The sequence below is a fragment of the Quercus robur genome, chromosome 9 (genome assembly GCF_932294415.1).
Source record: "Quercus robur chromosome 9, dhQueRobu3.1, whole genome shotgun sequence".
Taxonomy (NCBI): Eukaryota; Viridiplantae; Streptophyta; class Magnoliopsida; order Fagales; family Fagaceae; genus Quercus; species Quercus robur.
Genome location: NC_065542.1, coordinates 5707122 through 5821262, shown reverse-complemented (window position 1 = coordinate 5821262; position 114141 = coordinate 5707122). Strand labels below are relative to the sequence as shown.

At 35.2% G+C, this 114141-nt stretch overlaps 6 protein-coding genes across 16 annotated transcripts; 1 reads left to right on the top strand and 5 right to left on the bottom strand.

Moving 5' to 3' along the window:
• Window positions 1–14411: 14411 nt before the first annotated feature.
• On the top strand, window positions 14412–21936 carry LOC126700629 (disease resistance protein Roq1-like). Its single transcript, XM_050398845.1, has 9 exons — window positions 14412–14890; window positions 15612–16704; window positions 16827–17120; window positions 17255–17836; window positions 19149–19386; window positions 19495–19718; window positions 20588–20615; window positions 21433–21491; window positions 21739–21936. The coding sequence occupies exons 1-9, from the start codon at window positions 14412–14414 to the stop codon at window positions 21934–21936; spliced, it is 3195 nt and encodes a 1064-aa protein (XP_050254802.1).
• Window positions 21937–24533: 2597 nt separating this feature from the next.
• On the bottom strand, window positions 24534–60590 carry LOC126700258 (disease resistance protein Roq1-like). Of its 6 annotated transcripts, XM_050398319.1 has the most exons (10): window positions 50763–50909; window positions 49559–50071; window positions 46943–48041; window positions 46544–46828; window positions 45567–46436; window positions 44761–45418; window positions 30198–30303; window positions 28280–29191; window positions 27914–28188; window positions 24534–25200 (listed from the first exon to the last, which is right to left on the bottom strand). In XM_050398319.1, the coding sequence occupies exons 2-7, from the start codon at window positions 50041–50043 to the stop codon at window positions 30260–30262; spliced, it is 3441 nt and encodes a 1146-aa protein (XP_050254276.1). In that variant the 5' UTR covers window positions 50044–50071; window positions 50763–50909; the 3' UTR covers window positions 24534–25200; window positions 27914–28188; window positions 28280–29191; window positions 30198–30259. The 6 variants fall into 6 exon arrangements, with proteins under 6 accessions (XP_050254276.1, XP_050254275.1, XP_050254277.1 ...); XM_050398318.1 differs by having other exon boundaries at window positions 49559–50884; XM_050398320.1 differs by lacking the exons at window positions 44761–45418; window positions 45567–46436; window positions 46544–46828; ... (1 more) ...; window positions 49559–50071; window positions 50763–50909 and adding exons at window positions 31009–31878; window positions 31987–32280; window positions 32396–33491; window positions 37073–37591; window positions 38765–38925 and having other exon boundaries at window positions 30198–30928.
• Window positions 60591–64852: 4262 nt separating this feature from the next.
• Window positions 64853–75083, bottom strand: LOC126700628 (uncharacterized). Its single transcript, XM_050398844.1, has 3 exons — window positions 74417–75083; window positions 67881–74305; window positions 64853–65158 (listed from the first exon to the last, which is right to left on the bottom strand). Exons 1-3 carry the CDS (start codon window positions 75081–75083, stop codon window positions 64853–64855), a joined length of 7398 nt encoding a protein of 2465 aa, XP_050254801.1.
• Window positions 75084–81711: 6628 nt separating this feature from the next.
• LOC126700627 (uncharacterized) lies at window positions 81712–83400 on the bottom strand. Its single transcript, XM_050398843.1, has 2 exons — window positions 82880–83400; window positions 81712–82441 (listed from the first exon to the last, which is right to left on the bottom strand). The coding sequence occupies exons 1-2, from the start codon at window positions 83398–83400 to the stop codon at window positions 81712–81714; spliced, it is 1251 nt and encodes a 416-aa protein (XP_050254800.1).
• Window positions 83401–86161: 2761 nt separating this feature from the next.
• Window positions 86162–86614, bottom strand: LOC126700626 (uncharacterized). Its single transcript, XM_050398842.1, has one exon. It carries the CDS (start codon window positions 86612–86614, stop codon window positions 86162–86164), a length of 453 nt encoding a protein of 150 aa, XP_050254799.1.
• Window positions 86615–90665: 4051 nt separating this feature from the next.
• On the bottom strand, window positions 90666–101863 carry LOC126700257 (TMV resistance protein N-like). Of its 6 annotated transcripts, none has more exons than XM_050398314.1 (9): window positions 101103–101863; window positions 98020–99109; window positions 97620–97904; window positions 96450–97529; window positions 95666–96347; window positions 94845–95583; window positions 92615–92667; window positions 92390–92475; window positions 90666–91310 (listed from the first exon to the last, which is right to left on the bottom strand). In XM_050398314.1, the coding sequence occupies exons 1-5, from the start codon at window positions 101585–101587 to the stop codon at window positions 95718–95720; spliced, it is 3570 nt and encodes a 1189-aa protein (XP_050254271.1). In that variant the 5' UTR covers window positions 101588–101863; the 3' UTR covers window positions 90666–91310; window positions 92390–92475; window positions 92615–92667; window positions 94845–95583; window positions 95666–95717. The 6 variants fall into 6 exon arrangements, with proteins under 6 accessions (XP_050254271.1, XP_050254270.1, XP_050254269.1 ...); XM_050398313.1 differs by having other exon boundaries at window positions 92390–92667; window positions 94845–94960; window positions 95074–95583; XM_050398312.1 differs by having other exon boundaries at window positions 92390–92667; window positions 94845–94954; window positions 95074–95583.
• Window positions 101864–114141: the final 12278 nt, after the last annotated feature.

The following is a 114141-nucleotide window of genomic DNA, read 5'->3' as shown; positions in this document are numbered from 1 at the left end:
GTTCATTCGGGGTCGGGTCGGGGAAATTCCTAGGGTACATGGTCACCCATAGAGGGATAGAAGTAAGCCCTGACCAAATCAAAGCCATTAACAGTCTACAGACTCCTCGGAACCCGAAGGAAGTGCAGAAGCTCACTGGCATGATCGCGGCCTTAAGCCGGTTCATATCACGATCGGCGGATCGATGTCGACCTTTTTATCTCCTGATAAACAAGTGGAAAAAGTTTAAGTGGTCGGAGGATTGCGTTCAGGCTTTCCAGCAGCTCAAGGACTACCTGTCCCGACCACCCATCATGTCCAGTCCGGAGGCAGACGAGGTGTTGTTTGCTTACATCGCCGTAGCTCCCCACGCTGTAAGCCTGGTATTAATACGGGACGATAATGGAGTGCAGCGACCGGTGTACTATGTGAGCAAATCACTACATGAAGCGGAGGTGCGATACCTACCCCTAGAGAAGGCGATTTTGGCGATAGTGCATGCAACCCGAAAGCTTCCTCATTACTTTCAGGCGCACACGGTCATCGTCCTGACTCAGCTTCCACTTCGAGCCGTGCTTCGAAGTGCTGACTACACAGGAAGGATAGCCATGTGGAGTGCTCTTCTGGGGGCTTTTGATATTAAATATATGCCCAGACCCTCCGTCAAAGGACAGGTCCTCGCGGACTTGGTAGCAGAGTTTGCTGAGCCCTCTATAGAAACAATGACCGAGAAGAAAGACCTCGGCGGAAAACTGGTTGGCGCGATTTCGGCCGGGGAAACCATGCACTGGAAGGTCTACGTGGATGGCGCGGCCAACCAGAGAGGATCAGGAGTTGGGATAGTTTTAATATCGCCAGACGGCGCTGTCGTTGAAAAGTCATTAAGACTCGGATTCTCGGCTACGAACAATGAAGCCGAATACGAAGCCTTACTTCAAGGAATGGCAATGGTTCAAAGGTTGGGTGGGAGAATAATTGAAGCCTTCTCGGACTCCAGATTAGTGGTCGGACAAGTGATGGGAGAGCTGGAAGCTCGAGATACTAGGATGCAAGAGTATCTGGGACAAGTCAAACGGCTACAGGAGAGCTTTCGATCCTTCAAATTAACGCACATTTCCAGGAGCGTGAACACTCATGCAGACTCGCTGGCCACTCTTGCCACGTCCTCGGCACGCAATTCGCCACGAGTAATCCTAGTCGAAGATCTAGTTAAGGCCAGTCCCATCAGCGTAAACCCGATCCAAGTCCATCAGATAAGACAGAGCCCCAGTTGGATGGACCCCCTAAGGAATTTCCTCCAAGATGAGATCCTACCGGAAGAAAGACTAGAAGCCGAGAAGATACGTAGAAATGCTCCTCGTTTTTGGCTATCAGAGGACCGCAAGCTTTATCGGCGCTCCTACTCTGGACCGTACCTGCTCTGCGTACATCCAGAGGAGTCCGAGTCTCTTCTTGAAGAGCTGCATGAAGGAATTTGTGGAAGTCACACCGGAGGAAGATCGCTGGCGCACAGGGCACTCACCCAAGGATACTGGTGGCCGAACATGCAGCGACAAGCCCAGGAGTACGCTAAGAAGTGCGATCAGTGCCAAAGATTCGCCCCAAATATCCACCAACCCGGAGGGGTTCTCAACCCACTCTCCAGTCCATGGCCATTCGCGCAGTGGGGCCTTGATATTGTCGGACCTTTCCCCAAGGCTGCGGGGAACAAGCGATACATAATAGTCGGAACCGATTACTTCACTAAATGGGTGGAGGCTGAACCTTTGGCCAACATTAGGGACGTGGACGCCCAGAAATTCATCTGGAAGAACATCATCACCCGCTTCGGAACTCCGAGGACACTCATTTCCGACAATGGCCTTCAGTTTGACAGCAAGAATTTCAGGGAGTATTGCCGTGAGTTTGGGATCCTCAATCGATATTCCACCCCCGCATATCCCCAAGGAAATGGGCAAGTCGAGGCCGTAAACAAGGTCATAGTGAACGGATTGAAGAAAAGATTGGATGAGTCAAAGGGGAGATGGGTAGAAGAACTACCGCACGTCTTATGGACCTATCGGACAACGCCACGGCGTTCCACCGGTGAGACCCCCTTCTCAATGACTTACGGGGCTGAGGCTGTGCTTCCGATCGAGAACAATTTCCCCACATTGAGGTCTAGCTCGCTTACGCCAAGCGATAACGATGAGTTGCTAGGAAGAAGTCTGGATCGCTTGTATCTACCTCGTTGCAAATGTTTAAAAAAAAAAAAAAAAAGAACGCTATTGACACACATCCGCAGTAAGCAAAATGAACATATTATATTAATATTCCGAGTACATCAGAAAGAGAGGTCCTTACAAAAAAGGGAAGAATAGGGCAACTCTCATTTAAAAGGAAAATGAAACAAAATAAAAAAATATATATATATAATAAAAACTATTTACAGAGGTTGAAAGCCTAAAAGGCTAGGCTTGAGTAGGAGGATCTTCTTTCTGCTCGGACTGAGGAGGGGGAACCTCAATTGTAGAGTCTGTGGCAAGATCCTTAGCCACATCAGGCACAAGATCCTTAGCCACCACAGGCACAAGGACGGCATCAGACGCCGCTAGGTCTTGCTCCGAAGCAACTTGGACTTCGTCAGGGTTAGCTCGGATCTCCGGAGGATAGAAGATGCTCTCGGGCAATCTTAGTGCCGAGTCCGCAGGAACTCCTGCAGCATCAAGAGCATGAGCCCATGAAATGTCGCAGTTTTCCCTGCATACCTCAGGGATCTCCTCGGACAGCCTGGCCTCAGTCTCTGCAGCCCCGAGTTGGCGAGCAGCATTTTTCTCAGCCTCTGTGGACTCTCGGATCAGCTGGGCCTCCTCCCTTGCCAGCTTCAGTTCATCCTCCACCTTTTGCAGGGCAGCCCTGAGATCCTTCACTGCCTGCCTCTCGGTGGTAAGGTTAAGCTGAGCCGTGTACAGCTGTTTGCGCTGGTCCTCCGCCTGATCCTCGGCAGTCTTCAGGCCAGCCTCTGCACTTTTACGTCGGTGCTCCGAATCCTTGAGCTCAGCCGTGAGTTTAGTGTGACCATGCTTGAGAGACCCCAAGGCTTTCTCCACCTCTGTCCGAGCCTGGGTCTCAACCTCAGCCAGATTGCGGCTATCATGGCAAAACTCCTCAGCCACAAAGACTTGCTGAGTAATCTGCGGACAAAACAAGAGCGTCCTTAAAAGAAGAGTATATAATCTAACAGGAGCAAGTAAATGGACAAAGCAGCAAAAGGATTACTTACCAGCGCAAGATCCCTTTTAAGGGACAAGAAGAGCTCGGACTGAGTGCACCGCCTGTAGGCCTCCATGTCCCGAGGAAGAAGTAGGGGCTGCTCTAAGGCCTCCGCCACGTACCCTGCCCGGCCGCGATTATACTCTCGGACCGAAGCAGTGTAAGGAATGGCAAGCCCATCCAGCTCCAACTTTGGGTCCCATGATCGAGGGGCAGTGCGCACTTCAGCAAGGTTCCCCTCGTCCCTACTGTCCGAGGATGTACCCCTTCTGCTCCTTGGCGCCCGTGTGGTTTTCTGCTGCTTGGCCGGCTGGACAGCCACCTCGCCTTCCTCAGGCGTGTCCACCGGCCTTTTCTTCTTCAGGTCCGGATTAACCTTAAGGCCAAGGTCCGAGACACCCTGGGGGACCGCCGGGGGAAGGGTCTTGACCTGAGATGGAGTAGGCCCCTTCGAAGATTGACCCTTTGGTGACTGACCTTTCCCCCTGGAAGACATCAGCTCCTTCAAGGACTTCCCTTTTCCTGCCATAGGCTCGGCCTCTTCGTCTGAGGTATCGTCCGAGCAGATAACGATTGGGGGAACACCAACTGCAGAATGTCGGTCCTGCTCGGCTTCAGGATTGGAAGACTCCCCTAAAGGATTTTGCTGAATTTCCTCTTCGAAGTAAAACTCGTCTATTTCTGCCTCAAGAGAAAGACGGGAAGATTCCGTTTCTTCTTCAATCCGAGCAGCCGCGCCAGGCTCATTCACCGGAGGAAGCTGCTCCGCTAGGTAAGGATCCCTGACCCCAGGCAGCACTACTGGTGGTAAATCGTGTGGAGCTAGGAACCCGTCTCGGGACACGTCAATCCTGGCCAACCTCGTACTGCCCGCCCTTATAGCGTGACCGACTGCCTGGAAAGCACTGCTCAGAGGTTGATAGCCCAAAATCAGATGGGCCGCACGCAACTGTCTGTCCCCGGTAACGTAAATCTCTGACCTGAGAAGATAATTCAGCGCTGGCACATTCGTAAGATCTATCCGAGGAGCAACGTGAATTTTGTCTGCAAACAACCAAGAAAAGCAAGGTCAGATCATGAAATTTTCCAATTGCAAAGAAAGCCAGAAAAAATAACCCCTCAACACTAAGTCCTTTCCCCAAAAAGGATCAATCCTAAAAGCGCCGCACCTGGTTTTCCCGCCCGAGTTGGACAGTGAATACCGTCGAACCACTCCCCGGAGGCAATGAGGAAGTCATCCTTCACGGTCTTATTGGAAACTGGAAGACAAGAGATCAACCTAACGGCCTCGTTCCGGGATTTAAGATAATACCCATCATCCCCGAGGCGGTGGCATTCGTACAAATAAGCCACATCATGCCAAGTAAGGCCTAGATTCATCCGCTCGTCTAAGACATCTACACAGCCTAGTATCTTGAACATATTTGGGGCACACTGATACGGCGTCAACCTATGGTTGAACAGGTACTCCCTTGTGATCCTGCGCATGGGAAGTGTCATCCCTCCCTCTATGAAAGCAATCATGGGGATAACGACTTCTCCCTCAACTCTATCGGTCAATATTCCTTCAAGAGGACAGTGCCGCAGCCCAACCCTCGGGGGAATGTGATATTTAGCCCTAAAGGCGTCCATAGCGGCAGGAGTTTTTACTAATTTTTCGAATCTACCCATCTGAACTGAACCGAGGAAATGAAAGTAAAGACTGAAAAGAGAAGTAGAGTCCGAGGAAGGAATTAAAACGGAAAAAAGGGCGAGATGTACTGGTACCTTCACAAAACGCTCGAGGGGACGCCTAGGAATCTCTCTTGGACGAAGCGCTTCAGAAGAACGGCTACGGCGGCGTAACGGACGCAAGTGTTCGTGTATCTCTGGGATTCGATGGAGTTCTCTGGAGCCTTTTGGGGTTTAAGGAATGCAGATGAAAAAAGGAACTGAACCCTGCTGACGTCTTATATAGCAGGGAGGAAAGAGAAAAGATCATCCCCGCCTAGAAATACGGGAAGAAACGATGGCCGTTCGATCCACGCCAAGCCGTTGGATGAAGGGAACATAACGCCTCCAGAAGTTAATGGCCACGTCTCGTAAATTGTAGCGCGTGAAAAGTAACGGTCCGCACGCGCGCCCCACGATTTTCTTATTTCCCTCCACCCACAAATATCAAAACCCCGCTTTTCTCCTCGGAGTGAGGTTAAAACCGCAGTTTTGAGGGGCTATTGTGGGGGCCGGCCCAGAAATGATGGGCTATTCCAAACTCAGGCCCATCCGAGGAGCTTACTATCCGAGGAGGAGCCTCGTATGCAGCATTACCAACCCCAGCAGCTCCAAGGAAACCCGTCCGAGAAGCAATTCGTCCTCGGACATCATGAAGCCAGACGAGAAACTCTGCTCAGCCATTTCAGCTCACCTTCCCCAACATATAAAACGAATTAAATTCAAAATATCTCACGGAAGGCTACCACCACATTAATTGCGCCCCAACCACCCTCTTGGCCGCATTAATGAGGAAAAGACCCCTGAACAGTACCGCCTTGGCCTCTGCAACTCACAAAGAGTCTGATGAGGGCGTCTGATGGGACAGGTGCTCGAGTGGATGCTTGGATGGCTAACAGGTGTAAGGCTGGGATGAAAAGATGAAGAATATATAATGTAAATGAAGTCCCTCAAAGAGGGGGCGGCAGAACTGTAAGGAGAGAAAGAAAAGAAATAAAATCAGACTTGAGGGATCCCCTTTGGCGTTATTATTTTCCTTTCTGCAAGCAGTATACCACATGCATTAGACCTGCTAGTTTCATTGAGGCCAAGCTCTTCAACCCATTCTCTACAAGTATTTATTGTGAGTTATGCTTTGGGCCATGGCCTGATCAACAGAAGTTGGGCCGGGAAAATCGTGTAACTACAATATATATATATATATATATTGGAGATAGTTTCAACCTATCTAAAAAAAAATATGTTAAGAAATAAAAAATGCTTTGTAGTTCTTAGAAATATATATTAGGTCAAATTTATTATTTTTCTTTTATGCTTTTAATGATTCTTTACCGTATATAATTATTATTAGTGATTTCACCTAATTAATGATTTTTCTCACTAAAATATTTGGAGAAAATGTGTTGAAAATTAAGTATATTTGTTAATATTCATTGTTACTTTATGGATAAAGTCAAAATTTTAGTGATTAATCAACATACAAAGTAATTATGGATTTTTTTTTAATAATAAGAACGAATTTTAGTAATAGAGCTTCATAAATAATGCTCTATTCAAGTCCCATGTCATCTCATTCCACTTGAAATTCTCACAAATAGATAAATATAATACCCATAACCATAGGGAAAAAGAAGAACAGTGTGTATGTGTATGTTTTTATGCTATAAATAGTATCTAAATCAAAACATTGATGTGAGATTAGATTATTCTCATGTGAAATCAAATTCCCCTCAAACAATAGAACATTCTAATGTTGATTTTCTTTAATGGATAATTTTGAATTTTTTTTCCTTCAATTCTCTCAATGTTCAAATGTAATGTGCTTGATATATAAATAGAATTATTAAATATTTAATGACATTTATAGTTTCTGATTTCTTAGTAAATATTAATTTCAAAATTGTGAATTATTGTGTAGGTTTCGGTAACTATGTGCTTTCAGTGAGTTGTTGACAACATAAGCATGTATGTTTGGTATTAACAATTTATAAAGATTTCTCCTAGCAATTCAATAATGTTCTAGGTTGGAGAACATTTCTAAACCATGAAAAATTATAGAAGTTAAATATTTATTCCGATTGTATTTTATTTTATTATGATCATTCATTTTTTTAAATGCTATATTGCGAAGTGTCTATAATATACATATTATTAACTCAATTTTCGATTTCTAAATTTTATTAGATCTTATTATCAATAGCATCCTCATGCATTGCACGAGTTAGCGACTAGTTAATATTAAGTGTTGGGTTAAAATGTATTGATCCATTGCAATAAATTAATTAATTACTCAAGTTAATTAATTAGATCAAATTTCATGCAATAGTGAGGCAACACAAACAAATCACCAAATTATCTAAATACAACGGAAAATAAATTTGGCACAGGTGATTTGTTTACGAATGTGAAAAAACACCGAGGCAAAACTCTACTGGGTGATTTTAAGGTCACCACTCCTAAGAATCTACTATTATCAATCACAAGCGGTTACAAGTATAAGGAATCTTACCAAACCGTTTGGCCTATCCCGAAATACCAACCTACAGTTGAACCCTTACTCAATACCCAATTGGACTTGTATTATAGCGGCAATCTTTCCCTTGATGCATGAATCTCAGTACATGATTAACCAATGTGCACAGATCCCAGTACGTGACTAACACCAGCAATTTGAAGAAGATGTTGGCTACAAAGTTCTTCAGATCATCAATGATGAAGATCAGGAAGATCTTTGGTTACAAAACACAATGGCACCAAGACGTAGTAGCTTGTTCAGAGAGAATAATGAACTAAGTCACTTTCTGCATGTGTTCTCCATGTACAACGGCCTTTAAAATAAGCCTTTTATATGTCTAGGGTTGTGAGAAAAGAAACCCTACACATACATGTTAGCTAAGGCCAAAAATCAGATCTGGAAATTCTAATTTCGTAGATCTTGATAGATTTAGCTTTTGTTGAGTTTCGTTCTTAAATCTCGATAGAAACTGTTTCTGTCGAGGTATCTGTCGAGCTTTAATGAATAGCTCTTCTTCACTTGTTTCTTCGTTAGATCTTCATGGTTTAATACTTAACTTGAACAACATGTTTCTTGAAGTCTTAAACCTATCATAGATCTATCCAATTACAAGTAAAGTGTATTTTGTCAAAAGATTAGCCAATTACATAAAATATGTCCCTAACATTAAGCTTTCCGCATCAATTGATTTGGAAAAAAAAAATTGTGGAAAATTTTATGGTTTTACACGACAGACTCATTGTCAAGAAATTTCCTCTATTTTATGAAAAGTGGGGGCCACCGGCACTAGATATTTTCGCACCTACTATATATATATATATATATTTGCTTAATACTACACGCCAGAACCAAAAGTGCATGCTCACTAACTCTTTGAAAAAGCCAGTTAAGGTTTAAAATGAGATCTTGACTTGACTTGGATGCTTGGAGACAGTCAAAGATGTAAAGTGGCACCTATGTCACTTGACGCACTACTCATATGGATGTGGGTCTCACACCAATGTGAGCACCTTTACGGTTAATAGATATCTTTTTGGTATATATATTACAACTTATCTTATGTATACTTATATATACAATACAAATTAAACTAGAAACACAACAGTTTGTCTCTTATTCTTTCCCACAAAAAAACTAATAAATAAAACATTACTTTCTTCTACCTAACTAATAAAACTTTGTGTTATTTCTTTCAATATCATTTTTTTATTTAATTTCATGCATTTTTGTTTAGTACTCCAACTAAAAAATAATGGTTTTTTTTTTTTTTTTTCCTGAAACTTATCCAGTAGTTATTCTCGTGTATTGCATGGATTAGTGACTAGTATATTTTAAAACCGAAGCCTTTGACTTTTTGTTGACCTTTTATAATTTTGACACATTAATTTGGAAGCATTACAAATTTACACCTCATTATAATTTATTTTATTTTTTAATTTCTCTTTTATTACTTATTTTTTATCCCGACTCCTCTTTATGCTCTTCAACAACTTCATAGCCACAAATACCACTCTGCGCAACTCAATGCTTCTTCTATCGCCACCGGTGATAGTAGATATGGCAGTGGGAGGGCCATTAATGGAGACTTGGAACATGTTCACGGATATTAATTGATACTATCGAAGTGCGATTGAAAGAACAAAACAGTTTAAGCTATAGCAATGACCTAGCTGTTGTTTCTTTCTGAGTTAGATCTATGTGATTTAGGCACCGCAACTGTTGATATTTTTGTTAGGAAACCCAAAGTTGTAATTTTGTTAGAGATTTCACAATCAGTAGAACAAAAAATCAAACCCAAAATAATGATATTTATTTTTATGCAAGAGAGTGAGAGAGAGAGATAAGACAAATGGATAAACGGAGAAGAAGAAAAGAGGATGTGGGAGTAGGTGGGGACTGTGGGGTAAGAGAAATTATAAGATCCATATAGTGGATAAGTGATGTGGTTCACCATTCTACTAAAAAACTTTCACTTGTTTAAAATTGTTAGTTAGAATTTTTTTTTTAAAAATAGAAATTAATTACTGACTCAGCAATTTTAAACAAGTTTTTTAGTGAAATGGTGGACAAATGACGTGGTCCACCAGAGGATTCTATAATTTCTTGTGGGGTAGAAGAGATATTAATGGATTGCCATTTTGATTTTTCATTTGCCGACAACCTTTTTTGTTTTTTACTTTCTTTTATTTTGGTCTATGAAGGCTGCTATAAGCTTATATAAATATGTTATATATATAACACAAGATTTAAAATTTTTCTTTTAATTAATATTTTTAATTTATAGTTAAAGATAGTGTGTGTATATATATATATATATATATTTTTTTTTTTTTAATTTTTAAAAATTTTAGTATTAGAAATTTTAGCTTTAATTATGAAACATTGTTCTTTTCTTTCATAAGTATGTTAAGAAATATATATATTTTTTGAGATAGTTTCAACCTATCTAAAAAATTAAAAAAATATATGTTAAGAAATAAAAAATGCTTTGTAGTTCTTAGATAGATATATATATATATATATATATATATATATATATATATTAGGTCAAATTTATCGTTTTTCTTTTATGCTTTTAATGATTCTTTACCGTATATAATTATTATTAGTGATTTTCACCTTATTAATGATTTTGCTCACTAAAATATTTGGAGAAAATGTGTTGAAAATTAAGTATATTTGTTCATATTTGTTGTTAATTTATGGATAAATTCAAATTTTAGTGATTCATCAACATACAAAGTAATTATGATTTTTTTAATAATAAGAACAAATTTTAGTAATAGAGCTTCATAAATAATGCTCTATTCAAGTCCTATGTCATCTCATTCCATTTGAAATTCTCACAGATAGATAAATATAATACCCATAACCATAGGGAAAAAGAAGAACAATGTGTATGTGTATGTTTTTATGCTATAAATAGTATCTAAATGAAAACATTGATGTAAGATTAGATTATTCTCATGTGAAATCAGATTCCCCTCAGACAATAGAACATTCTAATTTTGATTTTGTTTAATGGATAATTTTGAAAATTTTTCCTTCAATTCTCTCAATGTTAAATTGTAATGTGCTTGATATATAAATAGAATTATTAAATATTTAATGACATTTATAGTTTCTGACTTCTTAGTAAATATTAATTTAAAAATTGTGAATTACTGTGTAGGTTTCGGTAACTTTACACTTTCAGTGAGTTGTTGACAACATAAGCATTTATGTTCGGTATTTAACTATTTATAAAGATTTCTCCTAGCAATTCAATAACGTTCTAGGTTGGATAACACTTCTAAACCATGAAAAATTATAGAAGTTAAATATTTATTTCTATTGTATTTTATTTTATTATGATCATTCATTTTTCTTAAATGTTATATTGTGAAGTGTCTATAATATACATATTGAGGGGGCTATGGCCCAAAGTAACAAGTTGGGCCTTAGGCCTGTCCGAGGGCGATGGCAAGTCCGAGGAGACAACGTGACTTAGATAATCTACGTTATAAGCCTTATCACGGGAGACAAAGAAAGAAGGTCTGAGGAGGAATTCCTCCTCGGACACTGAAAATCCGAAGCAAATGTATGTTTAAACTGCTGAAGTACACCCCCTAAACACGTGACAAGGAAGAAAACTCAAAATATTTAAGCAAAAGCTGCCACTGCCACATTAAATGCATTGCAGCTACTTTTTTGGCCGCATTAATGCGGAGAAGACCCCTGAATAGTGTGACCCTGGTTACCGCAACTCACAAAGGATTGAAAGAGGTGTCTGATGCGATGGGTGCTCAAGTGGGGGTTCAGATAATCAACAAGTGTAAAGCCCAGATGATCAGATATAGCCTATATAATGTAAAGAAGCCCTCATGAGAGAGGGGCAGAAAAAAAAAAAGGAGGAGAGAGTACTATAGCATGCAAAAGAACCCTAACATAGTGATCTGTATTCATAAACAAAATTCTAAGTCTCCTCGGCCTAAAGGTCCTTTGATCATAATAGTTCTGGTTCTTGTCTATGTGTTACTTAATCCCATGCAAGTCACTGCTCAATTCATCTAAACCTAGTTCTTTAACCCATGCTCTACAAAATTCATTGCATTGGACTTTTGGACCAAGACTCCATATGGTGCGGGCTTGGGCTCTAAACTTTGTCCCTACACATATTATTAACTCAATTTTCGATTTCTAAATTTTATTAAATCTTATTATCAACAGCTTCCTCATGCATTGCACAAGTTAATGACTAGTTATAATATTAAGCTTATCGCATCAATCGATTTGGAAAAAAAATTGTGGAAAATTTTACAGTTTTACACGACAGACTCGTTGTCAAGAAATTTCCTCTATTTATGGAAAGTGGGGGCCACCGGCACTTGAAATTTTCTCACCTACTTTTTTTTTTTTTTTTTTTTTTTTTGCTTAATATTACACGCAGAACCAAAAAGGTGCATGCTCACCTACTCTTTGAAAAAGCCAGTTAAGGTTTAAAATGAGATCTTCACTTGACTTGGACGCTTGGAGTTGGAGACATTCAAAGACGTGAAGTGGCACCTATGTCACCTGATGCACTGCTCATTGGATGTGGGTCTAAAACCAATGTGAGTACCATTACGGTTAATAGACATCCTTTAGAATATATATTACAATCTATTTTGTATATATTTATATATACAATATAAATTAAACTAGAGACATAGCATTTTGTCTCTTATTCTTTTCCACAAAAAACTAATAAATAAAACATTGCTTTCTTCTATCTAACTAATAAAATTTTGCATTATTTCTTTCAATATCATTTTTTTTATTTAATTTTATGCATTTTTGCTTAGTACTTTAACTAAAAAATAATGGTTTTTTTTTTTTTTTTTCTAAAACTCATCCAATAACTATTCTCGTGTATCGCATAGATTAGCGACTAATATACTATAAAACTGAAACATACCTTTGACTTTTTATTGACCTTTTAAAATTTTGACACGTTAACTTTGCAAGCATTACAAATTTACGCCTTATTATAATTTATTTTATTTTTTAATTACTCTTTTATTACTTATTTTTGATCCCGACTCCTCTTTATGCTCTTCAACAACTTCATAGCCACAAATACCACTCTGCGCAACTCAATGCTTCTTCTGTCGCCACCGGTGATAGTAGATATGGCAGTGGGAGAGATATTAATAGAGACTCGGAAAATGTTCACGGGATATTAATTGATACTGTCGAAGAGCGATTGAAAGAACAATGAAAGCTATAGCAATGACCTAGCTGTTGTTTCTTTCTAAGCAACTAGATCTATATGATTTAGGCACCGCAACTGTTGGAATTATTGTTAGGAAATCCAAAATTGTGATTTTGTCAGAGATTTCACAATCAGTAGAAGAAAAAATCAAACCCAAAATAATGATATTTACTTTTATGCAAGAGAGAGAGAAAGTGAGAGATAAGACAAACGGATTAACGGGTAAGAAGAATAGAGGATGTGGAAGTAGGTGAGGACCGTGGGGTAGAAGAGATATTAACGGATTGCCGTTTTGATTTTTCATTTGCCCACAACTTTTTTTGTTTTTGTTTTTTACTTTCTTTTATTTTGGTCTATGAAGACTGCTCTAAGCTTATATAAATATCTTATATATATAACACAAGATTTAAAATTTTCCTTTTAATTAATACTTTTAATTTATAGTTAAATATAGTGTGTATATATATATATACATATATTTTTTTTAATTTTTAAAAATTATAGTATTAGAAATTTTAGCTTTAATTATGAAACATTGTTCTTTTCTTTCATAAGTATGTTAAGAAATATATATATATATATATATTTGGAGATAGTTTCAACCTATCTAAAAAATTAAAAATATATATGTTAAGAAATAAAAAATGCTTTGTAGTTCTTAGAAATATATATTAGGTCAAATTTATCATTTTTCTTTTGTGCTTTTAATGATTCTTTACCGTATATAATTATTAAAATTTGCCCAAACCACCATGAAAATCAAATTGCAATTGTAGATGACGAAACAAAAAAATGACGGACTCAGCATCGACTCAAATTATAGAGGGGTAAAGTCATCAATGTATCTCTAGCCCAAGTTTTCTCCCCGAAAATCACCCTAGTTTGGAGAGATTGGGATTTGTGGGCTCGGGTGGAAAATCACCAACCCACTCTTCCTTCCTAACCAAACAGTGTAAAACACTTCATTTTCTTTTCTCCTTTTTCTCTCTAACCAAACGCATGTTTAGAGTTCCGTTAATGAGTATATTGGTTAAGGTAGAGCTTTTTATTGCAAAAGATCAACTTTTGGGGGGGGGGGGGGGAACAAGGGCCATTAGTTAAAAGATAATTTATTTTTTATTTTTAGCTACTTCTTAATACAAATACAATAGGACCCGCAAGTGAATGCCGTTAACATATTCCTTTATTTTATTTTCTTATTATTTGTAAATTACAAGTGTCATTATACTTTTCACCTAATACTTACAAGAAAAGTAAGTGTCAATTTAACTACAGTTGTGTCACACATTCCTAATTGAATATGATTTGGGTGTATTACTCTAGCATATTAGTCCCAATACAATGTGGATACATGTCTAAAATATGTCATGTGTTCACATCATGTTAAATCCAATGCACAATAGTACTGGAGCCAAGCCTTGTTCTTCCTATTTAACCATCAATTGCACGGTTCTTTACTGACACTACTGCAATTCTCCAAAATTTGTATAAGCTCTGACTTGTAACGAGCATCCTTCTCCAAAATCTGTAAGTTTTGATTTGTCATGCACATCCTTTTTTGCTATCTCTCTCCCCCTTAGTTTCAATTTTATTACTAAATTGTTTTGCTTTCTTTCCTCAACATCTAATTGAATGATTTTTTTTTTCATGCGTACATACCATTTCTTATCTATAATTCTATATTGTGATTCCAGATTTACTTTTTAACTTAGATTGGTTGTCATGGATACATCTTTCTCTTCTAGCCATCAGTGGAAATACCATGTCTTTTTAAGTTTCAAAGGTGAAGATACTCGTAAGAGTTTTACAGACCATTTATATGCTGCTTTGAAACAAAAGGGCATTTTCACATTCAAGGACGATGAAAAACTTGAGAGAGGAAAACTCATTTCACTTGAGCTTTCAAAAGCAATAGAAGAATCAATGTTTGCTATTGTCATTCTCTCAAAAAACTATGTATCATCAACATGGTGTTTGGATGAACTTGTAAAGATTGTGGAATGCAAAGAAAAGATGGGGCTTATAATTCTACCCATTTTTTATGATGTGGATCCATCTGATGTACGCAAACAGACAAAAATTTATGCACAAGCATTTGTTGAACATGAAAAAAGTTTCAAAGAGAACATGAAGAAGGTTCACAAGTGGAGAGCTACTTTGAGAGAAGTGGCCAATCTTTCTGGATGGACTTTACAAGATAGGTAATTTCAATAAGTAATATTATTTCATTGAATATATTGAAGAGAAAAATACATAAAGATCCCCTTGAACTTGGAGTCAAAATTAAACTGGCCCCTTGTTTCAGGTTAACATCTTTAAATAACATTATCTAAAATCAATTATCAACAATACAAAATTACAATCACATCATTTACTATTACAAATGACATTTGCAAACTTTAAGTATTGTACTTAGAGTTTACTTTTTCCCATCCTCTGTGTCTTTTGTCTATATTATCTCAACCAAAAAAAAAAACTCACACAATGCTTTTTAATTATTTTTCCCAAAAACTACCATGTGTCTTTCAGTTTCCAAAGTCCAAACACAATCATACTATATGTACTATGTGTATATTTGAAAGTGAACGTCTTTCAACTTATTATTCCCCATATGGGAAGGCCACTACAAGCTTGAGTCCTTTTTTGAACCAAAGCTATTAGCCATCAAAATTGTAGAATTGAATGTACGTCTACAACAGTAAATCATTACTCAGTTTCGAGTAATATGGAATTACTAGTTACTACTTACTACACTCGTGTAGGAAGTTTTGCATTTATCTAGTTCTCTACTTCTTTGTGCGGGATTTGCTAGAATTTGAGGGAAATTCATAACAAAACTTAACACTATATATATACACACACAGGGTGGGGGGTGTTAGGGATGATGCAATCACATTTGTTGATTGTCTCTCTTTTTTGCAGGCCTGAGTCAGAATTTATCCAAGATATTGTGGAAGTGATATTGCAAAAATTAAGTTATGCATTCCCAAGAGATACCAAAGATTTAGTAGGAACAGATTCTAGAGTGGAGGAATTGATGTCACTTTTAGCTATAGGATCGAACGATGTTCGCATTATAGGTGTTTGGGGGATGGGGGGGATTGGTAAGACAACTCTTGCTAGAGTTGTTTATCATATGGTTTTTAATGAATTTGAAGGTGGTAGTTTTATCACTAATATTAGGGAAGTATCTGAAAAATATGGTTTACTTCCTTCACAACAAAAACTTATTTGCGAAATTTTGATGGAGAGAAGTATCAATATACGGGATGTTGATGATGGAGTTCTTATGATCAAGAATAGGTTGTATCATAAAAGGATTCTTCTTGTTCTTGATGATGTAAATCAATTTGACCAATTAGAAAAGTTAGCCGGAGAGCATAATTGGTTTGGTTCAGGTAGTAGAGTTATCATCACAACACAAGATAAGCATTTGTTGATAAGACATAATGTAAATGGAATATATGAGGTTAAAGGATTGAATGATGATGATGCTCTTTATCTTTTTAGTTTGAAAGCTTTTAACAACAGTCATCCTATTGAGGATTATCTAAAGTTGTCTAAACAATTTGTAAATTATGCTAATGGTCTTCCTCTAGCAATTGGAGTTTTGGGCTCTTTTTTATTCAATAGAAGTAAGGAGGAGTGGGATAGTGCATTAGATAGACTCAAAGAATTTCCTGAAAGAAAAATTATCAAAGTACTTCAAACAAGTTTTGATGGACTTCAAGAAACAGAGAAGGAAATATTTCTACATATTGCATGTTTCTTTAATATGAAGGATAAAAACTATGTGGTAAAAATACTAGATTGTCTTGGCCTATATCCTTGCATTGGATTAAGGGTTCTCATTGAAAAGTCACTCTTAAAAGAATATGAAAATAAGCTTTGGATGCATGAACTACTACAAAAAATGGGTCAAGATATAGTTCGTCAAGATTGTCCTCAAGAGCCTGGAAAGCATAGCAAATTGTGGCTATATAAGGACATTCACCATGTGTTGATGACAAATACGGTAATAGATCATTTATTGAATTTAAGCATATAGCTTATCATATTATTTAACAAAGTTAGAGCTTGAACAGCTCTGTTATCATATATCTTGGAACTCACCCATCCCCTTTTCTTGATTATCAGGGATCAGAAGTAATTCAAGGCCTAGTCCTAGAGCTTCCTTGGTTGCCTAAATTTGGTGAATTCAAAAAAGCACATTGGAACCTTGAAGTCTTTTCAAAGATGTCTAATCTCAAATTGCTTATAATTCATGATGTTCACCTACTACATGGCCCCAAACATCTTTCTAATAGCTTAAGATTTCTTGATTGGAGTTTATATCCTTCAAAATCTTTGCCATCAAGTTTTCAGCCAAATGAACTTGTTGAACTTCACATGTGCCATAGCAAAATTGAAAGACTTTGGAAAGGAATAAAGGTACAATTGTTATTTAGATACTCTTTACATATATATGTGTGTGTGTGTGCGCGCACGTGTGTGTAATCAATAAATTCCCATTTCTGTAAAACCTAATATACTATTTCTAATTTATTGTATTTGGATTTTAACAGCATTTTGACAAGTTGAAGTACATCAAATTGAATGATTCTTTAAACCTTATTGCAACCCCTGACTTCACTGGAGTACCCAATCTAGAGAAATTGGTTGCTAAAGGTTGTATAAATTTACGAGAGGTTCACCCATCTATTATGGCTCATAAAAAGCTTACTCTTCTTAATCTTGAAGGCTGCAAAAACCTTAACAATCTTCCAAGCAAGTTTGAAATGGAGTGTCTTGAGAATCTTATTCTTTCTGATTGTTCAAAAATCAAGAGAATTCCAAAATTTGCTAGAAATATGGAACGCTTAACAAGACTTCACTTAGATGGCACTACTATTATGAAACTTCCCTCTTCAATTGAACATTTGACTAACCTTGCTTCATTGCATTTAAGAGATTGTAAAAATCTTGTATGTCTTCCTACCATAATTTGTAGCTTCAAGTCGCTTAAAGATATCAATGTGGCTGGATGCTTGAAACTTGACAATTTGCCACAGAGCCTATTGAATGTCGAAAGTCTAGAAGAGCTTAATGTGAGTGGGATTACTTTTAGAGAGCCGCCTTTCTCTATCATTCTTTTGAAAAATCTTAAGGTACTATCTCTTCAAGGATGCAAAGCGTCATTACCTAAACTCTGGAACAAGCTTTTCTCTTTTAATTTAATGCCAAGAAGAGCCCCAAATCCTGTGAGCATGTTATTGCCTTCCCTGTCATGTTTGCGTTTTTTAACAAGATTGGATATAAGTGATTGCAATCTTCAGACAATCCCTAATGATTGTGGCTGTTTATACTCTTTAGAAGATTTAAATCTAAGTGGAAATAATTTTGATTGTCTTCCTGAAAGCATCATTCAACTATCTAAGTTGAAGAATATTTTTTTGACGCATTGCACGAGGCTTCGTTCATTGCCACAACTTCCATCAAGCACTTCAGTTGTTGTTGCAGAAAATTGTACCTCATTGGAAACATTACCAAATAGATCAACACAAGACAAACTATACCCGCCATCTCTAATTCTCTCCAATTGCTTCAAATTGGCTGACATTCAACACCGAAGCAACGTGTTCTTTAGAATGCTCTCAGCAGATGCTCAGGTCTCTCTCTCTCTCTCTCTATATATATATATTATAAAGGGGAAATTATATAAAAGGCTAAGAGATTATACATTGTTTGTTTCATATTACGTACTAGGTTTTAATTTTATCAAATAAAGTCCTGAATATATGAAACTGTTTCAATTTGTTGCATATTTCCATATCTGTTATTCATATACCTTAATCTAGGCAATAATGCAGAATAGGAGAAAGGGGAAATTGTTGAAATTTATTTATTTTATCTAGGTAATCAATTTTGATTTTGTGGGAATCACTTTCTTACTACAAGCAAAGCTTTCGTTCTCTATTTTTTCAATTCAATGAATGCCAAATTGATTTATCAACAAACCATGGGTGAAATACAAAGTTTAAAAAATGATTTCCTACTTTTATCTGCGTTGTTGTTGTCCAAAATAACAAAAATTAATAATGAGATATGGACAAGACTTATATTGAACTGAGTTCATACATTTGGACTTTAATTGACAAAACTAAAAGGGTAAATTATATCATTCTCCTTTGAGGTTATTAAAATGACATTCTCCCATTTGATTGCATAAATGCAAAAATTAAATCCAAGTCCTCTCAATTCCATTTGTAAAAACCTAAAAAAGTTATATTTAAATATTTATACAAAGATTCAAACCTCAAAAGGTGAAGTGTGATTTGGTAAAACTTCAAGGGAAGGTGGTGTAATTTACCCATATTAAAAATATTGTATTTAATTAGAAACAAGTATAAAATTTAGGCCTTAAAGTTAAATTAGGTGTAACTTGCTAAATTCTAAACATCAAAAGCTTGTATGTTTCAGGGACTCTACAGTGCACCTAAAAATAAAAGACCTCGGGCTGCCTGTAGACTTCTTATTCCTGGAAGTGAAGTTTCAAAATGGTTTAACCATCAAAGTGTGGGGAATATAGTGAATGCACAGGTTACTCATTCAAAGGAGTGGATGGGAATGGCTGTGTGCTCTGTTTTGTCATTCCACGATCTTCATCCAAACAGTCTTTGTTGTTTTGATTGTTATATTGAAGTCAATAAACATGAAGGTGCAAGAGAGTCGGCTTATTTTGTAAATACTTTTGGTCATATTGACTCACTTCACCTTTGGATGCTCTATTTTCCCTCTCATTGTTTTTATGAGAATGTGAGAGCAGTATTGAGTCAAACTGATGAAAATGAATTGATTCAAACGGGGGTTAGAATTCCAAAGTCTCACAACCCTTGCTTTGAGGTTAAGAAATGTGGGTTTCGTATGGTATACAAGCAAGACATTGAAGATATCGGAGAAATGATGGGTCAAAGCTGCAACAGTAGCTGCATCCTTCATTATGAGGGTGTTGGTTTTACTCATGAATATGATCTTGACAATTCAACAGTGGTAAGAGAAGATAGCAAACTTAAGTGAAGCCGTGATGAATATGATGAGGCTAGACCTAGTGATGAAGGTTGCTATAATGATGTACCACACTCCAAGCGGATTCAAAGATAAAGCATGTATGGCTCACAGTAACATTAATTGCAATGATTCTAATGAAGGTGGTCTTGGACCGGTAAGTCATTGTCTTTCTTTCTGTCACAGGTTTTGTTAGTTGCTATACTTCTTTTAATTTTTCCATTTCCTTGCCATGCATATATGTACTTGTATTTTTGTTTTTCCAAATTTAACTTCAGATCCAGACGATAAATTCATTTGTTATTGGGCTTGAACCTCACATTGGCTCTTGTATTTATATACTTTATTTTGGGATAAGGTATTATGAAGAGATGTAATCCACTTTCTTCGCACAAGGGCTTGGAGGCTTGGATAAGATCATTCAACTGTGTTTTCTACATGCAACGAGCTAAAATTAATTAAAGACAAAAATATACTGATGGTACCTAAACTTTAGCACTTAAAACACTTTTTGTCCCTAAAGTTTGAAGTGATTGTTTTTTGTCCGTAATAAGCGTATAATAATGACTTTCTTCATGATTGATTCAATTATTTGTTTGGCCCTTCAAGAAAATGAAAATTGTGAAATGGACCGAATTGGACTGAATGGACTGAATTAGACTGAAGTGAATTGAATAAACCGAAATAGACTGAATGGACTGAATTGGACCGAAATGGACCTAAATTGATCTTTAAAAAGAAAAAAACATGGGGGTATTGAAGTTATATCTGTGCAAAAACATATAAGTTTGTGTGCATATTTTATGTGTTATCATGGTAGCTAGGTATAACCTGTGTGTGACGTGTGTCATCAGGTAGGGGTAGAGGTTGTTAAAAGGATAGGTAAGTTTCTGCTTGCCTTTGATTTGTGAATACTACTTTCACTATCACTTTGAGGTCCCTTGAAAGTAAGACCAACCTCTAATTTTTGAATTCTTATTTATGTCATCATCTTAAACAAAGTCTAAAAAGTTTTGACATTAATCAGTTAGGTTGAGCAGAGTTTCTATCATGCCTACATGTTCAAGTCTTTGAAGATGTAGGCATATGAAGTTATATATTTAAGAACCCATGTACTGCAAAGATCAATGGGTAAGAAAATTTGCATTATAATTAATTCTAAAATTTCATTAACCATATTGTTCCATAATAGCATGCATGAACTTACTAGATTTTTGATATATTCCATAGAAATTTAGTGGTGTCATATGAAATTTTTCGATGAAACAGAGAGAAGAAATCTTGATTTCAAAGTAAATCAAGAATCCTTCTAATTAAGTTGAGCAGAGGAATATATTGATATAGCATTGCTGCTACTGTTGAGGACCTAATTAATCTAAGTAAATTATACACAGCTTTGATTGTTGGGTAGTTTGTCAATGCAGCATCAGGTAAGACTTTCCAGAATTCATGAGCTTATTGGTAACGGCAATGAATTCTTACTGAAATGGTACTTCCTTCTTCCATAAGGATAGGTGAAAGGTAAACCTGTGATTCAAAACTAATTTCCATATATATTTTATTAATTAAAACAAAAAATAAACCATTCAAGCATCACTATATTTTTTACCTACACTTTTTAGGTGATTTGGTATCTCTTTTTGTTATTCTAATGTATATTGAAACTTGAAAGTTATGCTATGGCTACTTTTGGCCTCAGGTAAAACTTTTCCGACATTGGATCCCAGGGCAGGGGATGTGATGCTCATGTTGTTGAAGGTACCTAGCAAAATGTTATTGAAAGTGATGCCAAAGATATAAATAAAGAATTTGCTGTTGCTTCCAAGGCATTTGATGAAGGACCATGGCCAAAGATGACCACTTATGTAACTATTTCTTACTGTGCTTCTTATTTGTCACTTTAATTTGATGTAGAAAGAAAATGTTACTGTACAAATTTTAAGAGTGGTTTTTTTTTTTTTTTTTTTTTTTTTTTTAATTATTTTTAATTCTAATAAATATCCAGGAAAGACAAATGGCACTTTCGCAGTTTGCTAATTTGATTGAACAACACAACGATGAACTTCTTGAGCTTGGGACTTGGGACAACGTGAAGCCATACGACAAGGCTACTAATATTGAAGTGCCAATGGTGCCACGTCTAATGCGATACTTTGTTAACATATCCATTGATATAGTTCATTTTCTGCTTTATAAATTTTGAGTTTTCCTTACATTCTGTCTATTTTTGTGAGATTTCTAGGTAAGAAACTTTAGGGTGAGAGGATAAGGTCCATGATCTCAGTATATATTTTCTTTATTTGTAAGCAATTAATTCAAGTATTTGCAAGCAGAAGATTGAAGGAAAAAACAGGTTTACCTTGTTAGTAGTAGCAATCTCTTATGTATATATATTTTTTTGTTTTTGTTTTTGAATTGGACATTATCTTCAGTGAACTACTTAGAAAATTACACGTTTGGGAGGATTATGCTGGAAACAATATGTAAATCATTTTGTATTTTTGTAATGGCTAACCTTCCGTGCATCTCACGTATTTGTGACTGGTAGTATTATAAAACCTTGATATTCTACAAAACCGTGGTCTACTTTATTAATGATATAGCCTATTGTATTCTAAGTTCTAACATGTCTTGGTCGTATTACATCAAACACAGAAACATAATTCAATCAAAAGAAATACAAAGAAAAACAACAAGGGCGACAATTGCATTGGGTATATGAGCCTAAAAAAAACGAAAACAAAAAAACAAAAAGCACACTCACCTTTGGTAGAAACGACACTACTTGCGAATACTTGATTAGCCACCTACCATGAGTGAGATACCGAAGAGTGAAAAACCACTAGTGATTGCAAATATGGGAGAAACAAAGAACATGACTTCAAATAATATAGAATTGAGATTCATGTGGCCAACCCAATCTAATCTATCGAGTATCCATAGCAAACCTCAAATTTTGGGACTTAGGCTGTATTGTTGTTGTTGTTGTTTGTTGTTGTTGTTGTTGTTGTTGTTGAGTGTAAATATGGAGCAATTGATTGAAGCTGATATACTCAACAAAGCAAGGATTATGGTCGTTGATTTGCATTAACTTGTTGCCAAAATAAATGGAGCTTTCATAAGTATTTGGTGCAATAACATAACTTTAAAAAGTCCTAAACTCAAATGATCGATATATATGTGGTTGTATTCCACTTTATACTCCACCAATTGCAACTTGCCACATGTTTAAATTGTTTCCATTTTAAACTTTAACTATTTTATAGTAGAAAAAAATTTATTCTGGGCAAGTTGTGATTGATGGAACAAACACAAAAAATGAGATGTTTGTGGCTGATTGCATTGAATTTCCTGGTACTTCCTCCCTAATTCAATTGTAATGAAACAGTTCAGCAAAAAATTTAGGGATTTTTTTTTTAATGAAAAATATGTTCAAGGTGATAGGGTAGTGAAATGGAAGTGGCATAGTAACATCTTGTAAACAATTTTGTGGACAAAGAAGATTTCTTTCTCATCATAGCCTACTTTCTCTGACAAAAAGGTTACTACAGCCAGAGAAAGTAGATAGAAATAAATAAAAAACAACCAACAAAACTTGTAAATTGTAATAAATAGAAAGACAATGACTTACATGTATCTAAAAGCAAAATGATTGTTACTACCAGTAACAGACACATTCATTAGTATCCTTGCATTCTCAATTACCTTGGGCCACAAATTCTTTTATCTTTCAATCCTCTTTGAGTGTGGCACATCTTAAGAGCTGCCTTCACCTCTAGGTTCAGCCCCACTGCAATCATCACGATTTCACTTAATTTTGTTGCTACCTTCTGTTGCTAATGTTGAATTGTCAAAATCATATTGAGCATCCAAACCCTCATAAGGAGTGATGCAAGTGCTATTGCTGTGTTGAGCCAACATTTCTCTGATATCTTTCATGTCTTGCTCATATAATAAATGAAACCCAAATTTCTAAGCATCAAAGCCTGGGTTGCAAAAATCGATGTATATATGGCATCAAATTTCCTTGTACCTTGTTCCCAATATAAGTTTATCAAAACTTCTTAACTAAAATTTGTAATGGCAATGACTTTTTGACCAAAACCTCACGTATAATGAATGTCTTGTAAACAATCTTGTGGACAAGGAAGATTCATTTGTATCATGGATTACTTTCTCTAGGGAAAAAAAAAATCAAGGTTACCACAGGCCGAAGAGGAAGCTACAGAGTCTATGGAAAAAGGGCTGCACTTAACATAAATTCTAACAGCTAAATTCGAAAAAAAAAAAAAAAAAAAAAAAAAAACGAAGAAGTATATATATGCCCAATAGGAAGCTACAGAGTCAATGTAACGATGACTTACCAGTCCCAGGCCACCTTCATTACAATCCTTTCAAACAGAAATACCATAATCAGAGTTAATATAATTAGAGTAACGTCCATTATATATCTTTCAATCCTCATTGAGTGTGGTACATCATTGAAATCTATGTATCAAATTCAAGGGGCTGCACTAAATGCAAATGCTGGTGCTAATTCATCAACAACAACAGAGGCCTTAAGAATGGAGTAAACAAAGCTGACAACGACGTTACATTCTTGAGTATTGAATACTCATCATCAGCCGAACAGGCATGCATGCCTAGGCAGTACTGTTTTTATTATATTCAAGCCTGGCTTGAGCCTTGACCCACATGACAAATTAATCATTTATAGCATACATGGTACATTAATGACCAAGCATGTTCAATATCTAACAAGCATGTAAACACTGCAGTACATGTTCCACGTCTCCAAGGTAATCAATAGAAACAGAGTGAGCAATTCATTTCAATAGAAACAGATGTACAATCAGTCCAAAACACTACCAAACAATCCAACATCAATATAGAAACAGCCTACACCATAAACATTACAAAATGAAATTTCCTTATCTGTTAGATAACAGAAACAAGGACCATTAACTACTACTATTCTCCTGTTTAGAACAGAATTGCAGTAACTGTTACATTCAACTCTGTTCTTCACTTCCCACATGATCATTTTGACCATGCCTCTTCATGAGGTAGTCTTCCTTAATGAATACTAGCATTCCTCTGAAACCAAATATGATACACAGCAGACCAAAATGCCAGTCCAGACACAAATGGATTACTCATCATAGAGCATAATCTCAAGCCAACTGAACTTTGGATTTTTTATTATGCACCAGCTCATTATGGTTCACCATATCCTCATCGAGAAAGAACAATCACAAATTAAGTGATCCTACTTTGAATTCTCTTTTTACAAAGAACACACTGAGCATCAAGATTAGCACAGCACTACAATATTCAATCTTTTGTTAACAATCTGTTGTGAACCGTTAGCCGGCCTATAAACACATGCTTTGGAATTACTTTGGGAAACCAGATGATCTTAACCATTTAACTTTGGGCCATTTCTTCCTTGTACAGTTTCATGCACCTGCAAAATAATATTTCACTGTTTTCTCAGTAATCCAAATTAGCAAATCTTCTCTTCCAATCTCAACCAGACTAAGCTTACTCTGTACGTTAAACAAGCAATCTTGGGACATATAACAAAGAAAGTGCTTCCAGCAATGCCAAAGCTGTCTAGTAAAAGCTGCAAGTACCATCTAAATGCACCAGATTTTGTGGCAATTAGAAGCTACTATAACGTACAAAGTCATTGTGAAAGCCTCAAGAATCCTTCAAAATGGATGAACCTGCCATCATCTGAATGAGAGTTTCTAATTTATTTATTTTTGTATTTATTTGTTTAATGATTTGTTATAGCAAATCTACTAAAAGCTAAAACGTAGTGTTTAATGTTGCTGTTTTCACGTTGTGCCACATCAGCTGTCATGTCATTCTTTTTAAAAAAAATATATTTTGTCCTACAATTTTAAAATGGTTTTTACAATTTTCAGCCCTATAAATGCAGCCCACTACTTATTTATTTACTTCCACTATCACCCTATAATAAATCTGTATAATTAATCCAGTCCACCTCTTATTTATTTAGTTTCACTATCAAGTTCAACCCAAAGCCTTTTTAGTTCAGTTTTAGGGTTTTCTGTGAGCCTTTTCAGCTTAAAGGAAAAAAAAAAAATGTTGAAGCCTTTCAAGCTTTAGTTTTTTTTATTTTTTTATTTTTTATTTTTTCAATTTTCTTATAATTGTTCTTAACATTTATTTTTTTTAATATTTACACTTCTCCAACCTTTCTCTCTCCCTTACCATTTCATCTCCCTACTACTTCTTCAATCTTTCTCCCTCTTTTACCTTTTCATCTCCCCACTACCCTCTACATTAATATCATTCTTCCTCTTTCCCTTCATCTTCCTTTATTTTTGTCTCTTCTTATTCGCACCCTCTTACTATAAATTTGTCACTATCTTTTCTATTTTATGCATAGTTTTCCCTCACAAAAAAAAAAAAAAAAAAGGTTCCCCCCCTCTCTCTCTCTCTCTCTCTCTCTCTCTCTCTCTCTCTCTAACTTTTTTGGTGGATTTTTTTTTATTTTTCTTGCATCTTTACTTTAGATTGATAATTTTTTTATATTCTTTAAAACTCTATTTTGGGTTAATGCGATTTAGTTTTGTTTTTTAAATTATTGTTGTTGTTTTTTTTTTTTTTGGTTAAATGTTATCCTATTGCGTTCTAAAGAATTAAATATAGCATATAAAAATATAATATTATTCTATTACATAGCATGATTTGGATAATTCGGTATTTATTCTATTAAATAGCATAATTTTTTATAGTGCTTAATTTAGATATTAAACTATGAGACTTTACTAATTTTTGTTTATTTTCTAATCCTTTGTGGTGGACAAAGTACTCTTAATAGTTGTATTAGAAGTACTCTATAATGCCATTTATTTAAAGAAAAGCAAAGTTTAGCCAAACAAAAATAATCAGATAGGTGACAAATTTTAACTTTTGCAATTTTATTTTTATTATTATTATTTTATAACAACGCATGTATAGAAATTTAATTATTACATTTTGCTAATAACTGTTTATTTGATAATATATTTTGGGCGGCCAAAATTATAATTTTTACGAAGAAAATAACCTTAATAGATTATCAAAAACAAAATTTTATCCTAATATCGGTTCAATTAATCATTGTTAAGTTTTATTAAATTTTTTTTAGTTTACATTTTTTTGGTGTTTTGGATTGTTCCTATATTACATTTATGATTGTTCCTATAATAAACAAAAATATAATTACGAAATACATTACTCATTATTAGATTAGTTTAAATTGTAATTTTTTTTTTAATAAAACTACCATAAAAACAATTATCACGCGCAATGTGCGGGTTCGTGGCTAGTAGATATAAAATGCAGTGGGGCAGTTATACATTTGGATTAAAAATGTAGCAGGACCAATTTTTTTAGGCAATATAGCATTTGTCTTTGCATTTTTCAAAGATTCCAAACTAACCTAAATTAATCCGAATGCTTAAACAATTAGAAAAATTAAATGAAATACAGAAAAACGTGAAGGAATATAAAGATAAAAAATTATGGAGAAAAGTCCAAATAAAATACGTGGAAGAAATCCAACCAATATTCACAGAAAAACCAAAAACTGAAAAAAATGGGCCTGTTTACAAATTACAAATCAATTTGCACACAAGCTAAGCAGAAAAAAAGATACAATTTCAACCAAGAAAAAACCATTTCATAAAAAGAAGAAACTAAACCCAACTGAGAACACTTAAATAAATAAGCCAAATTTCATTTTAAAAAATTGCAATGGAGCTCATTCATGAGCACCTTGTAGGCAATCTGTCAAGAACAGAATTGCATGATTTAAGCCAATCAATTCAAACCAAAACTTACATATATTGTTAGAATATGTTAAAACAGAAGTTGTTTTACTTGCTACGTCCTTATTATGTAAAATTGTATGCTACAATGAATCCAATGAATGGCATAAATAGGAATACATTATGTTCATTATGGAAAACATAAAATCATGGTAGCTAGAAAACCATGGACCATGGTAAAATCTATTGATGATATAGTGTATTATATTTTCACATATATGTCTTGATCGCATTACATCAAACACAGTTACACAGAAATATCATTCTAATAAAAAAAGGGACAACAATGGTGCATTCTGGTATGAGACTAATAAAAGAAAAACATTTATGTACCTTTCAGAGACAATACTGAATGCAACTGCTTTAGGAGTCGCTGACTGTGGGTGAGAGAGTGAAGAGTGAGAAACCACAGGTGAGTGCAGATGTTGAGTGACTGAGGCTGACATACTCAACAAAGAAAAGATTAGCTCAAAAATTCTGACATCAGAGAAGAACAGAAAGGGAGAGAGAAAGATATAGAGAGAGAGAGAGAGAGAGAGAGAGGGGTATGCTTTGTTACCGTTGGTGGAGAAAGTCAAAGAAAGAGGACTACAGAGACTAAATCAGGGCTGCAATAAAAACAGTTTCTGAATTTAAAATTAAAAAAATATAAAATACGAGTATAAAATACTTGTAATAGAAAGAAACATAGTGACTTACTAGTCCTGAACCACCTTAATTAGAATCCCTGCAATCAGAGTTACCAAAGTCAGAGCTACCTTGAGCCATACATTCTTTGTATATATTTGAATCCTCCTTGAGTGTGGTACATCATTAGAGCTGCATTCACCACTAGGTCCAGCCCTATTGTATTCATCACGGTTTTTCTCATTTTGCTACTTTCTGTTGAATTGTCAAAATCATGTCGAGCATCAACATCTACACCCTCTTGATGATTACAAGGTGTAGCTATTGCATGAGATCTCAATACCTCAAAAGGATGCAGCTACTGTTGCTGGATTGAGCCATCATTTCTCTGATCTCTTCAATGTCTCGCTTGTATACCATACGAAACCCACATTTCTTACACTCAGTGTGGGCTTACAATCAAATTCAACCTCCGTATGAATGATTCCATTCTCATCCAGTTGACTAAAGTCTGCTATCTCATTCTCAGAAACACATTCAGGGTGAATATAAAGCAGCTAAAGGTGATCTGATTCAGTCTGAACAAATTTATGATTTAAGAATCCGAAACATCTGGAATTTCTAGGGTTATTGACAGAGATATAACAACCCTTCATTATATCTTCTTGAGATAATGGAGTGAAAAAAAAGCACACACAACCATTCCAATCCACTTATTACAAGAATGAGTGACGTGTATTCACTGTAGTCCCTGCGATCTAATGGTTAAACCATCAAGAAACAATCACAAAATAAGCGAACCGTACTTTTAATTCTTCGTTTACAAACAACACACTGAGCATCAAGATTAGTATATCACTAAAACATTCAATCTTTTGTAGACAATCTGTTGCGAACCCTTAGCCAACCAATAAACACATGATTTGGAATTACTTTGGGAAACCAGATGATGATCTTCACCATTTCTTATACAGTTCCATGCACCTGCACAAGAATATTTTGATGTTCTCTCAATAATTCAAATTAGCCTATATTCACTTTCAATCTCAACCAGACTAAGCTTACTTTGGATGTTAAACAAGCAATCTGGGGACATATAACAAAAACAAGTGCCCCCAGTGATACAAAGAGCTGTCCAGTAAAAACTTCAGGTACCTTCTAATTGCATCAGATTTTTTGGCAATTAGTAGCCACTATAACATACAAAAAACAAATAATGTAAAAGCCTCCAGCATGTCAGCCATAACTGAAATATAGATTCTCATTTTTTATGTGTTGATCGGTTTAATGATTTTATATAGTAATAAACTGCAGCAAGGCAGTTACTCGTTCTAATTCAAATTGCAGCAGCACCAAAGATAAAATCAGGACTTTTTAAATAAATAAAAAAAGTAAAACAGCCCATGTCTTTGCAATTATTTAACCCCATTAGTCCAAGATTCAAAACTAACCCAAATTAAGCCAAGCATTTAAGCAATTACAAAATAAAAAATAACAATAATTGAAATCCAACAAAACAAGAAGGGATAAAAAGATGAAAAATCAAGGAGAAAAGTCCAAATAAAATAAAAGTAGAAGAAACCCAACAAATTTCAAAGCAAAACCAAAAGTGGAAGAAAATGGGTCCTTTTCCAAATTGATTCACACCCAAGCTGAGTATTTAAAAAAAAAAAAAAAAAAAAAAAAAAAAAAAAAAAAACACAGAGAACTCAACAGAGAAGCTCAAGTGAGTAAGCCAAAATATCTTCAGAACCACCTTGTAGGTAATCTGTCAAGAATACAATTTCTTGAGTTAAGCCTATCAATTCCAAATCTCACTTACATATATTGTTAGAATATGTAAAATAGAAGTTTTAGAATTGAGACTAAAAAGGAAGCTACATAGTCTATGCAACATTAACTTAACGTAATTCCTTTCAATCAGAGTTACCAAAAAAAAAAAAAAAAAAGGTATATAGGAAGTTACGGAGTTTATATAACGATGACTTACTGGTACTAGGCCAACTTCATTAGAATTGTTGCAATCAGAGTTAGCATGAGCCCATCCATTCTCTATCTTTCAATCCTCTTTGAGTGTGGGACATTGTTAGAGCTGCCTTCTCCACTAGCTCCAGCCCCTTCATATTCATCACGGCTTCGCTTAATTTTGATTCCTTCAGTTGAGTTGTCAAAATCATGACAATCATGAGCCGATATCATTTCTTTGATATCTTCGATGTCTTGTTCATATAGTAGACGAAACCCACATTTCTTAAACTTAATACCTGGGTTGAAATCCCATTGAAATTTAACCTCCATCTGTATGAATCCATTCTCATCACTTTGGCTCAATACTACTCTCTCATTCTCATTAAACATTTGAGAGGGTATATAGGACATCCAAAGGTGAAGTGATTTACTCCCATCCAGTCTAGCGCAAATGCCTAAATTAAAGTATGAACCTTCATGTTTATTGATTAGAATGTGACATCTCAAAAAATCCGGAAGTTCAGAAGCATAAGAATAGGGGCATGAAAAAACAACACAAAGAGCTATTCCAATCCACTTATTACTTGAACGAGAAGGCACTTGTATATTCACATTTTTGTTCGGATGAGTAACTTGTGCATTAACTACATTCCCCGCACTCTGATGTTTAAACCATTTCGGAATTTCACTTCCTGGAAAAACAACATTAAAGGCAGCACAGCTACCCAATATTGCAGATTGCTTGCAGATTTCCTGAAACATACAAACCATGATGTTTAGAATTGACATATATATATATATATATACACACAGAGAAAGAGAGAGAGAGAGACCTGATGAAATGCTAGTAGCATTCTCAAAACATTAAATAACATGTTATTAGCCAATTTGAAGCAATCGAAGAACAAAAGATGTGTTTGGGCGAAATCCTGTGGTTCAATTCCATTTGGAAATGTTTCCAATGAGGTACAACCATCTGCTTCAATCCAATCAGTCGTTGATGGCAATTGTGGCAATGAACGAAGTCTTGTGCAATTGCGTAAATGAATTTCCGACAAATCAGATAGTTGCACAATACTTTCAGGAAGGCAACTAAAGTGATTTTCGTTTAGATTCAAGTACCTTATTAAAGATAAGTTTCCAATATCATTAGGGATTGATTGAAGATTACAGTCCCTCAAGTCCAATGTCGTTAAAGGACACATACCCAAAACTAAAAGGCGAGGCAATAACAAGCTCACAGGATTTTGGCTTCTTCTTGGCAATAAATTTAAGGGAAAAAGCTTATTCCATAGTTTAGATGGTGGACCTTTACATCCACGAAATGATAGTTCTTGAAGATTAGTCATACGTTCAATTGAAGAGGGAAGTTTAGTAATAGCAGTGCCATCTAAGTGAAGTTTTGATAAGCATTCCATATTTCCCATAAATTCTGGAATTCTCTCGATTTTTGAACAGCCAGAAAGAATAAGAGTCTCAAGAGACACCATTTCAAACTTGCTTGGAAGACTTCTAAGGCTTTTGCAGTTTTCTAGATCAAGAAGAGTAAGCCATTTAAGAACCATAATAGATGGGTGAACCTCACATAAATTTATACAACCTTTAAAAACCAATTTCTCAAGATTGGGAACTCCAGTGAAGTCAGGGGTTGCAACGAGATTTAAAGAACCTTTCAAGTTGATGAACTTTAACTTGTTCAAGTACTGTTCAAGTACAAAATATATAGTAGAAGAGTTAGATTTAACAAACCTTATAATTAATTGAAAATTAAAAACAAAATTGTATCAGTAGTACTTAAATAACAATCTTACCTTTGCCCCTTTCCAAAGCCGTTCAATTTTGCTATGCAACAAGTGAAGTTCAACAAGCTCAACTGGTTGAAAATCTGATGGCAAAGACTTTGAAGGATACTTACTCCAATCAAGAAGTCTTAATTTATTAGGAAGATGCTTGGGGCCATGCAAAAGTTGAACACCATGAATTATAAGCAATTTAAGGTTAGGCATCTTTGAAAAGGCTTCTAGGTTCCAATATCTTCTTTCATATTCACGTAGTTTTTCAACTTTTGAACGCTCTAAGACTAGGCCTTGATTTTCTCTTGTTCCCTGATAATCAAGAAAAAGGGATAGGTGAATTGCACGATACTAGAGTTATTCAAATTGTAATTGTGTTGAATAACATTATAAGGCACATGCTTAAGTTCTACAAATGATCACTTACCGAATTTTTCACCAATACATTGTGAATGTCATTGTATATCCATAATCTGCTCCACCTCCCCGGTTCTTGAGGATGCTCTTTACGAACTATGCTTTGACCCATTGTTTGTAATAGTTCATGCATCTTGTATTTAGTTTGAAATTCTTTTAAAAGTGACCTTTCAATGAGGACCCTTAAACCAAATCTAGGGTCAAAGCCAAGATTATCTAGTATTTTTTCCACATAATAGTTTTCCTTCATATTAAAGAAACATGCAATATGTAGAAAGATTTCCTTTTCCGTTTCATTAAGTCCATCAAAACTTATTTGAAGTATTTTCATAACATCTTTATCAGGAAATTCGTTGAGCCTATTTAATGCACTTTCCCATTCTTTCTTACTTCTATTGAACAAAAAAGAACCCAAAACCTCAATAGCTAATGGAAGGCCGTTAGCATAATTTACAAACTGTTTAGACAACTTTAGATAACCATTGGTAGGACAATCGCTCATAAAAGCTTTCAACCTAAAAAGATGAAAAGCATCATCATTATTCAATACTTTAACCTCATATATTCTAAATATGTTATGTCTTCTCAACAAAGACTCATCTCTAGTTGTGATAATAACTCTACTACCTGGACCAAACCAATTAAGCTTCCCAGCTAATTTTTGTAATTGGTTCAATTGATTTACATCATCAAGAACAAGAAGAATCCTTTTATTGCACATGATACGCTTGATCAAAAGAACTCCTTTATCAACATCTTGAATATTCATACTTCTCTCCATCAAAATTTCACAAATAAGTTTTTGTTGTAATGAAAGTAAACCATGTTTTTCAGATTCTTCTCTAATATTAGTGATAAAACTACCACCGTCAAAATAATTAAAAATCTTATGATAGACAAATCTAGCAAGAGTTGTCTTACCAATTCCTCCCATCCCCCAAACCCCTATGATGCGAACATCGTTTAATTGTATAGCCAAAAGTGACATCAATTCCTTTACTCGAGAATCTATTCCTACTAAATCACTAGTATCTGATCTTGGGAATTTGTAACTTAATTTGATAAATATCTCTTCCACAATATCTTGGATAAATTCTGTCTCATTCCTGCAATGAAGACAATCAAGCAATGCAATTGAATCAACCATATTACCCTTCACATCCGAAAAGAAAGCATATATTTAGTGTTAAACTTAATTTGTGCAATATCTCTACCACAATATCTTGGATAAATTTTGACTCATGCCTACAAAGAAGAGAGGCAATCAAGAAATGCAATTGATCACCCATATTACCCTACACCTCCCAAAAGAAAGCATATATTTAGTGTTAAGTTTCAATGTAAATTACCCTCAAATTCTAGCAAATCTCACATTGAGAAGAAGAAAACTAAGTACATTCAATAACTCAAACACAAGAACATTAATTACAAAATTCAAATAACTGAGAATAAAGAAATGAGTTACTGTTGGAGTCACATATAAACAATTCTATTAAGTATAGTTGAAGTTAGGATTTTAGTTTCGGGGTAAGAATAAGACATAGTTTGACACAATATTGATTCAAAATTTTTTAATTAATATAAATATTAAAATAAATTAAATTCTTAATATCTTAATTGTCATAAATAAATAAATAAAAACTTAAAAAAATTATTTTTCACATAAAACATAATTTAATCATACATTGTAATTTCTATTAAAGCATAGTATTAATTAAATATAATATCAAAAATCAATATATATTTATCGACATAATAACTTATAAAGAGAAATCTAGACAAATAATTTAACCGTGTAAGAGTACCTATTAATTATCAAGAAATTCTATATGTGCTTTTGCTTATTTTAAGAATGTGTAAAATAATTCATCTTTATTTTCTCTAGTTTAAGTCCCTAACTTTCATTTTCAATTATTGAAATTATGTGCATGAACTCCTAAACAAGGTTCTACAGTATTACAATTTTTTTTAAAGGAACAAAAAAATAGGATAACTTTTATTTTTATTTTTGTAATTGATAGTTCATCCACATCACGTACCACATCAGTTTTTTTTTTTTTTTTTAATTAATGAAATGGATGTCCCATTATGATTATAGAAGTGTAACCTTTAAAATATTATGAAAGAGAAATACAAGTGCAAATTTTTTTTTTCAAATGTTATTTGAATCCTAAAATAAAAATTTTATAACAATTTGTTGGGGTTGGCTAATATGAAGGAGTAATTTTTAAATCCACTACAAATTGTTGGAAGAGGATTCTCTTCTTTTTAGAACTTTTTTTTTGGCTGGGACAGGGGAGCAGAAACTTGACTGATATAAAGGGTAAAACATTTTTTTGGAGTCCCATTTGGGGAATAATAAGGCGGAGGAAAGATTTTTCTCGGTGAAATAATCACACATATATATTGTTTGTCATGTGCAAATATTCTTATGTATTGTTTCTATGAATATTGCACATTTGCTATTCTCGAATGACAACAAAATAGTATCAAATTGGTCGAGACAAGCCTCTACAAGATTGGCCTCAGCTGTATAAAGTTATTTATCTTACTCATATTAAGCTTCATTAAGGTGAAGCTATCAAAGTAGAGAAGTGTCAGGTCCATAACATTTTCACAACAAATCATAGGTGGTAAATTGTTATTGGTTTTAATTTGAATCTCACAACTTAAATTACTTTTTTGCCCACCTATAACAACTAATAACAACTTATCACTTAGGATTTGTAGTGAAAGTGTTATAAAAATATTGTGAATATATCATTTCTTATTGTAGTAAAGAATAAAAATTTATTTATTTATTTTTTGAGTCAAAAGTGAAAATTTGCTGTAAATCATTTTAAATTCAAGTGGATTCTGCATTGAAAAGTAGAAAAGTAAGGAGATACAATTTCCCATGTAAAAAAAATAATCCCTCATCTAAAAGAAGACAATGTCAAGCTACAACTAAAAATTTAGGTTATACATATGAAGATAATCTTACGTCTAAAAGAACTACCCTTATAGTGTTATATTGTAAATTTGCAATAATTTATAATTTGTACCAAGTAATTATACATTTCAAAGGGACTAGTACCCAACCAAAAATAGAGATTATTATTGTCATGTCAAAAGCATTAGAGTGAGGGAAAAATGTCCAGACACCCCTTGAACTTTGAAATAGTGGCCAAGACACCTCCTTAACTTTCTTATTGGCTAATTTATTTCCTAAACTATAAACACCAGCCAAATCAATACTCCAGTTAGTTTCATGATAAAACACTAACAAAATAAGAGCACATGACCTTTAAAATCTAACAAAATCACTATTTACACACAAAGAAGAGAGAGGAGAGATTGACAGGGTGAGATAAGAGCAAGAGAGAGAGAGAGAGAGGCAGTAGAAGCACTAGAGGAAAAGCTTGGAACTTAGTTCCAACAAAGATCGGACAACTCATACTTGAAGACACTATTTAGAGCACTAACTGAGAGGGTTGGTTGGCAAGACGAAGCAACTTGTGTTATTAGCCAAACAATAGCCTGCTACCAAGCAAGAAGTAAAAAATGCCATGGAGCAAGTTTGAGAGCATATATATGGTTTAATTTTGTTGGACCTGATAGGCTTGGTAAGAAGAAAATAGCTCTTGCCCTTGCTCAAAAATTACATGGAAGCCAGGAACATTTTATTTTTATGGATCTGAGTTCCCAAGATGGGAAGATTAATTCAAACACAATCATTGGTCGGCAAGAAATGAATGATTATGATATAAAGTTCAGGGGGAAAACTCTTGTTGATTGTCTTGCTGAGGAGTTAACCAAGAAAACCTTGTCCTGTTATCCATTGCCTTCCTTGAAAATGTAGATAAAGCTGATGTACTGGTTCAAAATAGTTTTTCTCAGGCTATTCGGACCGGTAAACATTCAGACTCACTTGGAAGAGAAATCAACATCAATAACACGATATTCGTGACAACTTCAACATTCTCAAGGGGAAACTATCTTCACACTGTCAGAAGGGAACCCTCAAAATACTCTGCGGAAAGAATTTTACCAGTAAAATGGTGGCCAATGCAAAGTAGAATTTCACAAGCCTTTGGAGACAACACCAAAAGACAGAGCACGAATGTATCGGATACAATGAGAAAAGACATCTATAACCCAATCTTTTTTAATAAAAGGAAGCTTGTCAGTGGTATTGACTCTCTGGGGCAGACTCAAATCTCAGAAATGGCCAAACGGGTTCACAAAACATCAACTAGGTATCTAGATTTGAACCTTCTGGCTGAAGAAAATGAAGTGCGTGACAGTAAGGGAATATTCTCACAAGATATCAACTCTGATGGTGCTACCGCCTCTCTCTCTCTTCTCTGCCTGTCAGTCTCTCCTCTCTGTTCTTTCAATCTTGTAAATAGTGATTTAATTAGTTTTTAAAGGTCACATGATTCTCACATGCTCTTATTCCGTTAGTGTTTTAACGTGAAATTAACTGAAGTATTGGTTTGGCAAGTGTGTATAGTTTAGGGAGTATTGGCCAATAAAAAAGTTCAGAGGGTGTCTTGGCCAATAATTCAAAGTTCAGGGGCAGTTTGGGCATTTTCCCCTTAGAATGACATCCTAACAACTAGATAAATAATAAATCTCGCATGTCAATGAAGACAATTATTTAATAAAATATATAAATAGAAATAATGACATTAGCACAACTTACCTATCTTGTAAATGAAATCCAAAGAGATTGGCCACTTCTGTCAAAGTAGCTCTCCATGTGTGAACTTTATCTATATCATCTTTGAAATGTTTTTCAAGTTCGTCAAATGCTTGTGCATATGTTCCCGTCTGTTTTCGCACCTCAAATGGATCCACATCATAAAATATGGGCCAGACTATTTGCCCCATCTTTTTTTTGCATTCCATGATATTCACAAGTTCATCCAAACACCACGTTGAGGATACATAGTTTTGGGAGAGAATGACAATAGCAAACAATGATTCTTCTATTGCTTTTAAAAGCTCATGTGAATTAGGTTCTCCTCTCTCGATATTTTTATCATCCCTGAACGTGTTGACTCCCTTCTGTTTCAAGGTAGTGTATAGATTGTCTGTAAAATTCTTGCAAGTATCCTCACCTTTAAAACTTAGGAAGACATCGTATTTCCACTTGTGGCTAGAAGAAGAGAAAGATTGGCTATTTGAATCCATGAAAGCCAATCTAAGCTTACAAGTAAACCTTGAATCACAATATAGAATTATAGATACTCGTCAAGATTTCATTCAATTAGAGGCTATTTTTTTTTTATAAGTAATAAAGAAGTATAATCAAAAACAATTAGAGGCTATAAATTATAGATTTCATTCAAGAATGCATGAAAGCCAATCTAATTTCTTTTTTGTTCGAAATCAAAATTAAGCATGTCTTTGGTGGTTGTCTACTTGTCTTCTTTAAGGGTATTTTTTGTGAAGTTTTCTCAAATCGTATTGGAAGACCTGTCTTAGATTGTTTGTTTTGTTTTGTTTTCATCTTTCTGAAGCCTAAAAAATATAATTAAGAAAAAAAAAATGGAAGCTACAAAATCTATGTATCAAGATTCAGGGGCTGCACTAAACTCAAATTCTGATGCTTCATCATGAACAAAGGCCTTAAGAATGGAGTAATTAAAGCTAACAGACTAAGCTAGGCATGCATCCTTAGGCCGGTTTTTTAATATATTCAAGCCTGAATTGAACCCTGACCCACATGAGAAATCAATCATATATAGCATACATGGTACACCAATGACCAAGTATCTTAACCCCGCCGCAGTACATGTTCCATGTCTCCGAGCTAATCAATATACGCAGAATCCATTGGCAATTAGTGAATCCAACTAATTAATATCTACTCTCTCTCTTAATTCGTGGGCACATTCAGTCTCATACAACAAAACAAGCCCCCAACAGTTTATAACTGGTTCAAACTTAACTCAGAAATATTTTTGTTTAATTATGTTTGTTTATTTAACAAATGAGTTCACAATTATGTATCCACGAACAAACTCACAAGTATGAAACTTAATTTAAGTAAGTGTGTGTATAACATTTTTAGTCCATTTTAATTATAATAATTATATAGAATTAATTTTTTAATTATAAAAGGTTAATATAAATAAATATAATTTTATGAGTTTCTTAATGAAGATTATTCTATATATCTAATTAACTCAAATAATTTAATTTTTTTTGGTAAACCAAATAATTTTATTTCAACTATAATTTAATTAGTCAATAATTAAAATCATTGATTTCGAAAAGGCTAAAAAAAAAAGGATTAAAAGGAAACGATTTAGAAAGATAAGAGTGAAACTAAAATGAGAGAGGAAATAAAAAAAGAAGAGAAAGATGCATGTAAGAAGTGAAAACTTACAGATTATGGAGAATTGCAGTATTGTCTGTGAAGCTCCTATCGTGAGATTGCCGGTTTCAAAGGAATCTGCAATGTTTTGTGCGTATAGAGAGAGAGAGTCTTCCGTTTATATATGGTCCAGCCAAGAATTTCTTTTTTTTTTCTTACTAAAGTAACTCACTTTACTAAAAAGTGTCAGTGTAAAATTTGGATGAAATGAAATGTGCTTAGGAAAGTCAAAGAAAAGGACAAAAACATTAAAAGATGATGAGCAAGAAAGAAGTGAACGAGTGGACGAGAAAAAAAAAAAAGAAAAAACTTCGGGTTTGGGTAAAGTAGCAGAAAATATAAGAAACAGTAATACAAATTATTTTATAATATTTTTGCAATAGATAAAAAAAACAATTTAACCAATAAGTTAAAATTAAAATCAATAATAATTTACAATATAGGATTTGTCGTAAAAATATTACGAAAATATTATGGATATAATACATGTTAAAAAGAAAAATGCTAAAACCAAATATTTAAAAAAAAAATATTTTATTAAGAGAATCATTTTATTATTAGCATGAAGTAACTATTATCATTATTATTATTATTACTATTATTATTATTATTATTATTAAGAAGTTAAAACTAATAACAACTTACAATATAAGATTTTTTGTGAAAATATTACGAAAATATTATGAATGTAACACTTCTTAAAATGAAAAATGTTAAAACCAAATACTTTTAAAAAAAATTTATTTTATTAAGAGAATCATTTATTATTAGCATGAAGTAATTATTATCATTATTATTATTATTATTACTATTATTATTAAGAAGTTGATACTAAGTATGAAATAACCACCGCGCACCCTTGGTGTGGGGTGTAGGGGGCGAGTGTCGAGGTTCAAGTCTCTAGGAGAGAGTTTCATACACATATATACTTAGAGTAGGTTAGAGTAGAAATTCTATCTTGTATTAAAAAAAAAGTATGAAATAAACTCAGGGCCGGCTCAACAAGTTTTGGGGCCTTAGGCGAAAAATTTAAATGGGGTCTTTTTATAATTAAATATTAATAAAATTAAAATGATAATTTAACTAAAAATAAAATTTAATGTATAGAACAATAGAACCTGATTATTGTAATTTTTCTGAAGCTGTGACAATTTGAAAATTTAAACCTGCACAAGTAAAAATTAATTTAATATATAGTTTAATAAATTAGTGTTACTATAATATAAATGAGTTAATATGATATACATCAAATTATTAATTGACATAATTATTTATAATAATAAATAAAGTGTCAGATTTTTAAAAAAAAAAAAACAAAAACAAAAAAAAAGGGTTAGAAACCGTCGGACCAAATAAGTAAATAATAGTGGTCTCTGTGGTCTTTAACAAAGAACAACAAACAAAAAAACAAAAAAAGTGTGGTCAGTGGTCTGTCACATGATGTGACAAACCACTGACTACAGTACCACTATATAAAAAAAAGGGGTGAGAACCATGCTGTGATCCAACCGGACCAGCCTTTTCTTCAATTTCTATGGCTAAGTTTTAAAGCAAAAAAAGGTCCACAGATGGGCAGAACAAAAACGTGTCCCATCCCATCAACATCAAACAGTTGTTCAGTGACAGTTGCGATGAAAGTGTGAAATAAACTAAATATATATATAATATAAGTTAAAGAAATAGAAGACTCTTGGGTCTTTATTTTCGGCAAGACAAAGAGAAAGAGGGGAAGAAAGAACTGAAGCAGAGAATGAGAGAAATACCTTCTGTGACTGTCGGCTAGTACTGGTAGGCTGGTATGCTGGGATCAACAAAGAAAAATTTTAAGCTAGAGGGGCTGACTGAGTTGATGGAAAAAGATCAAAAATAAAGATGAAGATGAAGAAAAGAAAGGTAAGGCCGTAAGAATATAGATGGACAGGCAGAAAGATAGAGAGATGAGAGGTTTTTGTTTTGTTTTTGATATTTATAATCTCTATTTTAGCATATTTTAAAACACGTTATATTATTAATGAATTTGTCTGCTATTAATTTTAATTTTAACATATTTCAAGAATGGATTAATACATTTGTCTCCTAAAATTTAATTGTGTTAGTTGAATTTTGACTTTTTTTTTCTTTTTAATATTTTGCATTTTAGGATATAATGTGGTCTTTTTAATGCATTTTATTGACCAATAAAAATACTTAAAAATTTTTTAACTAAAATATATAAATAAATATATTATATATAATTTTTTTTTTTTACAAGTGGGGCCTTCTTTTATTTGGGGGCCTTAAGCGGTTGCATCTCTTGCATCTACTGTTGAGCCGGCCCTGAATAAACTCCCTTATATTTACATTGTTTCATTTTTTATATTTTACAATTTAAATTGCTACTTTTATAAGTGCTAATTAAACACTCAATTTTTTCAAAAAGTACTTTTTAGCAATTTTTACAAAACATTATACTTTTTTAAAAAGTCGAGTTTTATACCACATTTTTTGAAACCACTACTTTTTCTAAAAGCATAGTTTCAAAAACTTAACTAAACTCACTACTTAGCCCTTGCTTTTTTAAAGTATAAAGTATCTATAGACTTTTTTAAAAAAAAAAAGAGAATTTCAACTTTTAGTGTCCATTCCTAATAATAACTTTTTATTATCAGACCAAAACACCAATCGGTGTATGATATAGACCGGAATTGAACCTCAAATATCTTATTCAACCATCAGAGACTTTACCAGTTGAGTTAACTATAATCCACAATTTCTTTAGAATTTAGTATAAAACGAATCTATATTAAAGAGTTGTTCTATACTTCTATCATAAATTAAATTAAAATAAAACAAAATAATAAAATATTATACCATACTCATCACAACTAAAAATATTATACCCTCTTTTCAATACATATATATGTATACTCATCCTACCCTCATATTCTCGCGCGGACTGAAGGTGGGATCCGCAATTTGGTTCCTACTGCTAATTTAAGCAGTTGTATGATTTTATTTTTAAAAACAATGATTAAAAAGTTGTGCATAAAATAAATAAATTGAGTATGCGTTTGGATACTACTTATTTTGCTGAAAACAATAAAAAATCATTTTTCGGTTACTGTTCACTTTTAAAATTATTGTTCACATGCCTATTTGCACTGTTCATGTCCCATGAACAGTGCAATAGACGCTGGTTAAAAAAAGAAAAAAGAAAAAAAGCTTGAAACACAGACGTCCAAAATGTGGACCCGCAAAGCAAACAAACACTCATGAGTGGTTTTTTTTATGGTCTCTCTCTCTTATTTTATTTTGCGCAAGCACATTCAGATTTCAGTCCCATGCAAGAAAACAGCCCCCCCAATAGTCCATTCACTAAATTTTTAGCAGCATTAATTGCCTTCCTAAGCTTTTCCTTAGAAGAAATATAGGGAAAACGACAGGTCTAAAAGATATGCTAATGCCCATCAACTAGACTCTTACTAGCACTTTCCAACAATGTTACTAGGCTCGTTCCTAACTTTGCACCAATTATGGAAGCCCAAAACTTGAAGGAAGATAATGTAAACAGAAATAGTTTAACCTAGCTAAATTCGAAAATCTGAAGACCCCAAAGGTAAATGAACTCAACAGTTTATGAATAGTTCAAACTTGATCCATAATTTATTTATTTTGTTTGTTTGTTTGTTTGTTTAAAATGAGCTTATAATAATGTATTCAAATTGGATTGTATAAATTTGTTATTATAAATAGTCCATTTTAATTGTAATAATTATATAGAATTTTTTATTAGAAAAGTTTAATATAAATCTAATTTTTATGAGTTCATTAATGAATATCATTTTATCTAATTAATTCAAATAATTTGATTTCAACCATAACTTAGTCAATAATTATTAGCATAGATTTCTAGAGGACTAAAAATATTTGGTTGTTGTGTTTACTATATAAGAAAAGTATAAGTTAATCAAACAATTTGTGAATAAACTCAGCCTTCCTAATTTGAAAAAGAATGCTTTCTTTTTTTTGGGATGAATGAGCAATTCATTTCAACAGAAACAGACGTACAATTAGTCCAAAACACCACTAAAGAATACAACAATACAGAAACAGCCTACACCATAAACATTACAAAGTAAAATCTCTAACAATGATAAAACATTACAAAGTAAAATCTCTAACAATGATAAAACATTACAAAGTAAAATCTCTAACAATGATAAAACATTACAAAGTAAAAACTCCAACATTGTTAGTTTACAGAGACGAGGACCATTTACAGGATTGCAGTAACTGCCATATTCAACTCTTTTCTGCACTTCCCACCCAATCATTTTGACCATAGCCTCTTCAAAAAGTAGTCTTCCTTGATGAATATTGGCATTCCTCTTAAGCCAAGTATGATACACTGTAGACCACAATGCCAGTATAGACACAATGGATTTCTCATCCTAGAGCATAATCTCATTATGGTTCACGATATCCTCATCGAGAAAGAACAATCACAAAATAGGTGGTCCATACTTTTAACTCTTCTTTTACAAACAACACACTGAGTATCAAGATTAGCATATCACTACACATTCAATCTTTTGTGGACATTCTGTTGAGAACCGTTAGTCTTTCCCAGCCTATAAACACATGTTTTGGAATTACTTTGGGAAACCAGATGATGATAATCACCATTTAACCTTTGGGCATTTCTTCCTTATATAGTTCCATGCACCTGCACAAGAATAATTTATTGTTCTCTCAGTAATCCAAATTAGCCTATATTCACTTTCAATCTTAACCAAACTAAGATTACTTTGGATGTTAAACAAGCAATCTGGGGACGTATGACAAAGAAAGTGCCTCCAGTGGAAAAAAAAAAAAAAAAAAAAAAAAAAAAAAAAAAAGCTGTCCACTAAAAGCTGCAACTACCATCTAATTGCATCAGATTTCGTGGCACTTAGAACCTACTTTAACAAACAAAACAAATAATGTGAAAGCCTCTAGCATGCCATCAAAGTTGAATAGAGCTTCTAATTTATTTATTTATGTATTTATCGGTTTAATGATTTCTTATTGTAAATAGACATAAAATGCTGCAGTGCAGTTACTCGTATGGATTCAAATAGCAGCACCAACAAAGTTAAAATCAGGGCTTTTTTTATTTTATTTATTTTATTTTTTATTTTTTAAAGCAATACAGCCAATGTCTTTGTAATTATCTAACCCCATTAGTCCAAGATCCAAAACTAACCCAAATTAAGCCAAGTACTTAAGCAATTAGAAAATAAAAAATAACAATAATTGAAATCCAACAAAACAAGAAGGGATAAGAAGATGAAAAATCATGGAGAAAAGCCCAAATAAACTAAAAGTAGAAGAAACCCAACAAATTTCAGAGCAAAACCAATAGCAGAAGAAAATAGGTCTTTTTCCAAATTGATTCACACCCAAGTTGAGCATATATATATATGTATGTATGCATATATAAGTGAACTCAACAGAGAAACTCAAGTGAATAAGCCAAAATTCAGTAAAAATAATTTCTAGTCAAATATCTTCACGAGCAACTTGTACCTGATTATAAAAATATATATATATATATATTTAACTAAATTTTAAGGAAAAATTTGTACAAGATGGTAAAATGAAAATGGCATAGTAAGCTTCTGACACTCACAGGTTTAAGAAACTAGTAATTGCAATGACATTTTGACTCCGTAGATTCCTTTGTATCATGGCCTACTTTCTCTCAAAAAAGAAAAAAACAAGGTTATCACTGGCCCAATAGGAATCTAAAGAGTCTGTGTAACATATACTTAACGTAATTTCTAAGCTTAAAAAATTCCATAAAACATTAAAGAAAAAAAAAAAAAAAAAAAAGGTATATATGCCCAATAGGATGCTACAGAGTCTATGTAATGATGACTTACCAGTCCCAAGCCACCTTCATTAGGATCATCACAATCGAGTTAGCATGAGCCCATACATTCTCTATCTTTCAATCCTCTTTGAGTGTGGGACATTGTTAGATCTACCTTCTCCACTAGCTCCAGCCCCTTCATATTCATCACGGCTTCGCTTCATTTTGATACCTTCTGTTGAATTGTGAAAATCATGGTGAATATCCAAACCCTCATAAGGAGTGATGCAGGTGCTGTTGCTGGATTGAGCTGATATCATTTCTCTTATATCTTCAATGTCTTGTTCATATACCATACGAAACCCGCATTTATTAACCTCCAGGAAGTAGTTGGAATCCCATTGAAATCTAACCTCTATCTGTATGATTCCATTCTCATCAATTTGACTCAATATTGCTCTCACTTTCTCAATAAACATTTGAGAGGGTATATAGGACAACCAAAGGTGATGTGATTTAATCTTAACCAATCTAGGGTTAATGCCTACAGAAAAGTTTGAACCTTTATGGTTATTGATTAGAATGCAACATCTCAAAATATCAGAAAGATAAAAATTGGGGCATGACAAAACAGCACACACAGCGATTCCAATCCACATATTACTCGAACGCGAAGGCACTTGTATATTCACATTTTTGTTGGGATGAGTAACTTGTTCATTAACTCTATTTCCCACACTTTGATGACTAAACCATTTCGGAATTTCACTTCCAGGAATCACAATATTAAAGGAACCAAAGGGATATAATATTATAGATTGCTTGCAAATTTCCTGAAACATAAAAACCAAGATGTTTAGAATTAACACACACACATATATATATACACAGAGAGAGAGAGAGAGAGAGAGAGAGAGAGAGAGAGAGAGAGAGAGAGAGAGAGAGAGAGAGAGAGAGAGAGAGAGAGAGAGAGAGAGAGACCTGATGAACTGTTAATAGCATTCTCAGCACGTTAATGAACATGTCACTCCGACCAACCAATTTGAAGCAATTCAAGAAGAAAAGATGTGTACGATGTGTATGGTGTGGTTTTAATCCATTTGGAAATGTTTCCAATGAGGTACAACCATCTGCTACAACCCAAAAAGTTGTTGATGGCAATTGTGGCAATGAACAAAGTCTTGTGCAATTGCGTAAATAAATTGCCGACAATTTAGATAGTTGCTTGATACTTTCAGGAAGGCAACTAAAGTGATTTTCACTTAGATTTAAGATAGCTATAGAGGATAAGTTTCCAAAATCATTAGGAATTGTTTGGAGACTACAGTCACTTAGGTCCAATCTCTTTAAAGAACACATACCCAGTAGGGAAGGCAATAACAAGCTCACCGGATTTTGGCTTCTTCTTTGCATTAAATTAAAGGGAAAAAGCTTATTCCATAGTTTAGATGGTGGCCCTTTACATCCTCGAAAAGATAGTTCTTCAAGATTAGTCAAATGTTCAATTGAAGAGGGAAGTTCTGTAATAGCAATGCCATTTAAGTGAAGTTTTGATAAGCGTTTCATACTTCCCATAAATTCTGGAATTCTCTTGATTTTTGAACAGCCAGAAAGAATGAGAATTTCAAGAGACTCCATTTCAAACTTGCTTGGAAGACTTCTAAGGCTTTTGCAGTTTTCTAGATCAAGAAGAATAAGTCTTTTAAGAACCATTATAGATGGGTGTACCTCAAGTAAATTTATACAACCATTGAAAACCAATTTCTCAAGATTGGGAACTCCGGTGAAGTCAGGGGTTGCAATGAGGTTTAAGGAATTGCTCAATTTGATGAACTTTAACTTGTCCAAATACTGTTCAAAGCCAAAATATATAGTAGAAGAGTTAGCTTTAATAATCCTTTCAATTAATTGAAAATTAAAAACAAAGTTGTATCAAAGTACTTAAATAACAAACTTACCTTTGTCCCTTTCCAAAGCTGTTCAATTTTACTATGCAACAATTGAAGTTCAACAAGCTCATATGGTTGAAAATTCGATGGCAAAGACTTTGAAGGATACATACTCCAATCAAGAATTCTTAATTTATTAGAAAGATGTTTGGGGCCATGCAGAAGTTGAACATCATGAATTATAAGCAATTTAAGGTTAGGCATCTTTGGAAAGGCTTCAAGATTCCAATGTGCCATTTCTAATTTATTTAGTTCGCCACATTCAAGGACAAGTCCTTCAATTGCTTCCATTTCCTAACAATAAGAAAAAGGAATGAGTTAGTTGCAAGATATATGCTTACTTAGAGTTGTTCAAATTTCAACTTCTTTGAATAACATCATAAGGTATATTCTCTAAACGTATCTTACCGTATTTTTCATCAACACATTGTGAATGTCCTTATGCAGCCACAATTTGCTCCACTTTTCAGGTTCTTGAGGATAATCTCGACGAACTATGTCTTGTCCCATTATTTGTAGTAAGTCATGCATCCAATATTTATTTTCATAATCTTTTAAGAGAGACTTTTCAATGAGAACATCCAATCCAAATGCAGGGTAAAGGCCAAGACAATCTAGTATTTCTACTATATAATCTTTGTCCTTCATATTGAAGAAACATGCGATATGTAGAAATATTTCCTTTTCTATATCCTTAAGTCCATTAAAACTTATTTCAAGTGTTTCATTAATTTCTTTTTCAGGATATTCCTTGAGCTTATATGATGCACTTTCCCATTCCTCCTTACTCCTACCATGCAAAAATGAACCCAAAACATCAATAGCTAAAGGTAGGCCTTTAGCATAATTTACAAAATATGTGGACAATTTTAGATAATCTTCAGGGGGGTTATCTATTTTGAAGGCTTTCAAACTAAAAAGACGAAGAGCCTCAATATCATTTAGTCCTTGAGGCTCATATATTCCACATACATTATGCATTTTCAACAAACGCCCTTCTCTTGTTGTTATGATAACTCTACTACCTGGACCAAACCAATTAGACTCCCCAGCTAACTTTTCTAGTTGACTGTAGTGATTTACATCATCAAGAACAAGAAGAATCTTTTTATGAGATAAGCTATTCTTGATAATACGAACTCCATCATAATCATCCCTAATATAAATATCCACACTTTTCTCCATCAAAATATCACTAATAAGTTTTTGTTGTAATGGAAGTAACCCATATTTTTCAGATTTACTCCTAACATTAGCGATAAAACAATCACCTTCAAATTCACTAAAAATCATCTCATAAACAACTCTAGCCAAAGTTGTCTTACCGATTCCACCCATTCCCCAAATCCCGATAATGCGAACATCATTTGATCCTATAGCTAAAAGCGACATCAAGTCCTCCACTTGGGAATCTATTCCAACTAATCCTTTGATATCTCTTAGTAATGGATATCTCAATTTATGTGATATGAATTCCACAATATCTTGGATAAATTCTGACTCATACCTACAAAGAAGAAAGACAATTAAGCAAATATGATTGAACCGCCCAATACACCCCCACCCCTAAAAAATTTAGATATTGGGTGTTTTAAGTTTTGTTGTAAAGTAGCCTCAAAATCTATTAAATCTCAATTGAGAAGTAGAGAACTAATTCAATGAAATAATTTCTACATAACATTAATAATCCAATATCACTGAAAACATATTAATGAGTTACTGTTTATATATAAACAATGCTGTTAAAGGTTAAGGGTTTGATAGTTAATAGCTTTTGTACAAAAAGGGACTTCTGATCAAGGTGGTCCTCTCATATGAGGAATAATAAGGTTGAAATATATGTACACATATGAATGCACTTATATATGCTATCCTAGATTTACGTCAAAATAGCATCAAAGTTTTAAAGTTCTATCCAAACCTAATTCAAGAGAAGAAGATATTTAGTGGATATACAAAATTGGTTTGAGATAAGTGCAAGCAACGCAAGCTTGGATTTGGTTGAGGGAATTTGAGTCAATGTGTAAATCGTTTAAAATTCAAATGGATCCACATTGATAATTAGAAAAGAAAGAAGAAGTAATAAATTTTTGTAAAATCTTAATAGCACATCAAAGAGAAGATAGTATTGAGTTACAATCATCAAAGACTTATTTTTGTGTAATATTAATAATTATAATAAACAATAATAATAGAGTTTTAAATGAGATGAGAGGGTAAAATTTTTAGTATTATTCATTTAATTTTATTTAAAATACAATCAAAGCTCGAGCTTATCACCAAATTATATTAAATGATCAAGCTCTATTAATTAACTTATCCTTTACCCATATAGAATAAACACTATAACTAAATTTTTTGCTACCAATTTACAAATCTATTATGATAATTAATATCTAAATTATAGTTGAAATTATACTATTTGAGTTAATTAGATAGACTTATTTCGTTTATAAACTTAAAAAATTGAATTCACTAATCTTGTATTGTTACATAGACATATAATTTAATACATGGTTAAATCAAATCTCATACTCACAAGTTTGTTTATAAACACGTTATCATATTTGAACTCAAATTATTTATAATTGAACCTAAACTTAAGCTTGCATGAACTTGACTTATTTGCTAAATAAACTAATCTAAGCAAACTTTTCAGCCTTACATGTCAAGGTAAACCCAAATCTGAAAGAACTACCCCTCAATAGTTGTATTTATATTGAAAATCTCTGTCTTCTTGTGTGATTGATATCTTGACTTGGTGAATTTGGTGATTATATTTTCTAAAGATTGATTAAAATTTTTAACTAATTTTCTTAATTCACACAGGATTAGATTAGGACCCAACAAAATATACATGTCAAAGGGACAAATACACAATCATTTATGAATGTAGTTTTTCTCATGACAAATGCATTAGAATCACATCATAACAACAGCTAGTTACAAAATAAATCTAGTATATGTAAATGTAGACAACAATTTAATATATTCAATGGAAATAATGTTATTAGCAAAATTTACCTATCATGTAAAGACAAACCAGAGAGATTGGCCACTTCTGTCAAAGCAGTTCTCCATATGTGAACTTTATCTATATTCTCTTTTTCATGTTTGACAAAGGCTTGTGCATAAGTTCCTGTTTGCTTTCGTACCTCAGATGGATCCACATCGTAGAAAATGGGATGAACTATTAATCCTATTTTATCTTTGCATTCCATGATCTTTACAAGTTCATCTAAGCACCATGTTGAGGATGCATAGTTTTTCGAGAGAATGACAATAGCATACAATGATTCTTCTATTGCTTCTAAAAGCTCAGGTTTAATAGGTTTGCCTCTTTCAAGTTTTTCATCGTCCCTAAAGGTGAAAATTCCCTTTTGTTTCAAAGTAGTGTAGAGATGATCTGTAAAACTCTTGCGAGTATCTTCACCTCTGAAGCTTAGAAAGACATCGTATTTCCACTTACGGCTAAAAGAAGAGGAAGAAGATGGGCCTTTTGAATCCATGAAATCAAATCTAAGCTTTCAAGTAAACCTCGAATCACAATATAGAATTAGAGATACTAGTCAAAATTTCATTCAATTAACTTTTTAAAAGTAAAAATTAATAAATAAGGGGTAAAATGAAACGATTTGGAAATAAATGAGTGAAACTAGGGAGAGGAATCACAAAGTTAATTCATTGGGACAATTTATCAAACAATTGGAATTCAAAAATAATTAACCTAAGTTGTGAACTCAATTAAATTAATCACAGTTCAATTTTTATTTCAGGTCAATCAATGATTCAAAATGAATCCCTGTGTTCATTAAGATCACAATAAAGGCCATGGAAACAATGGAAAGGCATGTGGCATAAATTGATATCTAAGAACACGAGAGACCCCCAAATACATTGAGCTTATGACTCTAAAAACCACTAATCAGAATCTTTAACAAACATTTTGCATAAATTTGATAGGTGCCTAATATTTTTTAATAATAAACTCAGAGACTTTCCCATAGGTGCCAAATATTATTAAATATGAGAAACTACGACAGCAAAATTGATACACGGGTAACACGGCCAATAATTTTTTCTGGGTATGAGTCTATACCGAAAGAAAGATGGATTTTCATAATTTATACCGAAAGAAAAGCTCCTAAAAGAAGATGGGTATGGAAAAAAAATTGACAGAGTGTATTGATTATTGAGAGAGAAACGAAGAGAGAGATTGAGAACTTACATTGAAAACTTGAATGGAGAGAAATGGAGAGATCCAAAATCCAAGACGTTGGTTCCTGCTGCTAGTGCTAAAGGCAAAGGCGCAAAGCTAAATAAAATGCAAGTGTGAGCAAAATGAAGGTGGGATGAAATAATTTGCCGTAGTTTTTTATTTATTTATTTATTTTTAAATACTATTTACTTATCTAATTTTAAAAAAATGTGTGCTTTTAAAAAAAAAAATAATTTATAAATTTTCTTTTATATAATCTAAATAAATTGAGTAATTTCCTTTTTGTCAGTAAATGGGGATACGAACTCGAAGTTAAGCATGACTTTGATGGTTGTCTTTATGTCTGGTATCTTCGATTAAGTTCTCTCGAACAAAGTTGGAAATTTGTCTTAAATGTCTATTTGGCATGATTAATTTTACTAACTTATTTTACTATTTAATTTATTTTTGTTACTATTCATAACTCTCATTGCACTTTTTTGTACTTTTTATGGGTGTTATTATACTTTTTCAGCTAACTTTTACCTTTATTTACAGTATTTTCTGCAAAAAAGTTTTCAGTTTCAGATAAGCGAATTTCAAACAAACCTTATATCTAGACATGGCAAAACGGGCGGGTCGGGTCGGGTTCGGGTCGGGTCAATCGGGTCACGGGTCAAACGGGTCACGGGTCAAAAACGGGTCATTTTAAGCGGGTTGAAATCGGGTTCGGGTCAATCGGGTTGCGGGTCGGGTCGGGTTGGGTCGGGTTGACCCGTATTTTTCACATGAAATTTTTTATTTTTTATTTTTTATATTTTTTATTTTTTTTATAAAGAAAACAATATGTATTTGCCATTTGGATAGTTATGCAACATATTACTTGATGTAAAATGCATTATTTTGCATTCACTACTTATATCAAGAATAAACTCAGTTAAACTTATTAATATTTATTCAATAATTTTAAAATTATACAAATCCTAACATTACTATCTAAAACAAAACAACACAAAGATAAGTAAAACAAATATACAAGTTTTATTTTTACACAATATCAACATTCCAAAAAAAAAATTTACAAATGACTTATTGGATAACTCATTTGATAAAGAATAAAAACATATAAGAAAGTTATAATTTTAAAAATTAATTTTATAATCTATTATCAATTGTGGTTGACACTCTATTTCAATTTGAGATATACATTAAAGTTTGATTGCTTACTTATTTATACCTAGTCTCTTTTATGAAGATCATATCATTGTTAAGCAGCACACACTCTAGGAAATATCATAATTTATTTTGAAAAGCCGTTTATTTTGAACATAAATTGTTAAAAAATAGATCTAAACATTCATAATTTATGCTAATTTGATACTTTGGCTTTACTATTTTCACACTCATGAATGTGTCTCACACATATCTACAATTTTAAATCTGTTTTTAACTTTACTGTAACTAGATTATCTTGGCATGTACTTTGCTATTTGATATCTAAAAATCTTTACTCATTACAGAATGCTCAACCATTTATTTTTCAATTAATTTGCATGCAGTTATGTAAATATATCAATTGTTTCCTTAAAGCTCACAATAAACAATTAAACCAATATTGTCTTAATTTCACTATTTTTTTTACCAAAAAAAAAAGTTTTAAAAAAATGGTTCGGGTTCGGGTCGGGTCGCGGGTCGGGTCGGGTTGACCCGCACAAAACACGGGTCGGGTCACGGGTCAACCCGTTTTTGCTTCGGGTCAAAAAAATCGGGTTCGGGTCAGGTATTTTTCGGGTCGGGTCGGGTCGGGTCAGAAAATTCTGACCCGTTTTGCCATGTCTACTTATATCTCTGTTTGAAAATAGTTTATTTAGCTGAAACTGAATTTTTTTTGTAAAAAGTACTGTAGATAAATTTAAAAATAGTTGAAATAGTACCGTGTGATCCATGAATAGTAGCAAAAATAAATTGAGTAGTAAAAAAAGTTAGTTTTTTAAGCCAATACCAAACACACACTTAGAATGTTTGTTTTGTTTCCATCTTTTTGAAGTTTAGATATAAATATAATAATTTAGAAAAAAAAAAAAAAAAAAAAAAACTAAACAGTTCTCACTTACAGCATCACAAGAAAGCAAGCCAGTAAAGGCTCATTCCTAATAACAAATGGAGGACACTACAACAGGCCCCAAAGGTAAGCCCATCCAACAACTAGACTTCCCCAGCAGCACTTTCAAACGGCGTTACTAAGGTTGTTTCTTTGAACCAATTGTGTAAGCCCAACAAGTCACACAAAAGGAAGCTATAAAATCTGTATCAAGGTTCAAGAGCTGCACTAAGCTCAAATAATGGTGCTTCATCATGAGCAAAGGCCATAAGAATGGTAGAATACTATCATCAGGCATGCATGCGGCATGCCTAGACACTAGTGTTTTTATTATATTCAAGCCTGGATTGAGGCTTGAACCCACATGACCAAGCATGCTCAATGTCTAACAAGCATGTAAACATAGCAGTACGTGTTCCATGTCTCCAAGGTAATCAATATACGCAAAGGAAAAAAAAAATTCCATGAGACTATTGTTTTTCTTAGTTAAAAGCCAGAAATATATTATTTTAAAATAGAAAATTACAACACAATTTAGGAAAGTAGAGCCTACATAAATTGGAGGAGTAGTGGTTGAGGATGTTAGAGAATGGAGACTCTTGTTTCTATCAAACGCCTAAACAGCTTTTCTTGTCCTCCTTCAAGATCTTGAATGTAAATATCCAATTTTTATAGCTGATTTTGTGCATTCTTGAGGATGCCATCATATTTGCTGGTCTTGCAACCAAAGAGAAATTGCAACATAGCATTTATCTTTGAGAATCCGATCCATCGTTTCCTTCTTCACCGTATCATGCTTTCTCCTTTCGGTTACACCAAGTTTGAAACCAATGACCATTTCAGAAATAACAAAGACTGTAGCCACAGCCATGAAAGAAAAGCAATCTTCTTTCTTGGATGAATGAGCAATTCATTTATAAAAAAAGGTACAATCAGTTCAAAATATAACTTAACAAAGCAACACCAATACACAAACATCCTACACCACACCATAAATATTACAAAATGAAACTTCCAAATCTGTTAGTTCAAGGCGACAAGGACCATTAATAATACAGAACCTGAAATACCCCCAAAGAAAGCACCTGTTTTGAACAAAATTGTAGTAACTATTACATTCAACTCTGTTCTTCACTTCCCACCTGATCATTTTGACCATAGCCTCTTCAGAAAATAGTCATCCTTGATGAATACTAGCATTCCTTTGAAGCCAAATATGATAGACCATATGCCAGTCTAGACACAAGTGATTTATCATCGTAGAACGTAATTAGCCAACAAAACTTTGGGTTTTAGATAGCAACTCATTATGGTTCGTCATATCCACATCGAGAAAGAATAATCACAAAATAAGTGGTAGATACTTTTAATTCTTCTTTTACAAACAACACACCGAGCATCAAGATTAGCATATCATTAAAACATTCGATCTTTTGTAGACAATCTGTTGTGAACCCTTAGCCATCCTATAAACGCATGTTTTGAAATTTCTTTGGGAAACCAGCTAGGATGCACGGACATTTCATTTAGGGTGTCATACTCATGTTGTGTCCATGTCATACCAATGTCGTACTTGCCATTTCATGTTATAATTTTTCAAAAATTACTCGTGTTGCCGTGTTGTACCTGTACCCGTGTTCATGTCTATGCATCCTAGGAAACTAGATGATGGTCTTCACCATTTAACCTTGGGGCATTTCTTCCTTATACAGTTCCACTTCCATGCACCTGCACAAGAATATTTAGCTGTTCTCTCAGTAATTCAAATTAGCCTGTATTCACTTTCAATCTCAACCAGATTAAGCTTACTCTAGATGTTAAACAAGCAATTTGGGGATGCAAAACAAAGAAAGCGCCTCCAGCTATGCGAAAGCTGTCTGGTAAAAGCTGTAAGTACCATCTAATGGCATCAGATTTTGTGGCAATTAGAAGTTGCTATTACATACAAAGAAGATAATGTGAAAACCTCTAGCATGCCTTCAAAATGCATGAACTTGCCATAATCTGAATAAGAGCTTCTAATTTATTTAACTTTGTATTTATCTGGCTTATGATTTCTTATAATAAATAGACATAAAATGCAGCAGAGCAGTTACTCATTTTATTCAAATTGCTGTAGCACCAAATTTAAAAGTAGGATTTTTTTTTTTTTTTTTCAAGGCAATACAATCAATGTCATTGCAATTATCTAACCCCATTAGTCCAAGATTCCAAACTAACCGGAATTAACAGCCTACACTTATATCAGCAAACCCTTCACTAACTATATCTTTATTGTGTTAAATTGAATGTTTGAAAGAGTCCAACAAAGGATATAAATAGGAATACACTAGAACCATTATGCATGAAATCTTAAAATCACAACAGCTAGTTGTATTGCAAAATCATGGTATTTTACAAAGGCATGATCTACTCTATTTTTATATAGTCTATTGTATTCTAACATATATGTCTTCATCGCATTACATCAAACAAAGAAATATCATTCAACAAAAGGAAATCCTACAAAAAAACAAAAGAGACAACTTCAGGGAGTTCAAGTATGGAGGGACTGAGGCTGATGTACTCAACAAAACAAAGACAATTGTTGATTTGAAATTTTGAATAAACCTTCCCAAAACAAATGGAGCATTAATAAGAATTTAGCACAAAATAACTATTAAAAAAAATTACAAACAATAAGCAAATGATGTATATACAGCTGATTTGCATTAAATTTCCTTGTACCTTGTTCCCAATATAAGTTTTTCAAAACTACTTGCACGTTTAAGAATGACAAGGTGGTAAAATGAAAATGGCATAATAAGCTTCTGATACTTGCACGTTTAAGAAACTAGTAATGGCAATGACATTTTGACAAAAAAAAAAAAAAAAAAAAAAAAAAAAAAAAAAAAAAAACCTCACATATTATGGATTTCCTGTAAACAATCTTGTGGACAAGGAAGATTCCTTGTTATCATGGCCAACTTTCTGTGGAAAGAAAAAAAAAATCAAGGTTACCATAGGCCCAATAGGAAGCAACAAAGTCTATGCATCAAGTGCTACACTTAAAAGTAAATTCAAAAGATTAAATTGAAAAAAAGAGAGAGAGTAGTATATATGTGCCCAATAGGAAGCTACAGAATCAATGTAATGATGACTTACCAGTCCCAGGCCACCTTCCTTAAAATCCTTGCAATCAGAGTCACCATAATAAGAGTTAATATAATTGGAGTTACCCTGAGCCATACATCCTTTTTATGTCTTCCAATCCTCTTTGAGTTATCCAGTAAAAGCTGCAAGTACCATCTCATTGCATCATATTTTATGGCAATTAGAAGCTACAATAACATAAAAAGCAAATAATGTGAAAACCTTTAGTATACCTTTGAAATGCATGAACCTGCCATAATCTGAATTAGAGCTTCTAATTTATTTATTTATGTATTTATTTGCTTAATGATTTCTTATAGTAAATATACATAAAATGTAGCAAGGGGCGGTTACTGCTTCTGATTCAAATTGCAGCAGCACCAAAGTTAAAATTAGGACTTATTTTTATTTTTATTTTTATTTAAGTTATACAACCAATGTCTTTGCAATTATCTAACCCCATTAGTCCAAGATTCAAAACAAACCAAAATTAAGCCAAGTACTTAAGCAATTAGAAAATAAAAAATAATAATAATTGAAATCCAACAAAATGAGAAGGGAAAAGAAGATCAGAAATCATGGAGAAAAGTCCAAATAAATAAAAAGCAGAAGAAGCACATCAAGTTTCATAGCAAAACCAAACACAGAAGAAAATAGGTCTTGGTTCAGCTTGATGGCCTACATTTATGTTGCATTCAGGTATGGGACCAAAAAAGAAAAGAAAAAGCACTCACCTTTCACAGATGGTTGTTTGCCACTGCTTGCAACTACTTTAGGAGCCACTGACCATGAGAGGGAAGAATGAGAAATCGTTGGTGAGTGCAAATATAAAGCAGTTGAGGTTAATATACTCAACAAAGCAAAGACAATGGTTGATTTGCATTAACTTTCCACTAAAACTAATAGAAAGTTAATAAAAATTTGTTGTAAACAACAAAAACTAAAACTAAAATTTTAAATTTTAAAACAAAACAAGTAAGTGATATATATATGGTTGATTTGCTTTAAATTTCCTTGTATATTATCAAAAAATTCAAAACTACTTAACTAAAATTTGGGATTTATTCTTTCAATGAAAATTTGCACAAGGTGGCTTTTGAAACTCTAACAAACTAGTAATGGCAATGACATTTTAACAACAAAAAAACAAAAACAAAAACAAAAACAAAAACGAAAACAAAAGGAAGCTACAGAGTCTTTGTAAAGATGACTTACCAGGCCACCTTCATTAGAATCATTGCAACCAAAGTTAGCATGAGCCCATATATTCTCTATCTTTCAATCCTCTTTGAGTGTGGGACATCATTAGAGCTGCCTTCTCCACTAGGTCCAGCCCCTTCATATTCATCACGGCTTCGATTCATTTTGATACCTTCTGTTGAATTGTGAAAATCATTGTGAACATCCAAACCCTCATAAGGAGTGATGCAGATGCTGTTGCTGGATTGAGCTGATATCATTTCTCTTATATCTTCCAAGTCTTGTTCGTATACCATTCGAAACCCACATTTATTAACCTTCAGGCTTTGGTTTAAATCCCATCGAAATCTAAGCTCCATCTGTATGAATCCATTCTCATCAATTTGACTCAATCCGATGTCATTATTTTTAAACGATTGAGAGGGGAAATAGGCCATCCAAAGGTGACATGATTTAATCTGAACCAATCTAGGGCAATAGCCTACGTAAAAGTTTGAACCTTTATGTTTATTGGTTAGAATGCGACATACCAAAAACTCCCCTTTATCAGAAAGTAAAGAATTGGGCCTTGAAAAATCAACACACACAGCGATTCCAATCCACATATTACTCGAATGAGAAGGCACTTGTATAGTCACATTTTTGTAGGGATGAGTAACTTTTGCAGTCATTATATCCCCTATGTTTTGATGGCTAAACCATTTTGGAATTTCACTTCCAGGAATGAAAATATCAAAGGTAGCCATGCAACTAAATCTTAAAGATTGCTTGCAGATTTCCTGAAACATACAAACTCTGATGTTTAGAATTCACACACACACACACACACACACATATATATATATATATAGAGAGAGAGAGAGACCTGATGAACTGTTAATAGCATTCTCAAGAACATGTCACCCTGACCTTGATTATCAGCCAATTTGAAGCAATTCAAGAAGAACAGATGTGTTTGGGTGAGATCGTATGGTTTTACTCCATCTGGAAATGTTTCCAATGAGGTACAACCATCTGCTGTAATATGATAAATCGTTGATGGCAATTGTGGCAATGAGCGAAGTCCTGTGCAATTGCTCAAATAAATTGTCTTCAATTTAGATAGTTGCACGATACTTTCAGGAAGGCAACTAAAGTGATTTTCACTTAGATTTAAATAGGATATAGAGGGTAAGTTTCCAATATCATTAGTGATAGTTTGGAGACTATAGTCCCTTAGGTCCAAACTTGTTAAAGAACACATACCCAAAAGGGAAGGCAAAAACAAGCTCACAGGATTTTGGCTTCTTCTTGGAGTTAAATTAAAGGGGAAAAGCTTATTCCATAGTTTAGGTGGTGGCCCTTTACATCCTCGAAAAGATAGTTCTTTAAGATTCTCTAATGTAACAACAGAGGAAGGCGGCTCTCTTAAAGCAATTCCACTCACATTGAGCTTCTCTAGACTTTCAACATTCCACAGTTTCTCCGATAGACCGTCAAGCTTCGAGCATCCAGCCAAATTAATATCTTTAAGTGACTTGAAGCTACAAATGATACTAGGAAGACACATAAGATTCTTGCAATCTCTTAAATGCAATGAAGCAAGGTTAGTCAAATGTTCAATTGAAGAGGGAAGTTTTGTAATAGCAATGCCATCTAAGTGAAGTTTTGATAAGCATTCCATATTTTCCATAAATTCTGGAATTCTCTTGAATTTTGAACAGCCCGAAAGAACGAGAATTTCAAGAGATTCCATTTCAAACTTGCCTGGAAGGCTTCTAAGGCTTTTACAATTTTCTAGACCAAGAAGGGTAAGCCTTTTAAGAACCATAATAGATGGGTGAACCTTATGTAAATTTATACAACCATTAAAAATCAATTTCTCAAGATTGGGAACTCCAATGAAGTCAGGTGTTGCAATGAGATTTAAGGAATCGTTCAATGTGATGAACTTTAACTTGTCCAAGTACTGTTAAATGCCAAAATATAAAGTAGAAGAGTTAGATTTAACAAACCTTACAATTGATTAAAGATTAAAAACAAAGTTGTATCGAAGTACTTGAATAACAATCTTACCTTTATCCCTTTCCAAAGTCGTTCAATTTTGCTATGCAACAAGTGAAGTTCAGCAAGCTCATTTGGTTGAAAATCCGATGGCAAAGATTTTGAAGGATACTCACTCCAATCAAGAAGTCTTAATTTATCAGGAAGATGCTTGGGGCCATGCAGAAGTTGAACACCATGAATTATAAGCAATTTAAGGTTAGGCATCTTTGAAAAGGCTTCTAGGTTCCAATATCTCATTTCGTATTTATGTAGTTTTTCAACTTTAGGAAGCTCTAAGACTAGGCCTTGATTTGCTCTTGTTCCCTGATAATCAAGAAAAATGGATAGGTGAATTGCATGATACTAGAGTTATTCAAATTGTAATTGTGTGTTGAATAACATTATAAGGCATATGCTTAAGTTCTACAAATGATCTCTTACCGAATTTTTCACCAATACATTGTGAATGTCCTTGTATATCCATAATCTGCTCCACCGCCCAGGTTCTTGAGGATGATCTTTACGAACTATGCTTTTACCCATCGTTTGTAGTAGTTCATGCATCTTGTATTTATTTTTAAATTCTTTTAAAAGTGACCTTTCAATGAGAACCCTTAAACCAATTCTAGGGTCAAGGCCAAGATAATCTAGTATTTTTTCCACATAATATTTTTCTTTCATATTAAAGAAACATGCAATATGTAGAAAGATTTCCTTTTCTGTTTCATGAAGTCCATCAAAACTTATTTGAAGTATTTTGATAACATCTTGATCAGGAAATTCGTTGAGCCTATTTAATGCACTTTCCCATTCCTTCTTACTTCTATTGAACAAAAAAGAACCCAAAACCTCAATAGCTAATGGAAGGCCTTTGGCATAATTTACAAACTGTTTAGACAACTTTAGATAACCATTGGCAGGACAATCACTCATAAAAGCTTTCAACCAAAAAAGATGAAGAGCATCATCATTATTCAATTCTTTAACCTCATATATTTTAAATATGTTATGTCTTTTCAACAAAGACTCATCTCTAGTTGTGATAATAACTCTACTACCTGGACCAAACCAATTAAGCTCCCCAGCTAATTTTTCTAACTGGTTTAATTGATTTACATTATCAAGAACAAGAAGAATCCTTTTATGGCACATGATATGCTTGATCAAAAGAACTCCTTTATCAACATCTTGAATATTCATACTTTTCTCCATCAAAATTTCACAAATAAGTTTTTGTTGTAATAAAAGTAAACCGTGTTTTTCAGATTCTTCTCTAATATTAGTGATAAAACTACCACCATCAAAATAATTAAAAATCTTATGATAGACAAATCTAGCAAGAGTTGTCTTACCAATTCCTCCCATCCCCCAAACCCCTATGATGCGAACATCGTTTAATCATATAGCCAAAAGCGACATCAATTCCTCTACTCGAGAATCTATTCCTATTAAATCACTGGTATTTGATCTTGGGAATTTGTAACTTAATTTAGGAAATATCTCTTCCACAATATCTTGGATAAATTCTGTCTCATTCCTGCAAAGAAGAGAGACAATCAAGCAATGCAACTGAATCACCCATATTACCCTCCAAATCCAAAAAGAAAGCATATATTTAGCGTTAAACTTAATTTGTGCAATATCTCTACCACAAGATCTTGGATAAATTTTGACACATGCCTACAAAGAAGAGCGACAATCATGCAATACAATTGAGTCACCCATATTACCCTACACCTTCGAAAAGAAAGCATATATTTAGTGTTAAGTTTTAATGTAAATTACCCTCAAATTATTTCAAATCTCACACTAAGAAGAAGAAAACTAAGTACATGCAATAACTCAAACACAAGATTGGTAATTCCAAAATCCAAATCACTGATAATAAAGAAATGAGTTACTGTTGGAGCCATATATATACACAATTCTATAAAGTAGAGTTGAAGTTAGGATTTTAGTTTCAAGGGTAAGAATAAGACACAGTTTGACACAATATTGATTCAAAAAATGTTAATTAATATAAATATTAAATTAAATTCTTAATATCTTAATTATCATAAATAAATAAATAAAAACTTTAAAAAAAAATTCATTTAAAACATAACTTAATCATACATTGTAATTTCTATTAAAGCATAGTATTAATTAAAATATAATATCACAAATCAATATATATTCATTGACATAATAACTTATAAAGAGAAATCTAAAAAATAATAATTTAACTACTTAAGAGTACTGTAAGCGACTAAATTTCTCGGTTCGAAATGAATCAAACAAGTAAAATAGTTTCACAAATGCGAATTTGTATTGATGATTGTGCAGTACAATTCTCTGAATTACAAATGAGTTATCCTCTGATTCGATCTCCTTGCAAGACTTGTTGATTGGATTTGTAGTAGTGTGATTTTGATTCGAACACCCAATATACTTCAATTTGGCTGAAGAATGGATCGAAGATCTCTGGAACAGAATTACAATGAATCTCTGGCTATGAGCTTGTTGGAAATCCTTTGTTCTTCACGTTCTTCGTGTTCTTCGTGTGTTCTTCGTCTTCGAAGGTTTGTGTTGGAAGTTCTTCGGAGCTTTAGAGGCTTGAATCCGTTGAGCTTCAATGATTTGTGGTTGTTTGAGGTTTCTGGAGGCTTTTGAGTTTGATTCCAGTGAACTTTGAGATCTAGGCAGATAGTTTGGATGATTCTGCTTTGAATGTTCTTCGTATTTGAAGGTTTGTGGTGGAAGTTCTTCGGAGCTTTAGAGGCTTGAATCCGTTGAGCTTCAATGATTTGTGATTTGATGATGTTTTCGGACCTTTGAGCTTGATTCCCGTGAACTTTAGGATCTAGGCAGATGATCTGGATGATTCTGCTTCGAATGTTCTTTGATTTTGGGGTTGAAGTTCTTGAAGTTCCTGGAGGCTTCAGGGCTTGATTCCAGCAGAGCTTTTTCACTTCTGAATCCTGGTCCTCTTCAATGTCTCAAGAAGGCTTCTATTTATAGGAGTTTTGGGGTGGGTGAGCGACACGTGGCGGAGCTTGATTGGTGACACATGTCACAGCTTGATTGGTCCGCTTGAGTCATCGCTTACACGTGCGAAGTTGCTTGAGTCATCGCTTACACGTGCGAGGCTGCTTGAGTCATCGCTTACACGTGCGAGGCTGCTTAAGTCATCGCTTACACGTGCGAGGCTGCTTGAGTCATCGCTTACACGTGCGAGGCTGCTTGATTGGCTCTTGCATGACACTTGGCAAATTTCTGTTGGCTTCTGAATAGTGATAGCAAAACCTAGCAGCAATACATGGTATTCTGTAATTGGCTGTATTTTGTGGACTTGGTAATGTGATGTGTCAGCTTGTGATAGGTCGGGAATTTTCCCTCTCTACAAATGCCCCCTCGAGACTCGTTCACACACACGGTCTCGGAGTGTGGTGTGGGAATGAGTTTCGAAAAATGGATTTTTGGTACTTGACTCTTTAAGTGAAGTAGTTGAAGGTAGTGGAGCTGTTGAAGGTGGTGGAGCTGTTGAAGGTGGTGGAGTTTTCAGAAGGATAAGATTAAGTTGAAGTACTTTCAGAAGAGTATTTTGGATCGTTGGCGGCGATCACAAGATGTTGAAGATGGGGAAGATGAGAGAATGGTGGCTGGATACAGCATGCAGGGTCATGGAACTAACCTCGTGTTCTTAAGAACTTCTGGTGAAGTTATTTCAGAAGATCATGCTTTGGATTACAACGAGGACAGGTGGGAAAGTGGTTGAATGCGCCTGCATAATTGTATCACTCAAGTTAAGTTGAAGTAATTCCAGAAGCTTATGTATTCTGGGTATGCTGGTAGTGGCAACGAAGAAGATGGAGATGAAGCAAAGCAAATGAGCAAAGCATACACCACCATGGTGCTGGCCCTGTATGCTGGGACCCTTCTGGTGTAGATGTTTATGGGAAGTACAACTTTGAATATGGGACTGACTGTGTGTTGCATGGGGTCCGACAGTAAGTAATCGAATGCGCCTGTGTAATAGGACCATGCTGACAGACGTTATGTTGAAGTAATTTCAGAAGAGTATCTTCTGAAATCCTTCAAGCTGATTTTAAGTTGGAGTAATTTCAGAAAATGAGTTTTGAGGTACCAGCAACGATGACCTTTGGGTCCCATAGTAGTGGGGACATGGAATAAAGCTTTGGTGACCATTTACCGGCACCAAAGGCTGAATTCTGATGAGCTGGCGCCTTGGGGGCTGTTTTAAGTGTTGATGGAAAACAATTTGTAGGATACCCCAACACTTTTTTACCATCTTCACTTACTGCCACTTGTTGGAAAAGCACAGAAAAATGAAAGATGGAGCTAACTTGTGAACCTGGTTTGGAAACCAAACAAGTTGCTGTTTGTTCCGAACCTCTACCTTTGCTGTAAGACCAAACAACTTGAGAAGGACTACGGAGTTCCCAAAGCAGTTAGGAAGCTCCTTGAGCTAGGGTACAAGAGATTCAGTTGGCCTTAGATCTCCTGATTAGGTAGATCTGAGACTACAAGGAACAATGATACAGGCTATGTTATGAGAAATTTTATGGACAAAGGTGGTCGTTAAGTGGAGAAACAAAGTTTGTTTGGATCTCAAAACTGCAATGATGTTGTAAATAGGGTTTCGACCGAACCATGGGAGGGTTGGTCTCAAACCGATTATGAAGCAAGATTGGTTGCTAGACGTTGAGAATGATGAGGTTATAGTGAGAAATGGTTGTGAAAAGGAGGATTTGAAAATCTGAAAGAGGTAAATCTTCATTTCATGATTCAGTGTTTTTTTTTTTTCTTTTTTTCTGGATGAGTTTTTGATGAACCCGGCCCTCCTATTTATAGTAGAGAGATGAAGAATGGTAGGTAGGTAGTTGAGAATGGTAGTTGAGAATTTTTGGTGAGAATGGTAGATGGGAACGGTAGGTGGGAACGGTAGGTGGAAATGGTAGGTTGGAACGGTAGGTGGGAATGGTAGGCACCGAACGGGAATGGTAAGTTGGAGACTGGTAGGCACCGAACGGGAATAGCAGATTGAACTAATGACCTAGTGTAATTTTAAGACACACTTGTGAGAGTTCATTTGTACTTTGAAAGGCAAGCCTTGATGGAATCTGGAGAATAACCCTGCGAGGATCCCAATTAAATAGATGAAACTCAAATTTTGCTCTTGAGGACCTAAGTTTTGAACACTTGGAATTGAGTCATTTTTGCAATTTTCAAGTCTCAAATGACAGAACGGACTCCAAAATCGGAATGTACTCGAAAAGTTGAGTAAGATAGGTCCATCTCAAAAATTTTGACATTTGGTCAACATTCGCACAAAAGTCAACTTTTTTGGAAATTGGACGTTTGCACAATTTCTGAGCTTCGAATGAAGAAACGGGTCCCAAAATCAGAATGTACTCGAAAAATTGAGTGGGACAGGTCCGTTTTGAAAATTTTGACTTTCTGGTTAATATTTGCACAAAAGTCAACTTTTTTGGAAATTGGATGTTTGCACAATTTCTGAACTTCGAATGAAGAAACGGGTCCCAAAATCGGAATGTACTCGAGGACAAGTCCGTTTTGAAAATTTTGATTTTCTGGTCAAGGTCAAAAGTCTGCTTGGAAAAAGCTCTTTTTTTTCTTTTTCTTTTTTTTTTTTTTAGTTTCAGGCGGTTCGGATCCGGGTCAAATTTCCGGGTCGGTCCAGGTCGGATCTGGGCAACGGGTCAAGCCGGTTGTATGATGATGACGTCATCCATGACGTCATGGAGCGCGTCAACGCTTGAAAACCTGCCAGCGCGTGTGAGCGCGTGAGGAAACCTCCCGGCGCGTGTGAGCGCGTGAAAGAAGCTGGAGGCGCGTGGCGGCGCGTCAGCGTTTGCCGGATCTTCTGGTGGCGAGTGGCGGCGCGTGGCTTATCGTTTGGGCCTGAAATTTTGGGATTTTGTAGATCTAAGGCCGTAGAAGATCTCTGTAGGCTCAGTTTTGTTAAATTATGAACAGATTTGCACAGATTCGAGTGTGAAGGCCGCGGGTCATTGCGAGCTTATGGCGGCGCGTGGTTGCGCGTGCAGCCGTTTTTGGGCTTGAAATTTTTGGGTTTTGCATATCGGGGCACGCTGGATCGAGTGGTACGCTTAGTTTCCTGAAACGGTGTCTGGATTTGCACAGATTCGAGTGTGAAAGCCGCGGGTCGTTTAGGAGTCTGTGGCCGCTCGTGGTGGCGCATCTGGGCCTGGAATTTTCAGGTTTGGTGGATCGAAGGCTGTAGAAGACTTCTGTGACGTCGGTTTCTTGGATCTATAGTCTTCGGCGGCTCTGACAGTGGAGCATGTGTTTCTGCTTTCAAGGTCGGCAGCTTTGAAAAATATGTAGGCTAGATTTTCATCCCAAGTCTTGTGTAGTTTTTTAGATGACATGTGTACTTTTGTAGGTCTATAAGCCATCTTTTCTGAGGTCTAGCGTAATATTTTCTTCCTGACAGTATGATACATTTATGAGCACCATTTTCTTTTCAAGGTCTGGCGCAGACTTCTTTGACCTTTAGTGTTTGTAAAATCTGACTTTGAGCTCCACAAATCTCTATATAAGGCCATTCAAGACATGCACTAACTTGTACAAGCAGCATCTCTGATGAGTAGCATAATTCTCTAAGCTTAGAGAAATTATGCCTTTCTCTTCTTCTCTTTTTTTTTTTATTATTTATATTTACATATATATATATATATATATATATATATATATATTTATGACTTGCTTTATTCGTACTGATTTTTTTTTTTTTTTTTTTTTTTCAGGCTAGATATTGGAAATGAAGCTCTCTCTTTGATTTTTTTTTTTAGACGTACCATGAGATTTTCTTCTGATAAGCTCTTTGTTGTTACTTATTTTTGTTATGTAGCATGCTTTCCTTGGCAATTAAGCTGCACCAACACTTGTCTTTTCAACGCAGCCATTTCAAGAGTCTTTGTAACGTAGCCGTATCAAGAGTTTTTTTACCACGAAGCTGTGCTAGCATCTGTCCTTGTATTGAAGCCGTGCCCACATTCAACTTTGTCATGAAGCAACGTCAACACTTCAATCGTGCCAACATTCATCTTTGTCATAAAGCTGCCTCGACATTTTATTTGCATTGAGGCCACATCTACACTTCATCCATGTCGAAACCGTGACAACACTCATCTTTGCCATGAAACCACGTCAACACTTCATTTATACCGAGGCCATGCCAACATTGCATCTTTGCCATGAAGCCACGACAACACTCTACATTAGCACTTGAACTTGCATTAAAGTCGCACCAAATTTTTAGAGGCAACATAGCTCAGACATCAAGGGTGCATAACATTGTAGCCAGACATCAAGATTTCAGAGATGCCAACAAGATGTTGAAAATGCAAGGAGATGCCAAGACTTTAACATTGTAAAGAGCTCTCATTAAGACTTTGAAGATGCAAGGAGATGCCAAGACTTTGAAGTTTCAAGAAGAATGCCGCCAAGACTTTGACATTGCATGGACATGCCCTTGGAGGAGAGAAGATGCAACACCAACTTCAGATGCCGGAGGAAGGTGACATTGTCCAACTTTTGGAGACATGATATGAAGCTGCACCACTCAGAAGGGAGATGATGCCACACCGACTTTAGATATATAATCTACCATCATTCCGGAAGAAATTGACGTCATCCAGATTTCAGAGACATGATGTGAAACAACACCACTCAGAAGGGAGATGATGTGGTTCTAATTTCAGAGCTATGAAACGGCACAACCTAGAAAAAAAGACGATACAGCCTAGAGATGGAAGGTACAAGGAGATGCCTCCTGGGGATAAATGATACAAAGTATACTTCAGAGATGTAGGAGGATGGCCACAGAAAATGAGCAATGCCATGAAGACCTCATTTCAGTCTTCATTTTCTACTGCGTCGATCTTTGATCATCCTATTGAGCCATGCCTTGCCAACCGAAAGGACCTTAAAAGCACATTGATAACTGTTGGAAAACTCTTCAAGTTAGACTGGCCATCCTTCTTCTTTTCATGTGACTGAACTTAGCAACAAGTACTAAGCTGCTTACGTACCTCGGAGAGGGATCAAGTCATCACGTAGTTCAACAAATTTTTTTTTTTTTTTTTTTTTTGATGATCTTTTTTTTTTTTTTTGATGATTTTTTTTTTGATGATCTTTTTTGATGATTTTTTTTTTCTTTTTTTTTTTTTTGTTTTGTTTTGTTTTGTTTTTTTTTTTTTAATAATTTTTTTTAGTGCGTGACTGAACTCAGCAAAAGATACTAAGTTGCCTACGTACCCCGAAGAAAGATCAAGTCATCACGTAGTTCAAAAGATTATTTTATTTTTTTTTATTATTTTTTTTTGTTTGTTTTTTTCTTATGTGTTTTTTTTTGTTTGCAAAAAGGGGGGCGCAGTGTGTAATAGTGGGTATCACCACTGATCGAACCCGAGATGGCCTCAAGGGTGACACGGGCGTCCAACCGCTACGCCACACTCGCAATTGTTGACATGGAGTGAGATTAATTTCTCCTTATTGGTACGCTTTGAAGGGTAATGGGAAGACATCATGTACTCTTGCAGCGCTACAGTGGGTAGTTTAAGCTCTTACCGAGGAGCAATTCTTGATTTTCAAGCATAGAAGCGTTTAAGGAACTTCCCATTGATGGGGCCGATCCTTACACCATCATTATCAATCAACTTGTAAGCTCCATTAGTGTAGACTTCTTGCACAACATAAGGTCCATCCCATTTTGAAGTGAACTTATTGCCTGTACGATGAGTTGTGATGATAGGTCTTCGAACGGCGAGGACTAATTCACCAACTTGGAATGATCGTGGTTTGACCCTTTTATTGAATGCGCTTGAAAGACGAGCTTGATAGCATTCAAGGCGTTGTTGAGCCTCAAGCCTTTTTTCATCAAGTGCCTCTAATTCTTGCAACCTGAGCTTGGCATTTTTTTCTCCAGTCAATCCTTCTTGAATGGCAATCCGTAATGATGGGATTTGGCGTTCTAAAGGAAGGACGGCTTCAACTCCGTAGACAAGAGAATATGGCGTTGCTTGAGTAGGCGTTCGAAATGTTGTTCGATATGCCCATAATGCTTCTCCGATTCTTTCATGCCAGTCTCGCTTTGTCTTGGATACCACTTTTTTCAACAAACTGCCAAGTGTTTTGTTAAACGCTTCAGCTAGTCCATTTGCCGGGGCATTGTACATGGAAGAGTTGTATTGTTTAAATTCAAACTTCTCGCATAGCTCTGTCATCAGCCTATTGTAGAATGGTTTGCCATTATCAGTTATGATATACCGAGGGACACCATACCGATAGATCAAATGAGTTCGAATGAAATTGACCACCGTTTCTTTCTTCACTTCCCTAAGGGGTACAGCTTCCGCCCATTTTGAGAAGTAGTCAGTTGCGGCCAAGATGTACAAGTGGCCACCGGATGACTTTGGTAATGGCCCTATCGCATCAAGACCCCATGCATCAAAAGGCCAAGAAGCTACAGTTGGGTGTAGAGGTTCTGGCGGTTGATGGATGAAGTTTGCGTGATATTGACAAGCTTCGCACTTCTTAGCGCATTCCATGGAATCTTGCACCATTGTAGGCCAATAGTAACCCATTCGTTTGATCCTATAGTGTAACTTAGGACCTGACTGATGCGCGCCGCATATGCCAGAATGAGCCTCCTCTAAGGCTTGTTTAGCCTCCTCCTCTCCTAAGCAACGGAGAAACAATCCATCAAATGAACGGCGGAAGAGAGTGTCTTTATAGTAAATGAATCGAGCAGCCCTCCGCCGAATTTCAGTCTTGTGGCGTTTATCATCCGGGAGTCTTCCATGTTGAAGGTATTCAATGATCACTTGTCGCCAATCTTCTTTTTCGACAAGGCATACAGAAATGATGTTGGCTTGCTCTTCTTCTTCTTCTTCAACCACGAGAGGTACCACCCACCTTTGGGAAATAGCGACTTTGGTTGTCTCTTCTTGGGATAATGCTAAGGCAGTAGCCAAATTAGCTAAAGCATCGGCCTGTCTATTCTCCTTCCTTGGTATATGCTCCAATGTGATGGCCTCAAAGTTTGCTAGTAATTTCTTCGCATATTTGCAGTAGGGGATGAGGTCTTCTTTCTTGACGTCATATTGCTCCAAGATTTGGTTGATAATTAATTTGGAATCCCCAAAGATCTCAAGCTGAGGTATGCCCATCTCAATGGCCATTTGTAGACCAATAATCAATGCTTGATATTCAGCTATATTGTTAGAGCAAAGTTCGCTTAATGAGAACGAGTACAGAAGTATTTGTCTTTGTGGAGAAACAAACACTACACCTGCCCCCGCTCCTTCTCGACGTGCAGCCCCATCGAAAAGCATAATCCATGGTGGCATTTCTTCAATGTAAAACACATCTTCATCCGGGAAATCATCGGAGAACTCCCAATCAGATGGAACTGGGTGATCAGCTAAGAAATCTGCCAATGCTTGTCCTTTGACAGCTTTTTGTGGAATGTATGCAAGGTCATATTGTTGTAGCAAGACTGCCCATCGAGCTATACGACCCGAAACCACTGGCCTGGAGAGGACATATTTGATTGGATCCGCCTTTGCTATCAAACGGACTATATATGCTTGCATGTAGTGCTCCAGTTTGTCTATGGCAAAGAAAAGAGCGAGGCACATCTTTTCGATAGGAGAATAATTTAATTCAGCCCCATTGAGAGTTCGACTTAGATAATAAAGGGCTCTTTCTTTCCCCTCTTTATTTTCCTGTGCCATAAGAGCACCTAGAGACTTTTCTTGGGCCGCAATATACAGCACTAAAGGCTTTCCTGGGATAGGAGCACCTAAAACTGGAGGATTAAGTAAGTATCTTTTGATGCGTGCAAAAGCATTGCTGCAAGCCTCATCCCATTCAAAGTGCACATCCTTTTTCATCAATCTATTGAAAGGTTGACATCGACCGGCCAAATTCGAGATAAATCGTCGTATGTAGGCCAGTTTTCCCTGCAAGCCTCTAAGTTCTTGTAGATTCTTGGGCTCTGGCATTTTCTGGATAGCTTCAATTTTGGACTGGTCAATTTCAATACCGCGGTGCCTCACAATGAAACCAAGAAATTTTCCAGATGTTACGCCAAAAGCACATTTGCGGGGGTTCATCTTAAGCTGATACTTTCTCAAGCGGGTGAACACGGATCGTAGATCTGCCAAATGGTCTTCCCTCCTTTTTGTTTTAACCACCAAATCATCGACATAACACTCCACGTATTTATGAAGTACATTATCAAAGATCTTCTGCATGGCCCGTTGATAAGTAGCACCAGCATTCTTTAGTCCGAAAGGCATCACTTTGTAACAGTAAATTCCCTTAGGGGTACGGAAAGCTGTAAGCTGCTCATCCTTAGGATTCATTCGAATTTGGTTGTAACCCGAAGATCCATCCATGAAAGATAAAGCTTCATGACCGGTAGTGGCATCAACCATGACCTCAGTGATGGGTAATGGAAAATCATCTTTGGGACATGCATTGTTCAAATCACGGAAGTCAACGCACACTCGGATTTGTCCATTCTTCTTCTTGACAGGGACGATGTTAGCGATCCATTCCGGGTACTGCACTTCACGAATGAAGCCTGCTTCAATGAGCTTATTGACCTCGGTTTCTATTTGAGGGATAAGCTCTGGCCGAAACCGTCTTTGAGCTTGTTTGACTGGGCGCACGCCTTTCTTTACTGCCAAATGGTGTAGAGCAATACTCGGATTGAGCCCAGGCATTTCCTTGTAAGTCCAAGCGAACACATCTTTGTACTCTACTAGGAGCTTGAGGTATCCTTCTTCTTCTTCAGGGGTAAGAAGCGCACTGATGAAAGTTGGCCGGGGTTCTTCAACAGTTTCTAAATTGATCTCTTTAAGTTCATCAACTGTAGCTTGTCCTTCATCTTCCAAGGCTGGAGGAGCTTCATCGACCTCTTCATTGGTTGCTTCAGCATCTAACAGTGTACCCTCTTCTATTGTAATATGAAACGAGGATGATACCTCTTCAATTTCCTCATCATGGACGGGTGACTGACTTGTATGTACAATCGTTCGTCTTTTGACTTTGAGCGATCCTTCAGTGTTGATCTCCAAGGTAAAGTTACGTTTCATGCGTGAAGGAATGCTACTGCGGATCTCATCATTGGCTCTCTTCTCCCTTTGAACGTCAAAGTTTAATGAACTTTGAGAATGACTATCAATAGGCCTTTTCGTTGCCCCCAGTCGATCAAAGACTGATTTACAAGCAAGAGTGTCCCGATTTGATGTTGAACAAGTTGTATTTAGCCTGTCGAACACTGTGATTCGTGATGACGAGGGCTCGATGCGATCAAACACTGAGACATGGGGTGAAGAATGGTCTTTTCTTTGATTTGAGCTTTCGCCGACCTCCACCGTTATGTATTGAGAACTCGAAGGATCGCTTCTTTTCTTGGTCCATATCTGAGCTGGTTGTTCGGGAGTATAACCTAGTCCGGTTTTTGGGATAGGAATTTTATGCCCTTCAAGCCGCATTTTCCTTTGTGTTTTGCTAAGGCCATGCATCTTTTCTCCGGTGGCTTCTGGAATTAGCTTCCCTAAGTCTTCTTGTTTTGAGAAATCGTAGCCTGCTTTGGCTAACAGTCTATATGCCTTTGGGTCGTACCATTCTTTCGTCCGCTCACTTGGTAGAATACCATGCTCTATCGGACTTTTTGAAGACCTCACGAATCCATTTAACGGCTTCGAGGGCAAAGGGTTTGTGGATGAAGTTAAAGGCATGACATGATTTTCTTTCAATATGGCTACATCCTCCATCGTGAGCTTTGCAGGTCTTCCCATGTCTTTTGTAGGTTGAAGGCATTCTGCGAATGGTGATTGTCCATTTTTGCGATGTGATAATGGTATATACCGGAGGAAGGGCTCGGGGCCTTTCTTTGGGGAAGAAATGTCCTTTTTGGCGATGAATTTAACATGCTCCTTTTCATCCTGTTTACTTTTCATAGACGGGATCTCAACTGGAAGAACCTCGCTAGAAATGTCTTCTTTTGCATAGAATTTTGCATCAGCAAAATGAGCTTCGGTTTCTGCAAAAGGCTTTAAATCGGCATCGACCTTTTTTATTCCATTTTGAAAGAACTTGAAGCATTGATGCAAAGTTGATGGCACTATTCCATTTTCATGGATCCAAGGACGTCCTAACAACATGTTGTAGGTCGTCCTAGCGTCAATGACGTGGAACAAGACGTTGCTTTTCAATTCCCCAATGGATAATTCTAGGTGGATCACGCCGATTGCACGTTGTCCTCCTTGATTAAAACCTTGGATGACCAAACGACTGTGTGATAATTCTTCCATAGTAAAACCCAGTCGTTTCATGGTCATTTTTGGAAGTATGTTAACGGCTGAACCTCCATCCACAAGGATACGCTCGATCCTTTGTTCACGAGCATAACCAGAGACATAGAGTGGGCGATTGTGGGGCTTAGAGCCTAACAATAGATCCTCATCAGTGAAAGTTAAATCTGGAGAGCACGCGTAACATCCCTGTGTTTGTTGAAGTGTATTGGTATGAGGGGCGTATATCTCTGGCTCCTCAAGAGCTTGGGTGAGCACTTCTTTTGGTGATGTGGAGGATTGCAAGGGTTCAACTTCATCGACCTGAGATTGGAGTTCCTCCAAAGATGACAAGGTCTCTTTTGGATCACCATGGTCAACGTCCTTCTTTTCGTCCTGGATTTCGCAACGAGAAACTGTGTGGACAGCCTCGGCTAAGTCATTTTGAAAGAATTTTCTGGGGAAGAATTCTTCCAATGTGATGAGCTTCCGAGATTTTCGGGTTTGTGCTGAATCTTCATACACTTTTGTTTTCAGTCTCCCTTGCCTCTTATCACTCATTCTTTTTGACCAAGGCTGAATCTGGTTTTGTGCTCTTCTGGACTCTCGGGTGATCAAATGAAGAGGGAATGCTCGTTTCTTCTTCCATCTCTTGCGCACAACCATTGTCCAACCTTCTTCCTCATCCGTCGTTGACCTTTTATCATCGTTTGAATTATAATGAGGTGCTTTTTGTGAGAGCTGAACTTGAACCGGTTCTAGAGAACCAAAATGGATGAGCGTGGTATTTGCCCCTTGCCTAGTAGTTGGAGACATGGAACTAGGTAACCCACAAGAAAATGTGACAAGGTTTGACTGAGCAATATCATTAAAATCCAAGTCGATTTTCCTTTCCTTGGCTAGCTTCATGATGAGTTCTTTAAGAACAAAGCATTTTTGGATTGGATGACTTATGATGCGATGATACCTACAATAGTTCGGGTCATCAACTTTTCTCATCTCTTCCGGTCGTTTGCATTCTGGCAATTCAATTAATTTCAACTTGAGCAGTTGTTCTAGCATTTCAGGCATATCGGCGTCTAGGAAAGGATAGACCTTTTGTTCCCATTCCTTAAGTGATGAGCGACGCGTCTCACGTTGTTGACCTCCTTCAGGCCTCTTTTCATTGGCCTTCACATTTTTTGTTGAAATTTTGACTGGGGCAGGATTGACATTCATTGAGTCTTTGATATTACTTTTTGCATTCCTGTCGTTTTTCCTTATTTCCCGTCTTTCTTTCCTTTCTTCAGGTACAGGAGGTTTCGTATTCCCATGGCTAGAAATACTTAATTCCATGTCATGCGCACGAGTTGCCAACTCTTCAAATGTTCGAGGCTTTACTCCTTGAAGGATGTAAAGAAGTCCCCAATGCATGCCTTGGATGCACATCTCTATAGCAGATATTTTAGTAAGTCTATCCTTGCAATCTAGACTCAAAGAACGCCACCGATTGATATAATCAACGACGGGCTCATCCTTCCACTGTTTAGTATTGGTAAGCTCCATCATGCTTACCGTGCGTCGTGTGCTGTAGAATCGGTTGAGAAACTCCCTTTCAAGTTGTTCCCAGCTATCGATTGACTCGGGCTCTAAGTCTGTATACCAATCAAAGGCATTCCCTTTCAGTGAACGAACAAACTGCTTTACAAAGAGGCCTCCTTGCGTCCCTGCGTTCTCGCAAGTTTCTACAAAGTGAGCAATGTGTTGCTTAGGGTTTCCTTTGCCATCAAATTGCAAGAACTTGGGAGGTTGATACCCATTTGGCATTCTCATGTTATCAATGCGCTTTGTATAGGGTTTGGAATATATGAGAGAACTTGTGGAAGAACCTCCATATTGTGCTCGAATGGTATTTGTAATCATATCCTGCAGTTGTTGGACAGACATCGAGGCCATTGAGGTGGAATGTCCATGTTGAGAAGTGCCTTCACCTCCTTTTCCTTTATCACCCTTGGCATTTCCTCCTTTGAAGGTAAAGCCAGGTGGCTGCTCGGGGTCAAGACTTGATTCACCCGAATCTTGTACCTCCAGCTTGTTCATTAGGGTTGCAATTTTGACATCCTTTTCTTCAAGTGCCTTTGTGAGAAGGATGACCCTTTGTTCCATTTCAGCCATTTTTTCTTCCATGGTAGAGGTGTTAGTCATCATTACTGGCATGACCTCTATAGATGATGGAGAAAATGATGAAACAGGATGAGTTAGAGGTGCTTCACTCCTTAAGTTTCTCATCACGGGTGAAGAGTTGATGGAAAAGGTCTTTGTTGGGGATGATTCATTACTGGTCCCTAAATCTTTCGAGGCAGATGAATCTTCAGTGGTAGCTTTCCTATTTGCAAGAAAGTCCAAAGAGATGACAGCAGGAGATTGGTTTTCTTGGGTTGGTTGAGGTTGGAGTCGATCAAAAGCTTTGGATCGACTGCGAGTGATTGGGCCGACATACTCATCAGCACTGGAATCATCAACCACTGATTTTCGGACATTCTTGCTAGAGGCCATTGAAGCTAGTAGCAAAATGATGTCGAATTTCTTTTCTTTTGAAGGAGAAAGAGATGAGAGGCAGAGATGTCCCACCGGGCGTGCCAGAATTTGTAAGCGACTAAATTTCTCGGTTCGAAATGAATCAAACAAGTAAAATAGTTTCACAAATGCGAATTTGTATTGATGATTGTGCGGTACAATTCTCTGAATTACAAATGAGTTATCCTCTGATTCGATCTCCTTGCAAGACTTGTTGATTGGATTTGTAGTAGTGTGATTTTGATTCGAACACCCAATATACTTCAATTTGGCTGAAGAATGGATCGAAGATCTCTGGAACAGAATTACAATGAATCTCTGGCTATGAGCTTGTTGGAAATCCTTTGTTCTTCACGTTCTTCGTGTTCTTCGTGTGTTCTTCGTCTTCGAAGGTTTGTGTTGGAAGTTCTTCGGAGCTTTAGAGGCTTGAATCCGTTGAGCTTCAATGATTTGTGGTTGTTTGAGGTTTCTGGAGGCTTTTGAGTTTGATTCCAGTGAACTTTGAGATCTAGGCAGATAGTTTGGATGATTCTGCTTTGAATGTTCTTCGTATTTGAAGGTTTGTGGTGGAAGTTCTTCGGAGCTTTAGAGGCTTGAATCCGTTGAGCTTCAATGATTTGTGATTTGATGATGTTTTCGGACCTTTGAGCTTGATTCCCGTGAACTTTAGGATCTAGGCAGATGATCTGGATGATTCTGCTTCGAATGTTCTTTGATTTTGGGGTTGAAGTTCTTGAAGTTCCTGGAGGCTTCAGGGCTTGATTCCAGCAGAGCTTTTTCACTTCTGAATCCTGGTCCTCTTCAATGTCTCAGGAAGGCTTCTATTTATAGGAGTTTTGGGGTGGGTGAGCGACACGTGGCGGAGCTTGATTGGTGACACATGTCACAGCTTGATTGGTCCGCTTGAGTCATCGCTTACACGTGCGAAGTTGCTTGAGTCATCGCTTACACGTGCGAGGCTGCTTGAGTCATCGCTTACACGTGCGAGGCTGCTTAAGTCATCGCTTACACGTGCGAGGCTGCTTGAGTCATCGCTTACACGTGCGAGGCTGCTTGATTGGCTCTTGCATGACACTTGGCAAATTTCTGTTGGCTTCTGAATAGTGATAGCAAAACCTAGCAGCAATACATGGTATTCTGTAATTGGCTGTATTTTGTGGACTTGGTAATGTGATGTGTCAGCTTGTGATAGGTCGGGAATTTTCCCTCTCTACAAGTACCTATTAATTTTCAAGAAATTCTATATGTGCTTTTGATTATTTTAAGAATGTGTACAGTAATTAATCTTTCTTTTCTCTAGTTGAAGTCCCTAACTTTCATTTTCAATTATTGAAATTATGTGTATGAAACTCCTAAACAAGGTTCCATGGTTTTACAATTTTTTTTTTAAAGGAACAAAAAAATAGGATAACTTTTATTTTATTATTTTTTTTATAATTAATTGATAGTTCATCCATGTCACGTACAACATCTGTTTTTTATTTTTTTTTGTTTAATTAATGAAATGGATGTCCCATTATGATTATAGAAGTGTAACCTTTAAAATATTATGAAAGAGAAATACAAGTGCAAATTTTTTTTTTTTCAAATGTTAGTTGAATCCTAAAATAAAAATTTATAACAATTTGTTGGGGTTGGCTAAAGATAAAGGAGTAACTTTTAAATCCACTACAAATTGTTGGAAGAGGATTCTCTTCTTTTTAGAACTTTTTTTTTTGGCTAGGATAGGGGAGCAGAAACCTGACTGATATAAAGGGTAAACCATTTTTAGGAGGAGTCCCATTAGGGGAATAATAAGGTGGAGGAAAGATTTTCTCGGTGAACTACTCACACATGTATATTGTTTGTCTTGTGAAAATATTCTAATGTATTTTGAGAGATAATTACAACATGTTACTAACTCCGCAGCTCGAACCCTTTCCCCCCTAGACCCCCAAACACTTTGTGCATGGGAAGGTGTCAATTTAGTTACAAGGCCTTTGACAATATTCTAATGTATTGTTTGTATGAATATTGCACATTTTCTATTCTCGAATGACAACGAACTAGTATCAAATTGGTCGTGACAAGCCTCCACAATCGTGGCCTTGGTTGTATAAAGTTAGTTATCTTACTTGTGTTAAGCTTCATTAAGGTGAAGCTATCGTAGTAGATAAGTGCTTGGTCCATAACATTTTCATAACAAATTATATGTGGTAAATTATTATTGTTTCTAATTTGAGTCTCACAACTTAAATTACTTTTTTGTCCACCAATAACAACCATTAACAACCTACCAATTAAGATTTGTTGTAAAAGTATAATGAAAATGTTGTGGACATATCATTTTCCATCATAGTAAAGAATGAAAATTAATTTGTTTATTTTTTGAGTCAAAAGTGGAAATTTGTTGTAAATCATTTTAAATTCAAGTGAATTCCACAGTGAAAAGTAGAAAAGTAAGGAGATACAATTTCCCATGTAAAAATGGTAATCCCACATCTAAAAGAAGACAATAACGAGCTATAACTAAAGACTTAGGGTTATACATGTGAAAATCTTAAGTACCCTTATAGTGTTATATTGTAAATTTTTAATAATTTATAATTTGTACCAAGTAATTATACATTTCAAAGGGACTAGTACCTAACCAAAAACAGAGATTATTATTGTCATGTCAAATGCATTAGAATGACATCCTAACAACTAGATACAAAATAAATCTCGCATGTCAATGAAGACGATCATTTAATAAAATATATAAAGAGAAATAATGACATTAGCACAAATTACCTATCTTGTAAATGAAATCCAAAGAGATTGGCCACTTTTGTTAAAGCAGCTCTCCACGTGTGAACTTTATCTATATTATCTTTGAAACGTTTTTCATGTTCGTCAAATGCTTGTGCATATGTTCCCGTTTGTTTTCGCACCTCAGATGGATCCACGTCGTAAAAAATGGGCCAAACTATTTGCCCCATCTCTTTTTTGCATTCCATGATATTCACAAGTTCATCCAAACACCATGTTGTGGTTGCATAGTTTTTTGAGAGAATGACAATAGCAAACAATGATTCTTCTATTGCTTTTAAAAGCTCATGGGAAATAGGTTCTCCTCTCTCGAGATTTTTATCATTCCTGAAGGTGTTGACACCCTTCTGTTTCAAGGTAGTGTATAGATGGTCTGTAAAATTCTTGCAAGTATCCTCACCTCTAAAACTTAAAAAGACATCATATTTCCACTTATGGCTGGAAGAAGAGAAAGATGGGCTTTTTGAATCCATGAAAGCCAATCTAAGCTTACAAGTAAACCTTGAATCACAATATAGAATTATAGATACTCGTCAAAATGTCATTCAATTAGATTTCAAGTAAAAATAAATAAACGAATAAGGGATAAAAGGAAACTATGTAGAATTTAAAGAGTAAAACTAAGGAGAGGAAATTAAAGAGAAGAATGAACATATATAACAAGTGAGAACTTATAGTTACAGATACTCATTGAAAAAAAGGGTGAGAACTTAAAGATTTTGGAGAATAGCAGATTAGCAGTATTGTATTGTCGGTGAAGCTACTATATTGTGTAATTGATGGTTTAAATTCTATATATGCATGAATTGGATGCATTTAAAATTAAACATAATTTTTATTATAAAAATATAAATAGTTAGTCAAATTATTAAAAAAAGAAAATAGCATGTAACATATGCATACGTATGTATATATTAAAAATCATACACAATTAGTCACGTATTAAAATTCTTACATAAATTTAATACTACTTATAATCATTTTTTTTTTCTAATTTTTAATAAGATAGAATGTGTGGTGATTTTTGTTGTGTAATGATTTTTATTGAGTATATGTGATTGGTTTAAAAAAAGAAAAGAAATTTATAGTTCATTAATATTAGATTCTTAGTATTCTACACTCATTAACTCACTTAGCACAAAGATTAAAAAAACTTAAGTAGACACATGACACAAATTTAAGTAGATAATTATTGTGTAGTCCCTACATAAATTTAGACACATGGCACAAAATTGGATTCTAGTTTCAAATTTTAATTGAATTTTCTCTAAGTTTTGTCTATTAATATTGTAGGGGGTGGGTTTGAGTGGTGTTTACGCTTCCCTCTCGAAACCTTCCATTCTCTTCATTTCGGTCACGTTCGGGGTTAGGGAAGTTACCCCGTTTTTGGGATTTGGCTGGTTCGAGCTGATGGGAGCCTGCTTGATGAGGGTCTGACCCTACCATGTTGAATCGTTGTCCTTACTAACACACAAGTTCTTCCCACAGACGACGCCAATTGTAGGGGGTGGATTTGAGCGCCCCTTCTATTGGACGAAATGTCTCAAGCCCAACTGGCCCAATACAATAAATTTTTAGAGAGTGGGTTTAAAAATTAGGTCCTAGTCTGAACCACAATCACTGGACACGGTTAGATGCGAGCTGGGTAATAAGGAAATGGATTAAAGTATGAAATTTTGTCCTCGGGCGTTTCGTCCAAGGAACTTGGTGATCTTCCTCTTCTACTTTCAGTACTAGGTTACAATGGTTTTCAAGACCATGCAGATTGACACCGCTTTCTCCTTTTTCTCTCCTCCTACTCTCTTTTCTGCGATCCCCCATTCTTGGAGGGTTTCTCACATTATATACTTCTTTTCAGTCGATCTTGACCCTCCACTTGTTTATCGTGCAGGTCATCACTCGAGTGCTTGTCCCATCAGTCACTTTCCCAAACCCTCTGTGAGTTGCGGCAACCAAAGCCGCACTGTTCAGGGGTCCTTTCCTCATTAATGCAGCCAGAATATTAGTTGGGTGCATTCAATGCGGAGGTGACAACTTCTCCCTGAATTGCTCTTACACCATACCCCCGTGTGTGTCTTTCTGTACTCGTCTTTTCTTCTGGGGGCACTCTTGGAAGATACCTTTGATGGCGTGCCGTCCTTTCCCCCTGGGTTCTAGAGTGCCGAGGACAAGATCGTCCTCGGCATCGTCTCTAGGACGTTTGGGCTTTCTTCGTACGTCCTCGGGCATTTTTCCCTCCTCGGCGCGGGCCTTGGGCCTAGTACAGAGTGGGTCGGGGTTGGTAAGTTCCTTGGCCCCACAAATATATATATATATATATATATATATATATATATATATAGATTAAAAGCCAGGTTAGAAAAAATCCAATTAAATTTCAATTGGATTCTCAATTTTGCATCACGTATCCCATTTAATTTTTAATTTTTGTATCAAGTGAATTATTGAGTGTAAAAATCGAAGAGTCCAAATCCAATTAGATTATAAATTGGAGTCTAATTTTGCACCACTTATCCATTTAATTTTTAATTTTTTTTGGCAAGTGAATTATCGGAGTAAAAACAATTACAATTACACGGTTTAAATTATACATTTTTTTTTAAAACAATCACAATTATGCATATGCATGGTACAATTAAAAAAAAAATCACAATTATACAATTCAAATTAAACTTTTTTGAGAAGATGTTCAAATTATACATGATATTAGCTTGCACTTTTTTTAAACCATACATTTCTAAAATATGTAATGATTTCTCATATTATAATTATATATATATATATATATGTATGATTTAGAATTCACTTGCTACAAAAATTAAAAACTTAGATGAACATATGGCGCAAAATTGAATTTCATTTGAAATTCAATTTAGAATCTTCAATTTTTACACTCAATAATTCACTTGGCACTAAATTAAAAATTAAATGGGACACATGACACAAAATTGAGAATCCAATTAAAACCTAATTAGATTTTCTCTAAGGTTTTGCTATTAATATACATATATATATATATATATATATATATATATATGAAGGAAAGTGCAACGTTTTGCTTTAAACATGATTTTAAAGAGAGTGTGTATACATAGTGTGCAATAACAAGTATATAATAAGATTATCACTATTGTATATGGCTATGACAATGATTCTATCTTCATGAAGCAACGTACGGATTGTAAAATATACGATAAAGTTACGTCTCTCAATATTTTTTAATTGAATGCAAATTTTGCTAAATCCATCATTAGATTACATTTTTTTCTAATATCTTTTATACTTTCACAATTTCAAGATGATTAAAGATCAATAACTATCATCGATCAAATGTTTAAATTTCAAGTTTTAATGGTTTAAAATTATGCATAAAAAATGAATTCATAGTTTGAATGGTAAATAACATTCGATTAATATGAAATTTGACAACATGTTAAAAATATATAAATTCAATAAAAAGTTATTAAGTGATATAACATAACTTAGAGTTACACTAATTAAGTGCAAATTACACCTAATCCTATATATAAATAAATAAATATATATATATATATATATACATACATTTTTTTATAACTTGTTAAAACAACAAATTATGATTAAAGTAACATAATTTGATTATGTGAAGCCTCATTAAGGTAGGGCTTTTTGGACCCACCCCTAGATAGTAAACCACATATACATAATCACAGCTGCTAGAATTGTTAGACTCTAAAAATGATAGGAAACTATTTTTTGTAAAAGGAAACTATTTATTGAGAAATTCTGTATATGCAGGTTTTTTTTTTTTTTTATGAGAAATACGTGTATTTTATTACTAAACGGATAGAGCATCCTGAAAAACAATAGGTTCAATACATGGTGGAGTTTCCTCAATCCAAGTAACATAGTCATCTATTCCTTTGGCATGATGGGCCAAAGTGTGTGCTAGCTTATTTCCAATTCGCTTAACATGCTGTATTTGTGTTCTTCGAAAAGCTTGCAAGCTGTGATGAGTGTCCTGTATGACGTTGTCAATGCTGGTTGGTGCCGTTGAGATATCATTCAAGGCAGTTGAAAGAATGGCAGAGTCTGTCTCGAAAATGACGTCCTGGAGTCCAATATCTTTGGCGAAAGTGACCGCTTCATGCATGGCTTTTGCTTCGGCATCAAAAGGTCCCAACGGCAGTGGCATGCGCTTGCTCAGAGCTGCCACAAGGCCCACAACTAACCCCTCATGGTCACGAACCACAACACCAATTCCCACAGACTTGGAGACGGTGAAGACAGCGGCATCGATGTTGATCTTGTACCACGGGAAGTCCGACGGAATCCACCGTATATCTGCTGGCTCCTTATGATGAGGTTTCTCCAGGCGGGCAAGCTGGTAGCTCTTAATCATGCTTCGGGCTTTGAAGATTATCTCTTGGCTGGACTGTCGTGTGGTCCCATGGCAGGCTTTGTTCCTTGTATACCACATACACCATGCAATGGTGACCACCAGTTCAAGCAGCTCCTTGCCTACATGTTGGATGAAGATGAGATGCCAAATGAAGTCCACGAATTCCCTGTAGTGTATGGCATGGATGTCAATGGGTAGTGCAGCTATCGTCCAAGTCTCACGGGCTTTTGTGCAATCCCAGAATAGGTGTCCGCTTGTGTCTTCACTTAGTCCACATGCTTCACATAGAGCCTCCTCTAGGATTCCACGATGACAGAGGTTTACTTTGGTGGGTAGTGCGTTGCGGCATGCCTTCCATGTGAAGGTTTTGATTTTATTTGGAATGTTGAGGGCCCATATTGTGTACCAAAAGTGGGTGTGGTCAGATCCATGTGACGTGGTGCATGGGTTTGCATGGGGAGATAAGGATAGTGCCACCTTATAAGCACTATTAACAGTGAATATACCTCTTGGAGTATAAGTCCATATTAAGCGGTCTCTAGTGGGATTTCGGCTCCTTGGTATTCCCAAGATTGCATCAGCATCAGCTGGCAAGAAGTGTTACCGAATCATGTCTGCTTTCCATTCACCCGTTTCCTCATCTATGAGGGTGCAAACCCGTGAGTCTTGAGGTAGTGTGCCCGTCGGCGAGATGACTCGAAAAATGGAGTGTGTAGGCAGCCACTTGTCAAGCCAAATCTGGATCGAGGAGCCATTTCCCACTTGCCATCTGCTGCCCGCCTTGACCACCTCTTGTGCAACCATGATGCTTCTCCAAGCAAAGGGAGGTTTTGAGCCCAACTCTGCATGTAAGAAGTCAGTATTTGGAAAGTAGCGAGCTTTGAGAACACGGTGAACTAGGGAATGGGTGTTTGTTTGAAGTCTCCATCCTTGCTTGGCGAGAAGTGCCAAGTTGAAAGCCTTTAGATTTCGAAATCCCAAGCCACCATTGGATTTTGGAACACAGACTTTATCCCATGACAACCATGCCATTTTATTTCTTCCATTTGTTTGGCCCCACCAGAAGGAGCGCACCAAGCTAATCATCTCATCACAAAGTGTATTTGGGAGTTTGAAAACACTCATTGTGTAAGCCGGGATTGCTTGGGCCACTGCTTTAATGAGAATCTCTTTTTCTGCCTGGGAGAGCAACTTTTCTTTCCATCTTGAAAGCTTATTGTCTAATCTTTCCTTCAGAGTCCGGAAGGTGTTCTTTTTTTATCTACCTACAAGCGAGGGTAGGCCAAGGTAGGTTTCATGCTGTTTTATAACCTCAGGTTGCTTGATCTCTTCCTGCAGGTCCTGTGTGGTGTTTCGACTGAAGAAGAGAGAGGTTTTCTCCCGGTTTATTTTTTGCCCAGATGCATGCTCATATGTCTCAAGAATTTGTTCCAAGTGGCTACAGTCTTCCCGAGTAGCTTGGCAGAAAATAATACTGTCATCTGCAAAAAAGAGATGTGAAATTGATAACGTCTTAAAATGTATACGTGTTATATATTTATGTGGGCGTTATCTCCTTATTACTATGCTTAATTTGTATAATTAAACCATGATTTGCATTAGTCCCTATTATTTATCTTTACATAATTTCTTGAATAAGATGCCATTCATTGTGTATAATTTTCTACTTTCAAGAAATCATGTGAGAAAGATGAGTTTATAGGAATTTTTGAAAGAATGGAGGCCAAACTAGAATTAAAGTGGAGCTAAAGGACCATACTTAAATGTCTAAGGAGGTGCAGCTGGAGTGCCTGGATCGTCTACCATGATTGGAAGCTTTAAATAAGGAAAGAAATCAAAGAGACAGAATCTGAAAAGGAAAAATCTGATTTGAGCACTGATCAGTATTTTGGGCGTATCTCTCTCCTAAAAAATCCAATTGACACAAGACTGGATGGGTTGGAACCATGACTTAAATATGTACAACTTTCCAGTTTTCAGTTTTCCAAAATTCGCAATTTTTAAAGGCCGAAATTAACTCACAAGTTACTGCTTTAAACTTGGACGGAAATTAAAATAGTAAAAGTTTTATTTCTTTGGACACTTAGACATTAGGGTTTTGAAGGGAGGCTAGTAGAACGAATTTTGGCAAAGAAAACCTTGTATTTTTCTTTCTCTAATGGCAGCCTAAACTCTTTGCTAGGGCTAGGGGTTATGTTTCTTCTATACAATATGAATATTTAATGTGATTCTTTCTAAGATTTTATCAACGACATATTTGATTGTTCAATTAGATTTCTTTTGATGTATTAGTTCTTCCATACTTTCAATAAGTTCACTCATGTTTTTCTTATTGTTTAGATTAATTTCTAATAGTTTCAAATAGAAATCAAGTTTTAAAGTGAATGGGTTTTTCTGAAAACTTTTCTAACTGCATTATCAATTGAGGTTATCACGCGTTCTTGAATTGTCTCAGTTCAACCGAATTATAAGTTTTTAATTGTATAAGAACAATCAATTATGAAATAGATATTTTCTTAGATCACAAAGAATTTCATATCGATATAGGGAAACACCCCGATGCCCTAGTATTTACATTATTGATTTAAATCAGTTTTTTTTATTATTCTTGTTAACAATCACCAAGTAAAAGTATTTTTCTTCTTCATCAAAATTGTTATTTAATTATATTGTCTTTGAATTTATCCTGCTCCTTATGGTTCGACCTCGGTACTCTAAGAATTATATTGCTACGATCTCCTGCACTTGGGAGTGAGCAAGCAGAAATCTGTGGGCTGAGTGGGCAGGCTACTACTCCTTTAAGTAGACCAGTTGCTGTGGCTTGTTGGAGAAGAGATGAGAGTCCCTCTACACAAAACAGAAAAAGGAAAGGAGAGATGGGGTCCCCTTGCCTTAAACCCCGAGAGGGGATGATGTGGCCATGAGGCTTACCATTTAACCTAATAGAATATGTAACTGAAGTAACACATTGCATCATAAGGTTCACCCATTTTTTATCAAAACCCATCTTATGCATGATATACTGAAGGCAACCCCATTACACTCTATCAAAAGCTTTACTCATGTCAAGCTTTAAGGCCATTTCCCCTATTTTACCATTTCTTTTCTAGTTTAAGTAGTGCATGGTTTCAAAAGCGACCAAGACATTATCAGTGATAAGGCGATTGGCCATAAAGGCACTCTGTTGTTCACTGATTATTTTTGGTAGGAACTTCTTAAGTCTATTTGCAATGACTTTTGAGGCTAGCCTCGAGATGACATTGCTCAAGCTTATGGGTCTGTATTGTGTTATTTTTGTAGGGTTCTTGACTTTGGGAATAAGAATAATATGAGTTTCATTAAACTTGGGGGGAATAATGCTCAAATTTAAATGGTCAAGTACAGCCTTAGTAACACAATCACCAGATAAAGACTAGAAGTGTTGGTAAAATAAAGGAGGCATACCATCAGGACCCGGTGATTTCTTTGGATGCATCTACTTTAATGCTCGGTGGACCTCATCTGCCTAGAAGGGTTGGCACAAGAATCTGTTCATAGAGTCAGTAACAACTGGTTTGATTGCTGCAACAACTATTGAAGTGTCTGTGGGACCGTTGGAATGAAAAATATCAGAGAAATAGCCCAAAGTAATCTGTTCCATTGAGTGATCATCAGTCTGCCACTTGCCATGTTCATCGGTTAAACCGTCAATGAAGTTTTTCTGCTTGTGGTTGGATGCCTTTTAGTGGAAAAAAAATGTGTTTCGATCTCCATCTATGATCCATATTTGCTTTGTGCGTTGGTGCCACATGGTGTTTTCTGTGTCCAGCCAACAATCAAGAGCTTTGCAGACCTCTTGGATTCGTTCAAAGTTTTGTTGTGGCTGGTGATCAAGTACTTGCAACTCCTATTCCAACCGTGCTATTTGGCATCCAATATGGCCAAATTCCATTTTGTTCCATGATGTTAAGCGAGCCCTGCAATTGTCAAGGTAGTTTGTGATAGGTGTACCCTTTGGTTTGTAGAGCCCTTCCATCCATGCTTCTTGAGTGACTTCGGCACAGCGAAGGTCCCTTAACCACATTGCTTCAAAGCAGAATGGAGGCTGTGATTTAGGTTGTCGATGCCATATTGAAGGGAGATTGACTATGAGCATGGATTGATCTGAAGCGAACGTTGGCACATGCTGTATGATAGTGTTTTGGAAAAGTGACTTCCATGCTATGGTGGCAAGTGCTCGGTCCAAGCGGATGTAGGTTCGGCCATCAACAGGATGATTTCGAGACCAAGTAAATGGAGAGCCAGTATAGCCCAAGTCCGTGAAACCACAGTGATGGATCACTTCACGGAACCAGTCCATTTGTCTAGTTGGCCGCAATCTCCCTTCACTCTTTTTTGTTTGGCTGATGATCTCATTATAGTCTCCAAGGCAAAACCATGGAAGATTATTTGAGTGCTTTAAAGACTCAAGTAAGGTTCATGTTTCCTCCCTTCTACTCGTATCAGGTTGTCCGTAGAAGCCGGTTAGCCTCCATTTCAAACCTGTGTCATTACACAAAATATGGGCATCAATAAACCATCGTGAGAAATTTTGGACATGTACTTGCATATTGGGTTTCCAAAGAAGAGCCAGTCCACCACTAAAGCCATCATTGGACACTACAAGTCCCTGGTTATAATCCCAGTTCTGTTTCATGCTATTCAGTTGTTCAATGGTGAGTTTTGTTTCCATTAAGAAGACATAAATGAGAGCTTTTTTCTTCAGTGCTCTCTTGAGAGCGTTAACTGTTCGGGGGTTCCCAAGCCCCCGACAGTTCTAGCTCATTATATTCATTGCGTTCGACGGTGTTGTCGCTGATCCCACATTGTCCGCCAAAAGTTTACCCAGAGCCTTTGTTTCATCGTCCAAGCGTTTTTTCTTTTTGTCTGTGAGAATGGCAATATATGGCTTAGTGTTATCACACTTACGTTTAGGGCCAAGCACCTGTTCAGTGTTTTCAGAGGTGTCCATTGCATGGGCCGATGGCCCAAGTCTACGCCATGTACCAATTTTTGGGCCCACCAAAGATTCAGTGTTGCAGCTTGGGTGTGGGTCTGAGATGTGTGGTTCAGGTGTAATGGAGGTAAGGTTTTGTGTCTCTGTCGAGGTAGTGATGTCTTTTCATGGAGTAGTTGACTTTGAGGGCTCATATATGGAAGTATTTTCCTGGGCACGTGGGTGGGATTCTGCCAGTTGCATGGAGTTTGTATTTGGAGAGTAATTTATGGTGCGGTTAATTTCCGTAATGTGTGCATGGAAAAGATCATGATTTGATATTATTTCCTTATTTGTGGGGGTATGTTTGGAAAGTGGTGTTGAAGTCACGCTGGTGTCAGACGATGATGGTGGTAGTGGTGGGTCCGAGGTGTTTGCCGTTGGTAGGGTTGGTTTTGTGGACGGGCAAGAAGTGGGGCGGTGAGGTGGGGGTGGTGGTGTGGTTTGTTTTGGCTTGGTGTTCACAGTTTGTGGTTGCTGGATGTTGTGTACAATTGCCTGGAGCCAAGGTCTGTACTGCTGCTTTTCTTTTGTCAGAGAGCCGTCACTGTCAATCCAAGTTTGGCAGTCTTTCTCGTCATGATCCTGGAGGCCGCACCAGTAGCAGTACATGGGTAGCCTTTCTTGTTGGAGCGAGATCCAGAGTGGGTCTGAGTCACCCAAGTCTACAAAACGGCCACGAGAAAGGGGTTGGCTGATATCAATGTCAACTCGGATTCAAAGATAGCGACCGCGACATTCTCTGGTTTGCGACACATCAACTTGTTTTAGTTTACCCAGGGATCACCCAATAGCTTCTGCGTTGGTGCAGTTCATTCGGCTGAAGGGTAAGTTGTGCACCTATATCCAGAATGAGGCGCTATTGAACTTGGCGTCGTCAATGGACTCTTCCACCGTCGGTTTATAGAAACCGATCAGGTACTTGTCAAAAGGCCATGGTTGCTGGTCAAGGATTTTAAGGGAGTCAGCTTCACTAGAGAAAAGAATCAAAACTGTATTGGACCTGAGATCTCGGAGTTCGAAGTCTTGTATGGAGCGCCACATGCTTTTAAGGGTTCTTGATAGAGCTTCCATGCTAGCTCTACGTTTGGTGAAAAGCTTTGCGACAAGGAACTTACTATTATCTTCAATATCGGATGCAAGAGGGACGGTTTGGCTTTCTTGTGTGTTGAGTGATAGCTTTGCCCATCGTCCAGTGAGGTCATCCATGGCTAGTGAGGGTAGGTAGTGAAGATTTAGAGAAGAGAGTAGAGATGAGGTTCCACCGAAATGGGGAAAAGGAGGCCTATACTGGCATTATGGTTTCATCGTCGCAGACCGTCTCAAGGGAGAGAGCTAGTGAGAGAAAACTTTGGAGAGACCTGTATATGCAGTTTTTAGTAAAGAGAAAGAGAAAAATGAAAGCAAAAACAACACAAACATTTATGTGGTACAACATGATTATATTTCCTTATAAAAAAAACCCTAACCCACTCGTTGCATTGACACAATACTCACTCCATCCCATGAGGCCACTAAACTAGAGACCAATATTACTTTCTTATTCAAATTATATGCCGCCATCTCTAACACTCTTGCTTTTATCAAACACCTAAATAGGCATTCTTATCCTCCTTCAAGATCTTGAATGCATGAATCCAATTTTTTATGCTAGTTTTGTGCATTCTTCAGGATGCTGTTGTATTTGCTTCTCTTGTGAGTTGTGATCACTGAGAAATTGCATTGCATCATTTATCTTTGAAAATTCATTTGTCTTCCTTTCCTCACATTCTCTTAGAGTGTTTGTTTTGTTTTCATCTTTTTGAAGCCTAAAAAATATAATTAAGAAAAAAAAAACAAATAAACAAACAAAAAATAAAACTAAACCATTCACATACACCAACACAGGAAAGCAGGCCCGCAAAGGCCCATTTCATCAAACTATAAGCTGCTCCTAATAACCAATAGAGAACACTGCATTAGGCCCGAAAGGTAAGCCCATATAACAACACTTCCAGCATCACTTTAAGACAGCGTTACTAAGCTTATTTCTTTGTACCAATTGTGCAAGCCCAACATGCCACACAAAAGGGCTATGAAATGTTGAAATATATGTACCAAGGGCTTCACTTGATCCAAATGGTGGTGCTTCATCAAGAAAAAAGGCCCTAAGTTCAAGCCCGAATTGAGGCTTCACCCACATGACAAATCAATCAGAGAATACATGGCTCAATGTCCAACAAGCATGTAAAAGCGTCTTTGTCTCTTTTTAATTTTTTTTGTGTGGGCACATTCAGTCCCATACAAGTAAACAGGCACCTCAATAGTCCATTCACAAAAATTTCAGCACCGCAGTTTGTCTTCCTGAACTGTTCTTTAGAAAAAATATAAAGAAAACGAGAGGTCCAAAAGATATGCTAATGCCCATCAACTGGACTCTTACCAGTACTTTCAGACAATATTACTAAACTCGTTCCTAACTTTGCACCAATTATGGAAGCCCAAAACGATAATGTAAACAGAAATAGTTCAACTTAGCTAAATTCGAAAATCTGACAACTCTCAAGCTTAAATGAACCCAACAGTTTATGAATGGTTCAAGCTTGACTCTGAAAATATTTTGTTTATGCTATTTTATTTAGCAAATGAGCTTCTAATAATGTACTGTATTTGTGAACAAACTTGAAAGTATGAGAATTAATTAAGCGCGTGTGTGTATATATTATATATATTTCCAATCTGTTCGTTAGTAATTATTAGCATAGATTTCTAAAGGGCTAAAAAATTTTAATTATTGTGTTTACTATATAAGATAAGTCAATCAAATAACTCATGAATAAATTCAACCATATTTGAAATGAAAATTATAGATTTCTTATTTAGCTTGACATGATTGCACATTAATGTGACATAAACAAATAATGTTGTTGTACAATATTAATTTAGCATTTGATGAAATTACATATATATCTCGTTCATTTATCACAGGCATGAAAATCTAAATCCTAACTTCTTTTTTGGCAAATGAAAAAGAAAATGCTAAGAGTCTTTTTTTTTTTTTTTTTTTGAAATTAAAACCTAGAAATATATTATTTGAACATAAGGAATTACAACATAGTTTATAAAAGTACAGCCTGCAAAAATTGGAGGACTCGTGGTTGGAGATGTTAGAGAATGGAGACTCTTGTTTCTATCAAACGCCTAAACAGGTATTTTTGTCCTCCTCCAAGATCATGAATGCATAAATCCAATTTTTCTAGCTTAAATGTGCCATTTCAGAAATAACAAAGACTGCAGCTACATCTATGAAGAAAAGCAGTCTTCTTTTTTTGATGAATGAGCAATTCATTTAAAGAAGAAAAAAAAAAAAAAACAAAAACAAAACAAATGTGCAATCAGTTCAAAATACAACCAAACAATACAACACTAATACAGAAACAGTCAACACTGCACCATAAACTTTACAATGAAATTTCCAAATCTGCTAGTTCAAGGAGACAAGGACCATTAATTGCTACTATTTTGAAATACAGAACATCAAATAGCCCCAAAGACAACATATTCTCTTGATTTGAACAGAATTGCAATAACTGCTACATTCAACTTTGTTCTTCACTTCCCACATGTTCATTTTAACCATAGCCTCTTCAGAAAATAGTCTTCCTTGATGAATACTAGCATTCCTCTGAAGCCAAATATGATACACAGTATGCCAGTCTAGACACAAGTGATTTCTCATCATAGAACATAATCAGCTAATAGAACTTTGGGTTTTAGGCAGTAGCTCATTATGGTTCACCATATCATCATCAAGAAAGAACAATCACAAAATAAGTGGTCTATACTTTTAATTCTTCTTTTACAAACAACACTTTGAGCATCAAGATTAGCATATCACAAAAACATTCGATCTTTTGTAGACAATCTGTTGTGAACCCTTAGCCAACCTATAAACACTTGTTTTGGAATTACTTTGGGAAACCAAATGCTGATCTTCACCATTCAATCTTGGGGCAATTCTTACTTATACAGTTCCATTCACCTGCACAAGAATGTTTTTCCATTCACTCAGTAATCCAAATTAGACTATCTTCACTTTCAATCTCAAATAGACTGAGCTTACTCTGGATGTTAACAAGCAATCTAGGGACGTATAACAAAGAAAGTGCCTCTAGTGATATGAAAAGCTACCTAATAAAAGCTGCAAGTACCATCTAATTGCATAAGATTTTGTGGCATTTAGAAGCCACTATAACATACAAAGAAAATAATGTGAGAGCCTCTAGCATGCCATTGAAATGCATTAACTTGCCATAACAGAATTAGAGCTTCTAAGTTATTTATTTATGTATTTATTGATTTAAAGATTTCTTACAGTAAATAGACATAAAATGCAGCAGGGGAGTTACTCATTCAGATTCAAACTGCAGCAGAACCAAAGTTAGAAGCAAGACCTTCTTTATTTCTTAAACAACACAACCAATGTCTTTGCAATTATCTAACCCCATTAGTCCAAGATTCAAAACTAATTCAAATTAAGCCAAGTACATAATAATTGAAATCCATCAAAACAAGAAGGGATAAGAAGGTGAAAAATCACGGAGGAGAGTCCAAATAAAATAAATGCCGAAGAAACCTGTTATTTCATAGCAAAACCAAAAGCAGAAGAAAATAGGTATTTTTCCAAATTTATTCACACCCTAGCTAAGTATTTAAATAATAATAATACAAATAAAAAAATAGAACTCAAAAAAGAAAGCTTAAGTGAATAAGCCAAAATTCAGTAAAAACAATTTATAGTCAAATATCTTCACATGTACCTTGTGGCAATATGTCAAGAATACAGTAGCATGAGCTAAGCATACCAATTCCAACTAAGGGTATATATAGGAATACATTAAAATCACAGTAGCTAGTTGTATTGCAAAATCTAATTATTCTACAAAAGCATGATCTACTCAATTTTAGATGAAGCCTATTGTATTCTAACATATATGTCTTCATCTCATTACATCAAACAAAGAAATATGATTCTATCAAATTAAATCCAAGAAGACGAAAATGGACAACAATGATGCATTCAGGTATGAGACCAAAAAAGAGAAGAAAAGGAACACTCACCTTTCACGGGACTGTTGTTCTACCACTGTTTGCAACTACTTCAAGTGTTGTTGACCATGAGTGAGAGAGGGAAGAATAAGAAACCGCTGGTGAGTGCATTCAAACATATGTGTCTTCCTCTCATTACATCAAGTATAGAAATATGATTCCATCAAATGAAATCCAACAAAACGAAAATGGACAACAATGATGCTTTTAGGTATGAGACCAAAAAAAAAGTTTCACCTTTCACAGACGATTGTTTTGCCACTGCTTACAACTACTTCAGGAGCCACTGGCTATGAGTGAGATAGGGAAAAATGAGAAACTGCTGGTAAGTGTAAATAAATATAGAGCAGTTGAGGCTAATATACTCAACAAAACAAAGGCAATGGTTGATTTGCAGTAACTTTCCACCAAAACTAATAGAAAGTTAATAAGAATTTGATGTAAACAACAAAAGCAAAAAATTTTAAAATTTAAAATAAAACAAGCAAGTGATGTATATATGGTTGATTTGCATTAAATTTCCTTCTAACTTATTATAAAAAAAAAATTCAAAACTAGTTATTTAAAAATTGGGATTTATTCTTCTAAGGAAAAATTTGAACAAAGTGGTAAAATGAAAATGGCATAGTAAGCTTCAAGCACTAAGAGGTTTAAGAAACTAGTAATGGCAATGACATTTTGAACAAAAAAAATAAAAAACTCACAGACTATAGATGTCCTGTAAACAATGTGGGAGGTGGGATCCACACCGTTGGTTCCTGCTGCTAGTGCTAAAGGCAAAGGTGCAAAGCTTATATAAAATGCAAATGTGAGCAAAATAAAGGTGGAATGAGATCATTTGCTATAAATATATATATATATATATATATATATATATATATATATTATTATTACTATTTACTTATCTAATTTAAACAAATGTGTGCTTTTATTTTTAAAAATAATTTTTAAATTTTATTTTATATAAAATATATAAATTGAGTAATTTCTTTTTTTGTCGGTAAATAGGGATTCAAACTTAAAATTAAGCATGATTTTGGTGGTTGTCTTCTTGTCTAGTAATTTCTGTTAAGTTCTCTTGAACCTTGTTGGAAATTTGTCTTAGGTTGCGTTTAGCATTGGCATAAAAAGCCAGTTTTTTATTTTATTTTAATATTTAGCTTTTTTTTTTTTTTCTATTATTCAGTTTATTTTTGCTACTATTTATGAGTTCTATTATATTTTTTGATACTATTTATGGATCTCATTGTACTATTTCAGCTATTTTTTTAATTTTATTTACAGTACTTTTAACAAAAAAATTTCAATTTCAGCTAAATAAGTTGCTCCCAAACGATCTCTTTCTTAGAATGTTTGTTTCGTTTCCATCTTTTCCAAGCCTAGATATAAATTTTATAATTTAGAGGGAAAATAAAAACCCAAATAAACAAACAAAAACTAAACAGTTAGTTATCAACAAAAAAAAAAAAACTAAATAGTTCTCACTTACACCATCACAAGGCCCATTCATCAAATTAAAGGACACTGCAACAGGCCCCAAAGGTAAGCCCATCCAACAACTAGACTTCCAGCAGCGCTTTCAAACGGCGTTACTAAGCTTGTTTCAGTGAACCAATTGTGTAAGCCCAACAAGTCACACAAAACGAAGCTATAAAATCTATGTACCAAGATTCAAGAGCTGCACTAAGCTCAAATTCTGGTGCTTCATCATGAGCAAAGGCCTTAAGAATAGTAGAATACTCATCATCAGGCATGAGGCATGAATGCCTAGGCACTAGTGTTTTTATTATATTCAAGCCTGGATTGAGGCTTGACCCACATGGCTAAGCATGCTTAATGTCTAACAAGCATGTAAACATCGCAGTACATGTTCCATGTCTCTGAGGAAATCAATATACTCAAAAAAAAAAAAAAAAAAAATTTAAAATCAAATATCTTCACGAGCACCATGTTGGTAATCTGTCAAGAATTTATTTGCATGAGTTAAGCATATCAATTCCAAATCTCACTTACATATATTGTAAGAATATGTAAAATACAAGCTTTCAGAACTGAGACTGAGAAGGAAAGAGATCAAAAGTAATATTTTTTTTTTTTTTTTCGTAAACATATTTTCAAGGTTCAGCTTGACAGCCTACACTTATATTGGAAAACCCTCGACGAACTACATCTTTACTTTGTTAAATTTTATGTTAGAAAGAGTCCAACTAAGGGTATAAATAGGAATACATTAGATCCATTATGAAAATTTTAAAATCACAGTAGCTAGTTGTATTGCAAAATCAAAGTATTCTACAAAAGCATGATCTACTCAATTTTAGATACAACCGACAACATATATGTTTTCATTTCATTACATCAAACAAAGAAATATGATTCTATCAAATGAAATCCAAGAAAAACGAAAGTGGAAAACAATGATTTATTCAAGTATGAGACCAATAAAGAAAAGAGAAGGCACAGTCACCTTTCACGGACAATTGTTCTGCCACTACTTGCAACTACGTCAGGAGCTGCTGACTATGAGTGAGATGAGGAAGAATGAGAATCCACTGGTGAGTGCATTCTAACATGTGTCTTCATCTCATTACCAAACACAAAAATATGATTCTATCAAATGAAATCCAAGGAAACAAAAATGGACAACAATGATTCATTCAGTTATGAGACCAAAAAAGAAAAGAAAAAGCACTCACCTTCACAGTTTGTTTTGCCACTACTTGTAGCTACTTCAGGAGCCGTTGACGGTGAGTGAGAGAGGGAAGTATGAGAAATTGCTGGTGAGTGCAAATATACTCAACAGTCAACAAAGAAAATACAATGGTTGATGTGCGTTAACTTTCCACAAAAACTAATAGAAAGTCAATAAGAATTTTGTGTAATTAAACAACAAAAACAAAAAACTTTAATAATTTAAAATAAAACAAGCAAGTGATGTATATATGGTTGATCTGGATTAAATTTCCTTCTAACTTATTATCAAAAAAAATTCAAAACTAGTTAATTAAAAATTGGGATTTATTCTTTTAAGGAAAAATTTGTACAAGGTGGTAAAATGAAAATGACATAGTAAGCTAAACACTAAGAGGTTTAAGAAACTAGTAATGGCAATGACATTTTGACCAAAAAAAAACTCATAGACTATAGATGTCCTGTAAACAATATTGTGGACAAGGAAGAGTTCTTTGTATCATGGCCTACTTTCTCTGTAAAGAAAAGAAAAGGAAAAAAAAAATTGTTACCACAGGCCCAATAGGAAGCTACAGAGTCTTTGTAAAGATGACTTACCTTCATTAGAATCCTTGCGATTAGATTTAGCATGAGCCTATACGTTAATTCTCTATCTTTCAATCCTCTTTGAGTGTAGGACATTGTTAGAGCTGCCTTCTCCATCATATTCACCACGGCTTCGCTTCAATTTGATTCCTTCTGTTGAATTGTGATGAACAACCAAACCCTCGTAAGGAGTGATGAAGGTGTTGCTGCTGGATTGAGCTGATATTATTTCTCTGATGTCTTCAATGTCTTGTTCATATACTACACGAAACCCACATTTCTTAATCTTGGAATCCCATAGAAATTTAAGCTTCATCTGTATGAATCCATTCTCATCAATTTGACCCAATACTGCTCTCTCATTCTCACTAAATGCTTGAGAGGGTATATAGGATGACCAAAGGTGATCTAATTTAATCTTAACAAACCTAGGGCAATAGCCTATATAAAACTGTGAAACACGATGTTCATTGGATAGAATTACACAATGCAAAAGACTCTCACAATTGAGGCATGGCATAGGCACAACACACACAACAATTCCAATCCACTTATTTTCGTTTTGATGAGTAACTTGTGCACTGACTGTATCCCCCTCACTCTGATGTGTAAACCATTTCGGAATTTCACTCCCAAGAATCACAGAAGTAAAGGCACCGTTGTTATGGAATCCTATAGATTTCTTGTAGATTTTCTGAAACATACAAACCATGATATTCAGAATTGACACACACACACACACACACACACACACACACACACACACATATATATATATATAGAGAGAGAGAGAGACCTCATAAGCTTTCAAAAGCATTCCCAGCATATTAGAGGACATGTCACTCTGACCAACATATTTGAAGCAGTTGATGAGGGAAAGCCTTCTAAAAAACTTAAATGATTTAAATCCATTTGGAAACATTTCCAATGAGTCACAATTATTTGCTTCAACCACAGAAAACGTTGATGGCAATTGTGGCAATGAACGAAGTCTTGTGCAATTGAATAATTCAATACGCTCCAATTTAGATAGTTGCACCATGCTTTCAGGAAGGGAACTAAAGTGATTTCCACTTAGATTTAATTTGGTTATAGAGGATAAGTTTCCAATATCATTAGGGATTGTTTCAAGATTACAGTCACTCAGGTCCAATTTCTTTAAAGAACCCATACTCAAAAGGTAAGGCAACAACAAGCTCACAGGATTTAGGCTTCTTCTTGGCATTAAATTTAAGGAGAACAGATTTTTCCATAGTTTATGTGGTGGCCCTTTACATCCCTGAAGAGATAGTTTTTTAAGATTCTCTAACGTAACAACAGAGGAAGGCGGCTCTCTTAAAGTAATTCCACTCGCATTGAGCTTCTCTAGACTTTCAACATTCCACAGCTTCTCCGGTAGACCGTCAAGCTTCGAGCATCCAGCCAAATTAATATCTTTAAGTGACTTGAAGCTATAGATGATACTGGGAAGACACACAAGATTCTTGCAATCTCTTAAATGCAATGAATCAAGGTTAGTCAAATGTTCAATTGAAGAGGGAAGTTTCGTAATAGCAGTGCCATTTAAGTGAAGTTTTGATACGTGTTTCATATTTACCATAAATTCTGGAATTCTCTTGATTTTTGAACAGCCAGAAAGAATGAGAATTTCAAGAGACTCCATTTCAAACTTGCTTGGAAGACTTCTAAGGCTTTTGCAGTTTTCTAGATCAAGAAGAGTAAGCCTTTTAAGAAACATAATAGATGGGTGAACCTCATGTAACTTTATACAACCATCAAGAACTAATTTCTCAAGGTTGGGAATTCCGGTGAAATCAGGGGTTGCAAAGAGGTTTAAGGAATTGTTCAATTTGATGAGCTTTAACTTGTCCAAATACTGTTAAAAGCCAAAATATACAATGGAAGAGTTAGATTTAACAAAACTTAAAAACAAAGTTGTATCAAAATACTTAAATAACAATCTTACCTTTGTTCCTTTCCAAAGCCATTCAATTTTGCTATGCAACAAGTGAAGTTCAACAAGCTCAACTGGTTGAAAATTCGATGGCAACGATTTTGAAGGATACCCACTCCAATCAAGAAATCTTAAGTTGTTAGAAAGATGTTTGGGACCGTGTAGAAGTTGAACATCATGAATTATAAGCAATTTAAGGTTAGGCATCTTTGGAAAGGCTTCAAGATTCCAATGTGCCTTTTCTGAGTTATATAGTTCACCAAATTGAAGGACAAGTCCTTGAACTGCTTCCATTTCCTAATAATAAAGAAAAAGAAATGAGTTAGTTGCAAGATATATGTTTACTAGAGTTGTTCAAATTTCAACTTCTTTGAATAACATGATAAGGTATATTCTATAAACAATCTCTTACCATATTTTTCATCAACACACTGCGAATGTCCTTATATAGCCATAATTTGCTCCACTTTTCAGGTTCTAGAGGACAATCTCGACGAACCATGTCTTGTCCCATTTGTTGTAGTAAGTCATGCATCCAATATTTATTTTCATAATATTTTAAGAGAGACCTTTCAATGAGAACCTTTAATCCAATTTTAGGGTGAAGGCCAAGATAGTCTAGTATTTCTACTATATAATTTTTTGCCTTCATATTGAAGAAACATGCGATATATAGAAATATTTCTTTTTCTGTACCTTGAAGTCCATCAAAACCTATTTCAAGTATTTCAATAATTTTTTTGTTAGGATATTCTTTGAGCCTATTTAACGTACCCTCCCATTCCTCCTTACTTCTATCGTACAAAAAAGAACCCAAAACATCAATAGCTAAAGGTAGACCTTTAGCATAATCTATAAAAGATGTGGACAAGGATAGATAATCTTTGGGTGGATCATATTCTTTGAAGGCTTTCAAACTAAAAAGACGAAGAGCCTCAATATCATTCATTCCTTGAGCCTCATATATACTATTTACTTTATGTCTTATCAAATGTTCATCTCTTGTTGTTATGATGACTCTGCTACCTTGACCAAACCATTTAGAGTCCCCGACTAACTTTTCTAGTTGATTGAATTGATTTACATCATCAAGAACAAGAAGAATCTTTTTATGACACAACCTATTCTTGATCATATCAACTCCATCATAATCATCCCTTATATTCACACTTTCCTCCATCAAAATCTCACGAATAAGTTTTTGTTGTAATGGAAGTAACCCACATTTTTCAGATTCACCCCTAACATTAGCAATAAAACAATGACCTTCAAATTCACTTAAAACCATCTCATAAACAACTCTTGCAAGAGTTGTCTTACCAATTCCACCCATTCCCCAAATCCCGACAAAGAAAACATCATTTGATCCTATAGCTAAAAGCGACATCAAATCCTCCACTCGGGAATCTATTCCAACTAATCCTTTGGTATCTTTTGGGAATCGATATCTCAATTTATGTGATATGGATTCCACAATATCTTGGATAAATTCTGACTCATACCTGCAAAGAAGAAAGACAATTAAGCAAATATGATTGAACCACCCAATGACCCAATACACCCTCACCCCTAAAAAAAATCAGAAATTTGGTGTTTTAAGTTTTGTTGTAAAGTAGCCTAAAATTCTATTAAATCTTAATTGAGAAGAGAACTAAGTAAATGAAATAATTTCTACATAAGATTAATAATCCAATATCACTGAAAACATATTAATGAGTTACTGCTTATATATAAACAATGCTGTTAAAGGTTCAGGGCTATATAGCTAATAAATTTTGTTCAAAAAGGGATTTCTGATCAAAGTGGTCCTCTCATATGAGGAATAATAGTGCGATTGTGTTGGGAAGCGGAAAGATGCACGGTAGTTTTTAGGATTTTAAAAAGCCTTTGTGTGTGAATAGAAATTTTGTTTTTGTTGAGTATAGTCATTAGTCAATAGTGGCACTATTTTTAGTTTTAGAGTGTCATTTATTTGTAAGAGTAAATTATGAGATGGTAATCTGCATCACTAATGGTGGATTTTAGTTTATATAATATAGTACTATTTAGGATGTAAACATGTAATCTTCAAAGTTACGCTAATTATCATAGCCTTGTGTGGATATATTCTATTTTCTAGAGTATTATTTATATGAATGCACTTATTATATATGCTATCCTAGATTTACATCAAAATAGCATCAAAGTTTTTTTTTTTTTTAAGAAAGAAAATAGCATCAAAGTTTAAATTTCTATAACTTAATTCAAGAGAAGATGACATTTAGTGGATACACAAAATTGGTTGGAGATAAGGGCACGCAAGCTTGAATTTGGTTAAATAAAAGTTAGTTGTCTTATTCGTATTAAATTCATTAATTTGTTTGAGGGAATTTGAGTCAATGTGTAAATTTGGTGTAAATTGTTTAAAATTCAAATTAATCCACTTTGATAATTAGAAAATGAAGGAGAAATAATAATTTTTGTATAAAATCAAAGAGAAGATAGTAATAAGTTACAATCATCAAAGACTCATTTTTGTGTAATAATAATAATAATAATAATTCTAACAAATAATAATAGACTTGTAAATGAGACGAGAGCATTAATAGCTTAGGATTATTCATTTAATTTTATTGAAAATATATTACATGTTCAAGCTCTATTAATTAACTTATTCTTTACTCTTATAGAATAAATGCTATAACTAAATTTTTTGCTACCAATTTACAAATTTGTTCTGATAATTAATATCTAAATTATGGTTGAAATTATACTATTTGAGTTAGTTAGATAGACTTATTTTGTTTATAAACTTATAAAAGTTGAATTCACTAATCTTGTATTGTTAAAAAAATATATGTAATTTTTATTACAAATTAGATTATTTATATTATCAATAAATTACAAACAATAATTTGAACCATTTTATGAACTTACTCAATCCAATCTCAAACCTATATAAGTATATTTTTGTATATGTATATACATAGACACATAATATAATATATGCTTAAATCAAGTCTCATACTCATGAGTTTGTCTATAAATGAATTATCATATTTGAATTCGGATTATTTATAATTGAACCTAAAATTAAGCTTGCATGAACTTGACTTATTTGCTAAATAAACTAACCTAAGCAAACCTTTCAGCCTTACATGTCAAGGTAAACCCAAATCTAAAAGAACTACCCCTCAATTGTTGTATTTATATTGAGAATCTCTATGTTCTTGTGTGATTGATATCTTGACTTGGTGAATTTGTTGATAATATTTTCTGCAAATTGATTAAAATTCTTAATTAATTTTCTTAATTCACACAAGATTAGATTAGGACCCAAAAAATACACATGTCAAAGGGACAAATCCACAACCAAAAATGAATGTGGTTTTTGTCATGACAAATGCATTAGAATCACATCATAACAACAACTAGTTACAAAATAAATCTAGCATATGTCAATGCAGACAACAATTTAATATATTCAATGGAAATAATGTTGTTAGCATAATTTACCTATCATGCAAAGACAAACCAGAGAGATTGGCCACTTCTTTCAAAGCAGCTCTCCACTTTTGAACTTTATCTATATTCTCTTTTTCATGTTTGACAAAGGCTTGTGCATAAAATCCTGTTTGTTTTCGCACTTCATATGGTTCCACATCATAGAAAATGGGATGAACTATTAACCCTATTTTATCTTTACATTCCACGATCTTTACAAGTTCATCCAAGCACCATGTTGAGGATGCATAATTTTTCGAGAGAATGACAATAGCATACAATGATTCTTCTATTGCTTCTAAAAGCTCAGGTTTAATAGGTTTGCCTCTTTCGAGTTCTTCGTTGTCCCTAAAGGCGAAAATTCCTTTTTGTTTCAAAGTAGTGTAAAGATGATCTGTAAAACTCTTGCGAGTATCTTCACCTCTGAAACTTAAAAATACGTCATATTTCCACTTACGGCCAGAAGAAAAGGAAGAAGATGGGCTATTTGAATCCATGAAAGCCGATCTAAGTTTACAAGTAAACCTTGAATCACAATATAGAATTATAGATACTCATCAAAATTTCATTCAATTAATTTTTAAGTAAAAATTAGTAATAAATAAGGAGTAAAATGAAAACTATTTAGGAAAAAAAAAGTGTGAAATTAAAGGAGAGGAAATAAAAGAGAATGATGCGTGTGACATGTGAAAACTTACAGATTTTGGAGATCGTGTAATTGCTGGTTCAAAAGGAACGTGCAACGTTTTGTGCGCAGAGAGGGAGGGAGAGAAAGAGAGTCAAGTCAAGAGCTTATTTAAAGTGTGGCTGGCCTTGTTTTTGAAGTGGATAAAACTCAGCTTCTCACGCGGAAGGTGGGATCCACACGTTGGTTCCTGCTGTAGGCAAAGACACAAAGCTAAATAAAATGCAAATGTGAGCTAAATGAAGGTGGAATGAGATAACTTGCTATAGTTTATTCTTTATAATATTTACTTATCTAATTTAAACAAATGTGTGCCTTTATTTTAAAAAATAATTTATAAATTTTCTTGTATATAAAATAAATAAATTAATTAATTTCTATTTTGTGAATAAATAGGGATTTGAACTCAAAATTAAGCATGACTTTGATGGTTATCTATTTGTATGATATTTTTCTCTTAGGACAAAACTTATATATACCTTAAGTACTGTTCCTTAGATTCTACTCTTAAAATTTAGTCATGTGGTTACTTAACTAAAAAAATACACTTTCATCCCATAAGAAAAAAGCCACGTGACAGAATTTTAAGGGGAGACCTAAGGAACAATACCTAAGTTAGCTTATAATCTCCACTTTTAGCTTTTATATTAGCATTTTAAAACCTCACTTTTTTCTTCATTTTCTCAAATTTTCAATTTTTTTTCAAAATACAAGTATACTTTAGCACATTTATAATAAAAAGTTTTCAACAGAAAGCTAGATAAGTTGTTCTGAAATAGACATTAAGTTCTCTCAATCGTTGTTGGAAATTCATCTTAGAATGTGTTTTTTTTTTTTTTTTTTGTTTGTTTGTTTGTTTATTTGTTTGTTTCCATCTTTTTGAAGCCTAGATATAAATTTTATAATTTAGAGTTTAAAAAAAAAAAAAAAAAACCCAAAATAAACAAACAAAAACTAAACAGTTCTCACTTACACCATCACAAGAAAGCAGGCCAGTAAATCGAAACCGACAACAAGAATATTGGCAACCACAATTCTTCACCTTTGATTAAAAAAAAAAAAATTTGAAAAAAAAAAAAATTGATGAGGATGTCGAGAAAATAGTTTTAAGAATTTATTTATTTATTTGTTATATAATATTTTAATTTTGTTTCTAGACTATATAAGTGACGTGGCACAATCTAATTACATGGCATGTTTTCATTGGACCAACTGTCACATATTACAGTCATAGGTGGAATTTAACAGCAACCTCTTTAACGTATATGGACAAAACAGAGCAAATTCAAAAGCAATCATAGTAAACAAAATCAAAATTGCCCAAAATTTTGAGAAAATCAATTTTCAATTTAATCAAAAGATAAACATGTCTCTTTACAATTATATGTATAATCAAAAATTTTTTTTACTTTTAATTAACCTCATAATATTTTGATATATAAACTTTTGAAGTCAAACAAATTTTGAACGTTATAATTTTAATATATACTATTTCTTAGTTAAAATTAAGTTAATTTCATTCTATATTTAAATCTTCCATTAGAATCTTGATACATTGTATTTTATTTTAATAGTAGAATATATAGTTCAATAATAAATGATTTCTTAAAATTAAAAAAAATTATAATAAATGTCTCATAATTTTTCGCTACTTTTGATTGACCTCTTAATTTTAATATTATGCCATGTAAATTTTGGAAAGTATTTAATTTGTTAGAGTTATGTGTTTTGATATTATCAAACAATATCAAATTATGTGTTTTTTATAGAATTTTGATTTGTGTGTGTGTGTTTGCCAATCAAAAAAAAGAAAAAAAGTTGTAATTGAAAACTTATAGATTTTAGAGAAATGCAGTGGTGTCGATGAAGCTCCGATCGTGTCAAAAGGAACGTGCAACCAACGTCTTGTGCGCACTGCGGAGAGGGAGAGGGAGAGAGAGAGAGTCTTCCTTTCTTAGTCATGTCAAAAACTCATTATAAAGTAACTCACTTTATTAAAGTGTGGCCGCCCTTGTTTTTAATTCATTTTCTTTGTACTTTAGTATATAATAATGGAGTAAATTTCTTGTTTTTTGTTAGACATATAAAACTCAGATTTTCTCTTCTCATCTCATCACGCGGAAGGTGGGATCCACACCGTTGGTTCCTGCTGCTAGTGCTAAAGGCATAGGCCCAAAGCTTATATAAAATGCAAATGTGAGCAAAATAAAGGTGGAATGAGATCATTTGCTATAGGTTTTTATTTTTTATTTTTAATTACCATTTACTTATCTAATTTAAACAAATGTGTGCTTTTATTTTTAAAGATAATTTTTAAATTTTATTTTATATAAAATATATAAATTGAGTAATTTCTTTTTTGTCAGTAAATAGGGATTCAAACTTAAAATTAAGCATGATTTTGGTGGTTGTCTTCTTGTCTAGTAATTTCTGTTAAGTTCTCTTGAACCTTGTTAGAAATTTGTCTTAGGTTGCGTTTGGCATTAGCATAAAAAGCCAGTTTTTTTTTAATTATTTTTTATGCTATTTAGCTCATTTTTTCTACCATTTAACTTATTTTTACTGCTATTTATGAGTTTTATTACACTTTTTGATATTATTTATGGATCTCACTGTATTATTTCAGTTATCTTTTAAATTTATTTGCAGTACTTTCAGCAAAAAAATTTCAGTTTCAACTAAATAAACTGCTCCCAAACGATCTCTTTCTTAATGTTTGTTTTGTTTCCATCTTTTCCAAGCCTAGATATAAATTTTATAATTTAGAGGGAAAAAAAAAAAAAACCCAAAAAAACAAACAAAAACTAAACAGTTAGCTATCCAAAAAAAAAAAAAAATCCTAAATAGTTCTCACTTACACCATCACAAGGCCCATTCATCAAATTAAAGGACACTGCAACAGGCCTTAAAGGTAAGCCCATCCAACACCTTGACTTCCAGCAGCGCTTTCAAACGGCGTTACTATAGCGAACCAATTGTGTAAGCCCAACAAGTCACACAAAACGAAGCTATAAAATCTATGTATCAAGATTCAAGAGCTGCACTAAGCTCAAATTCTGGTGCTTCATCATGAGCAAAGGCCTTAAGAATAGTAAAATACTCATCATCAGGCATGAGGCATGAATGCCCAGGCACTAGTGTTTTTATTAAATTCAAGCCTGGATTGAGGCTTGAACCACATGACTAAGCATGCTCAATGTCTAACAAGCATGTAAACATCGCAGTACACGTTCCATGTCTCCGAGGAAATCAATATACTCAAAAAAAAAAAATCCATGGGACTATTGTTTTTCTTAATTAAAAGCCAGAAATATATTATTTTAAAATAAAAAATTACAACACAATTTAGGAATGTAGAACCTGCATAAATTGGAGGACTCGTGGTTGAGGATGTTAGGTAACGGAGACTAGTTTCTATCAAATGGCTATAAGCAGGGATTCTTGTCCTCCTTCAAGATCTTGAATGCATTTAAAAAAAAAAAAAAAGAAAAAGAAAAAAAAGGACGCTACAACGGGCCTGTAAGGTAAGCCCATGTAACAACTAAACTTCCAGCAGCACTTTCAGACAGCGTTACGTTAAGCTTGTTATTGTGTAAAAGCCCAACATGTCACACAAAAGGAAGCTATGAAATCTATGTATCAAATTCAAGGGACTGCACTTAACGCAAATGCTGGTGCTAATTCATCATCAACAAAGGCCTTAAGAATGGAGTAAACAAAGCTGAATACTCATCATCAGCCTCACAGGCATGCGTGCCTAGGCAGTACTGTTTTTATTATATTCAATCCTGGATTGAGCCTTGACCCACATGACAAATTAACCATTTATAGCATACATGGTACACCAATGACCAAGCATGCTCAATGTCCAACAAGCATGTAAACACCGTAGTACATGTTCCATATCTCCATGGTAATCAATAGAAACAGAATGAGCAATTCATTTCAATAGAAACAGATGTACAATCAGTCCAAAACACAACCAAACAATCCAACATCAATACAGAAACAGCCTACACTACACCTTAAACATTACAAAATGAAATTTCCTAATCTGTTAGTTAATAGAAACAAGGACTATTAACTGCTACTGTTCTCCTGTTTTGAATAGAATTGCAGTAACTGTTACATTCAACTCTGTTCTTCACTTCCCACCTGATTATTCTGACCATAGCCTCTTCAGAAAGTAGTCTTCCTTGATGAATACTAGCATTCCTTTGAAACCAAATATGATACACAGTAGACCACAATACCAGTCTACACACAATGGATTTCTCATCATAGGGCATAATCTCAAGCCAACTGGACTTTGGATTTTTTATTAGGCACCGGCTCATTATGGTTCGCCATATCCTCATCAAGAAAGAACAATACAAATTAAGTGATCCTATTTTGAATTCTCTTTTTACAAAGAACACACTGAGCATCAAGATTAGCACAGCACTACAACATTCGATCTTTTGTTGACAACCTGTTGTGAACCGTTAGCCAACCTTTAAACACATGCTTTGGAATTACTTTGAGAAACTAGAAGAGCTTAACCATTTAACTTTGGGCCATTTCTTCCTTGTACAGTTTCATGCACCTGCAAAATAATATTTCTCTCTTTTCTCAGTAATCCAAATTAGCATATCTTCAATTCCAATCGCAACCAGACTAAGCTTACTCTGTGTGTTAAACAAGTAATCTTGGGACATATAACAAAGAAAGTGCCTCCAGCAATATGAAAGCTGTCCAGTAATAGCTGCAAGTACCATCTAAATGCATCAGATTTTGTGGTAATTAGAAGCTTCTAAAACATACAAAGCAAATATTGTGAGAGCCTCTAGCATCCTTCAAAATGCATGAACCTGCCATAATCTGAGTGAAATTTTCTAATTTATTTATTTTTGTATTATCTGTTTAATGATTCATTATAGCAAATAGATATAAAATGCAGTGGGCCAGTTATACATTTGGATTAAAAATGTAGCCCAGGTGATCAAAATTTTTTTTTGGCAATATAGCTATTGTCTTTGCATTTGTCTAACCCCATTAGTCCAAGATTCCAAACTAACCCATATTAAGCCAAGTACTTAAACAATTAGACAAATTATATGAAATCCAGCAAAACCTGAAGGAATATAAAGATGAAAAATTATGGAGAAAAGTCCAAATAAAATAATAGTGGAAGAAATCCAACAAATATTCATAGCAAAACCAAAAACTGAAGAAAATGGGTCTGTTTCCAAATTGATTTGCACCCAAGCTAAGCAGAATTTAAAACATACAATTTCAAAAAAAAAAACAAACAAACAAACAAACAATTTTATAAAAAGAAGAAAGTAAACCCAACAGAGAATGCTTAAATTAATTAGCCAAATTTCTTTTCTTTTTTTTAAATTACAATGGAACTCATTCATGAGCACCATGTAGGCAATTTGTCAAGAACAGAATTGCATGATTTAAGCCTATCAATTCATACCAACATTAACATATATTGTTAGAATATGTTAAAACAGAAGTTGTTTTACTTGCTACATCTTTATTATGTAAAATTGTATGCTACATGCCTACAATGAATCCAATGAATGCTATAAACAGGAATACGTTATGCCCATTATGGAAAACTTAAAATTATGGTAGCTAGAAAACCATGGACCATGGTCTACTCTGTTGATGATATAGCGTATTGTATTTTAACATATATGTCTTGATTGCATTACATCAAACACAGTTACACAGATATATCATTCTTGAAAAAAAAAGGGACAACAATTGTGCATTCTGGTATGAGTCAAAAAAAAAAAAAAAAAAAAAACTTATGTACCTTTCAAAGACAACACTGGTTGCGACTCCTTGTAGAGTCGCTGACTGTGGGTGAGAGAGCGAAGAGTGAGAAACCACTGGTGTGCGCAGATTTTGGGCAACTGAACATCAACAAAGAAAAGATTAGCTCAAAAAAGAGATGAAGAAAATTGAACATCAGAGAAGAACAGAAAGGGAGGGGGAGAGAGAGAGAGAGAGAGGGGTATGCTTTGTTACCGTTGGTGGAACAAGTCAAAGAGAGAAGGCTACAGAGATTAAATCAGGGGCTGCAATAAACACAAATTCTGAATTTAAAATTGAAAAATACAGGTATGTATATGCCAAAAAGAAGGAAAAATAAAAAAGCCACGAGCAATACTTGTAATAGAAAGAAACACGGTGACTTACTAGTCCTGAACCACCTTAATTAGAATCCTTGCAATCAGAGTTACCATAGTCAGAGCTACCATAAGCATATCAATTCTGAATCTCACTTACAAATATTGCTAGAATATTTCAAATAGAAATTTTCAGAATTGAGACTGAGAAGGAAAGAGAGCAGAAGTAATATTTTCATGGTTTAGCTTGACAGCCTACACATATATTGTAAAACCCTTGACTAACTACATCTTTATTTTGTTAAATTGTATGTTAGAAAGAGGTCCAATTAAGGGTAAAAATAGGAATACATTAGGCCCATTATGAAAATCTTAAAATCACAGTACCTAGTTGTATTGCAAAACCAAAGTATTCTACGAAAGCATGATCTACTTGATTTTAGATATAGTCTATTGTATTCTTAACATATATGTCTTCATCTCATTACATCAAACAAAGAAATATGATTCTATCAATTGAAATCCAAGAAAACAAAAATTGACAACAATGATGCATTCAGGTATGAGACCAAAAAAGAAAAGAAAAGAAAAGGCACACTCACCTTTCACAGGATGGTTGTTCTGCCACTGCTTGCAACTACTTCAGGATCCGCTGACTGTGAGTGAGATAGGAAAGAACGAGAAACCGCTGGTGAGTGCATTCTAACATATGTGTCTTCATCTCATTACATCAAACACAGAAATATGATTCTATCAAATGAAATCCAAGAAAGTGAAAATGGACAACAATGATGCATTCAGGTATGAGACCAAAAAAGAAAAGAAAAAGCACTCACCTTTCATGGACGGTTGTTTTGCCACTGCTTGCAGAAGCTTTAGGAGCCGCTGACAGTGGGAAAGAGGGAAGAATGAGAAACTGCTAGTGAGAGCAAATATAGAGCAGCTGAGGCTAATATACTCAACAAAGCAAAGACAATGGTTGATTTGCATTAACTTTCCACCAAAACTAATAATTAGTTAACAAGAATTTGGTGTAAACAAAAAAAACTAAAACTAAAAACTTAAAATTTTAAAATAAAACAAGCAAGTGATGTATGTAAGGTTGATTTGCATTAACTTTCCTTGTACCTTATTATCAACAAAATTCAAAACTACTCAACTAAAATTTGGGATTTATTCTTTTAAGGAAAAATTTGTACAAGGTCGTAAAATGAAAATGGCATAGTAAGCTTCTGACGCTTACAGGTTTAAGAAACTAGTAATGGCAATGACATTTTGACCCAAAAAAACAAACTCACAGACTATAGATGTCTTGTAAACAATCGTGTGGGCATGGAAGATTCCTTTGTATCATGGCCTACTTTCTCCGAAAAATAAAAAAGGAAAAAAACAAGGTTACCATAGGCTCAATAGGAAGCTACAAAGTTTATGTAACATGGACTTAATGTAATTTCTGAGCTTAAAAAATTACGAAAACAAAAAAAAAAAGGTATATATGCCCAACAAGAAGCTACAAAGTCCATGTAACGATGACTTACTAGGCCCTTCATTAGAATCCTTGCAATCAGAGTTACCATAAGCTCATACATTCTCTATCTTTCAATCCTCTTAGAGTGTGGGACATCGTTAGAGCTGCCTTCACCACTAGGTCCAGCCACCTCATATTCATCACGGCTTCGCTTCAATTTGATTCCTTCTATTGAATTGTCAAAATTATGATGAACATCCAAACCCTCATAAGGAGTGACGCAGGTACTGTTACTAGATTGAGCCTATATCATCTCTGATATCTGCACTATCTTGTTCTTATAGTAGATGAAACCCACATTTCATAACCTCCAAGCATTGGTCGAAATCCATCTGTATGAATCCATTCTAGTCAATTAGACTCGATAATGCTCTCTTGTTCTCATTAAACATTTGAGAGGGCACTTGTAAGATGAATGAGCAATCAAAAAAATAAAAAAATAAACAGATGTACAATCAGTTTAAAATACAACCAAACAATACAACACCAATACAGAAACGGCCTACACTGCACCATAAACATTACAAAATGAAATTTCCAAATCTGTTAGTTCAAGGAGACAAGGACTATTAACTGACACTATTCTTAAGTATAGAACATGAAATACCCCTAAAGACAGCTCCTGTTTTGAACAGAATTGCAATAACTGTTACTTCAACTCAGTTCTTCACTTCCCACCTGATCATTTTAACCATAGCCTCTTCAGAAAATAGTCTTCCTTGATGAATAATAGCATTCTTTTGAAGCCAAATATGATACACGGTATGCCAGTCTAGACACAAGTGATTTCTCATTATAGAACATAATCAGCCAACAGAACTTTGGGTTTTAGGTAGCAGCTCATTATGATTCACCATATACTCATTGAGAAAAGAACAATCACAAAATAAGTGGTCCATAATTTTAATTCTTCTTTTACAAACAACACACTGAGCATTAAGATTGGCATATCACTAAAAATTTGATCTTTTGTAGACAATCTGTTGTGAACCCTTAGCCAGCCTATAAACACATGTTTTGGAATTACTTTGGGAAACTAGATGATGATCTTCACCATTTAACTGTGGGGCATTTCTTCCTTGTACAGTTCCATGAACCTGCACAGGAATATTTTGTTGTTCTCTTAGTAATCCAAATTAGCCTATATTCACTTTCAATCTCAAATAGACTAAACTTACTCTGGATGTTAAACAAGCAACTTGGGGACGTATAATAAAAAAAGTGCCTCTAGAAATATGAAAAGCTGTCTAGTAAAAGTTGCAAGTACCATCTAATTGCATAAGATTTTGTGACAATTAGAAGCTACTATTAACATACAAAACAAATACTGTGAAAGCCTCCAGCATGTCTTCAAAATGCATGAACCTGCCATAACCTGAATAAGAGCTTCTAATCAATTTATTTATATATTTTTTTCTGTTTAATGATTTGTTATAATAAAAAGACATAAAATGCAATGGGTAGTTATACAGTTGGATTTAAAATGCAGGACCGATTTCTTTCGGCAATATAGCAATTATCTTTGCATATATCTAACCTCATTAGTCCAAGATTCCCAATTAACCCAAATTAAGCCCTACTTAAACAATTAGACAAATTAAATGAAACCCAGCAAAACTGGAAGGAATATAAAGATGAAAAATTACGGAGAAAAGTCCAAATAAAATAAAAATGGAAGAAATCCAACAAATATTCATAGCAAAACCAAAAGCTGAAGATGTTAATGTATATTATATTATATTATGGGCTTTAGGCCCAATTACCTTTCTTGTATAGCACACTTGTACTTGTACTACACTTTACTTGTACCGCACACTTACGCCTCCTATATAAGGCTCTGATGTATATTCTCTCATTAAGAAATACAATACAATCTTCCAGTATTTCTAACATGGTATCAGAGCCACTGCTCTGACCTTTTCTTAGCAGTCTTGTCTTCATTAGTGTGGCTTTCTTTTTAACAACGCTTCCGCCATCACACTGCCGCTGCAGCCTCTCGCCGTTGAACTTCCGACGTCATCCAGCCGTCGTCCTTGGGTTCCGGACCTGCAGCCGCCGTCGTTAAGGAGTTTCACACTGCACAGACCACTGCTCCGCTGCAATTATTGCTCCGATTACGATTTTGAAGGTACCACTGAGATCGTCCAGCGCCGCTCTACACAATCGTGGAAGCCTCGTCGCCATCGGAGACTGCACGCGCCCCCACGCGCCGCTCAAAGTTGCTGCCCCGCCGATCACGCGCCACACGCGCCACCACGCGCCAGCAGCTTCTGGCCACGCGCCTTCACGCGCCGTCACGCGCCTCCACGCGCCGTCACGCGCCTCCACGCGCCTCAACAGCCTCGCTGACGTCAGCCCTAACAGCTTGCTGACGTCACTGCTTGCGTCATCCGCTGACGTCACCTTCTGAATCTGGATTTGACCGTTGACTTCAGTTGACCGTTGACTTTGACTGGCCGTTGACCGTTGACCGTTGACTTTTCCAGGGTTGACTTTTTCTGTCCAGGTTCTCCTTACCCAGTTTTTCGCGTAGATTTCATTTCTGCTGTTTGTTTTTGCATATTGTGTCTCTAAATGGATAAAAAGGATAATTTTGTTCCTCGCCCCATCAATACTGTATTGGAGGGGAATAAAAATTACTTATCTTGGTCTCAAGCTATGCGCAGTTTTCTTAAGGGTCGCATGCTCTGGCATTATTGTACTGGTGCAATGATTATTCCTGTCAAGGGAGCAAGTGAAGAAGATGCTGTTTTTCTTGGTCGCATGATTGAATGGGATAGTCATAACCACATGATCCTCACATGGATTCGGAACACTTCCATTCCCTCTATTTCCAATCTGTTGGGCAGCTTTGATGATGCAAAATCTGCATGGGATATGTTGGCCAAAAGGTACTCCACTACTCATGGATCCATGAAATATCAGTTAGTGGTTGAATTGCATCAACTCAGGCAAGAACCAGGGCAATCCATCAATGACTATTATGATCAGCTTCGCTACATTTGGGACCAAATTGACCTTTCTGATCCAACTTGGGCATGCTCAAAGGATGCTCAGCAATATGCTTCCATCAGAGATGAATTTCGCCTCTATGAATTCCTGATGTCACTTCACAAGGACTTTGAGCCCATTCGAGGTCAGCTTCTAAATCGCAGTCCTGCTCCCTCTCTTGATACTGCTGTGAATGAGCTAGTTAGAGAAGAAGCTCGTCTTGCAACCCTTCAAGCCCAGAATAAGCTCAATGTTTTGGCTATTACTCCATCTACTCCACTCATAGAGCAACCTCAGCAATCAAGTGATTCCTCTAGCTCTCACAATCGTCGCAAGCAGTCCAACAAAAAAGTCTGCAACTATTGCAAGCGTTCTGGCCACACCATTGAGACTTGTTTCCGTCGCAACAAATCTACTGCTGCTGTTGCTAATACTGAGCCTACTCCGCCAATGGCTTCCACCTCAGCTGAGTCCCAGTCTTCTGGATCCACTATCAACCTCTCCCCCACTGAACTACAGGAGATCATAGCTCAGGCTGTTCGTATGGCTGGTAATGCATCTCTTTCCACTGCCCTATCTGTTCTACCCGGTAAGTCTCAAACTTGGCTTTTTGATTCTGCCTGCTGCAATCACATGACACCTCACTCATCCTTATTCTCCAAACTTGACCCTGCACCACATCCTCTAAATATTCATATAGCTGATGGTTCCACCATGCATGGAAATAGTTTAGGTTTTGTTTCAACCTCTAACCTTTCTGTTCCTGGAGTCTTCCATGTACCTGACCTATCCTATAATTTGTGCTCTGTGGGACAATTAGCTGAATTAGGTTATCGCCTTATTTTTGACTATTCTGGGTGTATTGTGCAGGATCCGAGGACGGGACAAGAGCTTGGGACCGGCCCTAGAGTTGGGCGTATGTTTCCCGTGGACAATCTTCATCTTCCACCTGTTGCTCCTGTTTCTGTTGCTGCTGCAGCTGCTGCAGTTTCTTTCTTACCATCTCTTGCACTTTGGCATTCTCGTCTTGGTCATGCATCATCTTCTCGGGTACAACAGTTAGCTTCTAGGGGTCTGTTGGGTTCTGTGTCCAAAGACAATTTTGATTGTACTTCATGTCAGTTAGGAAAACAACCAGCTTTGCCTTTTAATAACAGTGAATCCTTTTCTAATAGTATTTTTGAGTTAATTCATTCTGATGTTTGGGGGCCTTCTTCTGTTGCTAGTATTGGTGGATCTCGATATTTTGTTGTCTTTATTGATGATTATTCTCGTTATAGTTGGATATTTCCTATGAAATCTCGTTCTGAAATTTTACCAATATACAGCAACTTTGCCAAAATGGTTGAAACCCAATTCTCCAAACGTATCAAAACTTTTCGTTCTGATAATGCTCTTGAATATACTCAATATGCTTTTCAAGCTTTGTTACATTCCTATGGCACTGTGCATCATCTAACTTGTCCAGGTACCTCTCAGCAAAATGGTCGAGCCGAAAGAAAACTTCGTCATATTCTTGACACTGTTCGTGCTCTTCTTCTTTCTGCCAAAGTTCCTGCCCCATTTTGGGGTGAAGCTGCTCTTAATGCTGTTCATGCGATTAATCGCATTCCAAGTGCTGTCATTCATAATCAGACTCCGTATGAGCGTCTCTTTGGGTCACCTCCTGATTATCATCACCTTCGATCCTTTGGATCTGCTTGTTTCGTTCTTCTTCAGCCT

Excerpts from the sequence above, each read along its gene's own strand:
- LOC126700629 (XM_050398845.1), top strand. The coding sequence starts at position 14,412 with ATGGATACATCTTTCTCTTCTAGCCATCAGTGGAAATACCATGTCTTT. Across the intron at positions 17,121-17,254 it reads GACTTTGGAAAGGAATAAAG|CATTTTGACAAGTTGAAGTA; the intron begins GTACAATTGTTA and ends GGATTTTAACAG. Across the intron at positions 19,387-19,494 it reads TGAAGTCAATAAACATGAAG|TATTGAGTCAAACTGATGAA; the intron begins GTGCAAGAGAGT and ends ATGTGAGAGCAG.
- LOC126700258 (XM_050398319.1), bottom strand. The coding sequence starts at position 50,043 with ATGGATTCAAAAGGCCCATCTTCTTCCTCTTCTTTTAGCCGTAAGTGG. Across the intron at positions 48,042-49,558 it reads GGTTTGTCTTTACATGATAG|GTATGAGTCAGAATTTATCC; the intron begins GTAAATTTTGCT and ends TCTTCTTTGTAG. Across the intron at positions 45,419-45,566 it reads TGCTATTAACAGTTCATCAG|GAAATTTGCAAGCAATCTAT; the intron begins GTCTCTCTCTCT and ends TTTATGTTTCAG.
- LOC126700628 (XM_050398844.1), bottom strand. The coding sequence starts at position 75,083 with ATGGCCTCTAGCAAGAATGTCCGAAAATCAGTGGTTGATGATTCCAGT. Across the intron at positions 74,306-74,416 it reads CATTCGAGCACAATATGGAG|GAAACCCTAAGCAACACATT; the intron begins GTTCTTCCACAA and ends TTGATGGCAAAG. Across the intron at positions 65,159-67,880 it reads AGTTGATTGATAATGATGGT|AGATCTTCTACGGCCTTAGA; the intron begins GTAAGGATCGGC and ends CTGAGCCTACAG.
- LOC126700627 (XM_050398843.1), bottom strand. The coding sequence starts at position 83,400 with ATGAGTGTTTTCAAACTCCCAAATACACTTTGTGATGAGATGATTAGC. Across the intron at positions 82,442-82,879 it reads TGGAAAGCAGACATGATTCG|GGAATTCGTGGACTTCATTT; the intron begins GTAACACTTCTT and ends CATACACTACAG.
- LOC126700626 (XM_050398842.1), bottom strand. The coding sequence starts at position 86,614 with ATGGACTGGTTCCGTGAAGTGATCCATCACTGTGGTTTCACGGACTTG.
- LOC126700257 (XM_050398311.1), bottom strand. The coding sequence starts at position 101,587 with ATGGATTCAAATAGCCCATCTTCTTCCTTTTCTTCTGGCCGTAAGTGG. Across the intron at positions 97,905-98,019 it reads GTGTGTTGATGAAAAATATG|GAAATGGAAGCAGTTCAAGG; the intron begins GTAAGAGATTGT and ends CTTTATTATTAG. Across the intron at positions 96,348-96,449 it reads TGCTTTTGAAAGCTTATGAG|AAAATCTACAAGAAATCTAT; the intron begins GTCTCTCTCTCT and ends TGTATGTTTCAG.